Source organism: Manacus candei, unplaced genomic scaffold, assembly GCF_025592945.1.
Source record: "Manacus candei isolate 608988 ecotype Guabito, Panama unplaced genomic scaffold, ASM2559294v1 h1tg000065l, whole genome shotgun sequence".
In the NCBI taxonomy this organism is placed as follows: Eukaryota; Metazoa; Chordata; class Aves; order Passeriformes; family Pipridae; genus Manacus; species Manacus candei.
The window spans coordinates 11,284,476-11,426,905 of record NW_026138113.1 but is presented as its reverse complement, the minus strand read 5'-3'; the positions used below and the strand labels follow the sequence as shown (position 1 = coordinate 11,426,905).

The 142,430-nt window shown below is 43.1% G+C and overlaps 2 long non-coding RNA genes across 6 annotated transcripts; both read right to left on the bottom strand.

Moving 5' to 3' along the window:
- Nucleotides 1-14,207: 14,207 nt before the first annotated feature.
- On the bottom strand, nt 14,208-22,475 carry LOC127479279 (uncharacterized). The gene is made up of 3 exons (XR_007907523.1): nt 22,269-22,475; nt 18,556-18,659; nt 14,208-15,806 (listed from the first exon to the last, which is right to left on the bottom strand). It is a non-coding gene; the product is annotated as an uncharacterized LOC127479279 (long non-coding RNA).
- Nucleotides 22,476-58,682: 36,207 nt separating this feature from the next.
- Nucleotides 58,683-118,932, bottom strand: LOC127479277 (uncharacterized). Of its 5 annotated transcripts, XR_007907521.1 has the most exons (7): nt 118,792-118,932; nt 76,167-76,430; nt 75,474-75,559; nt 66,084-66,219; nt 63,295-65,160; nt 61,430-61,560; nt 58,683-59,422 (listed from the first exon to the last, which is right to left on the bottom strand). It is a non-coding gene; the product is annotated as an uncharacterized LOC127479277 (long non-coding RNA). The 5 variants fall into 5 exon arrangements; XR_007907519.1 differs by lacking the exons at nt 75,474-75,559; nt 76,167-76,430 and adding an exon at nt 60,855-60,954; XR_007907520.1 differs by lacking the exons at nt 75,474-75,559; nt 76,167-76,430 and adding an exon at nt 60,763-60,954 and having other exon boundaries at nt 61,458-61,560.
- Between the last annotated feature and the right edge of the window lie 23,498 nt (nt 118,933-142,430).

The window sequence follows — 142,430 nt, the reverse complement described above, 5'->3', positions numbered from 1 at the left end:
GCCCCAGCTGGAATAGGGCAGGTGACAACTGGGTGATGCCACTCCAAAACCTGAATGTTGACCCCTGCCATCCCTGCCCCTCCTTGCTCTCAGGCAGTGGTGGCAGGAATGGTGACACTCCTGCCCGACTCCAGAGGCAGGAGGCAAGAAGGATGGAGTTCCCCTGTGTTTGGGTAAGGATCCATGTTCATTTGTGCAGGGTTTCCAGCCTCTGTGCCACCTGACTTATCAGCACTTCCTCTGCAGCCACCACTTTCTATCTGGGGTAATTCTCAGCTCCCCAGGTAACACTGCAGTGCTGGCAGAGTGTGCCTTGCTGCTGGTTTACTGAACTGTAGAATTAAGATGCAATTTTTAATTTTAATGAGGTTTAATTCTATGTAGAACTGTACAAAATTCAATTAAATAATTTTGCAATTTTTTTTCTGTCTACATATATCTATAGCTATGTGAGGATAGCTATGTGTCTTCATATAATATATTTGTGAGTGTGGTCCATACATCCCTCTGATGTGAGAATCTTTAAACATTTTTTAGACAAACATTATCTGTGCAGTAGAAAATCCTTAATGTGAACCATTCTTACCCCTTAGATAGCTGAGAGGCAGGGGAGATATATCTTCTTCTACATAGCAGTTATATTTTTCAGGACCCCTCAAAATCTGATACTGAACTGGCCAAGAAAGGAGAGGAGTCTCTTGCTTTGGTAACTGGATATCAACTTCTCACCTGTCAGACGACTGTAATTAACACTTGACCACGTCTGGTTGGCAGATCTATTTATTGTTTTGCTTTCAAAATAAAATAATAGAAAAAGTCTTTGAAAAAAATAACATAAAAGAGGTCCGAAAAATGCCAGTTGTTGTATAAACAGCAAGGGGTGACATCAGGAGACAGAATTCACTTTGTTTGCTTATGTGGGGACTGGTGGGAGGAAGCAGGGGCCACGGTGCCATCTTCAAGTTATAAAACCCTCTTCTGAGCCATTTCAATGAATGTTATGTGCTGGGTTTGCCTCATCCTTCTCTACCTTCTGCAATCCCATGGGTACTCACTTGTGCAGCAACAGGTAGGGCAAGGAGCCAAGATGTAACGACCCTGTTTAGGCAGCTGTACTTCTGAAAAGGGTAAAACCTAAAATGAACTGTAAGTTCTGCCTGTGGACTAGGCCCACATGTGTACATTTTGCCTAGAACAGGATTTTTCTTGTGCATTTCCACGTGCACTGTGAGTGCTGAGCTCACGAGCGTGCAGAAATAACGAAATGCAGGCTCTTGCCTCTTTTCTCCTTTGCTGGGTGCTACAGGAGCCTGCATTTCCAAAGCAACTGCCAGTAAAATGGTGTCTGCATCCTTTTGTGTGAAACAAAAGAACGAGACAGGACAGAACAGAAGTTACAAACTGATCAGAGGCTTGGCAGCTGCTTTGGATCACGTCCTGATCCGCATACATTTAAATGAATAAATAACCAACTTAACTACTTAAGCAGTGCTATCCTTCTTTGTTACTGTGATCCTCATGCTTATGCTGAGTGTGTTGATGCTTTTATGCTGAGCAGACCAGCACTTTAGAGAGGAGATTGGTGACTCACAGTCAATGAACTGTACTGAAAAAGGAAGTTTAAACCTGTAAACTCTGCCTTTATCACACAGGCAAAATGCTGTGACACAGCTGTCTGGGAGCACAAGCTACTTCTCAGATAAATCCATAACAAAGCCCATATATTTATTGCTTTTAAAAGACAGGAAGAATAACCCCTCAAAGCTGACCAAGATATTTCTTTCTGTCCCCTTTTGTTATTTTCTAGTATCTCTGGGCCTGAGTCAAAACCACTGGCTTCTGTGGGGCTTGGATGGGGCTTGCTTGTTATCAAGATTTGGTGCTGACCTCAGTCTGCCACCTCATCTCCCAGGAACTGAGAACAGAAGACCCCCAAGCAACATGAGGAAAGAATTCAGATTAAAATTGCCTGGGACAGGTCTCAATATGTTTTTGAGATGTCTGGTAGTAAGATATGGCTTCAAAATCCAAATAAAGGAGGGATGTCTTGGCACAATAACCAAGTACATGTTTGAAGAGCATCAAGCATCATAAAATTGGAGGCTTTGGGCAGTGCTGCTGATTTAAAAATAGGATTGTGATTGAATTTGGAATTTGCCCATATTTCTTGTTCCCTCAGCTTTGCTGGTATACATCACTGCTCCATTTTTTTCTGGAAAGTAGGAAATAAGGACAAACCTTGAAAGTGTAGCTTTCTGCCTGGACCTGCAGTGCTTTAGGCAGCTGTCTTCAAATGGCCCAGGCATAAATCCTGTGCCATCCAGAATGGCACTCATTCACAGCCATTCCCAGACTTGCTAGCACAGCCTCAGCAAACTATTGCCATGTATTCATGTCCTGGCCCAGGACACATCCTCTAAACATTGCTCCTTGCAGACCAGCAGTCTTCTATTTTCCCATCACCTCTGTCACCTCACATTTTTACAAAAACTGTGAAGCACAAGGGAAAAAAAAAATCAATGAATGTTCTGCTTAAATGCAGGGGGGTTGACTAAAGAATAAGCAGGTACTAACCATGTGGTAATGCAGAGGTTTCCATAAGCCTGGGAGCTTTGCTAGGCCACTGGGAACACCCCTGGCTGTCTTCTCAGGTGAGGGAGCAGGGGGAGCAGGGGTATTCCTCAATTCATCCCTTTATCCACACCCCAGGAGGAAATGTCCATTGTTGATGATAAACCACAGCAAACACAAGGAGCCACCCCTGTGTCCCAATGTGCAAACCTGCATTCAGAGAGTGGGCTGCTCCCAGTGTAGCACACCCCCAAACTTCTGCATTTTAGGAGGATCAAGCACCCCCTTCGTGGATATGCTCTGCCCTTGGGATTTCTCTGCTGTTCCTGAAGGGCTGTGACTGCTTCAAGGAAGGAGGGAAATAAAAAAAAAGCATTCTTTTAGCCTCATGCATTATTATGGGTAGCAACTTTTATCACCCTTTTCAAAGGTGGGGTGTTCAGTGGCCCTTTGAGGATTTGAGTATTTGGGGTGGGTACTTTGCTGTTCGGATGGGACAAGCTACGGATGAGACAACCACGGATTTGAAAAATAAAGTTTGTTAATACCCCACTGGCTTTAGAAGTGAAGGTTTGGCGTACACATCTTCCCTTTGGGGTTCTGATTTCTCAGGTGTGAACCCCGTGCAGCAGGGGAGCCACATCATTTGGCAGCAATGCAAAGTGTGGCACGATGACATGGTTGTTCACACAAACCCTTGCACGCACAGAATTTTGCTGTAGTGCAGGTAAATGTTTAATTAAACTATAGCTGGATAAACTAAGACTCTGAGAAAGAAAGTCATTTGAAAACGTGGCCCCATGAGCGAAAAACTGGTGTCAACATCCTGTTGCCATAAGCAGACCTGTGTTACTGTGGGTCAGGAGCAGGAACCGAGGGCTCAGCTCCCTGCTGTAACAGCAGTGTGAAGGTACTGGGTGAGTTTTTAGTTTAAAGAACAATAAAACTTTTGCCAATCAACCCCAAAATATACCTAACCACTGATTCCTCACCCCTGCATATCGATGAGTAACCTGTTGTGTTCCTTAGCCTCATCACATTCTTGTTTGGGCTGCTTTCTGTTTTGTTTAATAAACTCAGATGTGCTAAATATTGCAATAGGACTTTTCCTCTACATTCCCAGTGTCATTTCATACCACATGGCTTCAGTGCCACTAAATGCTGCGATGAGGAATAGTGCATTGACTGCGATGTATAGTGCTCATGTTCTTCTTCACTGCTACAATGAGTCATTATTCACAGTATGTTTATGTAATATCATAAATACCAATCTCTGGTATTTATGCAGCATAGTATTTACTTGGGCAAGTTGCCACATGCACTAAAGAAGTAAACAAAGAGCCATTCTTTGGAGGGTTAAAAAAGTCTTAAAATGAATCCAATTTTCCTTCATAAGGCACTCCTTGTTATTTTACCTAAAGTGGCTCTTTAAGATATACAGTATGATAAAACACACAATTCCTGGGAGACGTAATTATGGTTCCTAAGAGACTGGTGAATAAACAATCAGGAATAGAGTGTTTGTTTTCCCTAGGTTTTTCTTAACTATTAATGGAAGGCATAAAAAAAAATTGGGGAGGAATGTGTTGGGTTGATAAATGGTAAGAAAAGTTGAGGAGCACACTTCACTGAACACCCAGGGTTTCTGCCTAAAAGCAGCACTATTTTATTGGATTGCAAATAATCCTATTTTGCTAATGCATTTGTGGTGAGGGTAAATACCACAGTGGCTTCTTTGTTTTTTATATTTACTGTACTGTGTACATCAGTAGCACAATGTGTGTTCTAAAGTAAAGAGCTTGCCCTGTCTCACATTACCTTTGAGCATTAACACAAACAGCTTCCTTCCAGTGACGGTGGCAGAATCTTCTGCATTGTACAAAATGTTCTGCCTGACACAAATTCCTGAGGAATGGCAGGGGGGCCCCATCCAGGACAGTGCTGAGCCACTGCAAATGCTTTCCTGGGAAATCAGGGATGCCACAGTCAACTCTGCACATGTGCAGCCACTGAAAACCTAGAAGGTGGCTAAAGCTAAGCTGAATGAACAGCTGAAGAAAACCTATTTGCCACCTGTGTATATCAGAATGCCACTGAATCAGAGGCAGTGTTCAATAATATTGGACCCCATAGAGACATTAAAATGATCCCTCACCTAAAACCAGAGGCCACTGGTCACCTCTCTGCATCAGTTACTATAAATCAGGTTGATGAAACCAAGCTATTAATTCAATTTGAATCTTCAGCTTATCATTATCAGTAATACTTAAGTAAGTGATGGACTTTGTAGGACCCTCACAGAAGCACAGCTTCATACCAGCACCTGTCACTGCAGGTTTTTAATCTCGTGAATATGATAATCAGGTCTTATTGGTTTAGTAGAAGCAAACACAGACCTCACATTCCTCCTGTGGCAAGTAGATCACACTGCTGTAGTTAAAATGCATTCATGATCTACTCATTTCTTTTTTTAAAAAAAGACAACAAAAGTAATGATAAAGTCTATTTTGTACCAGATCTGAAGTAAATGCCATTTCAGGCAGAAAAGCACACAGCTCATGAGTTACTGCCTAAATAATTGGAGATACTTTGTCTCTTTCTATCCTGCACATACAGATTTGCAAAAATGGCTGCAAGAACAACATATGCACAGATGAATCTGGTCAAGCTAGTACTTGTTCCTGTCTTAAGGATTTATTAGGGAAGTGAATAAACATGCTTGTTGTGGTAATTAACCCCATGTAAATCACAAATCCTACCTTTATGGGGTTTTGTTTGTGCTGCTGTCATTAAAGGCCATTCTGTATTTCCAAACTGGAGGCAAGCCCAAGGTTAAACCTCAGCAAATGATGGGGAAGATGCACAAAATGGGGATAAAGGAGTTTTGGCAGGGGAACCCCATCAGCAAGGCAGCCCCCATGTCACTGGTTCACTTCCTTGAGAGTCCAGAGAAAGGAAAGAGAGCAGCAATAAAAACCATTTAGTCCTACTCTCTTTGAGCAGCAATAAAAACCATATAGTCCTACTCTCTTTGTAGGTACTCCGCTTGGTACCTACATTTTTGTAACCTAAAACAAATATAAATATTTACTACCTAGGTCTCCACTCCCAGGCTCGTTTCCTTTGCCCAGGTGAACAAGGGTTTGCCCAGCCCTGTACTGCCCTTGCAAGTGTGGGGCACATGCTGGGCATGGCCAAGCCCCCACTGCTGGCAGGGACCTCGCTGCTCCTGCATGCTGGGTTACCTGCTCCTCAGCCTCTGGATGGGCCCTTCCAAGGGCTACTGAAATCTACAGGAACCTTTTTGCTGACTTCAACGGGCATTGGGTCAGTTTTAATGTTCCCAAACCAGATGCTGGAATGGATGTACGGTGGCAGTGCCAGTTCAGCCCTCGGGAACAGCCCCTTATCTTCTCCTTTCCTTTTAGGGTCCATCCTGCCCTGTTTTCTCTAGCTGCTAACACCATTACTAATGCAAGTCTGTGTCAAACAGGACACGTCTTCTCTCCTGTAGCAAAACCCTCAAATTAATTAGCAGCAGTGTGATGCCCTCGAAGGAAATCTGAGTTGGTGCTGTAGCACTGACGGGGTGGATTCTCCAGGGACATGTCTACATACAGCATGTAAATGGTGAAGGTAAAGCCATAGCAACAAGGAATGAGTTTCCACGTGCACACTTCTGATCACTCTGGTAAGGAGGACCATCAAAGGTGCCTTTCAGTTCAGGACACTTTGTACCAGGGAAAGTTAATCAGTGAATAGCCTGCAGCCACTCAAACAGGAGCGTGCTGGAGAATCAAAGAGACAAGCTGTCCACAGGTCAGTGCTGCTTGAGAGGCAAATACACTTCTCCTCTCGTGCTATGGACCCGTCTTGTCTTCTGGCTACACTGGAGACAAAATGATCACCCAACAAAGACAGCACAACACAGCAAAATTGAAAACACATTTAGCAATTTGCATACCTTGCATGCCATAGAACACCCCCAAATCCTGGTGGAAATGTGCATACTGTGCCAGACATCTTGAACCCAGGAACTCCCCTCCCCATAATCCCTTGGGACTGAAAAGTTTCTGATTGTACTCCAGCTTCCCCATAAAAGCTTCATTGTTACTGCAGCCCAGCCTTTACCAGGAGTCATGGCATCGGGCCACAGCCTCCAGGGACACTCTCAAGCTGCACAAAACAAGTTTTTCCAAACAGTTTAAGTATTTCCCAGCCCAGACTCTCACATTCTAGTTGTTTGTGCAGGGACAGTAACCCACCAAGCCCTGCCTAAAATACTGGTTGTTTAAACTCCACAGAGACATTTTTTACTAACATTCCTTACTGCTGTAACCTCTCGACCATTTAAAACTACCATTAACGGGCAGACTCCATAGGCCTAATGTCAAGGAGTCATGCCTGCTGCAAAAAAGCAGCAATCACACAATAGATACGTAATTGCTGCTTGCTCTGGACCAGTACTTGAGCTCACAATTTCTTAATTTAACTGGACCTTGAACCAGGCCATGGGATACAAGAAGCATCAACTGAACAGCTCTTAGTTGTAGCAATATTTCGTGAAGAAAGCAGTAAAATTTGCTCAGTGGCAGTTGACTTGACTCAGTGGCTCTGGAGGAGCTGTATCTCTTGGGGAGCCCTGGGCCACCCCATGGGCAGCAGTACCAAGGTGCCAGCTGAGTGTTCAGCTCCCCTGATCGGCTCCCAGAGCACCTCAGCACACGGGCAGGTTTCCATGGTCACATTTTGGATGGCATTTGTCCAAGCTCCCCTGTAGAGACTTCACCCTCTTTTCTAACCAGGCAGCAGAAATGGAAAATGGTTTTGAAATGGAAAAAGATCATTTCAAAACCACTTGTTGTAGTTAAATTTCCACCCAGGGAGTTAGAGGGGACCCTGGTGACTGTGTCAAGGCCACAGACAGGGTGGGTGCAGGGATCTGATGGCAGCAGGTAGAAGCTGGGGAGAATGAATGTCACTGGGACACTTTGCAGTTGCTGTGACAATCTCTGAAGGTGCCTGTCTTGCACACTGCTCTTTGGCAAGGGGACATCCCAGTCAAAGGTCCACAATATAGTGGCTCAGGCTCCTCTAGCCCCATCACAGAAAGAAGGAGTCTCCTCTTCCCCAGCAGGTTTCTGCCAACCTCTTCAATATGCTTTATATGAACATCCCATGGGAGTCCTGAGCTGCAGCTTCCATCCCTGCAGGACAGCAGCTCCCCTCCTAAACCAAATCCCACACCTTCCCCTCCATTCTAGTCCTAATCAAGCTAATCATGGCACTCATTTGCAAATTAATGAAATGCTAATTGAAAAAAGGACCAGCAAATTCATGGATACTGTTCGTAATGGGTTTCTCTCTCAGCTTGTAGGCACTGGTATTTCTGCCCTGTGCTGAGAAGGTCAAAGCTATTCAAAGTCACAAGCACAGGTCACAGGGGCACTCCAGCCACAGTGCCTCAACTTCCTCAAGCATCCAGGGGGAAATTAATCCTAGTTTGAGTCACCACTTAGCACCATGGAGTGTTTGGTGTTTTTTAATATGGGGCCCTTCAGAAAGTGACTTTTCGATGACTTGCTCTGCAAAGATGATAAAACAAACAGAATTGGAGCTAGAGAGGAATTTCTGGAGTGCTCAACACCAGTCCTGGCCTCTGCCAGGAGTCCAGGCAGGCCCTTAATGAGCCATGGCAGGCTGGTGAATGCCAAGTAGGCATAGCCCTTTTACAGGTGCCTAAATACACACTGTTATTTAAGGAAATAAAAGGCTTTAGAATGTGCTCATGATTTCAGTCAGGAGTGCTTGTGCTTAAATGACCCTAGTCCATCCAACCTTTATCTCCCTGAACCTGGAGGGGCTTTGGGCAGGGTTGTAGACACTGTGACCAGCCAGCTGCCCTCCCCAAATGCTGCCAAGCTTCTCATTTTTTGGCAGTGCCCTCTCTGACCAGGCAGCAGCAGAAAGCAAGCGTGCAATTCAGTGTCATCCAATACCTTGGTATGGCCCTTTAGCTCAGTTTGCTCCAATTTGCTAACACATGCACCACAATTGCAGGGCTTGTGTTTGGGCATATCTCAGCAGTTCCTTGTATATGTAATAGAATAGGATCATTCATCCAGAGCTCATCAGAGAAGACCAGTCTTAAACTATCCTGGGCGAGGCACAGAGCCCTTTGTACAGGTGGTAAGACCCCCGAAAGAATTTGGAAATCTGGTGCAGATCAAACCTGATGTCTGGCAAGATTCTGCTTTTGCACCTTGCCCTTGCTTCTTCACAGCCTCACTGGGCACTGCTGGCAGGGCTGGAGCAGAGATGCAGGCAAGTTCCCTCATGAGGGTGCCCAGTGCCACCCCAGTTTTCAGTGTGGGTCCTCTTCCTTGCCTTATCTTGGTTAGGAACACCCTGGAAGCTCAGAGATGCCAAACTGGAAAGGAGAGTTTCAGCCAGCCATGCTGGAGAGGGCTCCTGGGCAATCATCCCCAGTCTGCTAGAGGGGTGCACAACACAAAGAAGGAGACTTGGCTGTTTGCACAAGGCTTCTTGCCAGCATACCTGTGTTGCTTAGAGGTGCTCTACCTTTCTCTTCCTTTTGCCACTGTAGCTGTGGTGGCAAAAATTTAAATGAAGACCAAGCCCCAGTGTTGGAGTTCACCCTTTGCCTTGTGTGTGCTTCATGGCAATGTCTGATAAGCTCTGTCTTGCATCTCTCATTGCACAGACTGAGCCTTGTACAAGTTTATTGGATCTTGTATAAGCCCTTGGCCAGGTAATGTGCAGCCTCTCCTGGCTGTGCCCCTGCAGGGGCTGAGGTTTTGCTCTGCTTCATGATGTTTGCTGAAGGTCTGCACTGAAACATGAAAAAGCCATACTTGTTCCAGGCTCAGCAACACTCCCAGCTTCTGAACATGAAGCAGAGCTGCTTTATATGCTTTGAGTTGGCACTAAACCAACAAAGAACAGCTGATACAAGTAGCTGATGGAAAAATAAGTTCATGGCATTGTTTTTTACCTAGAAACCTACCTCACCTTAATGCAAATATTCTACCAATATTCCCCTGAGCCTGTTCCCCAAATGGGTCTGTGCCTGACAGAGCAGCACTGGTGGAGCTGTGCCATGCAGCTACGTGCCAGTGGGCTCTGAAGGTAAGTGAGGTCCTGTCCAAGGCATTCAGGGCTCTTGGGGCTTGGTATTGAACTGTGATGGTTCCTCTTTACAATGCAGTGAATTCCTGGCCTTCAAGTGGGGCTGTTGTGTGTGGGCACAACGTGATGGTAACAGCTCTGCAGTGTTTATGGTCTTTTGGGAGATGGGAGGGTGGCTGTGTTACCAGGAAGGTTGATGCCTCTTTCCTGATGCTTTTATGGAGTTTCTGACAATTGTTTAGGACATTTAATTTATAAATTTCTCAAGAGAGGTTTTTATTTCCCAGAGGACTGAAGCATTTTGAGCTCTTCACACTGAATTATTGGCCCCAGATGAAGATGAAACCATGCAGCTGCCCAGACCATAATGCTGCCATGAGAGGATGGCATGGCTCTCAAACACAGTCCTTGTCAAGGCCTATATCCATGCTCCCAATGAAGGATCCCAGCCCCAGCTTGGAGCTGGCAAGAGCCCTTCCACTGAAGGAATTACAACTTACAATTGCTCTCACTAAAGCTACATTTGGGCCTTTATCTGACCTTCTTTGATCTTCTCCACAACCTCTGGCAGATCTTCAGTGCATTCAGTTCTTTATATTAAAGCAATCAATCCCCACATGCAACCAATTAGGTTTAGACATCGTTTGGTGACCATAATATTGTACAGACGTTCTACCAAGTTTTCAACAAGAGAGGGTGGCTCCTACATGTCACTTTCTAGTGGAAAGCACACTGACTGCAGTTCAGAAATATCCCAAGGAGAAAAATATTTTCCAGAATGACACTCCAAGCCCAAATGTCCCACTTGCAGACAACGTGCTGGCTTTGTGTACATACAGTAGGGACCCAAACACCGCTCCTCCTCATTGGCAGGGCAAGAATCTCACTGGACCTGTGTGACAAGGTTTGCCATCCCATAACCCCTTCACCTGCCACTGTCATTGCTAGCAACACACACCAAATATTTTTTGCTTATCAGAAGTAAAGAGGCGGCAGCACGTGCGAAGTCTTTTGGCCTTGTCCATTTTGTCCGGGTTCCCTGAGGAGAGGTGAAAGGACAGCCAGTGCAGGTGTACACTTGCCTTTACAGCCTTTGCTCTGAACACAGTGCAACCCTTATAGCTCCTCTGTCTCGTGCTGCTGTGCTGGTGCTTTGCAGCACGGCCAACATTTATGGTATTATGTAGAGCTCCAAGTCTTCAGTTAGCGACACATCCTCCATCTACTCCTGGTGTCAGAGAGTTCATACTTTGACATGGATGAAAAATGAGAGTCCCTTCTCTTTGGATAACCCTGGAACGGCACAAGTCTTCCAAAATTCAGCAGAGGCATTGAAAGCATGTCACCACTGTCTCTTTTGAGCTGTGGGATGCAGGCTGTTGACACTGACGTTTGTTGAAGTGTCCTTGAGTCTGTTCATGATGGACTTTGCCCTGTCAGTGACAGAGAAGGGGCACATTTCCTTGTGTGGATCATTTCCTTTCAATGGAAGGAGCCAGTGTTGATGCCAAGTGCTGGTTTGTTTGCTGGGTCCCCTGCCAGGGAGAGGATTTCTTCAGTTTGGGGGCTTGATGGCAGCAAGAGCAACTGCAAGCCATTTCTCTCACACCTTGGGCACCCTCTTCTCTTTCCTTCCCGTTCACACCTCACCAAAGAGAAAGAGGCATCCATATGGACCTTCTAGGTCTTGTTATAGCACAGATGTGCCACAAGAAGCCCACAGGCAGCAGCAGTACAGACCATGGTCCTGGCACTGGACTATTTGTAGAGTTTTTCTATTACAGCAAAAGGTCTGGATGATGTGGCAGTAGGAACTCTAATGAACTTCAGATGGACAATTATCTAATGGAGCAGCTTTCCTCCAAAAATGTCATTCTGTCACAGTCAAAATGCTTTGTGAAACTATCATTTTACCAACTATTTCTCTGAGAAAAAAATGCCAATAATTTTTTAAATAAAACGTTTAGGCCTGGGTTTTTTATTTTATAGAATATATACGTTTTTGAAAGTTATAATGATCTAAATAAACCAAAACTGTTTATTTTTATGGAATTTTCCTTTGTGGAGAATTTCAACATTTTGAGGTTTTGTTTTGAATTGGAATGAAAACAAATTTCAAAATCTCAAAATTGTCTGTGAAACACAATTTCCATTCTCCGGCCAGCTCAAGTTTCAGGCTAGAGCATGTATAACAGATCCCCTGCAGGGAAGCTCTTTAGGAAAAATGTCTCTGAATGAATTTACTGGTGCAAACATATAGTTTTAAAGATTTGTCAATTTGTCCAAGCAGACATCTCCCTGCTGAAAGCTCCTCCAAGTCATAAGAAGCCTTCACAAGTTTCTGAAAGACTTATTTCTGAAAGCTATTGCTAACTTTGTACAATTGATGGTGTTCATTTCCTGGCATTATATTAATTAGCCAGTCAGTTACAGTTGCCACTTATTTGCATCAGACCACAGAATTGATACTGTAACTATTTTCTTGGTCAGTTTTAATTGAACTCCTTTCAATAGTTTAAACCAGAGATTATAATTTTTATATTACATTTTCAATGTAGGCCCTGTCTGTTCAGACTGAAATATTCAGTAGAACAGAATTTATATCCTACAGTATTTCAGTGAGTTTAAATATTTACAGCCTTAGCAAATAATTCCAAATAAATCAGATGACTTGCACTTTCATGTGTAAAGAAGAGAAACCTACCCTAAGACAAATTAATTGTTCGGGACATTGATGGAGACTTACTACGAGTGCTGTTTTCAAGTGAGTTGCTTTGGATTTACAGTAACATAAATGAGATCATAGCTGAATCTCTTCACAGCAGCTTTATATATCATAAAGGTATGAAGCAGCCCAATACTGAAGTGCATTAACATAAAATGACTGTAAATTAATCACACACTCTTTAAGAAAACAAAACAAGACAAAACAGAAAACAAAACAAAATAAAAACAAAAAAGACCCTGCATGCCATAGGGGCTTTTGCTGCCTTTTTCTGGTTGGGCTTTACTGGAGAGAATTTGGTGTGCACTGTGCTGAGGTACCCCACAGAATGTCTCTGCACCTCCAGAAAGCAAAGGCTTCGTGTGGAGGTGAAAGTTGAACTAAACACACACTCTGCAGTCAAAGTTTGTTTATAGCTCCTGACTCTGGGTCAGTTATGCGGCAGTTTCCCTAAACAAACAAGGAAAACACAGGTCAATGTCCAAATACTGGAGTGCAGCTTATTAAAGCTGCTTCAATAGCTGGTGCAGGAGCAAAGCTGCAAAACAGGAACAGACTGCCACTGAAAGACAGTGGAGCAAACTCATGCCCAGGTAGGACTCTGAGCTGTCCTTGTCTTTCACTAAGATGCCTTTGACCAGCTATCTCAGCATGACTTGGGAAGTTATTGAAAGCACATTTGGCACTTGATGCATTTGTTGCAGGATCAGCAACACAAATCTTTCAATCCACTGTCTTGAGCTGTTATATTGTAAGGTGTGTGTTAATTCATCACAACAGGAATCACTCCCTGAAGGACTGGAGAGGGGAAACCAAACCAAAATTGCATGGTAAATCGACCCAGGAATGACACACAGAAGCACAGCCAGTCGAATCAGTTCTGTATGTGTCCCTTCCCCACGCCTCAGTTCAGCAAGGTATTTTCTGGAATTGTTACCCTGTTAAGTTAGCTGTTGACTTGTATATACAAACCACCTGCTTTGCTAGAGTGCCCATGCATCTTATACCCCTTAAGGTAGTTTTACAATCTCTATATAAATTCCCTCCCTCCCTCCCATGTATTGTCCAAAAAACATGTTATCCTTCTCCCTGCTCAGAGTCTGACATTGCAAAAGCACTGCCAAGGCATCTTGTCACACAGAGGTAGCACTGCTAACACTGCAGCTCAGCTCTTTCCCTCTTGGAAGGGGAGCTGTTACAACTGGAAGTGAAGAGGAAAGGGTCTAGCAGGGTGTCAGCTCCTTGCTGGGAAGGACCTGTTTGTTGTTGTCATGTGCTTGATAGTATTTCACTTGTTTGATATCAGCAAATTCATCAGCTGGAGTCTTGGTAACTTCCTTCAGTGTAAAATTTCAATACAGTGTCACAGAATTTTCTGGGTTCGAAGGGACCCAAAAGGATCATCAAATTCAACTCTTAAGTGAAAGAGATGGCCCATACAGGGCACTAAACCCACAACCTTGGCGTTATTAGCACCATGCTCTAACTGAGTGTATCTCAGGGTCAAAGTCATTAAGTTTTACTCACAAATTAAGGCTCTTTCCTATCCAGTACACCTCTGTTCCTGTGTTTTGCCAAGTTTTCTTTAATGCTGTGGTTTTTCTCTTGCATTTTTGCTACCTGCCAGTATTTCTGAAGGGGACTGTCAGAAGCACTGTGTCTTGGTTTGGCTCTGCTCTGCCCATAGCACGGACTGCCTTTGACAAGAGTAAATATAAACCAGAGCTGCGTGGCTTTGAACACCCCAAACGGGAACAAAAGTAGAGATTTGCAAAATGAAAGCAACCTTACTCATGCAGATTAATTCCAAGGGAAGTGGGCAGCGAATTGGTCCCGGGGAGATCACAGTACAGGAATCCCTGGATTCCTAGACAAAACCTGTCTAAATGAGTTTGTGGTCAGCATTTGAAGCAAGCAATTGACCTTCCCATCAGCTCTTACAACAGCCTGCTGATGGCAGAGCTCCATGTGGCTGGCACAGGGAGCTCCTCTGTGGCTTCTGCTGGCAGTCTGACGTGTGAAGGTGAGCTCCCACATTAACTGTGCACCACAGCGTGGAAACCACTGCTCCTTTGGAGTCCACCTGGGATGCTTTTTTTCTGCTCAGAGTGTAAACATGTGAGCAAACAGGGAGAATGGTTCAAAAAGCAGTAAGCATTATTAAATGCTTAAAAGAGAAGGAGATGGTGTTCGGCTGAGCAGGAGTGAGAGGGAGGAGACTATCCAACTTGGGGGACAAGGGATTTCTTCAGGGAGCCACAGAAATATTTGTCTGGAAGCCCCGAGAGAAAATGAAGAAAAGTGTGCTTTATAATTGATAACAAGACAATCTTGTATCACTGAGCTCTAGCAAGCTAGGAAATATTTTCTTTGGGAAAGTTCCGGACTTTAAAGTCTAACAGAGATTTTCTAATAGCCAAAGAATAGATACATGCATAGAGTAATTAAAATAACATTAGATTCCCATGCAGAATGTATAGTACTTTTAGAGCAGCAAGTATTAGGACTAAAAACCTGTGAGAGAAGTCTCAACTGCTGCTACAGAGTCAGCCAGCTACTATGATCTGCAAATGTGTCAGCAGGAAATAATGGGAGAAATTAAATGGGTCAGTATAAAACCAATAAAAAAGTAGGAGAAACACAAAATCTATGACATAAAATCAATGTGTCGTTCATTTCTTATTGTCAAGCTCCTTTTGCAAGATGGAAATAGCTGGTTTGCAGTGGAACAGCACGAGAAAAGCTTTCTTACATCTTTCTAAGCAGATGAACACAAACACAAAGCCTACTTAACAATTGACAATTCTATTTTATTAGTAGTAGTAGTACAAGCATCAGCAGCAGTAATGGTTGTTGTGTTACAGTAGCCTTGAGAGTCACGAACTGTATCTCCTGGCCTGGTGCACGTTGCACTCTACAAGCACACAGTCACAGGTGGAAGAGCTTAAAACCTTGATCTCACTTATTTGTAAAATTCTGATCTGATTTACAATTTGCTCTGTTCCAGCAAAGAGTTGTTTGTGGGCTTTTCTGTGCCACTGTGAGGAATGTGACTACTCACAATGTGGAAAGCAAAGCACATGCAGGGTGAGGATCAGACAAAAGCAAGCAAGAGAGAGGAGATGGAGAATATTAGCTCCCCTGAAGACTTTATCTGCCTTTGCCTCTATGGAATGTGAAGCTTTATTTACTGCTGAGCCTTTCCACACTCAGAAAACACTGGTGAAGACCCAGAGCATGCTTAGATTGTCTTAAAACTTCAGTTATTTAAAAATGGCAGCACGGTTTGGCTTCTTCTTTGACATCTGGTTTCTGAGCCTTGCAATGCATTTGGATCACATTTTCAGGTTTTTCCCTGCGACTGGAAGAATTAGAAATTTATTGTATTAAAAAAAAAAAAAGAAAAGAAAAGTGGGAAAGTCATGTGATTGTGTGCTTCCAGGAGCTGAGACTTGAAGAAAAAGCCCACCCCAGACTCACAATAAAATCATGAGAATTGAAAACACCAGACTTAAGAAGCTCATCCAAGCTTTCTGCTGTGCATATGCAAAACGAGGGTGTTGTCAGGACTAGTTAGCTAATGTCATAAAGCACTCAGAAGAACAACGTTAGTTATTATTTAGGAGGAAACCAGAGTGTAAAGTGTTTTACATATAAATCTGCCCTTTAGAAGAGCAACATTAAAAGCACAAGATTGAGCTCTGGATTACTGAGGGGTAATAAAGAGGTTTTAAACACAGCCATAACTCATTCTGCATGAAAATGACTCAGCAGTGTCTTGACCAAGCTGGAAACAGGACCTCTGGAAGTGATTAGGGGTGGACTGTCTCCCAACATGCCTTTCCCCATGGTGGATGTGCAGAGCAGCCCAGTGAGAGGAGCCAACCCCCGAGCTGAGCAGGGAGAGGGTGGCTCTGCACCTCCACAGCCTCTGTCTCAGGAGCAGAGTGAAGAATGGTGGCAGTGGCTCTGCTGGCATGACAGGCAATGTCTTGCAAAGAAGCAGATTGTGCTGCAAAATACATGGTGTGGCCGTCCTTGTGTTTGCACTGCAGTGATTTTGGTGGTTTCAGACGATCTGGAGCTTGGCTGTGTGGACTGAGCACCCCCACTGGCAGTTGCAGCCCATTTGGTGCCCTCCTGAAGTGCCTCTGCCCGTTTGCTTTTAGGCAGAGCAATCCAGTTTGCACCACTGAGACCAGGCTGCCGTGCAAGCAGAATTGGGTGAGTGGGGACAACAGGGAGGTTTCCTTCAAAAGCCACTCCTCAGCTGAACCAATCCACTGCCACCCATAGCTCAGCATGGCTGGTGTAAGGGACGTCATCTCTGAGGGCAGAACTGAGCCTTCTGCAAAAAGTATTTTGGGCCAAGCATTTTTCTCCTTTGTCCACTTGTCAGTTCATAAAAATATTGCCAAGGGGGCGAGGACTTGGTGACAGCAAATGCGAGCCTGCTGACAAAAGGTTTGCTTTTCCTTTGCACCTTTTGCAGGCTCCTCAGAAGTCCCTCCTTCCCCAGACACCCCCAGCTAAGAATCATTAGCTTCAATCCTCGGGACCAGGTCTGTGAGCAGCAGAGCTCTGTTCACTTTGATGGCAGTAGAATAATGCACACATGTTGAAATGTTCATTTCCTGGCTTTAGGAGCTGCCCTAGAGCTGGACATGCTACACAACTGTTTGGAACCCTCTGGTCTGCTCCCCTCTCAGATGCAGGGAGAAGGGAGTGCTGTTACTTTGTTAGGAGAGAGCTCAAAACAAACAAGCCGCCACCAACTGCAGTTCATGTATATGGTTATGATTTTAAATTGCAAACAGGAGGCTACTTGGCTTTGCATAGTAAGCATTGTCTGGCAGTGGATGGGCTCCTCTGATCTCCCTGAGCCTTGGATTGCTGCTGTGAGATTGTGTCACAACTAGTCATTAATTATTTCATCAAAAGCTTATTTTTCTCATTTCCTCATCATTATTTCCACCAGTTATTGGCAAGGCTTGTTTCTCCCCTAAGTGGGGTCTGGGCTTTGCAGAGAAAAACATAGACCTTAGGAAAAAAAAGGAATGTTAACATATGGGAGTTCACGTGTGTATGTGTGCATACACTGAGCAAGAAATTACTGTGTATGTGTGTAAACATTGCTCTGACCCTCTTCTCATTTACTCTGGAAGCAAATTCCCCTTCTTTCAACCTACAGATTCCTCCTGTCTTCCTACCTGAGAGCGACAAAATATTGTGAAAAAAAATATTGTGCCAAAAAAAAAAAAAAAAAGGTATTGTCGTTCTCACCATGGGAACGAACAAACACAGAAAAGCAGAAAGGAAAAAGGTGAGTGCAGATATCAGGAGATTCTAACTGGACCTTCGTGTCCTTGGGAGATACTTATTTTTTTAAAGGGCCATAGTATTCTTGGAAAAATACCAGGAGACCCCTCCTGGTATTGCCAGCCCTGATAGGCAAGACAGGATAGCACTACTCATGGATTATCAGATTACAAGCACAAGAGATTGGGACTACCAAGCCAAAAAAGTGGGGGAGGAGCAAGGCAGCCAAAACGTCCAGAAAAGAGGCTCAGAAAGCTCTCCTGTGCCCAGCTGCTGAGATGACAGCAAAGAGAGAAACAAGGACATCCACCAACACCTTCCCCCCCTCAGAGAACGAAAGCAGCCTCACAAACACATTGCAGGCAACAGCCTGAAGCAGAGGCTGCCAGGCTCAAGTGGGACAGAGGTGAGAGGAATGCCCTGGAGAGGCTCTCCAGGCACTCCCAGGAACCCAACAGCCTGGATGCTAAACCAAGACATGTTCTGTTAGACAGAAAGCTGCTGCTGCCACCCTTCCATAGCCTGAAGCTGGAGCAGCTGGGCTGCAGGGGACAGGAATCAGCAGCAATTTGCTGTACCTACGTACGAGTCATCTTGGTGAAGAGCCTGGCTGTTTTTGGGAAACACAGAGCCTTTTGGGAAACACAGAGCCTTCTCCTCCCAATCTGTTCAGCATGTTGTGTGCAGAGCAATGAGGACTGTCAGCAAGATCCCTCTGTGTCTGACTCAGCCATGGCGCCGTGATAAGCACGGTTTGTCCTGCAGCTTGTGCTTAAGAACGCAAGACTTACCACAAGGGCTCCAGCTCTTTCACAACACCAGAAGAGCAGCCACACTGAGCCAGGCCAAAGGTCCATCTATCTCCTGTCTCCAACAGTGGGCAAAAGCAAAATGCCTGGGGAAAAGTATGGACACAGGGTAAGCACATACAATATTTCCCCTGAGTGCTCTCCCAGCCACCAGCCATCTCCAGATTAGAAAATTTTGGAGCCAAGTATGTTTTTGTGTACTTGGAGCCCTGTAAACTGCCCTAGGTTGCATCCTTCAACAGTCCTTTGTGCTTTCCCTAATTCTTAGACTCTCTCAAGACTTACTCTTTCTGATCTCTCGTTTATGTGCCCTCCAGATGCTCTTCACTGTCTTCATGCTGGATGTATGCCCCTCTATATAATTCATCCGGGTTTTCCACCCTTAGTCATACATGCTCCTCCTTTCTTCTCCTGTCCTTCAAACTTCACCACAACTCATGAAGAAGATGCCTAAAGCACCTCCTGGGACTGTTCCTCACTTGAAAGTTGACTCTTCCATGCTACAAACTCTCAAAAGTTTTTGATTGCAGGGTACACATATCGTCCTGTGTTTCCTCATCCACCCTGTTTCTTTCTGACCCTTCATTTTTGCAGTTCTCTGTCCAGGGTTGGTGGCCCTCTTTGAAGTTTGTCTGTGTTCCCCACCACCCCAAATCTCTGTGGATTATGAGAATTTAAAAAAAAATATTTGGTTTATTTGCAGCAGAACTGTTGTTTAGAAGTGATGGACCAATTTTCTGGTGCTGTCACCTTGTTGTAACCAAGGTTGGGCCATGGAGTGTGTGACACTCCTGGATTAGGAGGATGAAACACTCATCAGATTTCTGCAAAGTGGGAAAAAGACAAAAGCCTTAGGTCTTTCCAGAAATCCCCGTGCAATCTTTTCTTGGCTCCTGAGAAAGACCCATTAAACTGTCTGCAAGCCTTATCAACAGAGACCCCATTCTGAGGGGACACTACATGTAGTGGCTTGGCCTTAGTAATTCAGAACTGACAGTGAGGAGACAAGTCCCTGAAATCTGTGGCTCCTTCCCAGAAGCAGCAAAGTCATTTTGAGTGCTACTAACAGTCAGGGGAGGAGTCAGGGTAAGAGATCACAGTTGTCCCTTTTGGGAAGGTGGTGTCCATACTTCATCCTGGACTTCCCAGTGATGAATCACCTCTCCAAGAAAGCCATTCCCATGAGTTCAGTGGGTTCAAAGAACTGCTCTTGCAGTTCTTTGCTCATGGTGATGAGTCAAGCTGCTGCTCTCTATGCTGTCTGTTGGATTGTCATCAACACTGACATGAAGAGCCCACTGTTGCTCTGCATGGGGAAAAATTTACAGGAGCTTCCTCACTAGGGTTACAAGCTTTGAAATGACACTTTCTTCCATCTGGGGAAGATGAACTAATCTGGTGAAACAAAGGAAGGCTGTTATTCCTCTCACCCCTCCTTCCTTGGTGAAGGGAAGGAGGTCATGTAAGGTCATATGATTTCTCTTACTCTTTCCTCATCAGAGCGAAGGATTGAGCATTGTGGGCTCTGGGCAATGTTTTCCCCATCCACATGTTTCACAGACACTCCTTATAAAGAGTTAATTTCTCATCTGGTCTCTAATTTTGAAGGTTAAAGTCCATTGCTCACAGAAATGGTACACTATGGGCAGGATTCTTGTAAACATCTCCACGTTCCCCTGTGCTGACAGGAAGGTGCAGAGACCGTGTCTACATATCTGCAGGGAGCATGTTTGGAAGCCCACCAGCCTCAGGCTTCTCCCAGCCAGGAAGAGTGCATCATTTCAGGCAGTGTTCTTGTGAGCTCCTGAGTGGTGCCCTGCCAAAGGAAAAGCAAATAGCGAGGCAAGCTTCGTCTTGCTGCACTCACAAAGGAAGGAGAGGATGTAGGAAAGTGTGTAGCTTAACCCTTGGATGCTCATCACAAAGACTTGGCACAGGAGCCATGGAAACACTTCTGGAGTGTCAAACCTCTGCCAAGTATTGCTCACCTCTGCAAATGGCTCGGGGAGAGTCTGTACATACTCTACCCCTACAACACACCACGACTCCAAGAGCTATCTGAGCAGATGATCAGCTGCAAACTGGTCCAAAACTGGAATTAGCTCCTGCCCTAGAAGGAGCACACAAAGCACAGAGGAAAGCTATTATCAACATAAACAGAGTCTTATTTGGCTTTGCCTTTGTTGCCCGTTTGTGTCTGGTGTGAAGTCATTGTCCTGTAACGAACAGCAGGCACATGCATTCATGACACTATCAAAGCAGAAGGAGATGTTGTCATTCTCCACTGGAATTAGAAATCTTGCCAGGAGGAGGAAAGAATATTTTTAAATATGGTGTTACTACATTCCCATGACTCCACAGAGCAGGAAAATATTTTAAGAATTCTTACTTAACATCTTTATCAGCGTATAGGCAAAATAAGATGCTTTTATAGCTAAGATTTATCTGTGCAAAAATATGGGGATAATAAAGGATAAAAACCCCCAGCTACTGTAAATATGTAAATCAGCCTTTGGTTGGAAATGTTTCACTCAGTCCAGGGGAAGAATGTTATGTATTACCTCCACCCACATTTTTATTCTACCTATTCTTTTAAATCACTTGTGCATTTAAAATTGTATTAAATATTTTTAATAGTTGTTATATAGAGACTGAATTCTTAGGAGCAGGATTTTTTCCCCTAACATCTAACACACCCAAGTTGTGCCCTGGATAGCAGCCAAGACATCTACTCCCAAATAAATATTAATGCTACACCTCAGCATGCACCCTCTGATAGTTGTCGGGACTGCCATTCACAACGCACATCTCACCAAGAGATTTTCCTGCACAGCACTCCAAAGCTCTAACAAGCTTTGAGCAGACGAAAAAACAGTCTGGCAAGCTGGCAGTGACAGCAAAAATGGACATTTTTGCAGCAAACCCAGAGATTTATACGATGTCTTCCAGAGCAGCAATACATTATGGAAACACCACACATCTGCATAATTGCACTCTACATGATGCCATCTAATCCACACAGCCCACTGCGCTGGAATATGTGCACTGATCCCCTAAGGTACGCTGGGCTCCATTTAAAACATATTAGCACTAATCATAGCATCTTCTCACATTTCCTATGCAAGAATAAACAGCAGAAGGAATTAATTGCTCTCCCCTCCCCCCTACGCACTCTACATACATCGTGTCCCACTCACAGCAGACCTGAGACTCAGCACGACACAGGTTATCTCCTTATGGAGGTAACATCACTATACACAGCCAATGGATTTAATTTTCCACAATCTGGCTGGTTTAATGGTAATTAGTCTCTTTAAGAGCTTTATACTGAAACATGGACACCCCTAGACCAGCCTAGCTCAGGCAAGCTGTTGTTATAGGGCCAATGCCAACAGCCTGTCTCAGAAGCCCCTTTGGTCACAGACCCTTTTTTCTGGTTGCTCACCCTCCTTCTGTTCCATCAAATGTACGTAGGACACTTCTGGGCTCCAGCTCACAGCTCTCAGCTGCCACCAAAGGCCAAATGTAACAGCAGTGGCAGAGCCTCTGCCACGTTTCGGTTCCAAATCTCAACCAGAGCAGGTGTACGAGCTGCAGGAGCCCACGGGTGCCTCACACCCACAGCACACACTGACCCATGAGGCTGAGCTGGAGCTGCAGCTCTGCAGCTTCTCTCAGTGTTGGCACCAACTCACCAAACTGAGCTCCGAGTTTTTCATACTAAAGAGCAACTGGGTCTCTCCTTCCCTCTTGCCTGCGTGTCTTGTGGACTCCAGCAGCATCTGCACATGGGATGGTGGGGAATGTAAGGGAGATATAAATTAGCAAAAAGTTAGAGCTGAGTTGGGAAAGGCACACAGAAAACAGAAAGCTAAAGGGACCTCATGGTGCCAGTGCTGTTTCTGAGATAACTCATTTGAAAGCAAAAGGGGAATAATATATTTGAACTGAGGCAGAATTACACAATGGGGAGGGGCTGGGACACTACCCAGTTGACAGAGTCAGCAATAGAAGAGAGCCTTAGTCATGCATCAAGAGAGGAACTGGATATATTTTTGGAAGCAGAGCAAACTGAGGCATAGATTCACTGGCCAAGGTTAAACGAGTTGGAAAAGAAAGTGATTTATATGTCCTGGGCTGATAAGGGCAGGTCTTGCTGGGCTTTCAGGGCAGACTTTCCCCATTTCTTTGTGTTCCTACGTTGCTTGGATGTTCCATTCATACTGATGAGATTAGATGTAATGACTTTGGAACTGTGAAGGCATGATTGCCTTGAAACTCTAAGTCAGTGGGATGAATCCAGATCGCCTTCCCCTGAAGTCAGTAGGGAAAGGCTGGGCTGAAACCAGTTTGGCAAAATCAGTACTCGGCTTTTAGCATAACATGACATAACACAACACAATATAACATAACATAACATAACACAACATAACACAACATAACATAACACAACATAACACGTGTAGCAAAAATAACATAACATAACAAACACAACATTGTTTAGCTTAAGCGAAGGTAGCAGGTTTGAGCTCTTGAAGCTTTGAGCTTATGTCAGAGAAGGGATATTCTTTCTTTCTCTACCGTGAAATATTTTTGTGATGCAATATTCAGTGGCAATCAAAGCACATTTGGGCTGAAATGCAAGCTGAGGTTTTATGGCTCCCATTGGTTCAGCATCTCTGAAAAGCCAGTGCTGTGCATATGCACAATCTCAATGGGGAAATAAGGATGAAGCATCCTGGAGGGGAGACCAGTTCTTCCCTGGCTCACATTTAAACCTGTCCATTCGAGCACGTGTATCACGTCCAGCACCACCTACTAAGTGGAAATTGAAATCCTTGAACCAAGGGGAGGGAGGAGGCGTATGGGGGTGTCTTCCCTCTAGATTTGGTAAATGAGAACTAAAAGTTACGTCAGGTTTTCTCAGAAGTTAATCTGTGGCTCCCAGGCCAACATGGGTTGTTGCCAATGACAATCTGATTTCTGCATCAACAGGTCACAGAGGTCAGGTGGGGGCAAAGGGAGTGCATATATCAGTCCAATGACACAAGGCTGGGCTCTCTGTCCACTGTCTCCTTCCCCTTTGGCTGGTGTCTCCCTGTCCTGAGACTGGGGCTGTGGGATAGAAGTAACCCTTTGAAAAACATAACCCAGCTGTACTCAGAGGCAGCTGCTGGCCACCCCTGGCAGGCAGCTGTGGTGCTTCCTGGACAGTCAGGGGATTCTGTAAAGCCAGGAGGTGAAGTGCTGTGTAACATGCACTATGTTTACTGAAGGCTAGGCAGGTGAGGCAGTGGTTGTGATACCCGTGCTCACCATGTCACACTGATCTCCTCGCTGCCTCTGCAGGGCCCAGTAGCTTGGGCATTGCTCTCTTGCCTTCTCTTGCATCCTGGTTATTGTCCTGATGCACAGACAATACACCACAGGTCTGTGTCTCAGGTCTGCCTGTCAGACTCTACAAGAGGTCTAAGCACAGAAGCCACAGTGGTAAAGGCCACTCAGCAGCCTGATGGGGAGGTGGGTGCCACTGCTCTGGAGGGGCCAACCTTGCTTCAGGTGAGTGGTGTGGCCTCACCACACACACTGACCTGGCTGACAGTCTTCCCTGCTGGGTAGGCTGCTCTGCAAAACCAGGTGAAATGGATGCAGGAGCTATTTTCTGAGAAGACAGCATCAGACAAGAGGCACCCACTGATGCAAAGTGTGATGTAGGGTGTGAAATCTGCATCCCTGTGCTTGGAGTCAAAAAAGAGGAGAGAGGTGAGAGTTGTACAGGATGAATCTCATAGCCTGGGAGCCTGGCTATGCTGTGAACACACTGGGGCAGGAGGTCCAGCTACAGCTGCCAATTAGTTCTGGGCAATCTGAGGACATTTTGGCCACCAGATTTAGACAGCTTATCCCAGCCTCTCCCCAAAAACCTGAGAGGGTTTGGCCCGATTTGTCCTGATGGGATTTTGGATCAAGCCCAGAAGGTATGAGTGTTCCAACAGAAGATAGCTGGGACCAAAGCTACTCAAAGGACTCTAAAGACAAGCTGATAAAAAAACTTTTATGACACGGTGCCCATTTTATAAATGAAGCAAGAGATAAGAGGAGATAACAGATTAGAGAAGATAAACCCTCTACCGGTCCTCTACCAGTCTATGATACTGGTCATACCAACCTCCAGCTGGCTTTACCCAAGGCCCTCAGATCCTGTGGGGCTGAGGCCTAAGGTAAAACATCAAAACATCAAGAACTAAATATAGATCTCCTGGTTGTGGCCATGATTCCCGAGTAATAAACACAACTTCGCTCACAATGAAACACTGAGTGGATAAAAACAGCCTTAAATAAAACTGTAACAATAAAACATTTAAGTTTTATACTGAAACATAGACATCTGGGATTGTGACTGGGCTGAGGAAAGCAAAAACTTGCAGCATCTTGAAGGTACATCGATAGGTCATGGTTGAAGAAATCTCAGAACCAAAACTTGCTACCACCACCCCAGGTTTAGGCTCTGATGCTAATGGTGTGGAATTATAACTGCATCAGCCATGACTGTATCATAAAAATAAGTTCAAAAAGCAGTTTGAAATGAATAGTGCATACTAACAGCAAACTAGTGAATGCCTCTCATCCTCATGGTCTTGACTTGTGGACGCCCAGCACTGCAAGTTGTACATTGGCTGCACTCTCAGCTAGGGATGTCTGTAGCACCTGACTGAAGAAATTCTGCATTTCCTGACTTGTTCTTATTTTTCAAACATCTTGGAAGAAACAGCTATACATAATAAGGTACATTTCCTTCTCAATCTTTGAACAAAACCAACCAGAAACAGAGAAAAAGTGGCTTATAGCCAATACTTTCTTCAAAACATCTGCTCTTCAGGCTCTGTGCCCTGTGAAACCAGATTTTAATGAAGAGGGAAAGGAAGAGGAAGCAAAATAACCTGTGGCTTTGCATCTGAAAAACTGGATGGTTACATTAGGCTTGCTTTAGCCTGGCTTTGAGCACAGGTGTTAACTAAAGAAAATGTGTTGCTTTCCTGAACTGCGGTCTGCAGTAATAGGGCAAGGAGTGCATGGTCTGATAGGAAAGAGTCTGTTTCAATCAAACCAAGCAAGTTAGTGGAGTACAAAATTCTCTTTCAGTTGCTACATTTTGAATTTATACACTATGTAGCATAAATGTGTTACTGGCTATCACTGCTTCCACAAGTACAGCCGAGCCAAGCTGGATGCACTGTGAATTTGAAAATGTCAAGAATTAGCACATTTATGACATTAACTGCCAAAGATTTCAGAAATTACTCTTTCGCTAAATCTTAGCACTAAATCCTCTTATATAACCTAAAGAACAGATCTCTTTTTGTTTTTAAAATGTACTCAGTGTTGTCTGCTTGGCTACCAGCTGCTGCTATCTGCCCGCTGTGGTCGGTAACTGTAAATGTGGGGGGCCATTTTGAAACCAAAAGAGATCAAGGACAAGAAGAGGAAGTCCAACAACTTGAAGATGCTATCATCAATCCACAGCTGGCCAGGAACAGGAAGCAAGCGAGGTTGGCATACATAACATACAACCTCTACAGCAGATGGACAAACAAAAATTAAAGGCTGTAGAAATCGTAGAGATTATTTCTCTGTGGGTATTGTTATTGCTTCAGGCTGGTCATCTGTGAATGAAGAACAGGCATTAAGAGCATGGACTGTCTCAGTGTGCAGGCGAGGGACAGTTTGTCTTACAGCACAAATGGTTTTATAGCTGGCTTAGAAAGGGAGCAGGGCAAAGCACAGAGTGAAAAATAACGATCTGCAAGGGAACATGAGGACCAGACTTGGTTCTCATGAATGTCAGAACTTTGTATTGACCACAGTGCAAGGGTATTCAGGTCCTGAGTAGTTTCATCACCAGTTTAATTATAGGAGATGAAATGCAAAATAAAACACAGCTTCTCATACACAGCTTTCAGGGAAACATAATGTTATCGTCACCTCGGGAGCCTGTGTGCAATGGAAAATCTGCCATTGGGAGAAAGGCCATTTCAGGCCAAACATGAAAGAACCAGATGTGGGAAGGCACAGCAGTGGCTGGGAACAGGCCTGGAAAGGCAGGAGTGCTGGATAAGCTGAGCCACAAGAGCATCACTTTCCGCTCCCTCCCAGCACCAGGTCCAAGGTGAGGCCTCTGCTCGGGGGTCTCAGGAGCACGTTTGCTGGTGTGCTGTGTCCTCTGAGGGTGGCAGATGCTTGTGCTCTGGCTGTGACCTCCCTTGCAGCTGGATGATGCCACAGGGGCTGTCAGCAGCACACCACGGCGTCCCTGCTGCAGCTGCATGGAGAAAGGGGACGCCCAAAGGGTCTACAACAGCTTTCAACTCCTTATGATCCCTGAAGGCCAGTGCGAATGAGAAGAACTCTCAAGCCTGAAAGGACCAAAGCATTAAGGCTAGTGCCAGGCACAAGACAGGGAAAGGAAAGCATTACACCCTGACTTGCAGCCAGAGGAGCTCAGCCAGCTCGAAGGAGCTGACCCACAGCTCATTAAACACTTCACAGTGCAGTCCGAATCTCGTTTCACGCTTTGTTAATGCCATGAAGTAAATTGTACCTGTAATACATTTGCATCTGTAGCTTGCATCAGGTTGGATTAAGGTATAAAAAGCTTCTTAAGCACAAAAGTGCCCATTGTAAGAGCACTGTCATTAATGACACTGTGCTCATTTAGAGTAGAGTTCAGGCACAGCCTACCTAGCGTCACTGTAGGGAAATCAAAGTGGGCACATTCAGACCAAGCACTAATACTCAATATCTGCACCAGTGAGGTAATTACAATAATCCCTTAATTACTGGCACCAGGAGAGTTTGAGGAAAACCTGCCTGGCAAACAAGCTCACCCTATAAAAACAAAAGTTCACAGGCTTGAGAAAAGCTGAAAATAGTCAAGTGAGTGGTTATATCAGTACAAATAAAAGATAACCAGAGGTGGAGACACATAAGAAGAAAAAGTAGAATCCACATTTTACACATGACTTTCTTGTCTTTGCTGCTTGTTTTCCTTATTCTGTTCTGGCAGAAACACAGGATCCATTTCATAGACTTCACAGAGGTCCCTCAGTGCCCCAGTTCTTCATCCTTGGCACTGCACCTCCCGGAAGAACAAGAACATGGAAAAGCACAGGCAGGAAGCACCAAAACACTTGCTAGCTGAATCACAGTGCTGTAACCACTAGCTCCTACTGGTTTCTGCTCAGCAAACACACAGTGCAGGCCCTGTGCTGTCCCAAATGGCGTTAGGTGCTAACAGGAAGCCCAGAAAGACTAGATAAAAACTGAAAGGAAATGAACAGCACCAGATGCAATGAGTTTCACCAAGGACTAGCCTGTGCTGAGCAGCCTGCCCTGAGTGAGGGGCTGTGCATGGCTCTGCTGCCTCAAAAGCGAAGAATGTGGACTGTTAGTCACCACTTGTTTCCTGTTCTCTGCCCGCTCTGTGATGGAGCAACTCGTGCTGGCGGTGCCAGCGGCTCTTGCTGGGGCACTCGGTGTCTCAGCCTGGCACCCCTGCTCTGGGCTGCAGAGGAGAGGGGAGCTCGTGGCACCACCCTGTCACACTGCAGGGACGTGCTCTGTGAGACTCTCGTCACCCCTGACTGGCTTGGGGAAGTCAGGGGTACCCCGGGTGTCACGTACAGCAAGTGGTGACGCTGGCCTGGGAGCACAGGGGTCACAGCCCAGGCAAATTTCCAGGAACTGGCTTGGTCAGGGGAGAGGAAGAGTCTCGGATCCATCCCCAAGACTGGAATCTCCCTGGAAAGAGTCAAAAAGCACGATTCTTCAACAATTTGGCATCTCAGGACACCGAGTTCCTGGTTTGCATGGAAGTTTCCCTCTTCGGTTCACAGCACAGGTGGTCACAGACTTTAGCTCCAAGAGGACTCGGTTCTGTATTCTCTTCATCAGAGCTCCAGACGTGATGGGGGGGAACACACCATGCTGACCTGCATGGAAGGCAAATTCTCAACTTAGGCTCTGCCAATAATGCATTCAGGACTATTTACTACTAGCAAATCACAAATATTGCATAGCACACACTGTGCTTGAACTACAAACCACTGTAAAATTATTAATGTAGACTTGTTAAAATAGAATTAAAATAGGTCAGGCAAAGCACTGAACAAACTCTGCCACACCAGTCTTCCCTTTAGGATGGCTCTCATTCTTCATTTTCACAGTCTTTGGCTCTAGCATGCACAACTGCTTAATATCAACTCACAAAAATTCACAGGCAGTTTTGCCTTTTTTTTTTTTTAATTGCTAGAGGCATAGGCAAGAGGGGTCCAGGCATGTGCTTAATTGATTAGCTGAGAATTACACTACACTACTGCACTATGTGCAACAGTACCAGTGGATAAAGCTTTAGGGGAATATGAGTTTTACAAAGCAAATCTAAGTATATACCCCCAATACCATGGGGTACCTTCAGTACAGATTTCCAACTTCAAATAACCAGACCATTTACAGTATCCAGAGAGTCTATTTCTCAGAGAGAAGGTACTGGGGTAGACAGAATTGAGCACAAGCTTGGTGGAAACTTCTAATATTGATTAAACCAAAACCCAATTCTGGCGTTCTTTGTGACTTATGCTCTGAGAGCAGTTGAATGCAACACTTTGCTGCAAATTGCCTTGTTCCATGATTCTAAAAAGGAAAATAAAACCTTGAAGTATTGTTCTTATATATTCACTCTTCAACAGCAAATATCAGGCCAAGTTTATCAGCTCCACTGACTTCAACATAGATACCCCCAGACTAAATCTGGCTTGTTGAACTTTGCACCTCTTTAAATTTGGAGTAAATGTTATTGGTTGTGAAGACGATGGACTGAGCCAGACAGGGCAGGCACGTGCTGTGCAAACTTCCCCACAAAAGTTCTGCTGATACAACACAATCCTGACCTGGTCAGGATTATTGGTTTTACAGTCTGCCTTTCTTAAAGAGAAACTGTTACTAATGTGACACTAGATACAATTGTTCTGTGACAATGAGCACATCTCTCCTAGGAATTAGACCAAACATACTTCATGGGCGACCCAAAGCAGCCTTGAACTCTGCTGTGGGTCTAAGAGAAAATAAAACCGAATTAAAGCAGCGGAATTAAAAATCTCCCTGTCATTCACACCAGAAGTCTGATGTTCAGGTTTCACCAAAGACCTCTCCAAATCTAGGCAAACCTACCAAAAACAGATCAAGCCACACCTGGCTAGCAGTTTTCTGGAATGCTCCAGTAAGTTAGTAAAGGAGATAAGATAAAAGTGAAATATTTTTGCTAAGGTTCATTAAAAGTGTGTATATCACAAAGGATGTGTGTACCTTGCAGCACAAAAATATACTGGCAAAGTTGTTGGAGTAGATTATGCCATTTTTTGTACCCTTGATGTATTCTTGGTCTCCAACTTGCCCTCAAGCTTAATAAAGAAGTGATTCCATGTAATGAGTGGACTAGAGAGCTGTATGTATGTGCTTTGCTTAATTGCCCATTGCATGCTGTGGTTGATCGTGCAATAACAATGAATCCACTATAATTAAATCTGGGAATTATTAATTGATTCCATTTATACATACTGTCATCTTCCATAGGAGCTGCAGGAATCTGTTGTCTTTAATGAAATTGTACTAAAAATCTTGGAGTCTGTTTGAAGTCATGTAAGACAGAGATTTACCTGTGGTAGTTATTCCTAGTGAAAACTGGGTAATTAATTTTGTGTATAAATAAAGACTCGAATGCACATTGTAATCATTAGGTTTGTTTGGCTTTTTAATGTCAAAAATTAAGGGCTTAACTTGTTTACTGCCTAACTATAGATCGGTTTGTGTGGAGATGTTTATAATGAAATTCAGCAGCAAGGGAGTAATATAAAAACCAAGAAACTGGAACCGATCTCAGGAATAGAAGTTCAGTATTGTCCTAATAATTATGCTGGCAGCTGCATTTGCATGAAACCATGCTTTTTCTGTAGTACTCAATTAAGGTTATTCAGCCGCCTTGATGTGTTTAGAAACAAAACCACTGGCATCCAAATAAGGCTAATAACAAAAATGCAATATGATGTTTCCCATTTCCAGCAAAGGGTAAGAGAACAGATGTTCCTTATGTTGCCATGTTTCACCAGCACAGGGGGGAGCTGAGAAAGTTTGCAATTCATAGTGACAGTGCCATTAAACTAATGTAGTGCAGAATGTGCGTGATGGAAGCATGCAGCTCCCAACAATCTGCTTGGGCACAGAGGAAACGATGGGGAGAACTAGAGTTGACCTTTCAGGTTAAAGAAGAAAAACCAAAACCTCCTCCTTCCCGTATTGCACAGAGCCATCAGCTATTAGATGGGAGTGCTGATGGTATTCCATGCTCTTTTTGTTGTCTGGACATCCAACCTGTGCTATGCCCTGTTGCCCTTGGCTCACGCAAAGGAGTGTCGTGCCCGCTGCTGCACGGGCAGGCTCTGCTCCTGCTGCTGTCGTGACAGAGATGTCGCTGGAGGGGACAGCCAACAGTGTCCCTCAGTACCCCAGGCCATGGGACGACCTCCTGATCTCTCGTAGGCAGCACGCTGCTGGTCCCCGGCAGGACGTGGCACTCCCGGAGTGCGGGATGGACTGACACAAGGTGGCAGTGCTCTCGGGGAATTGCCGCAGCTTCTCCTCTGGGATCTTCCAGAGCCAGGGTGGCTGCTTGACACCTTGGCACGGGCAGGCCACCGTGCTCACGTGTTCCCCTTGGTGCACTGATGTTCTGCTGGCAGGGCTGGTGGCCGGCACAACAAAACGCCAAATCTTCCCTGGGATGCGATACTCCCTGGGACTACAGCGGCAGGGAGGCCTGCGGGGACCTGGCCGGTGGGGCAGGGGCTGCACAGGGTGGGGAAGCAGCCTTTGCTTTTCTGAACTGTTCATTCCTCTCCGGAGGCCTCCTGGTGGTGGATATTTGCCCTTCTGTCGCACCCGAGGACACAAACAAAAGCTGCAGAGGAAAGCACCCCTGGTTTGCATGCAAGGCTCGCCAGGAGGCTCCGGGTGGGCTCCACTGGCATCATCGTGGTGACAGCTAGTGGGACACCTAACCCCGAGCCCCAGGACTGCCTGTGTTCCCCAGGGAACACCTAAGTCCCTTTGGAGCCCAGCCCTCCTTGGGACCAGCCCTCTTTGGAGCCCAGCCCTGGTGACAGCTGAGCAGGGGGAGCCTTTCGTGCCAGAAAGCCCCAAAACGAGATGAACAAACCATTGAGCAAACATATTCACCCCGGGAGATCTCCCCACCTGAACCCGAGTCATCCTAACATCCCAGAGACATAAACCCATGGGCAAAACACTGGCACGTTGGCACGTTGGCACATTTTGGGGAGAGGGGGACAGGGAAGCTGAGACTGCATCTGCTGCCTTCAAAGTCTGGTTAATAGTTCAGGCGTCGCCACTGGGGCACTTGGGTGCCGGGGTGAGAAGGCTGCTGGAAAACATGCAGTATGAAGCAAAGGGTAGATCTCCAGTGAGGCAGATGAGATCAGGGCCACCAGCAGAGCAGGAGACACACAGAAACCAGTGGCTGCCAAACCAAAGTCAAACTGACCCAATATTGATTTTAGTTTCCGTGCAAATTCCTGAGGAAGGCTGAGTGCCCACGCTGCTGGAGCAGGCAGGTTGTGCTCCAGCTGCTCCTGGGCGAGCACCACTGCTCTGAGGGGTGCTGAGCACCTCCTCAATGGCAGCAGCTTTGCAGGATCAGACCCTTAGATAGTGCTGGAGTGTTTTCACTGACCTTCCTCCAAATGTGTCTTGCCTTGGCTCACAAAGCCAAAGTAAATAAATAAATAGACTAACAAGCAGAAATGCCTTTACCGGACATTATTCTGGGCTGATTGGTTGTGAAACTTGACTCAAAACCCCAAAACCACAAAAACTGCCAGTTTTCCAAGCCCTGTGTTTTTCATAGCTCTCATAGCATTCTGAATAGTTTGCATTATTTCAAATATAGAATAAATATACATTTAAACTGGTTGGATTATTGACATAGAATAAAAGAAAAAAAGAAAAAAGAAAAAAAAGGCACTTAACTTCTTGTCCTGTTTCTTTTTCCCATGAAGTGAAATAAGAATTCACACCACTGAATTATGCCTTGAACATTTACATTTACAGACGTAAATGCTGACAACAGCCAGAGTGTCTGCAATGCATTCGTGCACAATTCATTGAATAGGTGTACTTTAAATTAAAGCCAAATCAAAATTCACTACTTATGTCTTTGTGTCATTTAATCAGAGAAAGTCTATCGTCATGACTCCAGGCACTTGCACTGTTTTCTTTCTTGCATTATACACCATGTTGTGCTTCATGTGGTCATAATGCCATGAACTCAACACACAGCTGGACAATCACAAAGGGAACTGAAGGACAGGAGGACAGACATCTGGGAAGGGAAACCAGTCAGTTATGTTTGGAGATCCTACCCTAATGAGTTAACCTTACACAGTTATTCAAATACAAACGTCTGGGCAGCTAAATTGTCATCTATGATTAAATCTCTGCAACAAATTATGTTAATATTGTTACTTCAAGAACACAAATTAATTTAAAAGTTAGAAAAGGTAGGCGTGGAAATTATGTTGTCTAGAACCTGTATAGACAGTTTCCCTTTTCCTACGATAGCAGGATTAATTACTGAAGTTGCAAGAAAATGAGAACCCTCATCAAGGAAGGTACCAGAGACCTCAAGAGCCTTCACTGAAGTCTCCACTTTTCTAGAGCCTTCACTATCAGTATTCTTTATGCACACGAGTGTGATATGAAGAGGTACTAAAAAAGGAACAGGAACAGTATTGTGTCCCTACATTTTATACTACTCTTAATACCTCTGAGATTATTTAAATTCAGCAGTTTTGCTGGGGAAAAAAATAAGTCAGGTTAAGTTTGAGAACTTGATCTCTTCCTCAGCATTTGTGCTGTTCTTTGGTTGTAGGTAATGTATATTGATTGGGTTGTGGGGTTTTTTTTAATTTCATATTTCTTTCTGATCTGTTTCATTCACTTGCCTAAACAACTCTCTCAGGAGATGGAGAGTCAACAGCATTTGGGCAGTTGCTTAAAATCAGGAATTTACTTCAGTGCTATCTAGATAAGGAAATACTTTCCTGAAATGGGCTCTTGGTCGGAGTTTCACTTCTATCGAAAAAATGCTTCCTTTAAAGCAGTAACAATTGACCTGTGGAAAGAAAGTAAATGCAACCAACTTCAGGTTAGTCTGAGTTGGAACTTTTTAAACAGCCATATAAAAAAAAATCCCTTTCAAGTTCAGTTAAACCCCTGCTCTAGAACAGTCCAGGTGTTCACACAAACGCTCGTCCTTTCTCTGGACAAGAAGAGAGGATGCAAAGCGTCAGACACCACCTTAGGACACTGGCACTTCTGTGGGGAACAGGACCCAGAGATCCCAGGCAGACTCACTGGAACTAACTGCATTCTGTGCAGGTGCCTAACTGGGCAGGACAAGGGCCTGAAACAGTCTCCTAAATCAAGTGAAACTGCAGCAGACGGAGGAGCCTCGGCTGCTTTCCACTGAAGAGCCAAATGCCTCCAGGACTGCCTGGGTTTAATACAGAGCATGCAACCAAAAGTCTTTTATTTATTTCTTTGTTCTTCTGCGCTGAGGGAGGGATGCCATTTTTCTTTTCATGCTGCTGCAACATAGTCACCTATTAAAGTTATGGTTGTGCTCATTCCTGGAATTTGTAATGGACAGTAATTGTGCCTGTAATAGTAAAATTGCTCTCAGCTAGGCTTTAGCTTTGCTGTGATGCATTCTCTACTGTCACCCAAATTCTGGGATAATAATGAGGCTGAGCTGCTTTTATCACAGACAATAAAAACTGAATACACAGTATTGCCGAGAAACAAAGTCGAACACTTCCCGTCCGACTATCAAAGTGTGGTGCATAGAGGTCAACGAAAACACAAAGCACTTGGTGATTAATACAGCATTAATTAAACCCTGTATTAAGGTATGCCTATATAGTGCTGGAAATTAATGTTAGGTCCGGCATCTCTCCGATTTAATTGAGAAATTACAGCAGTTCAACAGCTCTGGAAAACATCACATGCCTTAGAAGAGATCTGCATTGCATTAGTAAGTGTCATGCTTTAAGTAAATCAACTGTTCCAGAACCACTCCTGATTAACAGTCTGGTAGCCCAGTGTTCACCAAATATGTAGAAGGCATACAGAGGCATTGTTCCTAAATATGTTTCAGTCCTTATTTCTAGAGAGATTATTCACTTCTGCATCTTTACAGCAACTTTACTGACACTAATCTCCATCTTAGGTGCAAAGCTTTTGGACCCAGGATTTGGGGTGACCACAAAATGGAAGTCAGGCTAAGTCTAGGCTGCAAATTTGAGCTTTCATATCTTTCCTGGGCTAATGGTTAATGGTATTTTAATTGGTCTCTTGAATGAAGTGCAATAAAAGTGAGGTGAGCTAGAAGTTAACTGTATTTTTTGAAACAGTTTTATATTTTCATGAAAGGCTGGATGCAACCATCAACACGTGATACTACAGCCCACAAACAGTAGGACACAGTAATTCCTGAGTCCTAATACATGCAAGCAGAATGTGCTGCTCGAAAGGTGAAATGTTGCCTACCTCAGTGGTATACTAACTTTAGCAATTATCCTCCCAGAAAAAAAAAAATCTAAAAATGAGATTTGACACTGCTTCTACCAGTGCTGGGCTTAGGGATTGCAAGAGGAACCCACGCTGCCCTCCAACTCACCTAGAGTTCATAGCACTCTTTATATTCTCACTTTAATGTGTCAGTGCTCTTCTTTCCCCAGGTCATTTTAAGAATGAATATGCCATGCATAATTCTCCTCTAAACCCATTTCAATGGGCTATAATAGAAACAATGGTGAAATGGCTTTGAAATAATGATGAATTGGGCATGTGGCACACGAATGTGCACTTTGTCTGCGAGTGCCTTGTGGACACACTGCGTGTCTCTGCACCAAGTCTTACTCATATTCCATTATTACCCTTTTCAGCAAGGAAAATCTCTTCTGCTGAGCCATGGTCCCTCTCACCCTGGGCCCCTGTTCTGCATCTCATGGCAATTCTGTTTCCCAGTTCTGTTCCCAGCCATTTTCACCCCACGTTCCAAACCGGGCAGGACCCTGGTACGGGTGTGCTGCTGTTACTTGGTGGCTATGTCAGAGCTTCCTACCATGGCATGTCCCAACAGCAGAAAATGCACATTGCAACAGAACAGAGCTGTGGCTTAGGGCCAATCAACTGTTACGATTACGCTACTGCATCGAGCTGCTTTGGGGTTCCATGGTGAGGAAACCTTTCAGAGGCCCTAAACTACATTTCATAACCTTTTCTGGTTTTACATGTCAGACTCATCTTACTCACTTGCATTTTCCCCTGCACAAGTTCTCCTTGAGGGTCTCTGGGAGATTCTGGGCCCTTCATTGATATGTACTGTTCATTGAGGGCATGTTAAGGGGACAGTGTAAGTTCTTTTTAACAGGGAATCAGTTCAAAGCCCCGTGTGAATGCCTACCCAGCCTCCCAGATTTCTTTATAGGCATTGTACAGCCAGAACACAAAACCATTTTAGGTTGCATCAGCTGGAGTCTCCTTTCAAAAGCTAGTGGTTGAGTGACAAAGTCCTGCTCCTCAGGAATCCTAAAATAGGATAATCTGTGTAAAGTACTAACTAATAAATTTTAAAAGTGTGTGTGAAATTGTTCATAAGCAATTGAATCCTAATAGAATTATCTTTAAATACACTAGTACTCTATCAGCAGAAAGCCATTAGTAGCATACCTGTAAAAGGGGAAAAGGTGAGAAAAGGAATCAGCCTTGCTAAAATAGGAAGAAATTGAAAAGCCATCTTTCACACAGGCCATGTCTATTCCCATCTGGATATATTAAAAATCCCTCATCTTCTTTATTCACTCTTGCTGTTATCAGTGGGAAATTTGGTGACAGGACCTGAAAGACGATGTCACATAATGGATAGCACATTACTAAGGTACATAGTGATGTAATGTGAGCAGGTCTGTTTTATAGCTGAAAAAACTGGGAGACAAACGTGGCACTCACTTCTTCCTGAGCTCAGCACAGTGCTCGTCCTTACCAGCCCCACCAACCAGGCACTGGGCAGGTATTCAAAAGTCCTCATTGCAGTGCATGCTGCAGTCTATAATCACAGTAATCCTGTAAGGCAGTGCTCCATGGCTGCCAAAGACCGATTGAAAAACTGGAAATATTACCTTTTTTTCCCTTCCTAAATCAAGCCCAAGGCAAAATGTGTTTCTTTGTCAAATACTTTCAGCTCTCTGTGAATTAGCTTCCCAGACAGGGGTAACCAGACACACGTTTCTGAACTGGCATTAAAGGTGTGGCCTCTGGTTTTCGGTTTTTCAACCTGTCAAATATCTTCCAAATTTTGGAGACTACGCACTGTTGACCATGGCTGAGCAGCAAAGGAAGAGTCTGTCAAATACTCTTCAGGTCTCTCTTCATTTGGGTCACTTGTAGCTCTGTTTGACTTGTAGCACAGCTTGACACACAGCACCAGGGCAATGACTGGGCCATGCTTGGGTGCTCCTGCCACAGTGCTGGTGAAAACAGCCCTTGAGCTGAACTGATCTCATTTCTGAAACACAGACAAATCCAACACCTCAGTGCAAAGACTGTTGTCACAGTCACCTTCAAACAGTGCCACACTACTCTGAAATGCAATTCACAACAAAACAGCAAGGAAATTCAGTGCCCTGTAAATGCTTCCTCTCTGCATCATACCACAACAATTAAATGTTGGAAATATGTAGGAGCCACTGAGCATATGGAAAGGAATGCCCTCAGCAACACTGGGAGTTTCCTGCAATCCGGGGACAAGGTGGAAAATGGAAGAAGTTCAAGTGTTATGAAAGAAAGCTCAAGGAGATAAAATCTCTTTAATACGGGTAGGAAGTGGGGGCACACGGTGTGGTGGGGCAGCTGGCTCTGAGCAGTGGTCTGATCCTGATTTGAGCCCCTGTTGCTGAGCAGGACCCACACAGCAGCTTCACTGTGCCCCACTGTGCCCCACGACAGTCCTGCAGACACGTCTGGCCTTTTGGACTGGCAGCCAGGGCTCTGCTGCTCCACTGGGACTTTACCACTCACTCCATTAGGATCTGGAAGGAATCCATCCTACAGCTTTAGACTCCAGTTGCTTATTTGTTATTTATTATTGTTTTTATTATGGTAGCCTTAAACGGCCCAAACACACAAGGGTACCACAGGGTTCAGCCTTGATGAAAAGCAGATGAGGAGCCAGACCCTGCCTACAGTAATAAAATGCAGAAAGCTGATGTAGCAATGCAACAAGGCTTTTGTGTGGTTTCCTTCTCACTACCCCTGTCTCTTGCTTCCTAGGGATGTAGGAGACAGAGTCCTGGTACTACTTTGCAGTATTACTATGAAGAGGACATGCTTACAAGGCAGTAGAAACTGAAGGTGGTTTCTGCCTCCTTTGCCTTTCTGAACTCCCAACAGTCCTTTTAAATTCAGAGGCACCTTGTAATACCAACACCTCCTGTGATGTCCACGGGGTTGCTGCCCATGCAAGTATAAAATGAGAGGTACAAAGAGCTGGCTCTAATCGTCGTTTATCCACAGCTGTCTTGTTTGTGCCAGGTTTTAAACTTCACACTTCAGCCGTTCTGGGGGGAGGAAGATTTTTACCAGAGCTCTATTCACAACGATTCAAATCCATGGTTCAATTTATGCTGGGGAATGTGTAAAAAGTTCCCCTCCCACATGCAGAAGTGGCTGAAGAGATCTTGCTCAACCATAGCACAGAGCAGTACCCCACTGCACAACAGAAGCTGGACTCAAGAAGTTTCAGCAATCAGAATTACACAGTTCAGGAAATTAGAAGCCTACTAAAAGCAAGGATTGTAATGGAAAATATTTTGCAACCCAAACTCTTGCTGTTTCTAGAGAGATAAGCAGAGGATGGTCAAATTGAAATCCAGCTAAAACATCTGGACTAATTCTTCTGCAAAATGTCCCATAGTTTTTATAAAAAATACAGGCAGTACCCTTAACAGCCCAATGCAATGTAAAAGCAGTGTGGGGCTATTGACTCAAGTCACCTACAGAACTAGTAATACCAATTCTCCCAGCATTACACCAACAGGTTACTCATTCAAATTCAGATCAGAGCCAGCCTTATTTTGCTGGTTAGCTCTGGTGAAATTATATCAGAAAAGATCTGACTAAATGCTGATTTAATTAACATATTAAACTACCTTTCAGTTTTTTCCTCTTTTTTTTTTTTTTTTCAGATGGAGGCAGAGACTGCCCCAAGTAATACACTTTTAAAAACTACCAGTGTTAATAACATAAATACAGCCATGACAGACACATTTGTAACAGCACAGCTACTCTGTGGTATTGGCATAGTAGAAAATGTTTCAAACCTACAATATTGTCACTAAGAATTACTTTAGGTGACAACTTGTGATCAGTCAATTCCTCTAAAATTGGAAATTGCTGAAATTACTCCAATTACCAGAGCTCTCTGGGAACAGTATATACACATACCACCTGCCCTTTCTGCTCTTTGGGAATATTTTAACTAATGGAAAATTAGTTGGTCAGTTAGGTAATAGACATTTATGGACTATCCCTAACTGTCTATTATTATTTCAGAGACAGCTTTTCATCTAAATCTGATTAAAAGACCATTTTTGTTTCCCATGTTTAGAGAATACAGCAGATGTGGATTTGAATGATGTTATGTTTTCTAATAGATGCAGGACACATGGTAGTGTGGTATTAATAAAGGTTTGGGCCAAGATTTTCAAAAATAGGAGACTAATTTTAAGATTCCACCATCCATATTTAGTGTTGGAAATGAAGAACCTTTTTTTCACAGAGCTCCAGCAGCTCCTATTGAAATCAGTGGGTGTTAGAGCTTTTGGAAGTTGAACCACTAATTCAAGAATCCCAGGGGAGAACTAAGAGCCAAATTTTCATCTCCTCTTGTTTGAAAATCTGGGGATAAGACTCTGTGTGTAGCAAAATTCTCATTCACTTAAACAGAGCCAGGATTTTTCTCTGTTCTGGAACTGGTTATGAGAAAACCAGGTTACCCTGAGAGGCACAACCAGAAGTGAGTGATGTAGGTTCTTGCAGCACACAAAAGCATGAGGTCATTCCAGAGATGCCAGGAATTTTATGGAATAACTATTCTGCTATTTTGGATTTCTTTTCACAGTTCTAATAGGCTTGTTAGAATATTTATTGGTGTTTTTTTTTTATTTTCCTATATTCTGAGCATTCTTACTCACATGGAAGTAAAGGACAATTTTTGCCTGTGGGAGGACATGCTCCAAATCAATACAGCACATGTGTGATGCAATGGGAAGATGCAGAGACTTCTCATAGCTCATCAGCTTCAAGGACAGTCCTGTCACAGGCGTGTTCAGGGACTGGCAATGCAGTTCATGTATTCCTGGGGCGTAATTAATTTTTCTCTAATTACTATTCCTGAATGTCCCCCAAAAAAACCTTTCTAGAAAGCTTTTCTGCAATGAGCACAGGCGGGAAGAGGGGCTTCCTGACAGCAGAGAAGCGAGGCAGGGGGTGAGGTGCCAGACCCAGAGCTGGTCTGTGCCCCTCGCTCAGCCCCTCCTCGTTGTGCCCCTGGGACACCCCCGAGGCTCAGCTCTGCTTCCAGGGCTGCTGCTGGCAGCTGAGACACATTTATGCGTGTTATATCCTCATGGATGTGAAACTCTGGAAGACAGGGGCAGATTCACTCCCTCCCTGCCTATGTCATCAAAAACGGAGTTACACCCAGTGAGGCCAGCAGCAAGCCCTTTGGCTCCATCTGGGGTGAATCATGCCAGCGTGGAACCTGATTCTTCAGGGAAGATAACATTGTAGCTCAAATTTTTAATAAACAAGGCTGGGCTTGAGCTTCCTCTGAGTGAAACCACACAGGGCCCCTTTCAGTTTCAGGAGGTGAGAACCAAAATGATACTCTGCCTCCAAACAAAAGCTCGCTTTTATCAATTTCCAGGATTTTCCTAATGCCAATGTTGCGGTTCTCATTTTTCCACAAAAACATTGCTAGTAATGGAGCCATCTCTTGAAAAGTTCCAGGATTTATAGCAACTGGCAGCATGTTCAATACATAATTGTTTTTTGGAACAATCATAATCTTATTAGTTGCCAGTCTCCCCTACCAAGATAAATTTGAAGGAAATCAATCTGCTGACACTTCCCTGATAATTCTTGGAATTCTAACCTTTAAATTTAGCAGTTACACTGAGCGTATACCTTGAGGGTTTGATACCCTAAGGCTTCCAGTTAAGAATTAAATAGTTAATTACTAGCAGTGAACAAAGACCATTGACTAGCATAAGCCCTGACTTTGTCCGATCAGCATTACAGGAAGACATTGAAGCAACTTTGTCAACAAGTTCAAGCAAAGATTTAATGGAATCATCTGGATGGGTAACAAACATCAGAACGTCATTAGAGGAGAGAGTCATTTTATACTGCTTCTAACAAGAAATATGATGTATCCCTTGAACTTCTTCCCTGGGTCCTCTGGTGATAGCATGAAGTTTCAAATCATAAATTATCTACTCTTTGGGACTGGTAAGGATTTTGAGTTATCTGGATACATTTTAAAAGTATCCCTGCTTAGTGTTAGCTGGATTTATTTCTTTAGTGAAAATTCAACTGGTCTGGCTGAATACCAAACGCTGAATAACCAGTTCTGTTCTTGAAATTCTGATCTTTGGGAGAATAAAAATCTTGTAATCAAAAATCCTGTTTCCCCAATAATGTTAGATCAGTAACGATGCTGCCAGCAATGGCTACTGGTGACAAGCCATTATTTTGGCTGCCCAGTCACACCCACCCAAACGGGAGATCTGACACAAGAGCTGTGACCATTTGTCCGTTCACAAACTTTGTCCCGCTGACCCTACACGTGAATGCACGAACCGAAAACACGAAGGTTAGATGTGACCAGAACACTAGGAGGGATCTGTTCTGCAGAACCAGCCATGCCCAAAGCTCATACCTTTATTGTGCCACGTAAGGTGTGCCCCGGGCACTGCGGGTGCTCACGTGCCGCCCGGGCGCCGCTCCAGCCGTGGCCAGCTGGGCAAACGGGAGTGGGGCCTGTGTGGCTCAGCGGGGGAGTCAAGTCCCATCTTGTAGGGGCATACTCTACAGATCACTCAAGAGATCCACGGGTGAGTCAGAACGGGGGTTAACCTCTCCCAGACGTCTAAATCCACGGCTCTGAGTGGCCACATCCAGCGCGATCTGCAGAGGTTTGACGGATGATGCTTTCCCGTGGCTGCTGCTCGGTGCTGTCCGGCCACTTTTTAACCTCTTTTCAGCTGTGTGGTTATACAAGGAACACACAACATCTGCTTTCTGTTAGGTTTGAAACACGGCTCGTCAGTGTTTGAACGGGAGGATGTGCTGGTGAAGGGCTCTGGAAGGATGGCTGATGCAGCAGCAAATGCTGCCCTTCCTCTGAGAGCTCTGGCAGCACGTGCAGCGCTCCAGCAGGAGCAAATGCAGCCACAGTGGGATGGAGTTGGCATTTGCTGCTTGGGATTTATTGATACAAGTAATTTAAGAGGAGACTATTTGAGAGTGCCCCCTCCTTGCACTGGAATTTTTCACAAGCAGGAATTATCACCTCCTCAGCAAACCTAGACTCCCATTACTGCTAGAGAGTTGGAGATGGTGTAGTCAGCAGAGCTGATGGCACTTTTTGAATGGCTGAAGCTTGGTGGTGAGGAGGAGAAAATGGCCTGGGTTTTAATTATACTCTTTCCCCAGCACAGTTTTCTTTTTTCTTCCCCCCCCCCCCAGCTAAATTACAGCTACTGCTCCTTGTTGGCAGTCTGATGGGGAGATACTACAAGAGTTGTCAAAACTAAAAGAGAGCTAAATAAACGCAGGTATAAAGTATCCATTAGTACATTTAGGTTAGAAAGCAAAGGAAAATTCTGATCATGAGAGGATGAGAGCTGGAACAGGATTCTAGCAAGAAAAGAGGGAAGAAAAAGAATCATCTCACTTGTGAGTAGGATTAGAAGACACAGTTGACTGCAGAAGCTGGAAAATAGACTTGAAGGTTTTACCCACCAACATTTTTCCATCTCCTCCAGGAGATGGAAAACAAGGGCATTGTCCAGACATGGTTCAAAAGGATGGCTCTGGCCCTCTGGCTGCCTGATTACAAGTGCAGCTCTGAATCCCAAATCCGTGAGTTTAGGGTGATGATCTGAATCCTGAACTGGGCATTTATACACATTCTTCACAGCCCAGGGATCAGAAGCCTTTATTAAGGCATCTGGCTCTGGAAATCTCAGCCCCTACATTGGTGTGATACAACCTCATGTATCATCTTTTGCTCATAGTGGTGCTACTAAACTGTCCCCTTCCCAGAACTGCTCATTCTTCATCTCATATCCATTAGCACATCCTTTAGTCCAAGTTCATATTATGGGTAGTAAGATTAAAAATTATTTTTAGCATCCTTCAGGTAAAATGATTACTTCCAATTTATAGATTTTTCTCTTCCCTCCCTTCCCCCAAATAAAAATATGTTTTCTACAAAGACAGAAATTTTCCCACAACAATTTAACTGAACAGCAGATTTCTACTCAAAAACCATAGGCAGGCAATTTCTGAAGAACTGTTCTTGACTGACAAAGGAAATCCAGTGTGGTTTTCTCACCTTGTTAAAGAATCAGGAACCCATCTTTTGTGATCTCTTATGTACACAATTCAGCATTAGAACCTGGATTTTGAACACTTGAATTCTTAATTAAATTTCCTCAGCAGAGATGAAATCACTGAAACACTGCTCATTGTATAAATAATGATGGAGAAAATCAATCCTGAACTAAGCACCAGTAACTATTGTCACAACTTAAGTAGATCTTTAACAAAGTGCCACACTTCAGGAATTAGTAGTTAAAAAAACTGTTTATATTTCAAGACAAAATGCAGAGCAGGAGTTAATCTCTATCCATATTCGTATCCATTTAAGTGAGTGATGACAGGTACTATATAAACATCAACACATGTGATAAACCGGACTGGTTTGAATTCAGTGATCTGACTGAAGCAGGAGTTGTGCTGAAAGGTATTTTGAGAATCAGGCAAATGCAGTCAGTTGCCTGACTGGAGTAAGTCTTGCCTGGCATTTGGTGCCTTCAGTTTGCTCCTGCCCCACCACGTGTGCCATGCAGTGATGAGCACAAGCAGCTGTTTGAGCCCTGTCACTGAGCCAAGGTCCAGGTGTCTGCTGCCCTAAGATACTGTAAACTATGGCTTGTTACTCACAGGAGTTCTTGTTTCAGCAGCTTGCTGTGCCACGGCAGCCAAATCCCACTTGTGAATGAAAACATGCACCGAGTTCCTCTTGTGTCAGGTATTTTTCCCTCCGTTGCATGTCTCGTGTTAATTATAGAATTATCTGAAGGGCTTTCTAAGTGAAAATGACTTTAAAACACAGTTTAGTTTTGCAATTACATTTCCTCTTTCTGTCCTGCGAGGCTAAAGATAACTGATTTTGTCCTAACATGCCAGTTTTTTGATAACTTCACAATGTTTCCTAATCTCTGACTAACTTCCAACTGATAAGTTAGCTACCGTAAAACAGGTACCAAAATTATTGTGGTGAGCAGCTTTTCAACAAAAACAGTGAGGGAGGAAGACAGAGAAACAGCACACAGTTTTACTGTGATTCATGTGGATACCAGATTAACTTCTGGACTAGTTTTGATTATAAGAATACATTACATAACTTTTCATGACTTCTAACATATTTCAATGTCTTAATATCTCAAAACTTGCATGCTAACATTTGGGGAGTTAAATGATTTATTTTTATTTGAAAACATTTTACCAAAGGGGGATGGGAGAGAAAGTTATATAAGAAATATTTTAAAATATAAAGAATCAATATCTCAATGAAACTCGAATGCATTTTTCTTTGATAATTTGTGAAACTTAACCACTTTTCAGTTGTCTCAGATTTGGGATTCTTGCTTTCAGCATTCTGACAGTTTCAGAATGAGAGTATTGATTTCTGGGCAGGAAGTTGACACCCTGATTTTGGGAGCCAGTGATGCACACAAGCCAACTATAGGATGCTCTGCACTCTCATTTCATCCCTAAATTCTGACTTTCAGACTGTTCCGGTACCAGTATCCTATAAAGAGCATTTTCTTTTATTTTCCCCTCGGAATTCTTGAGGATCCCAAGGATGAAAACAGCACTGGGTGCTGCAGGACCATTCCTGGAGGCAGCTCCCAGTGCGGGGCTGCTCTGCGTGTCTGCTGCTCTCCCAAGGAATCAGCGACCACAAGCAGCAGCCGCTCCCGCCGGAGGATCAGACAGCCCCCTGTGCCCGCGCTGATTGCCCCATTGTTCTGCACAGCGGCAGCCAGTCTGATGCCCCAGGAAATGGCAGAAATGTGGTTCAAGTCCTGTAAGCTCTTCAGAGCATGAAAAGTAAATCTGACCTGTCCCAAAGGAATTGGAACCAGTAGCTGGTGCATGTGCATATGTTTCTGTGCTCAGATTATTTGGTCTGTCCTACGCTGTGTGAAACGTGGAGCAGGGGTGCAGACTCAGTGCAAGGACAGGGAAACTCTGAGGGATGCAGCTGAAATGGTGTGTGGGTTCCGTGAATGATTTCAGGTGACTATGGATGGCAGTGGCCAATTAACTGAAAGGGAGGGCAGAAAACACCATCAAAAGCCCTGTACTGAGAAGGAACAAATATTCTCAGTAGACTAATAACAGCATTGCCTTGCACTGCAGCATCCTTGTTAATTCTGTCAGCCTGGTAAAATGGGACCCAGCACCCCAGCGTTACTTGTGCCTGTGTTTTGCAGTATTGACTAAGCCAGCTTTGACAAACATTCATTAATCCCATAACTGCCTTCCGTGACAGATCAGAGCATGCCCTGATTTGACTTACATTTGCTGTTGAAGATCACACACTGAGTCAGACTCAAGCAGAATCCAGGAAGCCTGCCTCTGTCTCCTGTGTTACCCACCCAGAACTCTGGCTGGCAACTGATTTCATCAGTCATTTCAGTACTTAGGGGGTGCCAGTCACCAGACCTCAGGATCCAGGAGGAATAGTTACCTCAGTGCCTAAGAAAACGGGAAGAACTGCATTCCCAGCACAAGGCTGTGGGTGCACACACACAGACTTTTTCAAGAAACTCCTCCTCATCAGGCACCTACCTCAGTCCTAAACAAAGGAGAAAGCCAGCTTTCTGCTGCACTGAGCATGGTTTGTGTCCTTGGAAAACTCTGCAGAGGTGTTTCAGTAGGTCCATTTAGAGAGCACTCTGCATTTTCCAAGCTTGTCAAACACTGCTTAGCCCAGGCTGGAACCATCACAGAAAAATTGCATAGGGTGCAATTAAACACTGTAATTCTACTCAGATACACCAGGCACTTGAAACAAAGTCGTGTAGGTAATCTTAATTATGGCATTTGCTATCTGCTCAGTGTTTGACCTTGTAACCTAGCTAATTTTCTCTTAATATAACTTTGTGTGGGTGTGGTAGCAGTCCGTGCACTCCTGAAAGACCGAGTAGCTTCTTCATCTGCCGCAGACTTTCTCTAAGTAGCTGGCAAATATTTGTGTGCAGCTAAATGAAGTCCCTCCAGCAGTCTGGGTGAGGAATGTGTGTACTCTCGGGCCTGAGAATGTTCTCAGTGTTAGTCAATGCCCTAACCTTTGGCCAGGGATGACACAACCTCTGCCAGTGGGGCGCTGGCATTTGTGTCTGTCTGCGTGTGATGATGGAAGGCCTCAAGCCTGCCTGGCTTTCTTTCCTGCTCTGTTTTTATAAACTGCCTACCGTAGAGTCCCCAAGCTCCTTCCAGGACAATGGAAATGCAGAGAAATTAAGGTAGCACAGCACTTGAACGTGCAAAATTCCCAAGTTCAGTAGTGATGATAATCCTGTGCCAGAGCTGCAAGGTTTGCTCATACGTGTTCATTATTAACAAGGGCCTTATTTTCTAAGTTGTCACGTTGATTTTCTAAACCCCGAGATTTAGCCATTTTCCACAATCAAACACTTGATGACCTCCTGCAAGCAGAGATTTTATCTGCTGTCTACCCTCCACGTTTGCAAAGTCTCGAGGATAAATTCCATCTTGCAAAATACGTAAAACTGCTTTCTGTCACCTTAAAATAGACAGTGGTTCTGCCAGAGAGATTTGAAAAACAGATTATCAGTTGGACATTGTGGGGTTATTACCAATGCATCATTCTCTTAAATTGATTAATCAGGAAAGGAAGGTTGGGGTAGTTTTATAACAAATGGCAATTTTCTTCCTCTCTCATAAGAGCATGCTATAGGAAGCAATAGACCACAGAAAATGGCTACCCCCTTTGATTTTACTGCAGATCTGGCCACAGGAAATGTTGCACATTTGGATCAAGCAGGATAAACAGCAAGAACTTCCTCTTTTGTGAAATCATCTTTAAGCAGCACCCCTCCCCAGGAAAATAGGTTTTCCACTTTACATAATGTTGCAGCAGCAGTGGCTTGTTCCTAAGTTTTTTCTGGGTAGGCTATGAACTTTACAGCTCTGACCACAGATCAGTTATTTATCATAACAGGAAAGATGAGACCAAAGATATTTCCTAACCTTCTCTTTGCAGATCGGAGAGAAGCAAGGCAACAAACATTAACGCTTCATAATCAACTGACAAAGACTATACAGAAATACTCACTGCTCTCCTCTAATCATATTTGATTAAATTAACCTGTCATTTTAAACAGCAAGAAGCAAACCAATATACAGTTTCATTTAAATCTCTTCTCCAGTGCAGTATGATCAGTCTCTTGAAAGTAGATATGCAGATACAAAAATAATAATTTTATTTAGAGACGCTGGAAAAGGCAGTAGAGAAAAATCCCATTTCTGGAGAAAGCTCTTGCATTCAATATATATAACAGGTGTTCCCATGTATCCTGGCAGTAAATTAAATACATGAAAAATGTCTTTGAAGTACTGTTGGAGGCAAAACCCTTTTTCTCATGTAATACATTTATGCCTCAAGAATTGCCCCTCAGCATCAGCGAGCCTGAGGACACTGAATTCTGGTGGCAGATCTAGCACATTTTAGATGATGGAGGAGAAAATTCATAACTGTACTGCAGAGTGCCGTGTGACAAGTCACACACAGCTGGGATTGCTCAAGTCACTGCACCGCAGACCTCCGGAGCAGAGTGTTTCATACAGGACCAGAGTGCAGAACTCAGCCCCAGGCCTGCAGTGCAGAGCTGCACTGTTGGAGGGGAAGGTGGGACAGACACCAGCCAAGATAACTAGTTCAGAGCATTCACCAACAGGCATGCTTAAAAGTAAAAGGCTTAAGAAATGAGCATTAGTCCCAAGTACCTAAACTTTTACACCATCCCCCTCGGAGGAGCTGCATTGACCCCCTTTTCAAACACTCCTCCACACTGTCATACACCACAATTGCTCCAATTCTTGATGAAAATTTGGAGCCAGCATCTTCACCCCACACTTGTTAGAGAAGGTGTCTGTTCCTGTGATGTTTGCCCTGTGTCTAGGTAGCATTTTGCTACCAGTTCTGGAGACTTTAGGGTCTTGCTCTCAACTTGCTCTTCCAGGTAGCATCGTGTTCAGGTGCCTTCAGCCTGTTTTAACAGGTTGTTTCTGGCATGTTCCTCTAGGATGCTGGTCACCACAAAATCAAGAGAAAAGGGCAAATCCACTACATTCCTTCGCAGCTCAGGAGGCTGCCCTGGGAAGATCTTTCCTACTCATCTCAGGTGAGGGAAATGCATTCAGGCACACAGGGGAGGTTTTGCTACAGAAGACATACCTGACCAAAAGGCTGTTTGAAGTCATGGGGCTCTAGGCTTGGCTTCAGTAAACTTTGGATCAGATTCCAAATGATTTTTTTTTCTTTTTGTTTTGACATCAGTTCGACACTTCCTAGTTCACATGAGCCTGAACACCCAAACAGGACTCAGCAGGTTGGAACTGCAAACCCTACAAAGAAACCCTGCAAGCCTGAATCTGCTGGGGCTTGTCTCAAACAGAAACATGGGTGATCTACAGCTTTTGGGGTGTGAACCACGGGCTGCTGGCTGTAAAGCACACACTGCCATTTCTCCATCCCTGTGCATCAGCCAACACAGAGATAGTGAAACACTGGCTTGACTTTAACTCAGTTCAACACAATGCCCGACTCAATAAAAGGTTTCCAACTGTTTCCTTGCTGGAAACTACATCAAGAGAATATGTGCAATTAGCACTGAAAAAAACCTTTGAGTAGCTCCCAGCTGACTCACCAGTGTATCTCAAGTAAGATTAACACTTCCAGATTGAGGAGCATGTTCTTTAAGAGCCTGCCACTAAACTCTGTACCTTGTTCCTGCAGCCAAAGCTAGTCTTAAAGGCTGTGGTCATCCTGCTGTGGTTAGAAAATCCTTTGCAATTTAGAAAAATAATAGATAAATAGATAGATAGATAGATAGATAGATAGATAGGTAGATAGACAGACAGATAGATGGATAGATTGATTGATTGATTTAAACTTCTTTGTTCCTAAAATTACTGAATTTCCTCTGAATGCAAGCAATGCAAATCTGTCTGTTGTGCAAACATCCAAAATTTAGTCAGTTTAATTCTTTAAAAGAAATTCTACTCTGTCTGCTGTCCTGGTTCTGGCCAGGACAGGGTTAATTTTTTGCAGTAGCCAGGATACAGGGTTCTATACCACCTCACATTATCGCTGAGGGCAAGGGAAGGGGGTCTCTTTGGGAGGGAAGGGGTTCCTTCCAGCAGAACAAGCCAGGCAGGCGGAGCAGAGGGAGGGTCTGGGTGGATACTGTCTATTTTCAGGGGTTTCCACAGTGAGCAACAACAACTTTTCTTTTCTTGTACCCTTTGTCGTTAATATTGTTGCTGTTACTGTTAGTTTTCTTATCTCATTGCTGTTTCCAGTAAATTGCTCTGATCTCAACCCATGATCTGTACTTGTTGTGAGGTGAGGAAGGGGAAGTGAGAGAGTGTCACATGGTTTGGAGAATCTCAGAGGGAGCAATAAATTGGGGAGTACCATTCCTAAACCACGACATCTGGTAAAGAAAACTTGACTGCTGCCCTTTTTGAATCAAGACCCTTCTGTTTAAGCAGAAATGTCACTTATAATAAATACAGTATTGGTGGAAGAAAGACAAATCTATTGTCTGAAAAGAACAAGTTATTTAAATTCCACAGTGATGGAAAAATTGAAGGGAAAGAGATGGCTGAGGGGCTTTGTGAGTCGCACAATGCCTCGAGCACTGCAATGGGTCTAGAAAATAATAGTGATCAGCTTAGGGGTTGTGTCTGTTTCGAACACACATCATTTCAAACAATGATGACAACTCTTCCCTCTCGTTTTTAGTACTGTTTCTGCTGTGGAAACTTTCCCTGTCCTCATCAGCTCGATTATGTGTCTCTACGACACTAATGAATCACAGCTGACACTTCCGGGCTCAGCCTCCTTCCTTCATAAGCTCTTTGGTCAAGTTTAAAATCTTATTTTCAGAGGCTGAGTGAATAGTATGAAGAGGTTTTGAGGATTCATTGAGAAACATGTGAAAACAGCAATGACTGTTAACTGGTACTTCTAACACTGATACTTCTAACACTGGTACTTCTAAAATCTTTCTAAATGACGCCCTTAAATTTTTAAGAGGCAATCAGAAGTAGACAAAAAGAAAATAAGTACAAATAAATAAAATAAATTCAAATTTCCTTGTCTAGTATCTTGAGTGCCTGTTGCCTCTTTTGCTGGGTCTAAGCTCTAGAGAATACTCCTACCTTTCCTGATGAAAATTTGCTACAGGTACTCATGAGGTCTCAGGGCAAGAAATATCTCTTCTGGTAGTTTGGGGTACTCCTAGGCACTTGATCATTTAAATTGCTTTTGCAAACAAGACTCACACTTCCAAAGATTAGATCCACAGAAGAGATGATGGGATGGGATGGGATGGGATGGGATGGGATGGGATGGGATGGGATGGGATGGGATGGGATGGGATGGCAAGGCAAGCAGTATACACAGCAGAGGGGCAGTTCTGTGCAGTTCAAGCACATGTAGTTTGACTGTAGCCCACTAATACACAACCCATTTCTGACTCATAACGAGGGTGAAAATTGTCTTTCAGCATTTTTACAATTATTAGACCTCCAGGAATTTTTCCTGGAAATCACTGACAAGCTCCTGTCATAAGTATAGATAACTTGGTGTTCAATGGCAGAGTTTGGCTGACAGTTTTATTACACTCCTGAGCCAAACAATCAACTGCATTTAAGGCCAGATGACTCTCTTGTTGAACATCCATATATGCTTTACAGTACAGCTGTAAACAATAGTGAAAAATTCTACAGGAAATTAGATTTGCAGATTTCAGTTTTTAGAGGTTGGGCAAATTAATTTGATTGTTTAGTGCTCGTCTGTCACTGATACATTTTGTATTACACATTCCCAGGGACCTATCCAAAGTGACACACACAATGTGGGATTCAAAGTCCCCTTGTCACCCTAACTTTCATTCTGCTCACTTTGAAACCTACTTCTAGCAAATCACCAAACATTCAGTTATGGTTTTCATGAGTTCTAATGCCATGAAAATGCACTTATTCACTAACCTAACCATGCAGTGCAATGACAGGACAGGCACAAACAACAATGTGGATTTCCTCCCGGTAGAACTGTATGTTGTGAGCATTTTTGTTGGTAGCACTCACCCAACCAGATGAAGCCTGTCCCCATAACTCAGTCTAAATAACTCCTTCCATCTCAGCATTTTGGAATGTATTTTCCATTTCAATTCATTTCTTATTCCTTGAACTCTAATGAGCTTTGGAGTGCAACCCAGTGGTCTCTCCAAGGCATGCTGACTGTCCAGCTTTGTCACTTCATGCAAAGGCCTTGTTGTGCCTCTTGGTCATTAGCTTGGATGGGCATGTAAAGGGACAAAGCAATATATAAGAGGATTAAAAGTAAAAATCAGACATGCTTTTCAAAACTATTCTCCTGCAATCCAAACTACCACTGATGATATGCATAGAGCAGTAGCAGACATCCTGTCTTGTACTTTTATTTTATAGTCCTCTACACACAAAGCTGTACCAGGTCAATTAAAACTTCAGTTTAAAAGGGGAATTTGTGCCTTAGCTAAGGTACAATCTGATTAGGCCCTTTAAAAGCTGGTTTAGGCTAGCCCCAGAAGGCTCAACTTCAAAAGATACCACAGGCAGCATTTTATACAAAATGACTATAAAGTTACATTTAATTTCTAAATGAGTTTCAACTGTGAATTCTCATCCTAAAGTCAGAACCAGTCCACAGATCAGATTAAGAAACAGTAAAGAAAACAAAGTCATCCAATAAGGGCCCTAATAACCCACAGCACATAGGAAGAGGTGTCATGTAGTGCTTATGCATTTACAAAACAGTTTTCTAGCTTAAATAGTGAATTACAGAAGTTTAACAAGTGTGTTCAGACCACAAAAAAAAACCCCAAAAAATCAAAATAGTGCAAAACACTACTGGTGAACTGCTTTCCTAATCAAAGTGACTACAATTCACTTTCCCATATAATCACTGCCTTAAGTTTTTGAGGAGCAGTTTCAGAGCAAGAATTTCCATTTTAAAAAATAAAGTCAGTTTATCTGAAAATGCATTGTCCACGGATGTTGAAAGATCTGTGGCATTTTGGATGCAGCCTTAGGAGACCTGTGGTGAATTGTCCCCTATCTAGGGGGGGGGAAGAAAACAAGGGCACTGGGAAGAACATGGCAAAGAGAGGGGAAAAGCAAACTTGGTAAACTTTGAAACTCTCTACAGGTTTAACTACTTGCTAGAAAGGCTGTGGTGCAGGACAGGTGTTAACTGCACACTTGTTTGGAGGCAAAGCAAAGGTTTTAAAATGAGAGAGCTGGATGCTTGAGTCACTTCTCAGGTAGCAATGCAACAGTGCTGATTTGGTGCTCCTCACCCCTCATTCAGCCTGTCCTGTCAGCTGGTCCCCCCTCAGCTGCTGCTGCACCAACACACAGCATTATTTTAGTGCAGCAGGTAGAGAGAACACAGGCTTGTATCCTGCAGAAGAGGTCTGATGGAAGGATTTAAGTTTTAAAGTGAAGCAGTATTGCTGTTTTAAAAGCTGAATGGAAGAACAGGGATGATTTAAGAATGGTGGGAAAATGAGAGAAAGAAAATTACTGCCCTTCTGTTGGTGTTCTTGGGAATATTTCACTTGCTCTGTATAACTAATGTGCAACCCAAGGCATGGACTGAAGGAAAAGTTATTCTCACTCCATCAGTGAGATTGCATCATTACCTTGAAAACAGACCAGAATTCCTTCCCAGGAAATATGCACTGGGATTTATTAATTCTCTCCAAAACTCAGATTATGATGAGTTAAACTGGGGTTAAACTGGCAAGAACATAATTTCTCATCTTTGAGAGCACAGGAGAGTTGTAAAGAGGGGATTTGTATGGAAAATTCAGCTGTGGTGGAACATGTGAAATTGTGCATATCCACTATCCCTGTAAGGGCTGAAAACAGACAAAGACTGGCAGGCAGTGAAGACAAATCAGAGCAAATTCATACCTTGTGTCACCCTGAGACTCCAGCATCACTGAGAGCTGCCTGTGGGAATGACCATATGGGAAGTTTGGCTTCAACAAAGTAATGCCAGTATGAAAGAAGTGACACTCACATCCCTGGGGCTGTGTAGGGTTGTGGGGGCACCCCTGGACTCATCCTGCCTCTCTTCCCCTCTCGGGCCAGAGACAGTCCCAGTGCCTGCCCTCCCGGCTTTGGACCGACACCTGCAGCCCTCACAGGGATCTGCAGAATGATGTGGAAGCCTCTGTTACTGATGGGATGGAAAATCCTCCGGGTTTTGTAGCGTTGCAGGTACACAGAGCATTTAAGACAGGAGCAGAGACACTTTGCTGCTCTGCAGTGTCATAGACAGAGGTTTTATTTCCTCCTCTGTAGCTCACTTGAACCAGGGTCAGCCAAAGTACAGCCTGCAGCTGCTCCCTTCTTTGATTCTTGATGAGGATTAGGATTTATTTTTTATATACATCTCTGTAGGTGTGCAAGACATTTCACACAAATAAACAAGGCCAGTGGTCTGGAGAGTTTATACAGCCCAAACAAGTCACAGCTCAGCTAGTGGAGACACACATAAGATTAAAGGATTATTGATGTAAGCTCCGTGTGTATCTTACTAGGTGGACAAAATGTAGGTTTGCTTTGTGTGGCCTTTTTCTGAAGGCAAAGGGCCATTTTTTATGAGTAATGCTTTAACCTGTTGTTATAGCAATGTGCTGTTTCAAAGCCTAGTTCACAGGACTCCTGTATCCAATCTTGGTGAGGTGACTGGCTTCAAAAATAGTTTGTGAAAAGGTTTAATGCAGATTGCCACTCAGGAAATAAACATTATTGGGTAAAGGGCAGAAAATGGCCCTTTGCTCTCGCTTCAGAACAAAGACTGTTCCTCCAGCTCTGCCTACAGGAGTTGGTAACTAGCTGAAAGGATGTGGGCCTGTTTCCCCAAGCTTTCTCATCCCTTTGTTTTCCCAGGAGAAGTCCCAAACATTGGGCAAAGGGAACAATAGGATTTGCCCTTGTACATAAAAAAAAAAAAGTTGTAGTATGCTTTCTTCTGTTGTGTTACCTCAGTTGGGGTTACAGTGCCTTTCCGTGGATCACAGCAGGTACCCACAGCCACCCCATATCTCACTGCTGAGATGATTCAGGTCACTCCACTCTGAGTGATTCAGGTCTCGAGCCAGAATCAACCTCCCACTGGGCACCCTCAGACCATTCTCCATGCACCTGAACGTGGGGAGACCTGTAAACTTCTAAATATGTTCTTTGCTGAGCTGGTTTCCTGGTATTCACTTGTGTGTGTTACTGCCTGTGCCTCACAATGACCCAGCATCTGAACCAAAACCTGCATAAAGGAGTCACTCTCTTCATGCTTTAGCAACGTGAATGAGTTTTAAATGGCAACATTTTGTCTTCTTATGTGAGCAAATTGCAATATTCTCTGGGTAGGTGTGTGTTGAAATGGATAAGATTGGCACATTATACAGTTGTTCAAACACATACTCTGAAGAGGGACATCTGAGACATCATAGCTCTGATTGCAGCTGCACCACGTAGGTAACTATGGTTCATATTTAGGATGAACATGCAAGAAACTGAGGTTCATATTTATGATTCTCCCTCAGCTTAGGGGTCTCAGGCTAAGAGATACAAAGATTTCAGAGTTGGTAGGCAATGCCAGCTGGGAACAAATCTCTGGAGAACAAGCTTAACATGTCCTATCTGTCCTCACGGACACAGACACCAAGAAGGAGTTGTCACTTTTTAAAGCTCTACCCTGAACCATCCCCAGTATGTACCAGTACAGTCCCCAGTACATTAAAGGAGGAAAATAAGTTAAAGCCTTTAATATGTGTTTCAAAGGGGACTTCAAGGGCTTTGGGGCTGAGCATGTTGTCAAAGCAAAATTTATGCTGAAGATGAAAAACACATGTAAGGTTCAATAATGACCACTTCTGCTGATCAGTGGAGCATGATTGCAGCTGACTGCAAGAAGATGGAGACAAATACAAATCCTTATCAGGGACTTGAGTGATTCCTAATCCTCAGGATTCCGAGTGAGATGTGCAAAGGCCAGAGGCTAACAATAAGCAGAAGAATCAACACAGGAATATTGAGAACTCACTTGGCACACCTGAGACCCACGGAACAAACAATGCTCATCACCAAAGACCTCTAACATTGCAGAAGAAAACCATTTTGAACCAGTTATCCAAGGGATCCTAGATTTGACAATATAGCATAGCACTATTTTAAGCCCCCATGAAGCCATAGCTGTCCAAGAGGACAGATGTATCTAAAGAATACAACTGGCACAATGGAATTAGAGCCTTCCACAGAGCTATCACTGCAAGAGACACAGTGCTGTCCATGATGTCTCAACAAAACACTTCCTGACTCCTGCAGCCTTTAAGTCAGCAATATCTACAGGAGAGGATGCAAAAATGGATACCTTGTGTAAATGTGCAAACCAGCCTTTCTGCTAGTGAAAAAGGTCACTGATTAATGAGCTGGCACACACAGGCAAACTTTTTTATTCCATCAACTCTACAGGTTGGCTTAAAGCCCCCAGAATTTTGGAAATCATGATTGCTCCTAGGGGACTATCTCTGTCTGGTTAGTTTATTTGTTTGCATGTACATTCGGTAACTAAGGTCAAAAGTTTTATAGCAGCAACTGTCCCTGAACTGTTACTTGGCTTCGATTTTTTAGCTGTGGCACTGAGATTTTATGCAATATTGTTAATAATAGAAATGCACTTTGTTTTAGTTTTAACTAATTATAGATTTGCCTGATGCAGTATTTCATGTGGGTAAAAGGTAATTGTTGCAGCCTTATAAAATCTAAAGATTAAATTCTGCCTTTAATTACATAGATATCACTGATGATGCAGAGGATTCAATGATGTCAGGATTCATTACAATTATGGTTTAAGCCATGATGAGATTAGGTAAAATACTTGATGTCAAATCATAATGACACAAACATACAACTTCAGAAATGACTGCCTGGACCTGAGCTGCACAAGTATCCCAGCAGCACAGTGCAGTTCACACAGAGACAGCTGATTCCACGCTACAAAACTCAGTGTGAGCATTGTGCAGCCCAGCATCCAGGCCTGTACTTACAAATTCAACATCACTCTTATTCTACCTAATTTCAAGACCCTTACAGAGCATTTGAGACAAAGCACAGAAGTGTTCTGTTCATATAAATTTTAAAGAAACGTCCGACCATGACATTTCAGCCTCCTTTGATTTTCTAAAGTTTGTAAGTCAATACAGTTATTTAATATTATCATTCACTTTAGTCTTACTATGCATACATAGGGCAAATACTGTCCATGAAATCTTGGAACATAGCTGATGCCATCTATTTAGTTGATCCTTTACAAATGCTAAATAGCAGCAGCAAAAGCGACTTGATAAATAAATCAAGTAAGCAAATAGAAGCAGCAAAGTCCACTTGATCTTTGATGGCAAATGTTCACAAACAACTCTAAGAAATAACATCTGCATAAAGGGGGAGTCTCATTAATAGAAACATAACTAAACACACTGTGCAAAGGATTTGCACTAAATATTGTAGACTAACTGATGTGTAGCTTTATTTAGAAGTTCCATCCATAAGAGGAGAGGGAGAAAAGTACTCTTAAACACTGAAGAAAACAGACATTTTCACCTCTAACATAAACTGTGAAAAGAAGCAACACCACAAACATCTAGCCAACAGGACCTCTCTGGGCATGATGCCATCAGCACCATTGCTTTCCATTATCAGCAAACATTTGCAAGAATTATGATGTTCAGGTTCCATTTTGAACACCCGTTCATCAGACTGTATAAACTTGTCCTTTTTCATTTTCTTCAAACTGCAGTTTGGCAGAGGAGTGCTGGTGGGTGGGGAACTTTTGGAAAGATTATTATTTTTAAAATTCGGTCTTTTCAAACTGTTCTAAATACAGCAGTGGGGAATATGCCCTGAGGAGCAATGCTGTTGCATGTCTCTCAGGGGAGGGGTATTGACAATTAGATATTGTCAGTGTCTTATTCAGTGCAAGAGGAAAACAAGCATTCGTGTTTCAGGCTAATTCGTGGAAGGTCTCTGGCCCAGCAGGAATGATGGGTTCAGGGTGATGCTGTGGGGCCAGGAGGCTGGGAAGCTGTCCATCAAGGGCTCCCAAGGGTGGCCTGTAGTCCTCTTGCAACACACAGAGCTTTTGTGTGCAGCCTGAGCAGGACCTGGGGGTTGTGGCTGTCCTCTGCAGAACCAGCTGACTGTCAAGACCGTAGTTACTGTGGGGTCCCCTCCAGCACTCTGGGATGGGGTGAATGTCTGGGCACTCGGGATCTCGGGTCAGCTGTTGGACACCTGGACCAGCCTACCCCTCCACAGCAGTCAGGCATTTCAGCAAGTCTCATGGTTGTGCCTTTCAGGCCCTACTTCTCCAACCCTTCCCATTACTCCACATGACAGCAAGAATCCTCTGCGAGGCCCACGAGTGCAATATTTCCAGAACCAAGAGGAACTTCTGCTTTCAAAAGCAGCAGAAGCAGTACATGTCCCAACTCGTGGTGTTAGAGTTGAGCACAGACAGGGTAACAAATTCCTTCTCCAACCAGGGGCCAAAGTAATGGACAGACTGAATCTTGGAGATGAGTTCCAGAGGCAATATTAGCAGTTAAATCTAAGAAAGAGAGTCATAAGGAGTGATAACCAACAATAGAGTTGAAGCAGCCTAAACACCAATTTGCAATGCAAATGTTAGGATCTTTCTGAAAGCCCACAGTTACCTGTCCTCATACACCAGCACATCACCTGCCTTCTTCACCACAGAATCCCAGAAACCCCAAACACAGTCTGCCTAGAAGGAGCTCAGGAGTGTGGTCTAGAAGCAGTGACCTTCCCTTCACTTTCAGATCTCAACTCATTTACAAGTCCCATTTCTTCTTTTTAATCCTTTTACACCTGCCTGCACCAACGGTGCCCAGGAGGACGCTACAGATAACGAAAAAGGTAGTGAAAGTGTTTGCTGGGGGACTGAGGGGGCTAACACAGGGCAAGAGTTGCTGTTGTGAAGAGCTGAATGCACATACTTTGAGATCTCAGTGTTGCCTGAACAGTGAAGGGTGGTACAGTGGCCTTAATTACTTTGGCCTGAAGGAAATGTTCCAGGCTAACTGGAAGAAATGGCCTTTGGATCAGGCCCTTATCCCTTAGTTTCCACTCTTGCCTGCTTGTAAAGCCCCAGTGCTCATTCAGCCCCAGCCTGGAAAGATGCTGGAGATCAAGAGCTGACAATGAAACAGGAGCTTGAAATTCAGGGCAGAAATTTTATGAAACTTAATTTCCAATTATTTTTAAGAATAATGTATAAATGGATGTTGCTGTAAACCTGTGCTGATTTGGGTTGGATTATGGGGAGCTCCTAATGGATGCCATACACCATAAGGCCCCTTCCTCCATCCACCTAAAAAAGAGATTCAAAGGATGCACAAATTGAAATGTTGGAAGCTGATCCTTTCAGCCCTGAGAAAAAGTGACCACCTTCACACCTGCTAGTGTGTTACTGGATTCAGCACGTTTGCTCATTTGCATTTGCAGGACTGATTTATTTGGGTACCATTTCATAGTACGTTTAATTTACCATCTACACAGCAATTATGACACAATTACCTAAAAAGAATATGTAAAAAAAATATAGGATATAACATGAAGCTGTATCTTTATTTCCTCCTGCGCTTCTTAGAAACCAATGGCAACTACAAAGCCATTTTGATGAGGACATTCTTGCCAACTCCTTTGCACAAAGAGAAGTTACTGGCAGGCTCTTATCTCCTCCATCAGAAGAGTGTTCCTGGAAACAGGACAGTCCGTGGCCAGAGATAACACATCGTGGAATCTCCTGCACCTGCTGGGCTGCAGCATCCGCCCTCCTGGTCACGTGTGAGCTGTGGTGACAGGAGATAGTAATTGTTGTCCCTGCGCAGAGCGACGTGCTCCGTCCCACAGAGCAGAAGTCGTGGCTGTGGCGGTTTCCATCTGCTCCAACAGCATGAAACCCTTTAAGAACCTGGTTTGGAATGGGATAGTTCTCAGTCACTTGCCTTGGAAAGGTGTTCACCTCCCTGCAAGGAGGAGGTGACTTCTGATACCCAAAACAAACAGTAGCTACAGCTCATAGCTGTTATTCTAAGGAGACAGGTTTTATGATGATTAGTGACAATCATTCCCAATTCAAATTACTGACAATGTTCTGCTTCATTGTATTTTTATTGGGAACCAGCGCTAGACATGATTTAGTTTAGAATACTCAAAGAGTAGCTGTTTCAGTCATGGGGAAAATGTATCTTTTATGTCCCTTCCCACTGCCCATCTCTCCTTCCCTATTTCTAGCACACAGATGGTATAGGTCTTTCTCAGCAGCTGCTTGGATCACCAAATTTTAGCTGAAGAAATCAGTGCTCTTAATATATCATTGTCTTAGTATATCATGGTTACTGCCACATAAAATGTGCTGTAATACACATGGCTCACCATCAGTTGCCCTTAACCACTCCACTTGAATTACAATGAACTCAGCACCCCTGCCTTGGAGATTTTGCAGATCAAACCCAATTATATGACTCCCACTGTAAGCTCAGCTTTCAACCTGACCAGAAGTTAGGTGGTAAACAGGAGAAATAAGCCAAGTAGATATAGTTTTGTATTGCTGTTCCTAGTCACTGCCAGCACCCAGAGAAGAGGTGACCAGAACAGGGCTGATTTAAAAACCAATTTGCAAAAGGTTTTGTGATGATTTCTGTAAATTCGGGAAAAAATAAATCAACTCCTGAATTACACTTCTGTTCAGCTCTGAGGGCTTCCACCCTGCTGTTCTAGCTATGTGGAAAGTCAGGGCGCTCCTTCTGTTCTAACATTTATTTTCTGCATCCTTGTTTTATTTTTAACAGCTTACAACAGAAAAAAATGTGTTATCGCATGACTGTCTAAAGCAAATAGTACATTGTGGTTTTGGGCTTGGACACTTGAACGTGTAACTTCCCAGCAACAAGCACTGTTCTCTCCGTAGGGCACTTCTGGTAACTCATCTCTCCTAGTGAGAAGTAAGGAAAACTGTCACCTAGCGAGCAAAACAGCAAGTTCTTACAGCCCTCCCAGCTGAGAAAAAGCAGAGAAATGACAACAGACTGCAATTATTATACAAGACATAATGCTGCACAGAAAGCAGCAGGCCTCGCTGATTAACACCAGCACTGGGCCCTGGACAAGTGGGATACGGTCTGACCTGCTAGAGGCTACTCTGCTTCCCCAGCCAAGTCATTTCACTTTTCTGCACTTCGATTTCCCACCCTCTGAAAACGAGTGTGTTGTGGTTTATTTTTAAGCATTTCAGCAACTGACATACTGTACCTCAAACTCCTTAAATGGTTACATCATTTTCACTGCTGTGAAAAGTTGACTGAAACAGCGTTTCAAAATCCCTCTCTATGTATTGTACTCACTGTTCGCAAGTCTGACTGTGGTTTGACTTCTGGCGTCCAAAAGTTTGGTCTGCTGGGGTTGTTTGACTTCAGTCAACAATTGTTAATGAATGTAGGTCTTCTATAGATTTGAAAGGATTGCATAATCAATGGAAATATAACCAGTGCAGCTTTAAACACTGGTCTATACTTCATTTGTGTAGGTCCTGCTAATCAGTGGCTACTCCTTTGAGAATATTGAGAACCTGTGAAAAGTAACAAGTGCCTTTTTGAGGTGTCTCATTCATTTGGATCCCTTAAGAGAAAATTTTGAATCCAGATTGATGACGAATATCCATGTAAAATGTCAAAAATCCAAATAAAATATTTTTAAGAAAAAGTGTGCTTTCTGTCCTTGTGAAAGACACCATATAGCCGTGCTCAGCCCTTGGGTTATTTGTTCATTATTGCCAGTTTAGTCAGAAGCTGACAGGCCCACTTTTGTTACCAAAAAAATGACCAGAACCCGGCACATTGTTTTGGCTACAAAAGTGTCTCCTGCATGATTTGTCCTGCCAATAACTTGGGTTTTCTTAATTATATTTGACCTAAACTACCTTAAAGTTAGAAACTCATCAAATAAACCTGGTTTCTCTCTTCCCAGCTTTGCCATGTTTCCTCAGCCTGCTGCTGCACCCAACCAGTCACTGAGCTCTGGAGCAGCTGAGGCCAGCGGTCACAGCTGAGTCTGTGAGGAGAGATGACAGGGGGGAGGAGGAAGAGATTATTACAACACATACAGAGAGAAAAATGGCCAGGACTTAATTTAGCTCAGCTCTAGTGAAGTGAGCCCGGACTTACCAGAAGCTGAGAACCGTCACAACACTACCCTGAACACACTTTAACAAGCAAAAGTCAGCGGGATGTTCAGTAGTCCCAACACCGAGACAGCCCCCGTGCACGGGAAGAACGGTTCATGTAATTCTGAGTGCTGATAAAGACATTATAAAACCACTGTGCCATGATAATAAGAAACCTTTATACCACTGGAGCAAAGCAATCTAATTCTTCAGCATGATTAACATCATTGATTATTCGTGCAGTCTCCTGAAGAAAGGCCAGATGGTCTATTCACTCGGTTTGGATCCCTGATTTTGAGCTTAAAAAAGTCTGTCCCCCTAGTAAATGACCCAAAGGATCTGTGCTATTAGCAATACAGTAATGCTACTAGGAGGTAAGACAATAACCTCATCCCGTGCAAGTGGATGATGCTGGAAAGTCCAACACAGTACAAAGATGGTACACACTTTCCCTCAAAGCAAGCATTATGCTAATGCAGCTGAAGTCACTGGAACTCAAGTCAAACATCAGTCATTCTTCATCACCTCCCCTTCCCTTCTCCTGCCTGGGACCTTTGACTTTAAACAAAGGGTCGTTGGCCTGTATCCTAAAAGCAGGTTGCTCTTCAATATCAGCAGTGTAGGATAAACACCTGTCATGTGGATCTCACTAAAACGGGGCACAACCTGCCCTGTGCAGAGGCATTCCCCATAGGGGGGTCTATTACTATAGCTCTAAACCACACAAGCAGTGAAGAGGCTTCAATCGCTGGAGATGTCTTTACTAATCATTATTTCCAACCATTCTGTAATTGAGCAGTTTTCTGGCTGCACCAACTGTAGTGCAGCTTATCTTTCAGCACTATTTCCTGCTGTACCCTTCACCACCACATCTAGAGTCATGATTTTTTTCTCTACTGTAATTGATGTAATCCTACCATTGTCTAAGACACTGATTTCAAATTTAATACGAGAGCTAAAGCAAAAAATGTTGCAGTAAAATGTAAAAATTAAGGAAATGCAAAGAGTTCCTTGGAAGTATTATATAAAAGTAATAACAAAAAAATGGATCCTGCTGTTAAACTAAAAAGCTAACCTTTAAAATCTGTATTATTTACATTATTTGCATACTTCTGTTACTGAAATCAGAACAGTGCCTTCCAGTAAAATCTGGTCAACTAAATGACTCATATGATTTCTGCAGTGACCATGGATTGCCTCTGAGCTGCATGCACTCACAGGATTTCTCGTGTCCAGGGGCAGACAAGAAAAAAAGGGGAACTGAAAATGGCTGACTGTAAAGATGGCTGCGCACCCCACTTCCTTATTCATACCAAAATAAAAGAGAAAACATCACTGGCCATTTTAAAATTTAACCCCCGGGCCTGGGAGCACCAGCAGACATGCAGAGGAGTGCATGCTCTCCATTCATGCCCGCCCTGCGTGCTGGACACACGTCGCACTCACACGCAACAGCACTTCTGCATTCCAGCCCTCCCCTGCACACACCCCCCCCAGCAGGCACAGACACTGGGTGTCCTCTGCTCAGCCAGTCTGAGGCTTCCCACCACCCTGTTCACATGCAGTTACTATCTACCATTTTGCCAAGCCTAGGAAAAATGGAAGCTAATAGCAAAACATACCTGCACCCTGAAAAATCCAAGAAAATGTCTTCAGGTGATATCTGGCCTGGCTATAGTGCTGGTGCTCAGCCCTGAACACCTGACCAAAGCCTGCTTTTTGGGCATAGGGCAGCTTACTCATTGCAAGGTCTGGCAAGGAGAGCAAACAGAAGAGGAGTCACCCCAATCTCTCTCCATTTCCAAGGGCCTTGGAGCTCACTGCTTCTTAGCAAGGGCCACTGCTCAGAGCCATCTTACAGGTCCAAAGTTCCAGCTCCAAAAATAAAAGAATGTAAGAATAGCACTGATTGAGCAATGCCTAAGTGAAACTGTTTTTAAACACAGAGAGTGAGTGACCGAGAGAAATAGTGAACTTAGAAATTATAAAGTTTTCACAGAGGAAATCCTACAGAAACTGCAGTGGAGGGGGAACACCTAGAACCACTGGAAACCCTTGCCTTCAAGAGGTAGAAAAACATTTGTTTTAGGAGAGTAGGGATTTGAAGGGTGATGTACATTGCTCCCAGCTGTGACGAGGAGAGAGACCACGGTGGTCCCTAAAGCAAACACTACAGAGTACTGAATTCTGTGCAAATCCTGTCCTCCATGTGTTTTTTCCTTTAGGGTAAAACCTACTGACTTCATTGGAACTGCTTCATTATGAACGACATTAGATCTAAATCCAGAGATGGAAAATACTGTGTTCAGAATTTTATTCTCCGCATTTTCAATCATGGTTAGACTTCACAAACGAAGATTTGAGGTGGGCTCTACCCATGTTTGTCACAAGCACACTGGTGGCTAAAAAGGCCAATATGAGATAGACATGTCTGGTTGCAAAAGGCACAGCAGAGAGACTCCTTAGGTGGGAAATTCTGCAAGACACAATTCTTTCTGCGTTGTCTTTTCTCCTCAAGAGTGATCCTGCTGTGTTCTCAAAGGCATCAGCAGCGTTATAGATGGTGTGTCTGCAGCCCTCCCCATTGGAGGCCAGAGTAGATCAGTTATGTTGATCAATATGGCCAAGGCTGAGATGTTGTTTCAGGCAGTCCTTGTATCTCCTCTTTGGGGTTCCTCTCTTGCAGCAGCCGGTGGCAAGTTCACCATAGAGCAGGATCTTAGGGAGGGGGTGGTTGGTCCTTCATCCTGGAGACGTGCCCTGCCCAGCACAGCTGTGTTCTCAGCAACATGGCCTCAATGCTTGTGACTGCTGCTTGCTCTAGAACAGATGGATTGGTCACATCATCTGACCAGGGGATGTTTAGGATTGTGCGGAGACAGCGTTGATGGAAGCGTTCCAGGAGTCGCAGGTGGTGGCTGTAGATGACCCATGATTCAGATCCATATAAGAGAGCAGACAGCACTATGGCTCTGTAAACACTGATCTTGGTACTTTTCTTCAAGTGTTTATTTCGCCAAACTCTTTTATGGAATTTTCCAAAAGCTCCCTATGCCTTTGCTAACCTGTTGTCTGTCTCTCTGTCAATCTCACCATCCGAGATGAGGCTCCCTAGGTAATTAAACTGCTGGACTGATTTGAGCTCTGATTGGCCAATGGTGATGTGGGGATGATGGAAGACTTCCTGAGGTGCAGGTTGATGGAGAACTTCTGTCTTCTTTAAACTGACTTCCAGCCCAAAGAGCTCAGCAGCCTCAGCAAAGCAGGATGTTAAACGCTGCAGAGCTGCTTCTGTGTGGGCAACAAGGGCGGAGTCATCAGCATAAAGCAGCTCCTGGACAAGGTGGTTTAAGGTCTTGGTGTGGGCCTTCAGTCACCTTAGGTTGAATAGGCTTCTACATTCTCACTCTTCTGAATGCCAGTGAATATAATAATGCTTGAAAGAGCATGAGTTTGCTTGTTCATCCTACATAGCCAAAGTTTCCTTCCTGCAGAGTTTGAGCAATTAATACAATCAGCCAAATCCTCTGCGGGAGGTAAGGGTCAACAGGAAATATCTAATTTCATGACAAACAATGTTTTCCCTTTATAAAATTCTAGAAGAAAAGTTATGGAAAAAAAAATTTAGGCCATGCCACAAATCCTGTGTGGGAAGAACGACCCAAAGACTAGTTTGCCTTCTTCCCAAGGCATACCCTGGAACAGGACTTCTCACACAGGCACCCCAGGGAACTGAGCAGTCAGAGGACAGTACCACCATGAACAGAGCTAGAGATACAGCTGTTACTTTTACTACATCTCTCAGTCCTATCCTGCAGCTGAAGATCTTTCCATGCCATTGTACATTTGCGAGAGAGAGCAACAGGTAGGCAAAAGTAATGCATGTACTGAGGCACAGAACAGAAGAAAATATAGAACCATACTAATGGAAGTCTTAAGCCGTGAGAAAATCAGAATTGAATTACTTGTGTCTTCCAGAGAAGGAAAAAGGTGCTTAAAATCCACCTGTTAAGGACACTTAAGGCCACCCAGACTTTCTTTTCCTGACCTTACTTAACCTCAACACTTTCATCATCTTGCTCAACCCTGCAATCCTCTATTGTAATAAGGGGCAAAACAAACTCCTCTTCATAGCTAAAGTCATGCAGAGGAAAATTATAGCTTCATTCCTTTGGAAAAACACTAGCAGATTGTTATCTTGACACTGATCATGAACAACACCGTGAGCATGAAGGATAGGACTGAACTGTCTCCCCTGACACCTCACTGTGCTGCACTACACAGCCCTACATGTGAAGGAGTCTTTTAAAAGGGGTAAACAAGCACAGCTAGAGCAAGGTCAGAGCTGAAGCACAGAATCACATCACAGCTGGGACCGAAAAGCATCAACCACTCACAAAGACACACTGACCTCATTAAAATGAGTTTAAAGCTGATTTGGTGACTGCATTTAAAGCTGCTTAAAATTCACCTCACATGATCTACTGTGGCATGCAGCTGGATCCAGAGTCATTGATATGGGCGGTTCTGAGTGAAGGGTATCTGTGCTGGGAAAGAGAAAAGAGAAGGGTGTTACATCTATGCAACAAATTGGACTTTTGAGTTTGACTTGAACAAGGGTCTTACACACTCGAAGAGGTTTTGTTTCCCTTCTCAGCCTTCTTCCTCTGCCTCACCTACCACAATATCTCTGTGCACAACTCAGGGTGGGCAAAGGGGGGCTCTGATTTGGGAGCACAATATCTCCTCTCATACAGGTGCAGATACTCACACACTCCTTTGGAGGAGGTGGGCAAAGGAAATACACCCAGTACTCTGAGTTAGCCTCAGACTGAACTTCCATTCAAATTTCTTAAGCTGCCTGGAAAGACCATCAAGGGCTGCACTGCATTTGGACAGTGCCAAAAGTGGCAGATGGGGCAGAGTGTGGGGGGAGGATGGGGGCTGCTGGCAGGGGGCCTGGAAATGGTGAAACAGGTTGCAAGTGTCTCAGACATAGAAAGGGATGTCTTACCTGAGCTTGCCCATGTCCTGAAGGGGCAGGATGAGGGAGATGGGCTCTGTATTGGGGGTACTGTGTGTCCTGAGCACTCAGTGGGTACCAGAAGGTTTATAGGGTGTCAGGGCATGAGCTACTCAGCTGCTGAGTGGTCTGGGCAGCAGCATCTAGTCAAAAGCCAGAGGTAAAGAAAACATCACAGTTGAGAGATGTGAAATCTTGGACCTGTATCCAAGAGGGTGGTGTACTCTTGGGAGATGGAAGGAAAGCAGCCCCAGTCTAGCTTGCCACCAGCTTCTGGGCTCTGTGGTTTAACCTGATGCTTAAAGCAGAGCAGTGGCAGCCCTGACATGACTGGACAACTCAGCCTCAAGCTGAACAGTGCTGCAAAATGCACAGCAGCATGTGCTTAGGGCAGCTCTGTGTGGGAGGGAAACAGTGAGATCCCAACATTTTCTTTGTTTGTTCTCTCTTTCCCCTCTGCCCTCAGAAACTGAGCCACTTTTGGCATGTTGGATTTATCAAGAGGGTAGCTAGCAGTTTTGTCCCCAGACTTGTCCACTGCCACAGGGAATCTGCTTCTAAGAGCAGTGAGAAGTCCTTTGGGGTGCTCAGAGCATGCAGAGCCTCTGCAGCATCATCAAACCATGTGCTACAGAGCAGCTGAGTCAAGCTCCTGCTCTCCTCCCCTCCCACCACTGCCAGACCCAGCTACCCCATCAGCAAAGCAGCAGTACTGTGCAGAACTAAACTTTCTTGTCAACAGATTAAGGCTATCACTGTCCACAATAAAGAAAGCAAGCAGCAATAAGCCCTGCTTTGTCAAGAAATCAGCTGAAGTCAATGGAAACATCATAAAAGCATCCATAGCTGGCTTGTACTACCCTTCTCCAGGAGCTCTGGACTCCTCCAAAAGGTGTCTGTAGAAGGCTACTAGCAGAGCTGAGTGAATCACCCCTCTCTGGCTCCCATAAGGGCTTTGGGAACCTATCCCTTTTATTCCACACCTCCCTGCAAATCTCCTCTTAAGGATTAAGCTCTTTCCCAACTATTGGAAAATCCAGTTCCAGATGCCTGACCTAAATGCACAGGCCCAGTCCAAAGGGAGTGGAGAGGGACATCACATTTGTTTCTCAATTGATTGAGAGACCAAATGAAACTGAGTCAGACAAATCCCTTGGTTTCCTCACACTCCACTCCCTTTGCTCTGGGGAGCTCCAACATGCCGGGAGGGGAGATAACATTTGGCAACAGCAAAGAGGAGTGTGCAGGAGAATAGGGAATAGGGAAGTCCAACCCCCTCCCCAAATTGCTGTAAAATCTGACTCTCAAAGATGGGCTGGTGGGGTTGGGAGGAAGTGGAAAATCATCATGCCAGGAAGGCTCCATTTGCTGGTGGGGGAGCAGAAAAGCTGGTTATTGCTGGCGGATGTCCCTGGCTGTGTTATCTCTTCCTGCCCAATGGGAGGAGGAGGATTTAGTCAGCCCATGGCCTCCCCACTTCCATGTGCTGCCCACTTTGAAAGAACTCACTTGTTTTCAGCCTGGGTGTTTTCTCTTGTCAGAAAGTTGGTGCAACTGGTTCCTGCAGCCCCCTGCAAGACCACAGCAAGGGCACAGAGGGGTTTAGTGCAACACAAGCCATGCCCTGACAGACCCCAGTGGCCACTGGCAACTGATTCTGACAGAGCAGCCCCCAAGATGCTGCAATCTCTTCTCTAATATTGCTCTAATCAGTGCTGGGGCCAGCTCGTTACCTGTCCTCAGATCAGGGAGCTATAATTGATTGGCTGCAGCCCCCCTTAGGAGCCAGGCACAGCTCAGATCCTGACCTTTGCAGTTTAACTTAAGGCTAACATTAATCTAACATTGCTGTAATTAGTTTTTCCCTAGTGTAAATCCAGACTCTTAGTGGTGCATGTTAAATAGAAAAGATATGAGGACAAAAGTATGTGGTTTTCTCTAAGTTTTGGCTACTGTTGGGGCAAGTTTCTGTTGCCTGTTTACTTTGCTGTGGTATGAAGGCCCTGCCTCAGTGAGGAACCTATAGAACTGGAGCCATACATAAATCAAATTCAAGCAATGCAGAAAAAGTACAGTATGCATTTCTTCCATAAAAGTAACAGTAGATAATCTACTAAGTTAATGGTTCACTGATGCAACTCAGCTCAAGAGGTGGAAAAAAAAACCTAGGGAGGTTTTATCTATGACCCTTGGCTTGGGTCTGAGATAACAGTTTTAACTGAAGAGCAAAGGTTAACTGTAATAGAGAATGTCTGTATTACTATAGCTTACAAGTCACATTCTGATTTTTTTTTTTTCAAAATGAAGGCAAGTTCTTTAATTATGGCAATACAGCCATAAAAAGTCGATTGCAGAGAACTATTTTCAGTGTTTCTCCAGATACCATGGAAGAAGAAACTTCATATTCACTTGAAAACGTGAAGAGAAGCAATAGTCAGGAGAGCTGTCATTGATGGGAGTAACATCCTTTTAGACAGAGCTAGACATGGTAAAATTCATGTCTTAAAAGATGTAACAAGGCACTATGAGCTAGGTATTATCCTACCAGTCAGAGCATAAGCAAAGAAACAAGATGCAAAAAATTAGGCAAATAGGAGAAGCTCTTCAAATAAATGTTGCTCTGAGGAAACACAAAAATGTAAAGGAGAGCAGGGCATGGTGCCCCAGCCCAGGGACCAGCCCTCCAAAATGCAGCTGGGGGGAAATACATACCTTTCCCAGCAGAAAACAATGCAACATAACAAATGCAATGTAAGAGTGGAAGGAACTGCAGTGGCTTTGTTGGACTGACAGCTGCTGCTGCCTTGGGACACGCTGAGGGGAGGGAAGTGGACTCCTGGCAGCTACAAACAGCAAGTCCCTGCTCTTACCTGGTGTTAGAATGCACCAGTGCTGAACGGGTCAGCTGGCACAGAAACAGCATGAAAGTAAAATGACAGTGAGGGCAGCAAGAGACACTGACAAGAACCAAAAAAAAAAAAAAAAAATTGAATGCAGTCTGTCTCCACTGAGAGGAATTTTCATGTGGTTTTTCTGGCATTGTCTTTTGAAAAACACTGGGGGTTTGCTACCCTTTCAGCTTCTGGAGTTCTCAGAAAACCTCCAAACCAGGTCTTTATTTATAATAGGAATTTTGAAACTATTTTTTGCATTCTTTTCGACTCATTCAATTCTTGACCCCAATTACATTGAATAATGTGGTTACGACTAACATAAATATAGTTCTGTCATAAATCAGGACATGTTTGCCTGGAGACAGCCCTTTTTCTTCCCCTTGCTCATGTTCCTCAGCTGTCCAAATACATCCCCACCCTGCCTGGAACCTGCAGCACAGTCACTGTGCCACAGCTGGTGGGGGCAGAGGTAATGGGCTGCAGGCTTCTCTCCCTCTGTACCCAGCCAGAAAGCCAGTGGGTGCTTCACTTTACACTGTGATGCTTAAGAGGCTGAAAGAAGATCATGTTCCTGTGAGAGGTATTTGATCTTCCTACCAGGGATGAGGGTTGTCTGTGTCAGTTTGATAAAGATTCAGTAGCTGGCTGGCTGATTCCTTGGGGCACAATTCAGTCTTGGCTTAACTGGAGCAAACATCTTGTTGCATCCCTGTGCAAAGAATAAATTATTCCAGGAATGTAACTATAAGTGAATATTCAAGGCTTTACGCAGAGGGGATTGTTAAAAAGACTACAATTGTCATCAGATATGAGTGATACCACATTTGATTAGAACAGGAAATAAAACCTTCACTCATACTGTCTGCTGGTGAATGCTGATCTTAGCTGTCATGCTGCTCTGGGACATCAGGTGTCATATCACCACCAGGACAGCTAGGGGAATTAGGAGCCCCAAAAAGCACTTCCACAATTCTGTCCTCCCCACCAAACAGAAGACTTGTCAGAAAGATTTTGCAATAAGTTATACAAATAGCAAGGGCAGCAAACTGATGGAGAAAAAAGGACTCAGCCACCTTTACAGAACTGATTTCTCACCACATCCCTTGTAATTCTTTTTTCATCTTCACCTCCTACTACCAGCTTATCAGAACAACCCCCTGAGTCATTCCAGATTAAGAGGATCAGCTCAGCTTCTAATATTTTCAGATTCCACTGGAATCCAAGAGCACAGAAGTGGTTCCAAGAAAACCCACCCTCAGGAGGTTCCCACCCCAGGTTCCCAGTTCACTGGAACAGTGGATAATCATTGGCAAGCTTAATGAAACACCTACCTGCACTTACCATGCCAGTTCAGGATCTGCTCCTTCAAAAGTGTATTCATGTTTAAACTCCTGCTCAAGTCAGCAAGACAACAGAATGTCCCTAGAAAAGAATCTTTGGCACCTCATAGAGGATTTTAAAAAATACGTATGATTTTTAAAATGACACTGAAACACCACTAAGCCCCAAACTGTCATTAGCAAACATCAATCAGGTCAAAAAGAAGAGAGCTTAGCCTTTTGCCTATAATGAGATCTAGAACTGGAATTCCACCATTTGTACCAATTTCTCAGGTGCCCACACAGTTTATCTGAGATATACATTTGCGTAGCAAGCTGGTGGTGAATCTATTTGATTAGGAGCTGGATCAGGACTGAATTTGATGTTTTTATTGCTTTCATTTTATTAGGACCAGGAAATTCTGTTTGATCCAGCAAAACTTTCTCTAACAATGTGTTTGACAGAGCTCACTGCCTGGAGATACAAAAGACAATAAGCACCGGAGTCCCAGCTGCTTTTGGTCTGAATGCCCCATGCCAGTGTGCCTGGCAAGGCCCAGCTCTGTGCAGCAGGAACTGTCTCCACCTTCCTACACCACTCAAGCAAGTAAACAACCTCGGTGCTTCCTGCAAACAGAATGGTCTCCTCACAGAACATGGTCACCTTCCTCTGCCACGACTGTTGCCTTCAGCCCCTGCCTTCACCAATAGCTCAGGGGCCAGAGCATTCACCCAGAATGGGTGGAAGGGAAAGAGGTTCCATTCCCTCCTGTAATTGAGGGACATTCCTGCTGCCCCACTGACACTGGAGGAAGGGCTTTCTCAGCTTTGTTGGGAGACACTGTTCAACTCTGCTTTGAATCATTAAACAGTGACTGAGCCAGAAAAGGGGGATGGTACATGGAAAGAGACTATTTCTCAACCTGCAGCTAAAAAAGTGAGGTGACCTACAAGATATATGAACTCCTGCCTTGGCTGCATCCACAAGCTTAGGACTTTAGCTACGGCTCAGTGCTTGTGAAGTGCACTACCACAAAATGTCCACTTCCCTTGATCCCTGACTGTGTAGTAATTATGGCTCTTCCCTGTTCATGGATGTTGAACTTAGAGACTATTTACTCAGGGGCAGATTCTGATTCATTAACACAGAAGAGGAGCTATTTTGTGAATAGTACCACTGAGACTAACTGGACTTTCAGCTTTACTGCCTAACTCTATACTTTCTCTCATCAAATGGTTAACTGGGAGTAAAATACTAAAGGATTATTTTTATCCACTGGGGGTTTATTTCAAAATACCTCCATGCTTTCAGAACATTGAGTTTAGAAAGTTCACCCATTAGAGTGCAGTACATTGGCATGAAGTGAAAGTTTGCAGCTCCACGTGACCCCGGAAGCTCTGCAATACATGCTGAAGTGCTGCATCATAGTTTTGCAATTAGATCCACACTCTAAAAAAGAACTGAGATAAACAAAGAAGTAGTCCTCTCACAGTATGGCAAAGAACTATGAGAATTTATACGAAATTCAGGGACAGTTGCTTCCTAGCCTTTGGTCATTACCCTGGGCTTAGCAACATGGAAAGGAGGGTGGAGTGACGAAGCCATCTTTGGACATGTTGTAGTAAGTCACACTGATGAATGTCTTGCCACTGGAGTGAAATCCACCTCTTGGTACTTCAGGAAGCCTGCATGCATTCACAGTGCTAGAATCAAGTTCTTCACACTGTACTGAGCCAACATCACCCCTAAAATGAGCTCAGTTGGTTAGAGCATTGTGTCAATAATGCCAAGGTTGTGGGTCCCCTGTATGGGCCATTCACTTAAGAGCTGGACTTGATGATTCTTGTGGGTCCTTCCAACTCAGAATATTCAGTGATTCAGTGAAAAGAAAAAAAAATACCACACCAACATGGAGCTTCAAGTTGCACTAGGTGAGGGCTGCTGCTGCAAGGGGTAGGTCTGACCACGTTATCTCCTGCCTTGTGCAAGCACTAATCCCTGTGTGACTGCACAGGCAGCCAGATTTGGGAACAGATCCACATCAACATCAACCCAATATATAAGTTACCCCGTGTTCTCCACACCACCCCATCAGCACAGGTGCTGAACACAGCTGGGGCAGTACAACCAGTGAGACACCTTTCTCAGGAGGAGCCCACACCTGAATTAGCACAAGGCAGTCGTGGTGCTGCAGGCTAAGAAACTCTGCTGTCACGCTAACCTTGTGACACAGCAGTCAGTGGGAATAAGATGACAGGACAGGTGCTGAGTGGATATCCACACGGCACATATCTGATGTACAAGGGTTCAAATGGAAAATTAGGTTGCTCTTATATGCCATTGTGAAATTCTCCTGTTTCATAAACAAACATTTGCATCTTGGACACCTTCTAACATTTCTTCAGACACCGTGTTGAGCAAACTGGATACATATGTTTTCTTTGTAAAGCTTCCAAACACAGTTGCCTCAACTCTTAATTCAGTGTCAGTGGGAATCTAAGCCAGGTAAAAGATCCCAAGATGGGGCCCTTTGGGTAAAAGAATATTGCAAGTTATTCATCCAAAGGATCTGGTGCGACGCAATGCTGTGTTTTGCAATGGCAGGCATGGCACAGGTATCAATACTCCTGTATGGGCTGTGCAAGCCCATCCCAGTGTGTGCAGGGGCAGAGCACAGCCTGTGCAACCTGCCACTGCCAAACTCAGGACTGTGCCCTGCCACTGCCCAGTAGCATGTGCACACCCATGCTCAGTGAGGTGAGGCAGCAGCATCTGCTGGCTGCCCCCCCCAGCACCCCAGAGCTTCACTCGTGCACAAACTCACCCCAAGAGGAGCTTGCAAAGGGCCTCCCTTCTCCCCAGCACCTGCCACGCGAGCATCACCGGAACCACCAGACTTTTTGGTTAGCAGAGGTGAGTTCAGCTCTTTGCAGGACTGCATTCCAGACAGGGATTCTGTGATGCCCTTTGCTGGAAATGGGTGGGACCCTGTGCAGTCCGTGTGTCACGGGCCACAGAATTGTCTCCTTCCCAGCTCTTATATTTAGTTCTTCATTTTTTGACCCAAGGAGCCTTTGAGGAGAGACCAGAGAAGCAGTTGTATGATTCTAGGTCATTGCTATCCATATATATATACATATATACACTGTGATTCAGGTTACCAGACCAATGTGCATCTGATACCACTGGCTCAAGTAATGGCAAACTGGTGCATAAACCCATGGTGCAAAATAATGAGGAGGCTGCTCAGGGCCTGGCAGTTGGAACACAAGCCTTGGGTCAACTACGGAGCAGTAAATCTTGCTTCAGTGGGCTTAAAGAGAGTTGCATGGGAAAATTTAACCCCAAGATTGTCTCTTGCAGGATATGCCTTGCAAGGGCAGGTTAAATATGCAAGCAGAAACAGTACATTGTGGGTTTTTTTTCCCACCTCCCTGGAATAATTTTATAGATACATCACCAGATCCTCCTTTCTGGATGGATTTTCTGCCTCAGGATGATTCTGTATCTACTCACTTAAAACCAGCAGTGAACTATGGCCTCACATCCACCTAACAGAGCAGGATTTGCTCTGTTGTCTTGTTGTTGCAACTGTGCCTACCCTTCCTTCATACTCTTCCTTTGCCTGTGCAGATGCTGACCACAAGGAAAACCACAATGATAAAGCTGTTTTCTCTTATTAGTCCATTTTTGTAAACAGCTGAATGTGTGAGCACAGCTCTGTGGAGTGTGTTAAGGAATGGAAATCACCACTCTGAGTTGAAGTCCTAATTAATAAACTTCTGTTTCTGCAGCTGGAAAGGAGAATGTTACCTAGGTAAAGCTTTATCTAGAAAAATCTTTGGGAATTTAGGGGCAAAAATAATGCAGAATCAGCTCCTTAATGTTCCTATACTTACACTATTCTTATTTTTTTCATTTTGCTGGAGCTTTTTTTTGTTTTCATACTCCTTTTCTTTGCATTATTGAGTTATTGACACTCAGATAAAATATTACAATATACCCAACACATCTAGAAAATAGACCTGACTCATTAGACTGAGTCAATCTAACATATTTTCCAAATTATACTCATATAGTCTAATTTTAAACCATTTTAATGTATTTTTAAAATGTTTCATATTTTGGCAGAAAAAAAGGGCAGCTAGCAATGACAAAGACCCAGCTGGCAAGGAGATAGAAAGGAGAAAACAATTTTGAGAAATACATTGTAAATGACAAGGAACTAAATATCTACTATAATGAAAGCAAATGGATTTTAAATAACTCTGCTAAATTGTTTATGTATTTTTTAAATAAAAATAATTTACCATCTTACAAAACCAAAACCCTCCTAAATACAATGTACTTACAGAGGTTCTTGAAAAGCTTTCTACTGCTCTGGCTTGTAAAACAGCACACACACAAAAAATCCTTCTCTCTAAAACCACATACTAACAAATGTAATTTGTTTTCATATTGCTCTGCAAAAATAACTAGCTAGTAACTTTCTGCTTATTATTTATTAGCTCTCCTAAATAGAGATATGCAAAAAAAGAAAACCAAGAACCCAGCAATCCTTTACCTCTCACTGTCAGAGATATGTGTTGGACTGATTATCAGATAACTTGTCCTTACTAAAAGGAAAAATATGGATATTTCCAGAGATGCCTGTAACAGAAGCAAGAAGAAGCAATCATCATTAAATGGTTTTTTAATTTTATTTGGGTTTTTTTGTCCTCAAAAGTGTCTATCAAGAACAAGTGTGATCCCTCCATTTGGTCTTTCCACAGAAAAGTACAGTGACAGAGACAAGAAAAGAGGTTGAAAAGCAAGATATGTTCAACTGAAAATGAGAAACTTAATCTGGAAACTGCTTAAACATGTCTCCAATGCAGGCAAATGTCCTGGGTAGGCTACACCTCCCATCATGTGTCTCTGTCTGTCCTCTCTGCATGGACGAAAATTTTGTCATGGGAAACCCTCCCAGCAGTGTACCAGATGTGAAACAGTCCACCTGGGTACATCATCCTTGAGGCAGATGTGCTCACAAGAGCCTGCTTCTCAATTCCTGCTCTTAAAACATTTGATCTGGGGCTTTAGCAGTTTTGGGGGTTTAGGAGACAAAAACCCCCCTTGCTTTCCAGATGGCTGTGGAGTGGGGCAGCTTTGGAGAAAGAAAAAGGCTTTCTGGACATTAGAGTATCAATCTGGCTACAGCCAGAGGAAAGCCCTCGAAAGACAACTGACACATACAAAGAAAACAAACTTTAAGTACCGTGGCCTTGCAGCCCAGGAGCTCAGGTCTGGGGCTTGCAGAGCAGCCCGTGTGCTGCACCCTGCACGTGGACCCAGAACACTGTAGGCAGTGGGAGACAGGCCCAGTGCAGGACGGGCAGGTGCTCCCCCCAACAGTGCAGATGGTAAACAGCTCCTGGCACAAGCACAGGCTCAATTTCAGCAGCACAAAACCAAAGTGGTACCAGGAGATGGTTTTCGTAGTTCAAATTTCCTCCAATCCCGACACGTCGCTCCAAAATTACTGTGGTGTGCACACAATAAAAAATCAGGCAAAAACAAATCAGAGGGTTAAAGAGATACAGCATTACAATTGACAAGATATTAATATTGTTTGGTGTGGGTTTTTTTCTTCGTGATTCTGCCAAAACCAACCTATAACCACAGTATTCAATTTTTCAAGTGTATGTGCCCGAGGCAAGGCAAATTTTTGCACCTACACACGTGGGCTTTTTCCAGGCATGTATGTGGCTGTTGTGAGTGCTATTATCCTTCATTAAAAGTGATAGATCTTCAAGATAAATAGGCATGAATTACCATTCCCCAGCTGAGTCTAGATCTATTACGTAAGTAGGCACTCAGTTTCTGTAGTTCAGCTTTATAAACATAAAGGTATATGTTCTTTCTCAATGTCTCTCATCACATTATAATTTCTCTTTACCTGGAATCCCTTATAATTTTTCAGAAACCAAAACAGTTCCTCTTACTAAATACTAGCCAAGTAATGAGAATACATGCATTAAACTGTGGAGTGTTAGCTCAACAAAACCTAACTTAGTTCCAAAACAGAAAGTTTTTCCTTAGAAAATACTCCAGGTGTACTTACAGGCTCATGCAAGTTTGTTTTTCAGTAAGAGTAATGTAGAATTTTCCTTCACTGAGCAAAAAAATCAGTAGTCACTTGTAAGAAGGCTTGTCTGAGGTGATGACAGGTCACCTAGATGCACCAAAATGCCTGGATGCACACCACAATGAATCAGAATTACATGGTTTAATCAGACATTAGGCAGATTCAGTCAAATTTTCACAGAAGTGGTAGCATTTGTTCAATAATCTCCCTCTTACTTTCCATGCACAGCTAACCTCTCAACCAGCTCCTTCCTTTATTTGTTGGCTGGCCTGAAAGCTTCAAGTAAAGCTACTTAAATGGCCATTTTAGTGTGGCTCCATGTGCTGCAGATAATCCCAGTCCCCAGGAATGAAACCAGAGCAGCGAAAGATGACAGGCAGGAAACACACAAGAAATAGTATCTTAGGAGCATTTGCAGTGTGGAAAAGCTGCCCTAGTTCTTCTGCATTTATCCACAGGTGAAGTGCTCTGGTGGCAACCTCTGGCCCATGAAGGTTTGGGGTTTGGTGGGAGGGATGTCCCAGTGCAGCAGGCAAGCAGCTGGGTGCTGACACCCCTCCACACAGTGCAAGGGACCTTCTGCTGACATACAATGGCTCAACTGCAGTTGGACTCGATGATCCTTGTGGGTCCCTTCCAGCTCGGCATATTGTGTGGTTCTGTGAGTTATGGCTCTGCCTCCAGATGTTCATTTCCAAAGCCATGGCAAAAATCTGCTTTCTCAGACCCCTGGCTGAGCTTGCCATGCAGGGAGTTAGGGCTGGCTGGAAAAGAGGCGTTCCATTTCAAGCAAAAATAATTTCAGTGTTTGAAATTTGTCTTCAACACAATACAAAAGAAAAACAAACCCTCTCAAATATCCTGGGAGACCAAGCCCTGCATCCCCAACTCAATAGTCAGCAGGTTCAAGTCCCTGCTCTGAACCAGGAAAACACTGGCTTGAATCAGGATCTCCCACATCTCAGATGAGTGTCCTAACCACTAAGCTTGGGTGGAGCTCTTCCTCTTGCTTTACCCCACCCTGGATCTGATGACACTTTTACGGGCACAGATATATTTGTGTGAAGAAGAAAAAAACAAAAAGCCAACAACTCTGATATGAAAAATCACTTCCGGATATTTAGAATTTGCCAGAATCTGCGTTTATTCACCCACTTTGAAAATGGGTAAGAACATCATGCTTATCCTTTTTGAAGGACCCCATTAGCAGATACAAGATAGGACTATACTGCAGTAGGGGAGCAGGATTTATCCAGTGGAAGAGGGAAATACACCCACTGCACATTTCCAAGTGCTCCGCAGGGCTCACCAAGCAGCAGCCAGGGCAAGAGGACAAAGAGATGATGCCAAAGGCTTAAACAGAATATACAACATCCCAGCACTCTTCCAGTCGTGGAAAAGGCACTGTAGGACCAAGGAGATACATATGGAGGCTCCTTTGAGCATCCCTGAGCTGTGGAGAGCAGGGCAAAGAGTAAACTGCATCTCCTCCTTTCAGGCCAGCTCCATGAGGGCAGTACCCACTGGGCACTGAGGGCTTTTCAGATGAGGATGCCAAGCATTTCAGCTGGTGAATTAACCTAGAATTAACCCAGAGCCCTCATGCCCCACAACAACTAGATCCTATTACTTTTAGGGCAGAGGTGGAGTGTGCTGAGCATGGTCCCACTCCTATTTTTTGCACCATGAAAGCTCAGTGAGAAGGCTGCTGTGAAAACAGCATCAGTTCCAACAATGCTGCTTGCTTTTCTCTTCAGCAAGTGTGAAACATAACTGAGTTATACCAGTTTTGGGGAGGAGGGAATTACAATATAGTCTGACAAACTGCCACAGATTTCACCAGGGACCAGCCCAGCCCTCTCTTGGGTGACACAATGGCTTTGCTTAGGGCTCAGCCACACAGAATACTCTGTGGCCTTATTCTGTTCATGATTTCCTTTTCCTGATGGATCTCTTAGCTGTTCCATAGATTTTTTTTATTTCCTCCATTTCTCTCCACTAACTTTTAGTATTTATTTACCTTTTTAACTGCTCTGAATCCTGAAGCTGACACTGTTACAGAATTAGTTAGCAAAACCTCCACATCTCTACCTGACTGCTGGTAACCAGCTCAGAACCAGTGAAGTTGATGTCTTTTTCCTTTGCAGATCACAGCACACTGAGGCCAAAAAGGCTTTGCTAGTACACTGGAGTACAGAATGTATCACAGGAATATTTACAATCAGATATTTTAAGTATTTCAAGGTCTCTGTATGATCCAGTTTTGTTTGCTAATCTCAAATGTCAATTCAAGTCTTCTCTCAGCTTCTAGGGTTCCTCCCTGAGGGCTGTTCAATCCTTGCACTAGATTGTCCTATGTACTTTATGAAAAGCTGGGGAGTCTAGATTAGTATTCAAGCTGTTGGAACAAGCAACAGGTCTCTTCTTAGCTCTTTAAGCGAAGCATCCATCCATCTCCCAGAAGATGTTTAACTGCTAACACATCTGCATTTCACAGTGGTCTTGAGAGAACTCAGCACAATACAAATTTGACACACATTTGTATATCTAATGCTGAGATAAGACTGTTTCAAAATAGCTGCCTTTTTTACTGTAACACTAACCCTTTTCCATACTTTCCCATTCAGTCACTTCATTGGAAGACAAGTAGGCTTAATTTTTAAAAATTTGTTGCAGATAGCAACACCAGGAATAAACACAACAGGGATCTTGCAACGTGTAACCTTCAACTTTACCTGCCTCTGACCAAAACACTGAAAAGTGAGGGTGTAATTACATTCACTGTGTCAAAACCTTCTCTCTCAGCTGTATTCCCAAAACAGAGCACTGTCCTTTACCCTGCATTTAACACAGGTGATGGAAAAGGATTCTAGTCAGTTCTACTCCCTAAACCATAGAAGCTGTCCTTCCACAATAATCTCTTCATCAAACCACCACATTGTTTTCTTGCTTAATATGACAGACACAATAGAACACTGGGGGCTTTGAGTTTCTTTCCAGAGTTCACAAGGTATGTTGGCTTGCACATACATGCTTTAATGACAAGAGCTAAAACACACTGAAAAAATATGCAGCAGCATTGAAAGTGATCCAGGATGAGCAACATGATATTCAGTTTTACTAATTAGTGCAGAACATAGTTACTAAATTACCAATATCATTAACACATTGCATGCAACTTTGCATAATAGACTGTAAACTAACCACATTGTAATTCCTGAGAACAGATAAGCACACTTGGTAGATGAGGCTCCCAAAGAAAATTTCCTTAGTCATAACAGGATCCAACTCTTCTACTTTCCCTCCCCTAACACATAATTTCTTTAAGCAGATGACATAGATGGACACAGATTTTTAATATTTTGCTGGGATTTTTTCCCCAGACAATTAGAGAATCTCATATGACTGTGCAAAGTTGAGTGAATTTTCTGGATAAAGCATTAAAATCCAGGTCAGACTTGGTCACTAATCATCTTGTATATGCAAAACTCCACATCACACAGATAAGAGAAGATAAAAGCCTCACAGACTCCCAGTTACTTACCTTTTGTATCACATTATTTATTTCAACTACATTTGACAAGAAAGGGTATATAACCAAAACAAAGAGAAGGCTTTAAATAAGAGAAAGCTTCATATATTTTAAAAATTCAGTTCTTTGGCTAACAGCAAAACAAAACCTCTGCCTGGGTTAGCTTCCTCTGCGGTGGCTGCACTGCCAAACTTTGCAGAGTCACAGAACCATTAGGGTTGAGAGGGACCTCTGGAGATCATCTAGTCCAACCCCCAAATTTGATACAATAATTCTTAACCTGTAAGTGGCCAAGAACTTCCCACAAGCTTCCATGCTCCATCACACTCCTTAGCAGAGATGTGAGCCCCTCCTCTCTAAAGCCACTCATGCTACCCTTTGGATTTCACAGTTTCCTGTGTCTGAGATCACATCTTACAGCAGTGTTGGGCTGAAAGGCTTTAGGACCCTTTTCCAGAGTGGCCCAGCTGCTGGAGAACTTGCCTGTCTTCCAAGAACACCACGGCAAAGACGTTGCAGGACTAACAGCCCCGGAATGATTCAGTGTCCCTGTAAGGTGCACAAGTTCCACTACACAGTACAGGCAACACAGGGCTAACTCAGGCACACACTTCAGCAGAATTTGTATTTAAACCACTCTGACACCTAAATCAAGAAACTCTTACAGAGATACCAAAGTCATGAATCCAGCTGAGATCCACGCTGGCAGCACAGTTTTGATGTACTCTGGCTAAAATGCACCTTGTGGGAAGTGCCCCCTCCTCGAGTTTGGCAAACATGCTGTATCTAAAGACCTTTCACACCAGCATATGCAACCTGAGGCAAAAACTGGGAGTCACCCACTTCTTCAGTTCTAATCAGATGCCAGAAAGCACTGACTGAAAGCATTTCTGGTCTCTTCCCATCTCCTCTCTCTCTCATCCCACACACTTTGCTCAGCACAGCACTTTGTGATTTGCCTGCAGCAAGGTATATCCCTGACCAGTCCAAGGCATGGAGACTCTTTAGTGTGGTGCCCTTTTCCAAATCCTCTTGCCCATAATTAGCTGGTGTTTAAATACAGTCATTTGGAGCTGAGTATGTTGTCTGTAAACAATGAGAAGGGAGTGAAAGAGAGAGACAGTCAAGCCAAACAACTTGACGTCCTGCCAGCCCAGCAAGCATCTGAAAGGAGTTTTCAATTTCACATAACACTTTTCTTCCAAGAAAAAAAGAGAACTTGCACTTTACTTAAAAGCTGTTACGATTCTATACACTGCCTGCAAAGGAGTGTACTTCACCTAAACCCCTCACATTTTATGCAAGAAGCAATGTATGGACACATATTAGGAGTTGTGATGCTCTTCCATCTCTACCCATCAGGTCTTCCTGTCGAAAGACTTCTTATATTCAAGTGTACTGGAAGAGATTCAAACCTTTAACCTGGTGTGAAATATGTTTCTAAGCTAGAATGGAAGTTTCAGCATTTAATGTCATGCCACACTCTCCTTGCTTTTTATCCTGGACCACGTGCTTTCATTTCTCTAAATGATGCCTGCAGAAGTTTGATTCTCTTGCCAAATTTAAGAGCTACCCAAGGGGGATTTTAGTCTATACTAATAAATTAAAAATATACATGTTGGTTAAAAGCAATCATATTTCAAATTTATTTCCACCACTGCAAGTTTTCAAGCCTGTGCCAAGCTAAGTAAAACTACTGGGTTCTTGAGGATATTTCTTTAAGACAATTATACAGATACTTTAAAAATTCAGAATTTACAAGCATCTGGCAAAACTTTTCTAATTGTCTTCCCTTTTAATCTCTTGTTGCAGTCCAGTTGATTAAATACCTTAAAACATGTTCTGATATTTTCAATAAAATAATTAGAGTTTAAACAAAAAAAGCCTCCCAAATATGGTCTCAATAACATGACTCTGGTCTCCTAACATGTTATATCCACAGGAGATGTCTTTATAGATTAACAGGCCTGAGAATTTTCTGCTGGTTCTCCTTTCTGGCCAGACGTTCCCTGAACTTTAAAAGCCATATAGACTTCACCACAGTCATGACTCTGAGCTGATAAACCTCACTAATGAGGCAGGTATATTAGCACGGACTTAGGACTGTGCTAATGTGGTTGTACTCACATCCAGCCAGAGGAGTGTGTGAGCCTTTTTTCCCCTGGCAGACATATCCATTGCATTCTATAAAAACAGTGCCTGTAACCTGCAGGCAACTATGCAATGAGATAGAAGCAATACCTGACAAAACACAGGTTGAACATCCAGCATCCACAAATACTCCTACTGAAATAAGAAGGGCTATGGGCAGGTAAGGTTGGCTCGTCCCCAGGAGTACAGTTAATCCAGGTACACACACCATGTGCAATGCTATTTCACAGGCCCTGCAGAGATCACTTACAGCTTTCCCTAAGATGGGTTTTATGGACTTTGAAAGAGCTCCAGGTACTCCTCTCAACTTAACAGCTTAGAAATGTTGTGATCTCAGTGTGGCACACACCACATAGAAAGCAGCTGGGGTTTCAAACAGGCTCTCCTAATCTTTCACATTCTCCCTCTTTAAGCCTTCTTTCCCAGGAACTCCCAAGTACTTCTTCAGAACTGAGTCTCCCCCATCTCAGGTGGCCACATCTCACACCTTTAAAATAAAGAGACTTCACATGGTCTACAGATCATTGCCTTTGCATTGACTATGCCAAGTCTTCTAAAGCAAAACCACAATTTCTCAGGAACTCTGAAATAAGGTGAATTACTTGGTGTTCAAGTGCATCACAGGATGCCAGAGAATCTAGAATCTGTGTGCTTCATCCTTTAAGGTTTTTGCTACAGTCCTACACTACACAAATATGATCTACAAGCATTTGATGGTCTCAAGAATGAGTCTAAAAATGCCATCCTAGCACAGATCAGATATTTTCCTTAAAAACAAAAAAGTAATTGGGAAAAAACACACCTGCTTTAAAAAACTGCTCACATGAGGAAAAATGAGCAGCAGCAATGTAATGCTGCCATTTGTTAATGCCAATATGAAGAGTGCCATCCTGGCCACCAGGTCACAGCCATCAGATGAACTGTGGCTGCTGGTGTAACAACATATTGTTACTGAGCTGCTGTGAGAGGACAAGGCTCAGATGTTCTTCATAAAAGGTAACAGGCTGCCCAGTGAGGTTGTGGAGTCTCCATCCTTGGAGATATTCAAAAAATGTCTGGATGTGTACCTGGGAAACCTACTCTAGGTGACCCTGCTTGAGCAGAGCGTTTGTATAAGGGGACCTTCACAGGTCCCTTCCTGCTGCAGCCATCCTGTGGTTCTGGAATGACAGGGCTCCTTTCCAGACACACGAAGATAATGTCCACTGCTCCACACTGACACTGCTTCAAATATAAGCTGACAACTGATGAGGATGAACACGCAGTGCAGATTTTATCACATTTTGGAAGTGGTACTGAGGCAGTCAGCATGCCAGTCCCTCATCAGTGCTTCATCAGTTCCCTGTAGCCATCAGTCAGTGCTGATCCCTGTTGAGCCAAGTTGTCTATCTGGCACTTTCTTGTGCTGCCACTAACACAGGTGACACTCTGCCTAACAAGACTCCGTGGAGAGCAGAGTCTCATGGCACACCAACCCATCTTCCTTCTCCCCTGGCAGGGCAGCACAAGCAGCAGAACAGATACAGAGATGAACCTGTGCAACCAAGGACCCACCTTGTACCAGGGAACCCAAGGCTGGTAGTTCCCAGCCATGTTATTCTAAACTGCAATAGTTGAATCTCACAAGGGAGCCACAGACAAAGTAAGACTAAAATCTGTAAGGTTTTTTTGTTTGTTTGTTTCTGATTTGTTTTTGTGTTTTTAAAAACAGACAAAACTGACAGTTTTGAGGAAAGGATTTGGGAAGAAACAGAGCGGAGAGCCAGACCTTCCTAGGCATAGCCCAAGGTGTAACTCTCTGGGCAGATGTTCTGTACAGGTTTTCCCCTCTGTTCTTCCGCTTGTCAAAAAGCCAAAGACCTGAAGAACATCCTGTGCATCATTCTCCAGATCAGGGACTACAACAGCATCAGTACAGCAACATGTACTCAGCCCTGCTGCATCCACCTCAGATGTCCCACGTTTTGCAGGATGTCAGTCATACTGATTCCAGAATACACTTTGTGCAAATATGAAGCTCTGTCCTTTTATTAAATTATTTACTCAAAATAAAGAATCACTGGCCTGAGAGTACAGAGGTATTTCTATGGATGGTGTCTATGATGTTTTAAGATTTTGTCTCTCTGACTGGAGCTTGTCTTCACAGAAATGCTTTCCCAGCTACATGGTACAATTACACTGGTGTAGTTAAACCTCTGTGGTTATATTAGAATTACTCCTTCCTCCCTGTAATCACTTTTATTCCAGAATAAGCATGGGGGTTTACGTTTTGTTTTAACTACTTCCAACTACTACACGGGGTAAATAAACAGACAAAAACCAAACAAAAAGTCATTCTTACATCTGAGTAACAGTGCCCAGACACAAAGCAAAAGCCACATTGCTCCCTTAGTTTCTTTTCACACTATGAGATGTTCATCTTCAGGCTACTGAGTTAGGCTGCCTTGCCTCTCGTGGTAACAGGACTGTAATGCAGAGGTAATTGCCTGGATGCAAAAGTTTATGGACCACATCCTCGAGTGTATTGCTCCATTATTGTGACTCTCCACATCAAGGGAAGCTACAGCCCACTTTCAGTCAGGTACTACATGACAGCCCTGACTCAGCTTCGCTCACCTCCTCCAAAGTCACTTTATGAACTGTTTCCCAAAGCCACTCCTGCTGCCACCGCTGTGGAAGGTGTTGGGGTCACAGCCACTGTAGGAAAGTAGGAGCAGCTGCAACCAAACCTGAGATGAAACAGCTGAGCCACAGCTTCCCCTCGAATTACCACGGGGAAGCTGAAGGTCCAAAAGGTGGCTGGGATGCCTTTCCATAACCTGGGAGGGGCTGGGATAGTTGCAGAGGTGGTGTGCTCAACTCCCTGGAGGGAAGGTGTGCCTGGAATCACTCATCAAGAGGTTCCAAACCAATTAAGGAGAGACGCTCACAGGATACATTGTATTTTCCTCTTTTTTTTTTTTTTAATTTTTCTCCAAGGAAATTGCTGGGCAACGGTATCAATGTCCTTGTACCTCTTTTCCTGCATTGTGTGCAGAAGATAATACTGAAAAGTAAATAAATAAATAAATGAATTCCCCACAGATTTCCTGTGAACCTTTATTACTGGCAAGACCCCATTCTACAGTTTTTGTTCACAAAAGACTCCAAAATTATCAGATCTAAGTAAAACTTCTCAGGCAAAACCATTTTCCCAGTACAAAACATTGTTTCACCAAAACCAGACCTTTTCTCTAGCAGTATACTTTATTTGCTAACATTTAGCAGTAGGAACTCTCAAAGCAAATTTTTCTGCATTAATTTTAAAATTCCACTCCAAATAAAATTTCTTATGCAGAAATTTTCTGGGTTTTTTTTTGTTTTGACTTTTGTTTGTTTGTTTGGGGGGGAGGTTAAACATGAAGAACAAAAAAAACCCCTCGACTTTCTAATAGTCATTAAAAGTATTGGTTACTCGTTTGAACTTGCTATAGGAACAACACTAGGAAAAAGACAACATTGTGACTGTGTCTGGTTTATGTTACTGGTTAATATGTTATTAAAATGTTTAGGTCTTATTATGCACTTTAAAAATGTTAGCACTTAATATGCTCCGATTAGGGCTTAACAAGCCCTTTAAAATGTTACGATGTTAAACCACCAAATCACATTGTCTCTAAGGAGTAAGAGGCTTAAAAAAATCTTCTGTTCTTCACAACCTAACCCTTACATTAATAAAAACAAAATCCAGTCATAATAAGTTTATATCATATATCAGAATGTTTTGACATCCTTAATGACTGGGAGTTAAATAGTTGGCTTAGCTCTGTGTGCTAGTGTGTGCTTGTTTGAGTGTAGGAGTGAGGGTTAGTGGTTTTCTGAAAGCCTTAAATAACAGAGATAATGGAGATGAACATCGTGCGTTTTTGCCATAACTGGTGTCTGGAATCCCATTGCCTAATTAAAAGGGCCAGTTATATGACTGAATAGCTGAGAAAATACCCATTTAGCCTCATAGCTGTGATGCAGTGAGCAGAGCACCGGGGCAGGGACACTCACCAACCCGGGCCACCTCTCTCACACCAGTCAGTGTGACATGCAGTGGCACTGGGGGTCAGGGGCTTCCAGTATCAGACAGTTCTGACAGTCTATAATAAACAGGTTTTCTTACTATTCATCACTTGGAAAAAAGCTCCACAGCTAAGGATGTCTATCACAAACTGCCAACACAACATGACAATTAACAGGGTAACAATGTTGGCTTCATGAAACAGATACAAGTGATAAAACACTTGCCAAATATAACATTCTAACTGGGGGAGGAGTTGTTGTGGTCTGCACCACAGGGGACACCTTCACTGGTGGTCAGCAAAGGTCCCCTGCCTATAGCTGCACGTGAAAGGTCACGGCAGGAAACAGGAGAGGCTGGTTTCTTTGTTCTGCTCTTCTAATTTAAATGTGTTACTCTGAAATTTGCATCATCACCCAGGCAAAATGTATTCACTTCGGTGTATGTCCAGCTTCCCTGAAAACTATAAATCTAGCAGACACCCAATCACAGGAAAACAAACCCACATGACTTATTTAGCTCATTACAGAGTGTGAACAGTGAATTCTACAGCAATAGCCATGGCAGATAGTTCTCAAGGTTGAAATACGCTTGCATACCCTATTCATCAAATAATTACAAATAAATAATTCCGGAAAATGCTCAGTCTTCGCGGATAATAGAAAGTGGTTTAATTAGTTCAATAAACTATTGGCTGCAATTAAACTCCACTAGGCTTAAAAGGGCCATTCTTCTTGGCTACACTTTTCAAGAGGACTCTTAGAGTATTACTGAGTATTTTCCAGTGACATGGGACGTGTTTTTGAGCTGATTAATGTCACAAGTTGAATCATTTCAAGACGTCGAGAGCACTGATGGCTCTCTCCTTTTTATTTTCTCAATATAAGGTCGCTCCAGTTTATGTTACCAATTTAACTTAGGCACATGTCTGTGTTAATACACCACTCTGTTATATTCACAGTGTTTACTTATTCCTCATTGAATGGGACCAAATTTGTTGCTAGATAACATGACCTGGAGAATTTCTCTTGTCCTTGGTTTTAGTTGTTTACTAACATCAGCCTATTGTGAAACAAACATGCAAAATGTTCAAAGGCATAAAAAAGTTCTTTCCCTTTCTCTGGCACTTTAATGTTCTGTTCGATTTAAATATGTGGTAAGTTGACTTTTTTTTTAATTTTCCATATTAATTTCTCCATGTGCCTTTGTATTAACTAACACAGAAAAGTGATTCCATCTGCTCTGCACTCAGTTGTTTATGCCTTCAGAGATGCTGGGCTCTGTGCAGAGAGCAGTGGAGTGCTTCAGAGCTACTCTTCCCAATCCAAATTTTGTCCAACCTCAAGCACAGAAAATCACGAAGCTATAAAACTCATAAGTAATTCAGACACCAAAAAAAAAAAAAAAAAAAAAAAAAAAGCCCAGTGCTTTAGTGTTCTTTCCATTTTCTTTGTAAGGTCTGAACTTTTCTATTATACACATGGCAGGTTTTCAAAGTCTTCTCTTTAACAATTACAGTTTAAAGCTTGTGTGTGAGAGAGACAAGAAATAGGGGAAGAAAAAGGAGAACAGTAGGGAAGAAAAACAGAGAGAGGGAGAGAGAGAGGGAAAAACAGCCATGGGATTGCTGACTCAGCAGGTATTCTTTGCCCAGGAGGTGGCTGGGCTACCAAGGCCAGAGGTAGGTGCCCGGGCCAGCAGCTGGCAGAGTGCCCTGATGCACCCAGGCAGCGAGGTCAGGCTCCTGCTGTCCCCTCCTCTGGGGACATGTGGCTGTGGGAGGTGCGTGAGCACAGGCAGAGCCTGGGGCCAGCAATCCCCAGGACAGCCCATAGGCAGATGTTCTGCACAATTGCCTGCACATTTCCCCTCTGCGGGCCCATAAAACACCCAGGCCTGTCTCCCTTCTTTCTTTTGTGCTCCTCTCCAGCTCATTAACTTGTCTCAGCAGCCAGTGGTTGTTTTTGCCCTGTGTCAGCCCAGTGTGGGTGCTGCAGTGACAGCCCACCAGGGCAGCACAGACACACTCCTTCAGCTGGGCTCCACAAGCTGCTTCCCGGCTTCCTTCACTGGAAGGGATTGATCCAAGTGTGCTTTGCTTCCCACACGATTCACCCTGTGCCTGGGACACCAACCAAGACTGGCAGCAGGCTGCGAGCAGAGGAGCTTGCAAACGTTCCTGCTGCTGGGAGTGCTTTCCCACAGTGCCACAGAGAGCAGCGTTTGCTGCACTGGAGGAACTCTGAAATTCAGATCCTCTTAATATTCCTTAATAGGCGAAAGGCAGAGGAGAGGGGGAAGAGAGCAAACAATGTGCAACAGTGTTAAAATTATAGTAAAGTACATTAACAATAAATACTCCCCTGTCAAGAATATGTCATGTAATTATTTTTACTGCACTGAACAGAGGTAACCAATGTTTTGAGAGGGTGGTTTTGCACTCCCAAGATGACTCTCCTTTGGGAACAGCATATGTGAATAATCAGTCAGACATGGGATATCAGCTGTGAAAAAACTCCTCCTCCGGAGCAGTGTGCCAGATGTGATGGCTAGAAAGTTAGCTCCCTCTCCTGGATTAGACCAGAAAGTTTATGTACGTTGCACTGATCTAAATCAAGGCTCAGGCATCATTTTTATTTTTTCCCTAGTCTTAGAACTTCAGTCAAGAGAAATCTATGCTTCCTGAAGAACTGGGATGTGCAGAGAGATACAGCACATCACCTAAGCAACAACGACAACAGTCCCACTGCCAAACTTACTGTGATCTAATTAAATTGCCATACAACTGTAGGATGCAGAATACAGATCTGCACACATCTGGAGAGACCAAGCAATGTGATTTACTGTCACAAAGCACCACAATCCATAAAGCTGTCACTGCAAACCAGACCTCTCTCATGGCCTTGACACTCTGTCCCTCAGCCCTTCTGCAGGCACAAGGAGCATTGCTGTGAGCAGCAGTTTGGGCAGAGTGAACGTGAGGACAGCAAGACTTACTGCCCAAGCTGAGAACTGGAGAACTAAGGCTGGGATGGAGACAGAGAGCAGATCATAAGAGGAAACTTTACTAGGGTTTTGAGTGTTTTTCTGTGTGTCTTTGCAAAAAGACTGAATTACTGCACAGTTTTCACACAGTTTTCAGACCACATGGGAACAAAAAGTCCATCTATTTAGAGCACTACAGCTTCAGTTTTCAGATCACAGCGGTGTGGAAAGCTGAGATGCAATGAGGAAAAGAATGAAAACATAGGTGTCCATAGCTTGCTCCCCATTTGGGATTTGATCAGCTTTGGATAAAATCAATGGTGAAGGAGTTCCCCTTCAATGTAGGGCTTACAACAGCTGTATGAAACTGTACATATAACAGTTTAAATGAAATTGTTTTCCTGTATAACTATAGACTTTATGAACTGCTATATATAATCCTTTATGATTGTATAGGATTTTTCATGTGAGAAACTGAAATTTCTCCACACTTTGAACGGTGCCCTTTGGAGATAAATATGCACTACTCATAAATGAGAAAACAAGGCAGAAAACCAAAAAGTAAAATGAAATGCACACACAAGTGATTTGTCCAAACAGGAAACCATTAGGATTAAAGCCCAGACTTCTCAACTACACTGTCTCTGCTTTCACTACAAAAAGAGCCATTCTAAAATGGAGATTTTTAAAAAAACAGTGACCAGAGAGAGACATACTTATGGACAATTCAAGCTCCTCTAAGCTGGAATCACCTTCTGCAAGAGGCTTGCTCTTTCTGCTGAGGAGTCAACTGCCTTCCAGCTCAGACACTCCAATTAGTCGGAGCCTTTTAAGAGCAGCATTGCCAAGGAGTTTTAGAGCAAGCATGGGAACCCAGGCCATAATAGGAGAGATTATTCACTACTGTTTCTCACAAGCTGGGTAAGAAAAACAATCTTGTTATCCAAACTCAGAAGCTTTGGACTTCACATTACTATTATAAGTGCATGTTCATAGACATACACAGAGTTGTCTCCAGGGGTGTTGGTGCTGTGTAAACACTGAGTGAGCTGAGGTTACTCTAGTTCAAGTGCTTAGATAGGATGAACTCCTTAAAAATTGTGAACCTCTCTGTTTCTGAGCTTGGATCCCTCTGAGCATCTCTCTCACAAAGCTACTATTCAGTCACAAACTTTGGGGACAGTTGGAATAAATTCCATCACTCTGAGGTTTCAATGTTTGTGAGAGTCCCTTCCTGACTGTCAGCCTCTCCCAGCACAGGTGAGGTGCAAATGGGATGGGTAGTGCTGTGGACAGTGCCTGCCTGCAGATCTGTCACTCTGGAAGATCTTCATAAGAGTCAAGATATATTCAAGCAGTTTTGATAATAGTAATTAAAGATCCTATTTTAAACCACGAATTTCACCGACAAAATTATGTCTTCCTATTAAGTTAAAAAAAAAAATAAGCTTCATCAACAATAAGCACACAACCCACAAATCCATAAATTTTTACTAACAATACAATATATAGAACATTTCAGGTATTATTTTCAGGATATCATATTGAAAGACCCTCATAAAACAAAATGTTCTACCCTAATGTCACACAAATTAACAGCTAGATTAGGGCTAGCTGACCAACACTAGCACTAGATGAGATTATAAAAGCATGCTGTGTTTGAAATAGCAAAACATCACACCCAGAACAGCCATCTCACTCAGGAAAAGATGCAGAGTTTTCTGCCTCCTAAGAAGACCAACAACTGTTGGTTTTCACTCCTGGGGTCCGGGTGAAGTTTGGCTTTAGCCAGAGACAAGTGAGTCACAAGAACCTTTCCCAGCTTCCAACTCAGACTGCACAGGACTCCTTAGCTTGAACAAACACTGGGGAGGAAGAGGGACAGGAAGGTTAGTGACAGCTCCCTTCATTTTGAAGGAATTCAGTCGAGGAAGGAAGAACAATGTCCACATAATGAAGCACAGAGACACAGAACAGAGACATGCACACTGGAAACCTTCAAGGGTCCTGTAAATAGACCTGTACATTAAAAATCTAGATTAACATCTGTAACATGTATGTATGTTCCCAGAGAGAAATGCATTTTGAGGCAGAAGAAGGACTCGAGTTGTTCTAGGCTGTGTTCTCCTGGCTCTGCACAGCTGGTGTCTGTAAAGCAACCTCGGGAGTGGGAGAGCACAGAACCTCTCCGAGGACTCAAGCTCGTGACATCAGTTCTATGTCAGAAGGAATCTAAGTTGCCAGAAATTATTTTGCCTCCCTCAAGTTCTACGGAACTCCCGGAAAAATTAAATATTCCCAAATCTGAATTTTGTAAAATCTGTATCTTAAATTTGGCCCCGTTTACGTCAATATTGTACCATCTGGCAGCATTTAAACACAACTGGTTTGTGCTAAGTGAACAGTAGCAACTAACAATACAACTGGTCTTTTATTCTGTGTATTTAGGATAAGAATTTACAAGCCTGTATAATATTCCAGGGTTGTAATGTTACACATCTTGGAGATTTGCCGTAATTCCTATTGATATGAACAAAAAAAATTCTTTCTGAATGAAATATTGCGAGTTGGTGAAGACTTTTATTCTCTGCTGCACAATCTGATTCATGCTTACCCTCAAAATTAATATTAGCTGTGACAGCTATATTAAGAAACGCCTACAAAAAAAGTAGAAGCTTTACAAACTCTGTTTCCTGCAGTGACTGTTGAACTCTTTTTAGTTAGCTTAAAATAAATGCAAACTGAGGTGGGGTTTTTTTTATTTTTCACTCACGAAATGTGTATTTTTATGCTTGGTTTTTGCAATTACTTTAAAATGAATTTAAAAAAAAAAAAAGTTTTTTAAAAAAGCAAAGGAGTTTCAGTTTCCCACAAACTCCCCCGATAGGTTCATTGCCAGTATTTTTGTTGCTAGTCCCCATGGAAACCAATACAATGGCTTTCAGATCTGTTTCTCAGAAAGGACTGTTTCAGTCCCATCTTCCAGTCTCTCTAGATTTTCATTAATTGCTGAGATATTCTGATGTCAGTGATGTAATCCAAATAAGTGTCACATTTGATAACAGTGCTATGTTAAAATAATCCCTTTAGATACTATATGCCCACTATTAAGAACTTGTCAAAAATTACAAGAAATTATCATTTAGTGTAAATAATTTAAATAGAGTATTTTACTTAAAGTTACAATGGAATTATTTACAATTTAAATATTAAAAGTCAACCAGTCATTTTGGTATTCTCGACTTTTTCTTTGTGAGTTCTCCTACTCCCTTTTGCTTCCACATCTCTGCAGTCCTTGTATAATGGGAAAAGGAAACAGAAAGTAAGAGATGAAAAAAGTTCGTATTTTAAAAGACCAGTTTTCACAGGAAGAAATTTTAATTTTTAACCCATTTCAAATGATTTGCAACTATATTTAAAAAAAAAAAGACAAAACAGGAGAGGCATATACACCCGTGCAAACATAGATCTAAATGGATAGGTCACAGTCTGTATCTCTTTTAATTAGCATCACTCAGATTGCTAGCACATGCAAAGAGATGAAAGTCAAGCACATTGCATGTAGGGCTATTTAAAAGCTCACTGCTGTAGAAAGAGCATAATAAGATATAAAACTCGATTTTTTTCAGAAAGAGATGAACAAAGACTGATAATTTGAATAAAACCAGGGAAAAAAATCAAAGAATTTGTCTTTCAGGAACTTGGTCCCATTAAGGAATGAGAAGTCTAAGAGCTGGTTTTTAACAAGTGATTATTGCCATGGTCTATCTGTGAAAATAGGCCTGACTTTCAGTGGAAGATAAGGAATCATTAAGCTAAAGTTAGAATATTAATGACAGCCAGTAATGACTTTGAAGCTTTATGCATTTGGCCTATCTGGATGTAAGCCTGTTTTTCCTGGTTTTCTTGATTGGAAGCAGATTCCCCTGATGTTGTCCTGCCCAGTACAGTGAGAGTCCATCCCACCACTCTGCTTCCCACATTCCCCCTGCACCGAGAGCCAAATGCACCTGCCCTGCTGTGGAAGCACACAGGAGACAGAGAGGATTCATTTAGGGACAGGGTGAAGGTCTGTGCCCATTCTTATGCTAAAAAATTGTTGTGGAAGAGTCAAAGGACTATCCAGTGACTCAGGAAACTGCACTATGATATTAATCCCAGACTCTATTTATGAAACCTGTGCAAAATAACAGCCATTATTTTGAGCTTGTGTTCCATCAGCTGTGGAAGAGTCCTGCTTAAATGAGTGTGCAAAGCATGGGAGGTGATCAAGAGAGTGTCTACACAGGAAGAGAGTCTCCTGCTTACTCAGAGAAAACTCAAGAGGTCCTTTGCCCCACTTGGAGATCATCACCATTGCTGAAGTGGTGCTGCTCCTCGGGACTCCTGTCAGAGCCTTGCCATTTCTGTGCATTTCTGTTCTGTTCTTTCTTGGTCCTGCACCACTAACAGCAGGAGCTGAGCAAGTGCTTCATTTGAGCTAAATAACAGTGCCCTGTGGAGTGAACAGGAGTTTTACTTTTAATTTCAACAAGGCAAATCACAATGGAGGTGATTGCATTCCCTTTCAAACACGCACATTGAATCCCAAGCTATCAATTAATGTTACTTATAAAGTTACATATCTCTCAATTCCTTCCCATAGGTTCAGATGTATCTGAAATTTTTTTTTCCCCTCTTCTTCAATATTATGAAATTGGATGGGGAAAATGTCTGAAGTTCCTCTTTTATGGAGGGTATATCTCGTACAGAAAGTGCTACTTTCGTTACATCTTGAACTCTCTTTTTGTGACACATTTTTTAGGTTAAAAGGGCAACGGTTGGCAGCAGCTGGTTTTATGAAGGACTCAAGAGCTAACTTATAAGGGCCATAACGTCCCACAGTGGCACTTTTCAGCTTACCTGTTAAACATTCACACCTTGCACAGGGTGAATTTCTGAACTGTGAACGGTATCCACACTATTGTTGATGTGCCCTTTCAGAATTTGTGGTGCACCAGTAAATGTGGGTTTTCTGCCTAAGTATCACTGAATAACACCAGAGTATTTGTACAAAGTATATGGCAGGAAAGGAAGCTAAAAACTGAAACCTAAGATGAAATTTGAAGAGATAATTATAGTTAAAGAATTTGTGTTTGATTACTGGGCTTACATCTGGGAGTGTCCTATTGCACTCTCCTATTAATATAATCTTGGCAATCTGAGAACGACTGGGTAAATGAAAAAACCCTATCATTCTGCACAGATGTGAATCAGCAGAATTGTGTTTTCTCAAGTGGGAAGTGGTTTAAACTTCCTCTTTCATCTCCTATTGTTTTTAGAAAATTGTCTTGTGATTGTTCTTCAGCTACACAAACTAAGCCACTCCCTGGGTAGGCCCAGCATATGCTTTGATTTCATTACCAATTGAAACAAAATCCAAGGGACCGAGCAGAAGGATTAGATAAGTACCAGGAGATATGACACCATCTCCCTGGCACAGAGGGGTTTTTTCCATTTCAAGCAATGCTCAACTTTGATTAAATGCAGATAGCCAGGACATAATCTCTTGGCTTAGAGAGAGACATGCTTGTCCTCCATCCCTCCCTTGGCAGGACACACTTAGTTCAGGTTGGGACTAAGCCACCCTTTGCTACTTCCCTTGCGAATTCCACGGCAGTGAACTGGAGATCGTATCTGCAGCTTACAAGTCTCTGTGCAGATTCTGGCCCTCAAGTGTGCCTCAGATCTGTACACATGACATCCACGCTTGGAGCAGGAGCTCTAAGTCTGCACGTAACAAAGAGAGTCTTACAAGGAGCTCCCCTCACCCTGGAGCACCTTTTACCCAGAGCGCAACTCTCGCTCGAGTATCACACACCCTGGTTGACTGTCTTCCTACTGCAAGGCCTCTGCTGGATCTATTGAAATTCCCACTGCCCCCATCCCCATTTTCTGTCACTGATAAGTGGAACTAACATAGAGAAGGAGATAAAAATGATAGAGGAAGAAGACTCTCATACGATCTGCTACCAGCACCGGCTTACAGAAACACCCTGCCTGAAGTTTGTTTGCCTTATGAAAAGCAGACACATTCATCTGCATTTGGTGACAGGGAATTGGTGCATTTTCACTTTCCTTCAGTGGTAGAAATGAGTTGGTGAAACAGTTTAAACTAAAGAGAGATGAGCATGTCCTTGCCACGCCTGGTAAGTCTGTCCATGCATCAAACTCTCCTCTCACCGGCCATCAGATTGTACCACAACACTGGAAACATCCCAGGAGTAATGCCAGGAGTGCTGACCAGATTGAGCTCATTAAATTTACACTTGTCTCATTTGGGGTCACTAATATGTTAAAATTGCCCAATTATGGAGGAGAATTCAAAGGTGACTGAGCTTTGAAGGAGAGGGATAGAGACTGCAGTGTGCAGCATTAACTCTGCAGGGGAGCTCCCAAGGGGAGAACGGTGGAAAGAGCAAACAGCCAGAGGCAGGAGGGCATCTGTGGGGTACCACCTGTGCTTGCCTGCATTTTCTCTCTTCCCTCAGCATCTGCTTCTGGTCCTGGACAGAGACAGGGCACAAGGAAGAGGGAGATGAGGGAAGGGACTGAGGCAGAATCTTCAGGCTCGGCAGCGATCACTAAATATCATGCAAATTACTTCTGTTGGTTTTGTTCCTATTGAATCAAAAACTATTAACTGGTCATAAATTTGATTAGAGATATTTATGGTTTTTAAACTGGGGGGAAAAGCTGAAATTTTAAACCAGAAAATTTCCCTTAGTCAGTAAATGAACAGACTAAGGGAGAAGTGATTTCACGTCTATTAACATCAGAGCAGTCACTTGCATAGAATTCACATTTCATTGTGGAAACAGGCAGATAAACAATCTCCTTCCATTGTTTGTAGTAATCACAGACTGCTAAATAATTTCTTGTCATTATTTCTGTTGTGCAACAGATAAGGGAAATAGCAAATGAAATTTAAATCCCCTTCAGTGTGTTTTGTTCTTGTATTTAAAAATCTGTCCTTTTTTTTTAACCTGTTTGAGACAAATTCACAATTTATGCATGAGGTATGTGAAAAACAGACAGGCATATTTTTGCCAGAACAAAAGTGCATCTCAAACCTTCTCCTGCAGAAATTGTGCTCATTTTTAAATTTGTTTCAAGATTCCAGTCCTCTCAATGCCATTTAGAAGTGAGGCGGTGTAAAACTTTTTAAATCTACTTGTATTCTGCTATCCAGTAAAACTTAAACTTTGAGACTGAGAAATCCTGGACACTTAACACCAAGGGGAAAAAGGAAGTTTGTATTACTCAGTAAAATTCTCACCTCAAGTTTAGTAATCTCCTTTAAAATAGACTGGTGGTTAGGGTAGCTAGAAAGCTAAGAAAGTGAAACAAATTTTTAATTTCATTCATTCATTGTTACAGTACATGTTATGAAATCGACCCTATTGTTTTGGCTGTGTTCAAATACAAAAGAAAAATAATCTCAGCCTACAGGAGTTCATTAAAGAAATGGATGGAGAAAGTGTAGCAGTCTTGAGCTGTGCTTGCTCACCTTTAACACCCTCAACATGTGCTGTAGGTTGGAGAGTATCACTGCAAGATCAGGTTGTACATCAAGAGCAAGGTAATGGTTCTTCTTGCTTTGTACAACTTGGTATTGATCCCTTACTGCCTGCACAGATTGAAGGAGAGTATTTTCAAACACATGCTTTGTTTCGTTTTGTTTGCTGAAACCACAGAGTAACTGTCAGCTCAAAATAGATGTTTTATCCTTGATCTCCAAAGCTCTGATTTAGAACCAATTTTAAAGCAATGCTTTAAAGACTATTCAGAAAACAATACTTTGTGTTGCCAACTGGTGTCAAGTATCTCGTGGTTCATGAGTGCAGCACCTGAACACACTGAGACTGAACTGAACACACTGAAGTGCAGAGTGACTGCCAAGTTGCATCTTTCTCAGTGTAGGGAATGAGCAGGGAGAAGAGGGAATGTATCTTTTAAGGCTGCTTGGGTCCAATAGGTACACCCTTTGTTCCCTGTGATGTCACAAGGTGCTCTGCACGCTCCAGTGTAAGTTCAGACACACCTGAAGCAGAGAGAGGTCTGGGCAACCTGAACACCCGGAGCTGGATGGACGAGGTGACCTTGGGGCACCTTTGGTTCGTTCCCACTAGCACACTGGAATTGTTTGACTGTATTCCCCAGGAACCCCTCTGGAAAAGACAAGGGAAGGAATTAGATGTCAAGATGCATCTTCCCCACGGATTCCATGTGTTGGAGATGCCTGCAACGAGGAGGAGAAATTTAAACTATGGAGAAGGAAACTACAAGACACCTTGGCTGAAAGTTATGAAGAAGAAAGTGAAGTGTGACTAGACCTGAAATAGAATCAAAGGAATTAAGACTGTTGCTGTTGAAAAGTTATAAATTTATTGTTAATGCATGTTAAAAATGTTGTACCCCTTCACAACTTTATAAAAATCTATAATTCCCTTTCCCTCATGCTTTACCCCTTTTCCTATTGGCTAGCCCCTGCCACAATACAGGTTCCCCATAAAAGGTACTATCCTTCCCCTCTTCTCCCTACATGGTTGTAAACCCTCCTATACCCTTCCTTAGATGTTAAGCTCCCACCTTCCCTTCCCTTATATGTGTTGAACACACCCACCTTTCCAGAACCTTCCCTTCTCCCTCTATAAACAGAGGAAGCCATCTTAATTAAAGATAGATCTGCATTCCTGTTGAACCCTGTAGGTTGTCACGTCTTTATTCCCAAACTGTGGCATCCATGTCTAAGTAGAACATCACAGAACCACCGAGGGTATGATTTCTGCACTACCAGCATAGAGCCAGGCAGATGTGATGTTAGCTAAACACAAAACAGTGCAGTCTGACAGCAAAATGCTCTTCCCAGATGAATTTAACTGGGTGGCCCACGAAGAATGTTTTCTATCACTAAAGACATTCATTTGGAGACCTGTCAGGTATAACGGCCCAAAGAGCTGTGTGTCCTAGTGACTTGGGCTGTGGAAATGGGAACTTTAAGGAAAAGAGTCACATTGGAAAGAAGGGGTGGACAGGCAACTCAATAAAGAGCAGACAAATGGGGAAGAATGTGGCCAGGAAAAGGGAATATAAAGAGGAGGAAGAAAGAACGGAGAGCCACGATAAAGAAACGAGAATGCACAAAGGAGCAAGCTCAGCAGTAGAGTGGAGGGGGGTGAATTTACTGGGAAATGCTGCTTTAGTCATCCCGAAACTGTAAAGTGGTCAACTGGTTTCATCCGGAGAGAATCCGCAGGGGCAGAGGGGGAGCAGGTTCACACAAGGGCCTGAGGAAGTGGCAGTGTCAACCCCCTGTCCCCAAAGGCCTGGCTGACAGCACACTCACTGGGGGGGGTGGGATCAGCTGCCCTGTCTGGCTGATGGCACCTGAACCAACATTTCTGGAAGTGCCTTGCCCTGGAGCATTCCCAGGGGTGCTCTGAGGGAGGGAGGGAGCCATGGAACAGCCTCTCACCTTGGTGCTGTTTCACTCTGGATGAAACACTTTCATTCAGCAGGTGTGAAGGATAAGGGAGCAAGGAGAAAATTGCTCCATTACCTGGTTGTTGACAAGATGGATATTAAAGCTGCTGAATAGTAGGTATTTAGGAACTTCTGCAAAGTGACACAGCAACAAAAGCATAGATTGAGAACAATCAAGGGAGCCCAGACTTCATCCCAGTGATGGCAGCTGCCTGTTCTCTTAGAAGATGATGTTTCCAATTAGGCAGAATGGGAAAGAAACATCTGTAATCCAGAGCAACTCATTTAGCTATGGTGTCACTGGATAAAAGAAGCTTTCAGAAAAACTGTTTGCAATGTTTGGAACAAAAGGAGAATTTCACCTGACAAACAGCAGCAATTCATGTTGGTAAAGAAAAACTAATTTAAAGCTTTGCAGGAATTTTTATTATTACCATCATTATAGTTACTGTTTAGACTGGTGAACAAGCCAGAAATCAATTTCTTGTACAGATCCAAAAAAGAGACAGCAACAGAAACAATGGTTTTTCAGCTGTGAGACACAGGAAGTTCCAGGAGAATTTGGGCATCAGCAGTGGGGAAGAACAGCCAAAATCAAAGGCAAGAAAGCTGGGGGGAAAAAAAAAAAAAAAGGAAAAATAACGATACAAAGAGGAAGAGCTAACCCCACCCTCTCCTTTCTGGCACCACAGGCATCCAGAGTACATGACACATGATTTCTCCCACTCTATTATGGGAGTAGGAGGACTCACTCCATTTCTACCACGCCTTCCTCTTATCTACCACCTTCCACCTACAGTTAAGATTCAGAACTGCCAGGATTCAGATTTTCTCTTTTGGCAGCATTCTCCTGTCCATCCCTTGTTTCACTCTGAATGTGCTGGGGTTACCAGAGCTTGCTTTGATCCCAAACCAGGGCTGAAGAGACCTGCACAAGGCCTGTTCCAGCTGTGGGCATGCCCTCAGGTTAAGCAGGTTCTTCAGCACTGCTCAGTTATTCCTTCACAACTGTGTATAAAAACATGTATTTCTTTTACAAAATAAAACTAGTTAGGCAGATGCAAGCATGATTTCATTCATTCTTTTCGTGCTTCACCCATACATAAGCTCAAAATCATTCAATGTAACAGCAATAGTAAAACCATTCAGAGACTTTGCAGTGAAATATCACTGAGAAAATACTTTAGTTGTTAACTTTATACTGTTTTATTTTTTTCTAAATATAGTTCTGTCTTGAGCCACACTGACTTGCAGGAGTACTGTTGAGTATTTTTTTAATACACTTTAATTTACCTGGAAAGTAGTCAAAGACCCTGCTGAGCCAGTCATGACTCTCAGAGTGAAAGTGCAATCCTGTATCTAATAGTCAAGAACACTTCCACTGAGAGACAGAGGAACATGCTGAGGACCCAAACTCATTCAGCCTTATGCACATGAGCAGCCCAGGTGGTTCAAGAGGTCCAGATGAGTGTGGATCTTTACATCTTTAACGCAGTGAAGCTTCTGTGTGCAACATAAAATGTCTTCAGAACTCAAAGACAACTCTGTTACAGAATATAGCAAATATAATCCATATGGTCATGTATTGCTTTAAATCATCTCTTGCTTCTTTTACACCACCAGTAGAAAATTAGGATTTTTCTAGTTATTTATCCTTATTGTCCTCTCTTGAAACATATCAGAGAGTGGCCTGACATTATTGGCAAGATCAGTGACAACCACACAGCTGGGGACTGCTTTGAGCCCTTTGCAGTGCACTATATCCATGTTCCTTCTGTGGTGATCCATGGGAAGTACAAACTTAAGAAACATGTGATTTGTGTTGAGCTCTGAGGACAGGTTAAATAAGCCAAAGGCCATTCTGACTCATTAAATTTAAATTTAAAAATTAAATTAAATTCATTCTGCATGTCAATAGGATTGCCTGTCCTGTGATAATTGCACAGTTATGCTCATGGATCACATAATTAACCTGCAATTTTGAAAAACAGATAGACCAGTCAGACAGCCCCAAAGAGGGATTCCTGTGGCACACAGCATTATGCACAATTACTACCCATTCACACGATCCTAATTATTAATCTTGTGTTCTTGCATAGTATTTTTCATCCATAAGTGCTTTGAAAGCTGCACACAAAGAAATCCAAAGAAATGCTGGAAGTTCTAGAATCCTGAGGCAAGAGCTCCCTGCCCTGGGAAGCACTCAGCAGATGGGGATGAAAGTCCTCGGCCACTTGCACCCAGACAAACCCTGACACAGAGGGAAAGTGCCACAGGGCTCCCAAAGTCCTTGCAGAAGCAGAGGGGAGCTCTGCTTCAACATTGGGGAAGCTGAAACTTTTGCATTTGTCTTACTTGGAACAATGTGATATTGAGATACCTCACAGGTGTTTCCACACAGAAGGACAGACACCTCATGTCACACCTCAGTTCTGTTTAAGAACACACAAACTTCTGAATCAACTGGATTAATTGCCCACCTTTTCCAGTCTTTTCCACGTCACTTCAACACTGGCCCCTTTATGCTAGGAACAGCTTTATTTTCCATGTCTTGCTTACTGTGCTGTTCTACCACCTTCTACTCATTCAAATCCTTTCTCACAAAGTCTTGAGCAACACTAAAAACAACAAGCAAAATACATGTGGCTCACTATCTAATTATGAATAAGACCTCTCTCACCCAGATGATAAATTCTGCAGAACAAGTTTTGTTCCTTTTTTTTTTTACTGTAATGGGACAAGTAGTTTGGTAGTTTGTCATCTTCTAATACATGTATTTTTAGGCTTATGAAACACCTAAAATATACATATCTATTTGCTATTCAGAAAACATCAGCTATTAGTCAATTAAATCAACTCCACTTGATAGGAACTCTCCCAGTCATTTACAAAACACATCGTTCAGCCTCTCCATTGTAATAGCTTCTTTAAAATATCACAATAGATACCACAAGAATAGAACAGTTCAAATTTTAATACAGGGATATATCATACCCAGAAAATAGGTCCTGCTCAAGCACATCTGTACAGTGATGTATCAGTGAATCAGAGACGTTACCCTCTGTTGGCATTCACCTCCTTCCAGGCGGTCAGCAGGAAAACTTCTGCCCAAAACAACTCCCACTTTCGTGCCACAGCCATGACATTGTAATATAATCAGACAATACCAAAAATAAACATATATACATAAATAAATATTGTCCGTGCTGTCTCCTCACTCTTGTTTACATTTTAATGAACTCTCCTAGCAATAACAGTTTCCTCCACTTCCAGAAAGCCAGCACTCCATAAATATTGAGTTGTACTATTATCTGCTGATGTACCAATTTTCTATAAACAGAGAAAATCCAAACTTATCACTAGGCCTAGCTGTTGAAAAAGGTTAGTATAACTAAATAACAAAACAGGAATGTTGTTTACTTGTTAATGCTCTACTAATGAAAAAAAGCTGTTATGGCTTTGATTAATCTCGACCATACTGGACAATTCTGGCATAACTTTCCTTGAGGAGTGACTATTGATTTCCTTTTCATTCTACACTTTGATACTACATATCTGGAATCTAGCCCAGGTTTCATAACTGCTACTATCTCCACATTAACAGCCTGTGCAAGATTAGAAATAGCTTTTGAAGATACATGCGAGGGTGAGGCAATCCAAGAATTTTCTCCGTTTCCACAGGTTGAGCTTTTACATCTGTCTCTGTAAGAGCTTTTAAGGAATTAAAGGTGTTTGGAGGCATGATCAAATTCATCAATGGCAACTAATGAATTATACCATTGTTTAATCTTTTAGCACTGCATTGTTTTTTCTCTTCTCTCCTCTGTCTGTATTTATAATATCTGGTGCAGACACAGTAATTGCCAGATCCTATGGGATGGTGACTGCTTTATCAGCATGAGCCTGGGGGAGCTACACAGTCTCATAAATGGTGGTGAGCAAAACCAGTGGTCTCAGGTAGATGCCAGTAAAAATCTTTGTGCTACCCCCCTCCATCTCATATTCTCCCTGATGATGGTCTGTATGCAAATCTGTATTCTATGTGGATCTCCCCTATTGATCATGACACACACAAGGCACAGGCATAGCTTGTCCAAGACTTGGAGGTTAGTATTTAGTAGCTTTCACCTATAAAGATCAAGGTATTCAAAAGGGGCCACAGGAATTTGGAAACAACAAGAAAAAAAATCCCTTCTAAAGAAATATAAATACAAAAATACTCAGCATAGTGTATTTATTGCTTGGCATGTGTGAGACAAAAAAATGTATTCTAGTCATTTCTAGGAACATGGAGCACAATAAGTGACATGGTATTAATGACTCAGACAGGTCTTCTTTGAGAGCTGGGATGTTCCTTTTTTGCATTTTACTTCCTTTCTCAAGTCACAGAATAGCTGCTCTAAAAATCCTGTGTCTGGAAGCCATAAAAGGCCATGCAGTGCTGGGTTACTAACCAAAGAACTGCAGGAAAGTAGGAGTTCATCAGTTTGCAACAACAAAGATTAGGACCTGGCCCATGGAATGATTAGGGAGCAATGACACAATGCCAAAATTACAGAGACAACTGCACTTCCAGAATGGATCAGAAAAGGCTCTTTCAGCAATTAGGCAAATATTAGTGCCATGTAAAAAAACCCTTAAGTTTCCAGTCTCCAAACAGACTGGTAATACTAATTTATCAATTTCTCTCAACTATCAGCAACTGACCCAGTTAAAGGTAATGAGATGGCCATTCTTACAGAAATATAGTTTATGGATCCCCTTTTTATAAAAATAATACCGCTAAAACTGCTCTTTTTAAGTCTAAATAAATGTAGAAGTCAAATGACCCAAGTAAGTAATAGTAATAATAAATTGCTTAAGACAAAAAATGCCGTGTAAATTTTTGTACACCCATTGTTGCTGCAGTCTGCCAAGCACTCACTACCACAGGGAAATTTTTCCTATCTAGGTTTCTGTTGGACAAAAAACATCAGAAAATGAAGCTGTTACACAGCATCTGTAATTATTATTTTGCAATTGTCACGAACTCCAGAAGGACAAGACACGTGACAATAACTGTTAGACACAGAAGAGAAAGCCTGGTGAGGGGCAGGCTGAAGGAGATCTGAACAGTGCCCTGCTGCTGCACAGTGAGCAATCATCAGGTTGAGAAGCAAGAAGAAGCTACAGGTACCCTGTGCTAGAGCTCTCTGCTCAGGTGTGGATTCAGGGGCAATTCAGAAACCATGAGGCTCAGGGAGCCAGAAACTGTGATTTGTGCAGACACTGTGAAAGAACTAAAGCTGTCTCCAAACAGCAGAAAATCAAGTATTAGGTGAGGAATCTTTAGGTCTGTAAAAGGTTCCTGCTTGGACAGTATCGAGCAGGGTTGCAGTTCACTATTAGACAGTGCTCTCTAACACAGGGCAGGAGGGGCATGGAGTGATCTGCAGGCACTGGAGCTCCTGAGGGACAATTTACAGAAGTCTCTGTCTGAAAGGAGCAGAAACAGCAACAAAAGGTCCTTTCCAGGCCCCTTTTCCCCCCTCCATTTTTAATGATCTTAGACAGGGCACACAAGTTTTCTGCTTTCATTGTTCAAACAGCAGAACTAAGTGAGGAAAGGCCCACTCTCAGCTTCCAGTGACACTGGACAAAACAAGTAGCAGTATTTGCTTTGTAGCCCTGAAAACACCAAGCCACACTCTGGATTTGGTTTCTGCCAAAGCTCGTTTCAGAAAAGCTATAGCCCTAATGGGAGCACAGACTGGGCTTTTCTCACTGTAATCTAGTTTCCTGAAAAGCTAAAAAAACACACTGAACTGAGCTACTGAGATGTTCCCTAGTGTGGAGATCAAAGGTCATGGGACTGGGCCATATTTCAGTGAATATGCTCCCTGTTAGTGATGAGATCCAATCTCTGTGCACAAAGTAGATTACTGTGCCCTCCATGACCAGTTGCATTCATGTGGGGACCCACTTGAAACACTGAAACATTTGGTTCTTATATTTTAACTGGATATTACAGTAAGCACTACAGACAAACACATGAAAGGACACAAGGGAAGCAGCAGTTTTAGACAGGCAAAATACATGCCATGCATTTTTAACAGTGCAGGTGATTAATCAAGTCATTAGGGATGTGGTGCTGAACTCTTTACATCAAGGTCAGATGCCTTAGCACCTAACTAGAGGATGCTGGTTTCCTGCAGGTATTGCTTGATGAAAGTCTTGGCCTTTGCCATACAGGTCAAAGCATTCCCTTCCAGCCCAAAGAATGTGATTAATAAGGGCAGTAAAGGATGGAACAAAGGCGGCCACGGGCAAGAGCAACAATTAATAAATAATAGTTTGCAACACTTTAATATAGCCCTTCACATGTCCAATGTGATAACTAATTAATCATGGCAACAACTCTCTACTCCATGCTGCCTTTCATCCAGCACCTCAAAGTGCTTCACAAATGTTAATTAATATGGAGGCTGCACTTTGAGGAAAGATGTCATGGCATTGGCCCCAGCCAGTGTTAATTTGTTCTCCAACAGCACGGCTTGTGAAATCCGATTGACTTTCCCAATGGGACATAAAATGTGCAAATCTTCCTGGCACAAGGTTGAAGATGTGTTTCTCCATTCAAATATAAGCTATTCCATTGTATTGCTGACAATATGGCATTCTCCATCCCTTCACGTTGTATTCCAGCATAACTCACATAACACAGCATGGTTTAAATGTAAGAGGAGATTAACTTTTCACAAGAAAATTGGATAACTTGTATTTTAGTCTGAACATCTGGCACATTTTTAGCTAAACTGTTTCTTTAAAAAGCTATTTTATTTTTTTTCCTCTACATTCACACTACAAGTGTTTGACTAACTTTAGCTCCACAGCTGAGATGAAAGCTAATTTCTTTGCTGCAGTGACCAGACTGGGGCTCCCCAACATGACTGGAGGTCTGCATAATTTACAGTTATTCTAATTCCTCTATTTAGCACTGTAAGTTTACATGACATTTTGTATACATTCAGCCATTTTCTGCTCATACAATCAATCTCCTGGCTTCAAAGGGGTGTGTGCTTGAATAAGACACACAGAATTTACCCAACAGCCCCTTTAAAAATCATAATAGATTGCTCTTTAAATTCTTTGAGTGTTCACTTTGTGCACACATCCCCAACCACAGAGTTGCTGAAGCAGAACTTTTGGGGCCTCTATGAGCAGAGCTGGGAAAAGCCAGCTAGTCCCCCTCTGTTACACAGTTAAGTGGAAAATGGTTAATAGCTGGAAAGCTTTAACCAACTGTCACAACTTCTTTTTTCTTGTCTTCTTAAAATCTCATGATAGGATATCCAGACAACCTTAAATTTGCAGTTAGAAAGCTCTATTTAACCTCCAGAAAAATAAACTGAGGATACCTTATGTCATTCAGAGTTTGCATCAAAAACATTTTTGTGAACATAAATAAACACACACACACACACATATTTAATTTGTTGGAAGGAAATGCTAAGGAGAGGCAATACCAAACTAAAATCTAAATCTAACTAATCTAACTAATCACTAAAACATCAACATCCTAGAAAAGGCTGCCTAATATTCTGCATTAAAACATTTACCATTTATTTTGGGAACCAATTCCCATCTATTTGGTATAAGAATACTAGCAATGCAGGGCAGAAAGAGAACAAGCAGTTCCTAACTTTTGGAAAGAGTGCACAGGAGAGCCAAGTTTCACCTTAAGAGCTGAAGAAGAGAAGGAAGAAGGAAAAGAATAAAAAAAAAAAGGGTGTGAGAGAGCAGAGTACAAGAGCTATCATTGAACAGGTGTCTGCACAATAACAACATGACTAGAACTAACAAGCTTAATTTCAGTGAGCTTTGAAGTCAGATGCAGGCTATTAAGAAAAACAGTGGGTTAGCATTCCTGGGAGCAGATTTACTAATAGTATTACACAAAAAAGAAGTGATCTCTTTACATCTTGAATGGTATAACCAGCTAGGGCTTAGAGCTTTCTTTTATCAATAAATTGATTAAGACGACCCCAATCTGATGTGACCTAAAGAGAGACTCACCATGAACTGACACACTCTGTGTGTGGCTGTGTCTGTGCGACAACTGCTTACAAACTGGGCAAAGCATCTACCTGGGGTACATTGACCCTGAGTGGTTTAGAACTTACAAATGCAGATCATGTAAACTGGAAAAAGATGGAAACCCCTGTCTACTGGTCAGTACCATGTTTCAATAAATCAGCATTATTCCAGGGGCACACTTAATACTATGGAACAGGAAAGAGTCAAACTGTTGCTGGGATCAGGGAGCAAGCAGCTTTCTGCTGCTCTTTATTCAAGACATTTCAATTTCTCATTATTTCTCTTATCCTGGAACTTGACAAACCAGTTGTCTTAAAAGAGAAAGACAGCATGTCCCAGTGGTGCAGAGAGCCTTTTGATACCTTTCCTGTCTGGGAGTTCACATGTGATTTTTAATAAAAGTAAGAGCAATCCTTTTCTCTTTGAGATAATAAGAACTTATGAATGAATGCAACTTCCACCTAAACACGTTTGAGTGTGTTGATACAGTATTTGAAATCTTAGGAGCACACAAAGGGCAGCCTCCTGACTTCAGCAAAACACTGCCTTTACTTCATTGACTCCAATATTTTCTTCCATGATTACATCATTTAAATCCTTTTAGACTAAACATAAAGACTGCACTATCCAAAACTTAGCATTTATGGCATAGCTGGAAATAGTAGATGTCTCTATTAAAACAACCTACTCTTCCATGTATCTTTCAGTTCACCAGAAACTCTGAAACTTAACGAAGAACCATGATTACATCAGTTTGTGACACACTGCATTTCTGGTTAGAATTTTTTCTTTTAAACCCGCACTAGATACCCATTGTCAAGGTCAGGGATATTAAAAGTGATTTGTTAGATGTAAAATACTGTTTATTATAGTCTAAAGAGCAAGCCAGCTTGAAATAATAAATTAGTGCCAGATGAAAAACTGCCAGAATTCTCTATTATACATGCATTTCCCTGGAAAGCATCCCAGATTTTTTTCGTGATAGGCTCTTTTACTAAAGACTCCCTGACTTATGGAGTGTGAGCAAAAGTTATAGCTTATAAAAGGGTCAGCAAGGAGCATTAAGGGGCTCTGAAAACAACAACAACAAACAAAACTCATGTATAAACTGAGCTGTGCTTACAGCTAAATGGTACAAACTGATGAACTGCAACAAATGCTAAGGAAAACTTATGGAGTTCACTCACATAATTGCACTGGGTCAGATACTTGTAGCATCATCAGAAATCTGAAATCTGCATGAAGGAAAAAACCTGAATTATTCTCCTCTTCCCCACTGTTCTGCTCTGTGTGGTTTTACAGACAAGATGTGTCTCAAATAAATGAGTACCGTGCCTGAATCATGCATTTCATTCTTAACAGGAACTGAAGTGATTTGGGAACAACATACCTTGATACCATGAAAAAAAAAAGCACTACCAGTGTTAGCAGGAAGGCTGGACTTCAATGAAAGGCTGTTGTCACCAGGTGCACTGCAAACTGTTGTCTGTTGATATTCTCCAATGGAAAGTAACATATTTCAAATTCATATCCTTTATTTTGTAACTGTGAGAATAAGGAGCAGTGGAAAAGTCAGCCTCTTTCTCTCTCTCTCTCTTCTCTCATGCACAACTATTGATTTCACCACCATATGCTGAGAAAGCAGGGTGGGACCACTGGTCACTGCAAGGGAGCCTGAACAGCAGGGGCATAAGGAAATGCTTAAAGCCAAGCAGCTGGCTGTGGCTGGGAACCTGGAGAGAAAAAGGGATGACCAGAAGTTTTCATTGTCCATATTGCAAATATTGTGTTGTTCCAGGTCTGTTGGCTTGCTGCATCCCCACAAATAAGCCAGAAAGTGCCATCAAAAGCAGCCTGCCAGCAATAAAGCAACAAAGAGGCCCCCACTGGAATGGCCAACGCTGAAAATAAAAGTCATGTTATAAATGTTTACATGATGTAAGTTTGGAGCGAGGAGTCCAATAATTCTCACTGGCTCTTCTCTCTCACTTCCGTTCTTGGCAGCTGGATAACAAGTTCAGCCAAGCAACTCACTTAAAATGTACTGACATGAATCCCCATAGTGTAAATAACATATCTTACCTATGAAGGGTGATTATGTTCCCTTTATTCTTGAAAATAATGCCTTCCTAGCCTTTTCATGAAAATCAATTGTTTGCATTCTTCATACAGTTTATAGCCTATAATCACAAGACTGAGTACTGCTGTTAATGACTAGAAGTTTGACATGGGCCCAAATCTAAACCATGGAGCTGACACCCCAGAGCAGAGAAGAAGTTTGAATCTGAGCATTGCATCTCCAGTCTGTCTCTACGGGAAATGAATTCACAGAGCAATAATAATATCATAAACAGCACTTAACGTGTTAGGGCTGATCCTGCCAACCTGTACTCCTCCAGCACAAAAACTCTTGGCAGGTCTCACACACTGCTAAAGCCTCACTGAAACTCTCTAAATGGACCTTATGTGGGATTTTGGAATCACACTGCTGTCAAAGGGTGACATTAGCCCTTCTTGCCTGTACCACTGAAATCAGTCATCGTGCTGGTGTAAGCAGTACATGTCCTATACAAGTAGATCAGGCCATACATCACCTCTGCAAGAACACCAGCCATCCCGTTTTTGTCATCCTCCCTTTGGGATTTTATCACTAGGGCAGATAAATCTCATGAGCACAGAAGGCATGAAACACATTTGGGTCACCTTCTGCAACATAACAACTGCTGTTGTCTGCTCTGCAGAATGGGATCCCTTTTGTTGATGCTTTTTGCAGCTGACAGTCCAGTTCAGTCTGGCTGCACGTCTGTCAGGGCCTGGCCTGGAGGGTATCATACAAACAGAGAGGGAAGCCAGCAAAGGCAAGTGCTGTGTTACTGGAGGAGCTGCAGACACGCTGAACATGTTGGAACAGCACAGCTCTGCTAGCTGAGATCTGTCCCCTGTCCTCACACTATTGGCACTGACTGCAGTTTCATTCTCCAGCTGGCTAGATGTGCATCTTCCACAACAGACCAGCATTATCCTCCTGAACACACATGCTTCTTGCCTGCAGACTTTCTCTGCTGAGATTTTCTTTTCTCCTAACACATCCACAGAAACTCAAGATTTGTCTGTATCTTAATGCATTTTCTGAATATGAATTCCTGGAGCAGTTCTTTACCTTTCACTCTTCCACAATCTTCAATGAAAGCATTAAGAGTGAGAGCACAATGTGGGCAAAATTTCCAGACAGTGAAGAATGCTTTCAGTGCACAGAATGAACTGGCATATGCAAATACTGCATATGGATAAGATTACTTGCAGGGACAGGTACCATAAAGGTACTTGCATAGACAAGCATATAAAGATATATACAGTATCCAATTCATACACTGTCACACAATGTTTGCACAAGAAATTCAGAGGTGTATCTTTATTTATTCATTGCATCTCTTATTAAACTACTGACTTTTTGATGTGTTTCTTCACTCTAATGTGAAACTGAACTTCCAGGGATTTGTTGTGAGGAAAATGAGTGTTTAGAACCATGGAAATTGCCTTAACAGCACTTAGATATTATCGTTGTCCAATCTAGGCAAGTATCAAAAGCTTAAAACAACAATAAAACCCCCAAATCTAAATACTGAGACACTTTCCAAGTTGAAGGATGCCAAAAGGTAGTACTCAATTGCAGCTGCTTTAGGAAACTTAGTTCAAAACTAATCAGACTGACTTGGTGTGGATTCTTTTCAGTGCAGCAAAGGAAAATCAGCAGTACAGGTTGAGGTCAGCAGGGGTCCAGCAGCACGGTTTTCAAAGGACACTTGTCTCCATTGCTTCTCCACTGGAATTTCAACAGGTCTGTGCCCTGTTGGAAGTGATGGAAAACCACCAAGGACAGAGGAGGATGACACTGCACTCAGCTGGTGTGAGACATGCTAACACCAAAGCTCCAGAGCCTCCCTGGCACCAGCAGTCACAGCACTGATGTCACACAGCAGCTCCAAGCTGCTGAGAAAGAATTACCTGCTCTCCTTGTTGTACTTAGCCCTTGACCTGCTCCAGGATACCAACCAGAAAACCTGTCACTGAAAGACAAAGCAGTCAACAGGAAGGAGATGGGAGTTTCTATGTTTGAATGCTCATGGCTGATCTCTTTCTTCATGACACATTCCCACCCAGGATTCAGAGGATACATCACAGAACTCATATAATTTGGGATTTATTCACTTGTTGTCTTAAGGATTCCTCAAGGTAACTTGAGAATAAAAGATTGTAAAGCTAACAAACTGAGCCACGGAAAACCCCAAGTATCTCAGATGGGATAACCCATGTCAGCAAAGATAGCCAACAGCTGAGTGTCAAACACCAGCAACCCATAGTTTCGTGCTTAAATAAACAGATGAGCTTACTAAAATATATCTTCATGCTATATATGTAATTTGAACAGAGCAGAGTTGGAACCCTTTCTTATCAGAACTATAGCAGACAGCCATTAAAACCTCTGCTGCAACACAGCAGTACAGCAGATCAGCTTGGAACTCATTCTCTCACACACTTAAAGTTATATGTGTTTTTGCCTTCCACTATCAGACAAAACTCTCAGAAAAGCACCTTTCAAACCAGCTGCTGAGCCATTACACCTTCCCTTACCACCCCTCAGCAAAAAAAGCAACACAACTTAGGATAAATACATAAGTACTAGTTGTACAATCATATTGCCCATTACTTTTAATAATGTTACCTCCATTATTTGTAATAATGTTTTCATTTGTTTCTGCTGTCTGGCAACCTGTGGCAATTTTCAAAATTAAGTCCTCTCTTCATACCATGATTGAGAAACTGCTGAAATACTACAGCACTGAAATATTGTTATAACTTCATTGCATGTGAAATAAATTCACCTGAACAGTGATGATTTTTTGGGGGATTTTCAGAGCTTCCATCTGAAGTGAGATGGTCTCACCATACAAACAGCAGTTTGTGAGATTTGCTTAGCAGTTGCATAGACCTTTTCATCCACAGACATCAAATACTCCAAAGCAGGGGCAGAACTTTCAGCTTTATTTCACAGCCAAGGGAAAAGACAGCAAACAAGTACCAACTCTGCAGAAGAGCTGGTACTGAAACCCAGGTCTTCTCACATTTCCTGTTCCATGACTTACTCACTGTGATTGCATTCCTTCCATTCTCTGGGCATCTTTCCACCTTTTCATTAACCTCCAGTAGCAACCATTAACTTGCCCGGAATTACTAAAGAAAGGGGAACTGAAGGTCATCTGTGTTTTTGAGGAGATGGGCTAGAAGCCCACCAGCAATCTAATATCAGGCTCACTCCTGGCAGGGAACATTGCCACACGGTTCTTTCAAACCTTCTCTGGCAGCAGAAAGATACTGAAATGCAAAATACAGCCAGGAGTCATGAAGTCTAATGAAGAGCCAGAATGAATTCCTAGGCTTTTCCCACCTCAGTTCCTCTGATACAATGAAGTGATTCCCAACAAGCAGCACAATCACTCCAAGTGCCAGAGCATGAATCAGCACATTGGTCCTCTCTGACCAAGGATTCTCCAACAGTTATCACACCATTCTGCAAGGCCTTTGCTCTGCTCAGACCTCCCATTGCCAGCAAAATGAAACCTTCCGTGTTTTATTTGTAGGATCTGTCATAGCACCTCATTCAGGGTAAAGAAGTCTCTCATTAACTTATTCTGCATATTTCAGTGCTGTGGAGTCTCAAATCAGTTCAGACACTACAAGAAATCTTATAAAATTTATCCTTAAGCACCAGTGGAACAATGCTAACATGCTGTCATGTACACTAATTGAACACATGCTTCTCTCAGAGTCTGACAGCCAACATTCAGGGACTGTGCTGTCATCCTCTTGGATCTTTTCACACTTCCTTTTTGACAGAGTACAACACTACCAAGAGCCTGTCACTGAAGGGTTTGCAATAACTAAGTTGAAAGTATAAGGTATTTTGTGTCCTGTGCATAGTGTAGTGCAACTGAAGTCAATTAAAGCACTAGATACAAGAATTCTGAATAACATGTCACTTCAGTTTACAAAAATATGTAGGGGGCTCGGGATTAACTCTCATGAAAGATGCAGGCATTTGCAGTATCATTTAGGATACAAAACTGTCACACAAAAACCTGATACCTCAGCTGGATATGCCCTAATTCCAGAGGAACTCGCAATTTTTACCTTATTGTCTCGTTGCTTGAGTTCTGCTCAGAACATCTACAACCACTAACTTGGATTAGGATGCCCATAACTTGGATTCAGAGTCTGCCCATCAAAGGCTCTTGACTTGACAAATGGTCTCTGTCTCTGACAGCAACCAGAAGACCCCACTTTTCAAAATGCAGTCAGACAGCAACACACTCTGTCAAAGTGCCCACGTGCAAGAAAGAATTCAGAACTCACTGGACCAGAGAACAAAGAGACAGAAGCCAACAGAAACTTACCTCCTTAGTCAGATACTCAGAGACCTCACCTGGGAACTGCTTTGAATTGGGACTGGACCCTGATTTCTAGTGAATTCTTTAGTCACTGACAGATTCATTCCCTTCCTTGCACTCTCTCATACTGTCTCGTATTCCTTCTTAGAGGCAGCTGGCACAGCTCTCCTGGGAGGAGAAAGATGCAGGCTGGAGACTGTCCTACCTGAGCAGGCTCTGAATATCAGTGTCCTCATTAACCTGCTGGATTATTATATACAAAAGTGGCTAAAAATCACCCTTTAAACCAAATTATTTCTACTTAATTATTTGAAAGAACGGGAATCAACATCTCTCCCTGGGAAGGTGGCTTGAGCTGTGAATCCACAACTCCTGTTCTATATGGGTCCACTGAACCACTTGCCTACATATCCCTGCTGAAGACCCAGTGCCCTCCACTCTCTCTGTGGGTCACATGCTGGAGGACAGGACAGCCCTACAAGATACAGTGTAAAGCCATTTGGAGAGGCAGCAACGAGTTCTCAGTGTCTGATTTTAGGGACCAGACACCATGGAGGTGTGTTAACTTCATACTTTGCATAGGCAGGTTTATCCTGACCAGAAGGATGGCAGGCTGCCCCACAGGAGCAGTGCACCAGCACAATCCCACTGTTTCCCATATCCAAACCAGCCTGTGCAGCAGTTGCTCTGGTACCACTGCACAGCCCTGTGCTGCTCCACACAGGGCATTGAGCCACCGCTGCCTAAGAACTGCATTCCTACCTGGATCTACCCTCCAAGTCTGAAAGCTCTACACAAAGGACTCCAATCAGAAGTTTCTCCCACCTCACTAAGTACCCACATGAACACCAAATCTTGCATTTCCCTTCCAAATTGATCCAGCTTTGATCCTTTGCAAATTGATCGACTCTTCGATCCTGTCCACTGTGCTGAAAAAGGGGTCATGGCAGAATTTCAGTGAGGAGGAAAGGGCTGAAAGGATAAGGAGGGACTCCGAGCCCAGAGTATGAAACTGTTGACCTGGAGCATCTCAGGAGTTGGCTGAGAGGAGATGGGGACAGGCAAACTCATCTGTCTTCGAGGTAAAAGGCAACCACAACAACTAATCCATACAAACAGGGATCTTCTCTACTTCTTCAGAGTTGCAGTGCAACATCTCGTAGACTGAGCCTTTCAGGGATGCAACATCAACTCAGTTAAACTGAAAAACATGAAAACCTTTCTCCCTGTTCAAGGTGTAGCATTAGGAAACCAGTCTCAACTCTGGAAAACATCTCAACTCTGTACCAAACCTACTGCAAAGCTACCTGAACCAAACTGTGGCTTACCAATATGAAAACCTGACAGAGCTATCCTTCACTTTTTCATATGCTGTGCTTCTGTAATGAAAAGATTGAGTGCACCTTTTAAAATAAGTATAAAAATTACAGTTACAGTGTGTGAACAGGGAGAATAAACTTTGACAGACAAAACCAGAATTCTGCAAGAATATCTGACAGACATTTTACTGCTTTACAGTGGTTATAGCCAGCACTTCTGCAACAAAGGGGAGTTTCAGTTACTCTGGGGCACCAGGCACAGATTGAAACTCATATTTCCTTATCTATTTAAAGTTGCTCAAATAAGCATAAAGCAGTGGTGTAATCAGAGAAGCTGTTTCCATTAATCTTTATTTAGATTTTTTTTCTTAATCAGGCCATAAAGTTAGTTTATAGGGATGATCTTTCTTTGCATGCAATCTCACAGTGCACACAATACCTGTGGGTTTACCCAGGCAGAATTCCCATTCAATCTGTGGGGAATTTTTTCCTGATTATAGAGCACAGTCATTTCCAGTATTTTATATTAGTTATCTCTGAGATGAGCATTGCCAGTACTGGAGCAACTTTGAGCAGAGAAGCAAGACTAACTCCATAGTAGCTCTTGCCTGAATTCTGCTAGCTATGACATTTTGTAAGTCCAGAACCAGCTGTTATTAGGGTCCTCGGGTGTATGCTAGGGCAGCCTGACTTCTGACACTCTGCATTTAATTAGAACATTAGCTGAAATATATTGAGACAATAGTCAGGATAAAAGGTGCCCATTCCCTTCATTCAAAAGAAATTATACTCTCCAGCACACATGGGAGAAAATTATATTGTTGCAAATTCTAATTAGGAAAAAAATAGAAAAACAATTCAATTACCTCAAATGTATTTCTATAAATTACTCATACAGAGCACATGAATGCTTGTATCTTCGTTACAAATAATACAGACATGCATTTATTTCTACTCTACTAGCAATTGCAGGAGATGATGTAATGCACATAAAGCAGACTGCTGAAGAGGACAGCCTCATTTGGTAGGTTTACCTGGAAATAGGAAGAAGTGCACTAATCCAGGATACTCTCATTAACTTCAGCAGGCTTTGGATCAGGCTCTACTTGCCTGCCTAATTAGGGCTCTTCTGCCTTCCTGGCAGCGCATTTCCAGCTGGCCACCCTGCCAAGAGCTCTCCTACTTGCTGCTGACTCTACTACTCCCCCTCCCCAAGGAGGTGGGGGTTCTACAGCGCAGAAACCAAATACATCCTTTACTGAGCTGCCAAAACATGTATGAATCCAAATGTGCAATCCAAAATTCGGTTCAGCTTTAACAATATTTCCTTTGTCATATGGAAATTATTGCACGCTCTACTCCAAGGAAAACACAGATATCCCAAAATCTTACTCCAAAGTCCAACTTTTAACACTTTGAAGTAAGCTACAAGAGTCGAAAGCGCGGCGAGCGCTGCCAGCCGGTTTATCCGGTGGGTTTTAATTGCCATCTAGCGGGAATAACGCGCAACTCCCGTCTCTCGGCCTTTCTCACGTTACAGCCCTTCACAGGGAAGTCCTGGCCTCTCCATTCCTGAAGAACTTGTATATTTGCAGGACGTAAATACCCAGGAGGCGTTTTTACTGGCCCGACTCACCTGGATAGCGACTCATTTTTTTTTTCTGGGCCAGGGAATGTGTATCAAAACGAAGAGCTGGTGCTGTCCTTTTGTCCTCAAAGACAAAGCTCTACCTAATCAGAATAAGCCTTACACTGTTCTAGGGTCTGAGAAACAAACTATTCCTCTATGTCATTCCCAGCGTGAGGCTTTCAAAACTCTGGAAAGACTTAAACTGAAAGGCCAAGAGCCTAGACTAAATTTACAGCTACTCTGAGGCTGTATCTTAGAAGATACTGCAATGTTTAAGAATCATCATCAAATCCCAAATATTTATAGAGGAATAAAAACCATAATTCTTCACTTATAGGTTATTAAATCCTTAGGACTAACTCAACAAGTAGGCTAGTCCTAATTTACAAACATATAATCAAAAATCTTTTCTTATTTTCTGAGTGTAAAGCACTGAGCCCAACAGCGAACTCATTAAGCAAAAGCAATTTCCATTTATAAGAGCTTAGATTCAGCTTTCCAAATACCTCATTTCTATTCCTCCAATTAGCATGCCACATATGGAAGATATTATACCAGATACCCTTCACCTTTTGTCCTCAGAGCTATGAGAGGGACCAAGTGTTCCTTATTTCCTGATGAATCCTTAATTACCTGCAATGTGACATATTCCTCCTTTTTTTCTTTTTGATCCTACGATCTAAAAGGCAAAGCCAACAAGGCACAGTGTCTTACTCTGACCCTTTCATTCTATATATTTCCTAGTAACAGACTTTAAATAATAAACACTTGCAAATGTATAGTACCCCTCTGCATTTCCTTTCAGCCTGTCAGTCTCTTCACAGAGTCTCTCAGATAAATCCCTGTCCGTGATCAGTTGTTCCACAAACGACAATGGAGATGTGCCACACAGCAAAGGGCTGTGTGCCCAGGACAGTGCCAGACCCACCAGACCCCAGGCATTACAGCACAGTGAGAGTTTAGGCTGTGACACGACCTCAGATCTCAAACCCTACGTGTGGACATCACAGGGTGACACACACAGGAACTGCTGGAGTCATCACATATTTCTGTGCCTAATCCCTGCTCTGAGAATGTTCCAGCACCATACCACTCCTGACAACAGCAAAGTGCATCAGGTAACCTTTTTTATCTAACAGATCTTACAAAATGTGTGTGCCTCTTCATTTGCTATCCTGTCCTACCAAAGTGCCTACTTGTGAAAGAACAGCCAGCCAGATGTGGCACTCAGCTATCAGCCTGGAGTTCCCATGTTGACAGACCTCCATCAGGGCTGGATTGGCGTTCAAGAAACACTTCTAATGTAAGTTTGGAATCCTGAACTATCTGGTCTGTGCTGGCAAAGAACTCTATTGCATAAAGTTGACAAAGCTCACTTTGGCCAACTCTATGCTACATCTGTCAGGATTATCAAATGGTACCTTACACTTAGGACAGAGACAGTGGGGACAACTACACCACTCTGAAGGGCTTTGCTCAAGAGTGGTTTTATCAGAGCAGGACAAAAACACAGCTCCAGTGGATGAGCTGGGCCTGTGTTTTGCTTGGGTAGCACTGTGGTATGCACCTGCATGCTGCACCTAGAAAATGCAAGAATAGCATAAACACACTCATGTCCTTTTTATTTTTATGCTCTAACCTACTGTAGAATAGGATGGCACCCCAGCAGCCCAAGCAGTTTCCCAAAAACTATGTCTAACACCGAGGTAAGTTGTTTTCGTTGCATGTGTGGCCTTGACTGGAAGTGTCTCTGCAGACACGTTTCTCTCACTGCAGTTAACACAGAAGTCCTGTGTGTGAGAGGAATTGTACAGTCACACTTCACAGTACACGGCAAGTGAGGACAACAGGAGTGTGACCTGCCTAAAAAACAATAACCTCATTGAAAGAAGTTCATTATCCCAAAATGATCTGGTCTTATTTGTTAATACTGCCTTCCTATTTCAGGCTCCTGAAGGCTCGGCTGCAAGAAAAGCCCCATCACATGCTCAAATCCATGTTGAAGTACAAGCACAGTTTATAACTCAACACTTTCTGACTTACGATGTCCTTGGGGTACAGAGTTACTGCTACAGTCAGTTATTTTTATGTCTCGTGTAGCAGTGATTCCATCTGGACACGACACAGTTATCTCCTCTCCAGCAGGACAGTGTGCTTCCATGTGCTACGTGTCAACCCCGGTATCTCGGCTTTCCCTGGACTTCAGCTGGAAAAAAAGCGGAGCAGCAGGGAGTGGCCTGTTGCACAAGGTACTCTCAGCTCGCCACAGGACTGGCCAACAGTTAAGGAGGCACCAGGCACCGATTGCTGGGACAATTTTCTGAACGATTGCTCCATAATGGTGTCTGGGTCAAGCCCGACCAGCTGCAAGGAAATCATCGACAGAGACTTTGCAGGCTGTTATTGCCGGGCTGTTTCACTACATTTAGAGGCAATATGACCGTCTTACACCCAAGGGGATGGTTCAAGGTGCCCAAAGTATCAAAACAGCCACACATTTTGTGACAATCTGCTAATAACCATTAACATTCACAAATAAAAATACTCACATCTCCGTGCCAATATTAGTTTAATTACGTGCTGTGCTCTTAGGGACTAACTTTAAACCATACAAACAAAACTGAAAAGCAGTAAGTACCGTGGGTTTTGGTTTGGTTTTTTTTTTTTTTTTTTCCAAAACATGGTTAATAAAAGAATAGTAATAATGTATCAGAAAAACACAGACGCAACATAATAATTATCCTTCGCACTTGCACAGCACGTTTCATCTGAGAAACACAAGGTACTTGAAAGCCTGAAATTAATTCTAATTAAAGCTCTCAGCCTCCTATGCAGTTACATGACATCTACGGAGCGGTAAGTGAGACTCAGAGGTCTGGGAGGTTGCACAGGATGATACAGCTTGTCATTGGTGCAGTCAGAGCAAAAATCAGGATCCTGGCTTCCAGGTCTGTTTTGACTGCTGGGCCACTCTGCTTTCTTTGGTCAGCACCAGGTTTTCTGCTAAAATAAAATGACAGATGGGGCAAAGGGAAGAGCAACCTATTTATATTCAAAAATTGTGAGATTTAATGACGAGCTAAATTGTTTTAATAACTGACTGTTTTCTTCAGGCTCTACATATGCTTCTCCATTCCCCAGTTTTTCATCTCATACGTAGTCTAAGCATGTTGAATCAAGCACCATGAGGACAGAAATTACCTCTAGAAGGGAAAGGTTTTGTCTGTCCACACAAGATGCATTTTCCAAATCTAGAATGATTTCAAAATACGTATAATAGCAGCAGCCATCACAAGCAGTGTTTTCCATTAGAAATAATTGTTAAAACATACATATTTAACTAACTGTATTTTAATGAGACTTTTTCTTTTAACTATTATTCAGTTCTCAGGGGGAAAAAAAAAAAAGGAGGGAAACTGAAGAATCCAGACAAGAGAAAAGATAGAGGGGGATGAAAAAGAAAGAAGGTGCCCATCAGATAATTGCTTAGACTAAAGATAAACACTTTTTAAAGTTTCACTTTGCAAGAGATGTAACATCTGCAAAAGACCAGATTTTTTTTTCACTCTTTTTTCTTACCTTATAGTTATTTAAACTATAATGTAGAAGAAAAGCCTTTTTCAACCAGTGAAACTTCTTAAATGTCCCTCAGATCTGTTATTTGAAAAATACTGGCAAACTTAATAATCACAGCAATTATTTGCAGGTCACCAGGGAAAAGACATCATGTAAAAGAACCAACCATTCTGAATGCTGATGCCTCAGTTTCAACAATGTCATTCAAAATGTAATTAGTTTTGATAACAAAATGTGATACATAACATAGACATTTGGGAAATGGGAAGAAGATTATTACTAATTCACAAAGAAAATTCAAGTTTCACAGTCCCATACCCCATATAATTCCTACTGGCCAAGTGGCTGAAGCTGACAGTTTACACGCAGCTTAACACTGTTGGCCCTTTCTACATGAAGGAAAGCAGGATAGAAAATTACAGATTTGATTATAGCCACCCATAAAAGGACAACATCAAGGGAACAACAGTAGACAGGACAAACCTTTGTGCTTAAAACAATTAAAACACATAACACAGGGTTAAGTCTGTTTAAAAGTGTGTATGCTGAATTCACCCATTTTTTCATAGAAAAATTACTTATCCTGGTAATTTTGTTTCACAGTATTGAAAAATCTGGTCTATGATAAGTCATCAGTGGAATGAAGATATGCAGAACCAGATATAGGTGACAGAACAGCTGAGACTGGAAGGGACCTTTGGAGGCCCCCAGTCCAACCCTGTGCCCAGCACAGAGCCAACCACAGCAGGCTGGGCTTTTGAGCATCCCAAGAGCAGTGACTGCAACCTCTTCAGGCAGCCTGTTCCAGTGTTGGACCAGCACCCTGGTGAGAAAGAACAGAATGGAAAAGTATGAAATAGTTCCTTGCTGAGCCTCCTTTTTCACAGAGAAATAACTAGCACTGGCTATCTGAACTCCTGGATCTTGCCCATATAACCCACAAGCATAAGGATGTTTGGTTTTTTCTTTCTTCCTAAGTTTTTTTGAGTTGAAGACCAGCTATTTCATGTGGCTTATGAGCAAACTGTAATTAATTAAACCAAGTAGCTGGAATCATCAACAGAAAAACCTTAGCATGCATTCCAGAATGAACAAGTAAACAATACACACAAAAAAACAGATGAAAAACTACTGTAACAATGAGCTGTCACTAATGGTAAAGACATTGCTGCTACAGAACCCTCACTTACCACCCAGACCATCAAATAGAACTTCATTCTTTGCTGTTGTTCTTTGGGTTCTAGGTGCATAAGGCACAGAGAAAAACTGTGATCCTGGCAGAACTCTGTGTTGGGACAGGGGGTTGGGGAGGAGGTGAGAGATGAAAGCTGCTATATTGCAATAGCAGATCACCTTGCCTCACATTTACCAACCTTTTCCTGAGGAAAATGTCTTTCATATGAACTTCTACTTCCTAATTTAGCAATAAAACCTTCCTCTTTTTTTTTTTAACTCTAGCAGCAGCTGTTTAAAATATATTTTGTAATTTTGTCCAGTGTTTTCATTAAGGGGAGAGGGGTATTTTTTTATATTTAAGTTTTTACCTGAAACTGTAGTGTTATGCTGGTACAGGACACCATAAGGAGTAGGATAGGATACCATTCTCCAAAGGTCAGAAAATTGCTTGTTTTCTGCTTGTGCTTGCTACACCTGAACACTTACATGACAGAACTAATCCTGTTTAATAAGCAGACACTCATTTTATGAGAGTTCTGCTTTTACAATCCTCGATTTCTCAGAGTCTGTAATCCAATTTATATTCACTTCCATCTACAAAATAATTGAAACTTCCACATACTGGTTCTTTTTTTTTCTTTTTTTTTTTTTTTTTTTTTTTTTAATGAAGAGACAAGGAAAAAGGAACACAAAAATTGGATTCATTCCACTGGAAAAATCCTAGTTTCACTGACCAATGTCACTGAGAGAAATCAAGACACAAAAAGTTTATTTTTGTTTCTTTGCAGTGACAGTTGTCAAAACTGAGGGGTCCAGAATGGAAACAGTGTAATAGGGTTTCTGTTTTGCCACAAGGGCCTGCTATATTACTTTCCATGTAGCCATTAACCTCTGAAGTAATGGATAGGCATGTCAACCATTTCATTAGAGCAGCACAAGAAGAAGAATGACTCTATGGTTAACACAGAGCACTGAAAGGCAACGACAAAAGTTCCTGTTCGTGCCTGGTACACCAACAGTCCGTAGGAATCAGGGCTAGATTGGATCAGTGATCCACAGAAGTGTTAGCCCATGGTATCCTGCCCAAGATACCTTCACTCTCAGTCCTTCAGGGCACTAACAGTTCCTGTGAAGAGGACTGTGTTCCTGGTTGTCCACTATGGTCATCATCACCCAAATCTAGGCACCCAAAATTTCAAGATTTACTTTGCAAATGTAAAGGCCTCAGTGTCCAGGACTCAGAAGTTGTGTTTGACATGTTTACATCCCTCTCAACTAGGGTGCAAAAATCGTGATGGGATCAGAGGCCATTGGCTGAATAATCCACTAATATAGGTAAAGATACTTCCCATAAAGACCTGTTTGGCTCCCAGATGCTTTCAGATGAGTACTGTTGAAAAAAACCCATAACAGTGTTTGGAAATCAAAATAAGCAAAGGTTTACTACAATGGGCACTTAGAGATTCTATTTATGAAGTGGTAGTGTGAGGGCCAAGGAACACACACAAGAGAGCAAAGTATATATTTTTATATACATGCCACACATGTGCAGCTAACAGCATTGGGCAAGAAAAGGGTGTATGTGGGTTTGATCTTTGTGGTGGGTTTGGCTGGGATGGGGCTGTGTCTTAGATCTGTGCTGAACATGGGGTTAATAATATAGATGTGTTTGGGTTATTCCTGAGCAGGGCTTGCACAGAGCCAAGGCCTTTTCTACCCCACCTACTGCCGTGCTCAAAGGGAAACTGGGGGTGCACGAGAAGTTGGGAGGAGACACAGCCAGGACAAGTGACCCCAGACTGACCACAGGGATATTCCAGACCACATGGCATCATGCTCAGAATATAAAGTGGGGGGAAGAAGGAGAAAGGGGAGATGTCTGGAATGCTGGTGTTTGTCTTCCCAAGTCTCCCCTGTGTGTGGTGGGGCCCTGCTCCCCTGGAGATGGCTGAGCACCTGCTGCCCATGGAAAGCAGGGAATTAATTCCTTGTGTTGCTTTGGTTTGGTGTGTGGGTTTTGCCTTCCCTGTTAAGCTGCCTTTATCTCAACCCACAATTTTCCAGCTTCTGCTGTTCCACCAGATTCTGCTGGTGGGGGAGTGAGCAAATGGCTGCGAGGAGCTTGGTTGCTGGCTGGGGTCAAATCATGACAACCTTCTATTTTTCCTCATGGCATTTTGTTTACAGCTTAGCTACTGTATTTGGTCTAATGTAAACAGCTATACTACCACAGATTATCTGTTACTAAGTGCCTCTGTATCCATTTCCATTTTCCTATTGTGTAAAACACTATTTAGTGTATTTCTTACAGAGATACTAACCTTATTTCAATAAGGTCTCAAATACTTTTGTAGTATCAAACTGCTTGGATAGGAGCTCTTCCTTTCTTTACAGGCCCAGACTCTTACTGTTAATATTTTTAATTCAGTGACAATACAAAAGGGCTTTTTGCTGAGGTTGAATTAACAGGGGTAGATTTGTTTTGGAGTTTTTTACCATGAAAACCATTTGTGACCCATGAAGATACCCCATGGCTTACATATCACTGGTTTATTTTTCAACTTTTTTTTTAAAACCAGGTTTTGCAACACAATAGGGTTATCTCAGAATAAATAAAGAGACCCCAGATGCTGGGCTAGGGCACTCAGGCACTTCAGCAACAAAGTTGAAAAAAGCCTCCATTAGACTCCAAGAATTAGCTATCCAGTATTACCATTTTGGTTTCAAACAGTTGGTCTCACGAATCTGCTCTCCATACTTCCCAACATAGCGACAGTTTTCTTCCAAAGTTCAAGTTTCTGGCAATTTATTTCTTCCCTTACCACAAGTCTGTCCACCTCTGGAGTCTCATCAGCATTTCATCTCAGAGAATGCACGAGACTCTTACCACACTAGAACCATTACAGCTCTGGATTTCAGAACACACCAGCATCCTGGTCCACATGGGTCTTTTCAGATAAAAGTCTTTGCTCACATCCTCTCCACCAGAACAGAAAAATGTTGTAGCCAATTTCCACAGAAGATCATAAGTCCTTGCCTAACTCATCAGGTGATTCATTTGAAATTTATTATCACTTAACTGCTGCTAAATTGTGAATATTATACAGTGGCAAAAAAAAATTTGCAAGAGCACTAAGCATTAGGGTTTAGTCTCATATTTAACATAAATCTGGGATCACAAACTCAGAACCCTCTTGTTGATCTCATTCAGAAAGCTCATTCTCAGTCCTGGAGCAGACCTACCACACTGGACCTTGAAGGTACATCTGCAGGCAGACACAGTAGTTTTGGTGACCCTTCTATCCCACCAGTCCAGTGCACTGAAAATTCATCTGCAATGTAAGATATCTGACACATGTCCCATAGTCTGTGTGAGGGCCTGAACTGTGTACACTTTTCAAGGCACAAGGTCCCTTACATTCCATGGGATTCCCAGTATGATGCAGCAAAGGATGAACCCTTGGCTGATGGTTGCAGCACTCAGCAGCCATGGACAGCAAAACTGAGCAGCTTAAGAGGCCTAAAGAATCTGGCAGTGGCACCTTTCCTTGACAACTGGCTGGGAGAGCACTGGTGGTTGTGTTGCCCTGGTTGATCACCCACCCCGCTCCCTGGGGGAAGGCCCCGGTGTGCAGGGCAGGGTGAGGGGGGTACAGCACAGGCTGTGTTGGTCTGTGGTTGTGCACAGCACCACAGGGGTGCAGAGGACCTTACAAGTGGCAGTGCTGTCCAGCACACCCCCATGCACTGCAGCAGCCCCTGCCAACTGCAGTAAATCAGAGCTGCCACACAGAACCTGCAGGGCAGGAACTCAGCAGCTCATGGGCAACAGCCCCAGCCACACACACAAGGACAGGGTCATTTCTGTGGGCTTCAGCCCACAGTTCTGAATACAGTGAATTAGGTGCAATCCATGTGAGATAAGCTGATCCTTGGAGCTGAACTTCTCTTCAGAAGTATTCCAAGTCTGCCTGTTCTGCCTGTGTAACACAAGTTCACTGGTCAGGCCTTGCCACCCAGAAGCAGTTGATGGCTAAATATCTAGGATACAGATTACCAGAGCGGGTCCTCTCATTGTCTTTTTCACCTCTGTTCTGTTAGTTTTTTGCCCTAGAATAGAAGTGAAGAGAAATTTAAAAAAAAAAAAACAGACAATTTGAGAATTTTCAGGGAGAAACCAGTCCTGTGTGCAGCATACATGTGTGTATGGGCACCAGAGTGATCTTCTTTATCCTTGGAGGCACAGGAGAAATTGAGCTTTTATTCTCTTCTAGTGTCTGCCTCCCTGATTCATGTTACCTTTTCACCCCAGTTAACATTCTTGCAAGGAGCATGCAAAAATCAAAGAAACAACCATGTACAACTAGGGGCAGTGCCCTGTTTTACAACAAAAAGCAGACAGCTGTAGGCATTCTTCAGAAATTGAAAAGCTAGCAAAAAAAGGGTGTGTTGGGGTATATGAATTTTAACTTCATAATTACCCTGTTATTTAAAGCTAATGAATAATTACTACAGCAACCTTGCTGTCATACAGCATACACCTACTTCACCCACAGCTCAGGATGAAACCAGAGAACCACATTTGGGGCCTAATCCTCCAAATACGTCTTATTGAGTTTAACACTTGGTTTGCCAGCATCTCATGGCATTAACCACCATTTACTGAATTAGATCCTTCAGTGGCATTCATTGGTCTCAAAACAGTTTCAGGTTAATCACATCGGGGTGTGGGGGGTTATGCTTCAAAATTCTTGACAGTAACTCTTCCATTTGTGGTTACATTCCCCTTTCAATTCTTCACTGGAATTTCTTCTAACATTTAAAACTTGTCACATGCTGAACTTTCCTTCAGAGGTGCTGCTGACAAGGAAAGAACAAACCCAAAAACCTTCATCAGTGCATGTGATTCACAGTAACTGAGGAATCCCAAAAGTGAAAGTCAATTCAAACAAACTGAGGTGAAAACTTTCACAACTCTTACAACATTAAAACTTTGAAAAATCAAGACACAATAGGGCCAGTACTAGGAAAGTTAAAATGGCTCTCCTATAATCAAACTTTATTTGCATTGGCCTTTAAGTAAAGCAGATTTTCTGACTAGTGTGTGCTCCTGTATGAGAATCAGATTAAAAACAATGTTTGAAGTAAAAAAAGAGAAAATGCTAACCTCAAATGTGCTTTCCCCATATTATACCCTCTCCAAGGAAAATACAGGAGATAGGTTGATTCTGGTGAAGAGTGGTGCAAGTGCAGACAAAATCCCACTAGAACTCTGGGTTACCAGGAAGGAATAAATACTTCATTACCTTAATGGAAAGCAGGTAGACTGTATTCAAGTGCATTATCAACAATGAAATCACTGTTTCATACCGAAAGAAAACAGAAATAGACCTGCTTTAGGCAAATGTGGGGTTTTGCAGGGGGAAGGGTTAGATTTTTGTTTCAGGTTGGTTGGTTTGTTTGTTTGGAAGACATCCATGGAAGAGTGCGGGAACAGAATGCAAGCTGTCTCACATAGCAAAGCAGTGACCTCAGCTCACTTCTGAGCACAGGGAAAAGAATGTGTGCAATGTCTCTCTTGTCAGAAGGGAGGAACAGGCCAGCCCTTCCCTCACCAGCACAGGAGGAGCTGCACAGAAACGTTTTGAGGACCAGAACCCAACGTACAGACTCAAGCTCACTCCATCTTTGATGGTTCCTGGCATCACAATTGCAGAGTTCTGCCAAAACACGCCTGTTTGTGCATTCTTTTGCAAAATAATCAGGGTGATCTATTTGTTATTACCACTAAAATTGAAACATGGATATTAATTGGGACTACCTATGCTGTAAAAGAATTTGAGACTAATTTCTAATGCCCTTCACTTAAAATCTCTGTTCAGAACTCATACCTTTTCTGCCCATCAGCACTGTTTTGATAACATTTCTCAGCTAGAGTTGCTGTCTGCTGGTATAACGTAAAAGAAAAATTATCAGCTACATGTACAGTGTAGCAACATAAAGCAGAGTCGGTTAAAAGGTATGAGATTGTACTGTCTTCTCTGTCAGTCTCGGAAGTATTTTGATATTTCTGATGTAACAAGCTCTTCCAGTACAGGCACACAAAATAGCCATCACTGACATCACAGCAGCCTCACAACCTGCAGGCCATAATTTCCAAGGTGGCTTGGTCATTTTCAGCTGTCTTTCCAAAATCACCTTGACACAGATGTCATATTCCCCACGAGAAAACAATGACATATGATCCCCATTTTAAAGCTCCCAAAGAGACCTGAGCGGATTTCCAGGGATGAGAAAGAGAACAAACAGAAACTGGGCAAATTTCCTGGACTCCATTACTACAGCTAAAACCATTCCCTTTAAGGACCAAAGGGAATTTATTTCTCTAACAAGGTGAAGTACAGGCTAAATGCATATAAACATCTGCCATCTTTGGAACTAAAACACTGAGCGTGATTGGCTTTGGACATTGAATTTATTTGGTCCTCATATGACATCAGTCATAAGAAAACTTTATCCCCAGTAGGCGTTTCTTACCTGAAAGGGAAACTTGATATTATTTTAAACAGTAGAAATATGTCTGGCACTGAACAAGTTACCTGAAGAGAGGAAATACATGCATAACATTAAACCAACTGTTTGTTGGAACCTTTATTTTTTTAACTTCTTTGTTAGGGAGCTTGAGTTCTCCACAATAACCTGGTCATTCATTGCTGTGCAGGTCTGAACCCCAGGATAGATCAGCCAGTGTCAGCTGGACAGAGACACAAGCCTAAACCACTAAGGAAAGACATGTATATGATAATTCCAGAATGCACAGCAGCAATTTTAAGTAGAAACATTTCTTCTCGCTGTCCTCCTTTGACTGCTTCATAAAGAGCATGGGCTGTGTCTCCTCACCAGTTCTCAGTTATACAGACCAAAATAAACCAAACCCCCTCTCTGCTGATGTGAGCCAAGCAACTGAAAAATCAGGACAGGATTGAAGGCCCACTCTGGAAATCCCAGCCCTTTAAGTGATATCACTTGTGATGCTCTGAGGGTGGCAGAAAGGTGCCAGCACAGAGATAAGCAAGACATCAGCCTGAGCTGAGCAACTTCACATGCAACCAGCACAAGAGCAGGAAAGCTGCCAGACAGGCACTGCTGCTCTAGTCAAGCCTGCTGGGGCACAGAACAGAAATTCACTCTTCTGACCACGGCAGAAGACACACACCACCAAAAAGCACCCAGGAGGAGAGGTCATGGTGCTTTCTCAGGGAAACAAAGTGGGGCAAGTTTGTCACTCAAAGTAAAATAAGTCATTATTAGAGTGGGCACTGTTCTGCTCTTGGCCCCCTTTTAGGACTGCTTTTCCCCCTGTTGAGGTATCATGCAGACAGGTCCAAGTAAGAGCCCATCACACCACAGGGCTTCCCCAGTGGGTTCTGAGCTACCTCTTCCCTGGGAACTGTTGCAAAACACAGCTTGTTGCTCCACAAGAGGATGGTGGAGTAACACAACGCAGGCCCTGACAGTTGTCTGACTGTTGTCTTTAAGAGGGGAACACTGTGCATGTCTTCACGTGGAACCTGGTTTATCATGGCTTTAGTCCCCTCAGGATTTTTCCACCTCCTCCTCTCCTTGTCAAGAAGAAGATGGAAACTATGAAGAAAAGAATAATGAGTGTAAGGCACAAAGATAACAAGAGAGCCTTTTCCACTGAAAGGGGTGGAGGATGAGGAAGGGCAGCCTAGGTATGGAAGGAGCAGTCCAGAGTTTGTTTGCAGGGGAAGAAGGGCAAACTAAAGGGTCAGATACCACTGACCTTTAAACTCCTCTTGAGGTGCTGTGTCCAGAGTGAAACAGCAGTGGTGTTTGTCACCTTACAACACCCACCTGGCCACCTTGCTTCCATCTGCTTTGGGCATTGACTCCCTTTCCATGTGTGCTCCTCAGTGTTGGTTGACTTACACCAGCTCTCCTGAGAGACCCTGTGGAGACAAGAGGAAAGAGAGGCAAAGAAAGGCCAGTCAAGTGAAGACAGTGATGCTGCATCACAAGCTCTGGTTCTCAATTCACATGCAGGGAAAAAAAGAAAAAGACAGTTGGATAGGACAAACATTGCTGAATCTTTGCTATTAAATGAAACCAACTCTCATTATTTCTGCACCTGCCTTGTAATTGTGACAAGCAGGGTAAATGCAAATGCACTCTAGTTAATTTTAGTTTTCTGAAACCACATAAAAATGAAACAAAATTTGGATTTGGAATATTATCCATGTTGAAACAAAGCTTTACAACACCTTCTGAAACAGCCATAAAGCTGTTGCTGCATATCAAAACAATGTCAAGACAGCCCAGTGTGTGTTAATGGGGCAGCTTTACAGTACATTACACCTCTTAGCTATTTTTATAGATTTATAAGAACTGAATTTCCCAGTTGTTCTATCTTCCCGCAGGCATGACTGTCATGGATATAAGTCCTTCACCCACTCACTGTATGTAAAATGTTAGCTACTGAGTGCCCAGGACCACGCTGATTACTCACATAAACAAAAGGACCCTGTGGGTAAACACTCAGCTTCAAAGCTATCGTTTTCTTCCCTTAAAAATACACTTCTTTTCAGAAATGCAGAAGCTCTGACAAACCACAGAAACAGAACGAGTGAAGCAGCCACTATTTCAGTTTCATAATATATCCTAGTACAATAACTCAGTACCAAAAAGGGTGGACACTGGAGCCTGGATGCACAGTTTTGGAATACCAGTTAGTGAAAGGGGCCTGTAACAAGCTTTATATTTGTATAGTGAGCAAACCCACTGTTCAATATCCTTAATAGTATATACTAGATCTCCTGGATTAGGAGTTTTTTTGAAACCTTTACAACACACTTCTCCCCAGCTCTATTTCTACCTATCATTAGTTTTTGTTTCCATGGGAGCTTTCCAAGCATTAACCTTACAAAAGTCACCTGAATTACTGAGAAACAGGGAACAAAATACCTTCAGGGATTTCACAGCTGTGTCCAGAGATTTAAACCATCATGTACATTTTTTTTCAGATGACTCCCAGCTTGCAGGCATTTGGTCCACATGGAGGTATCCTGTTGATCTATTGTGTCTTTCAAGAGCCCCCTTCCTGGTCTGTTGGGTTTTTTATTACATGACATGAACTTCTATTTATTTCCTAACAGTGAAGCAGAAAATCTCTCGTGATTTAATGAGTTTATGGGTAAAAATAATTTTAAAATACGTGCCCTCCTTGGAGATTGAGAAGATTTGGCACAATTTAAGACCCTGCATGGTTTATTAAGCAGAGAATAACACGCCTCAAAAGACATTCAATAAACCAGAAGAATGCTATTTAAATGATCGGTGGATGGTCAGCCAGGGAACATTTAATGGATTTCTGATGATGGAGCATTATTTAATACATGTTCAGAAACAGACAGGAGTAGATATATGAAAAGACTACTGGGAAGGCATCCACCACCACAAGTCCTCAACACCAGAGAGTTTTTGGGTGCCCTATGTTTGGTGGCAGCAGAATTTTAGATTAACAGAAGCCCACGTCATAACAACATTTTCTGAGTTGTGCCTCTAAGAAAATTCAGAAGAAAAGCTACAGCAAGTCAGTCATGAAGACTTTAGCATCTCCCCACGGAGTAAGTAGGAAGCCAACTTCTGACTCACCTGCTCCATCAGAGCTTCGGGCTGTAGTCTCAAGCACCTGCTCTTTGAAAAGCTAAAAGGAATTCAGATGACCCAGATGAGTGTGTGACAGGGATGGAGGAAAACAGCATGTCCTGCAACAGAGGAAGATCTTGAATATCAGACTGTTGTCAAAGCATAGGCTAAGGCTTGTGCTATTACCTGAGAAAGCAGACACACATGACAAGAAAAAAATAAAAGAGGGGGAGAGGGAGGTTGGAAACTGTAGCCAGAGGTATGCAGAGGAATCCTTTTGGTGTGATACCAGGCTCCAGTGGAGCATTGATTCAGGACTTCCTTTCTGTACATTCAGCTACTTTTTAGGGTGAGAGAAAATGGTATGGATTATGTGCTGTATTTTGAGCAAGGAGTTCTGGTACTGGTGTGATCAATAAGCATGATCTAAAACTATCAACAAGTATGATCTAAAAGATGAAAAGGAATTTCTCAGGCTTCAGTCAACAGACAAACACTTGAATTTACAAAGCCTGAGGAAGCCCATTCCCCCACCTATTTAACAAAAACATGGTCTTGTAGAGTATTCCTTTTTAAATAGGAACAATCTACTATTCTAATTAACAAATATAAACAAGCCTTTTCCCTCCTAGTTTCTTTTCCCCTCTCCAATCTCATGTTCTACCTCTTTGTGACTGGGGAAGACTTCTCTCTCCCACTCTGCTGGGCATAAAGCAGACATGGCATTGGCAAAGCTGAAAACTGTTCACATTTGCTTGTCAAAGGACAGCAGCTCGTGTCAGCAGCACCTGGAACAACAGAGACCACGAGCAGGGTGTGAGACTTAAAGAGGACTCGATGTGACCCCCTGTTCTGAGTTGTCTTCTGCAAACTTGCCTGGTCAATCTGCCCTGTAACACAACCTGCCCCAGAGGGCTCTTGTAGAGCAGCTGTGGCAAAGACTGTGAGGCATACTGAGGACAGGGGATGGATGCCAGCAAGGAACTGCTCTTTTGTCTGTGCACTGTGTTCCTTTCCCTACAAGTTAACAGGGACTGGAGCAAAGCCTTTTGTAATGAACATAACAAAAGATGATGAGTTGGCCTCAAAGCAGTAATAAAAAAAAAAATTTAAGAACTCTTATAATAAAAAACGCATTCATATAACTGGGTTTTATTATTTCCCACAGTTTTATTTTAATATATGACTCAGGGTGTGGAGATGAAGGTGTGATTCAGAGCAATAATGGGACTTTAAAAGCTTGTGCCACAGGGGTGGGCTAGGCCCTCTGGTTGCCAGTTACAGGAAGCCTCTAGTCAAACAAAACTACTACCCAGGTCCAGGTATACTTTGTCCACATAAGATAAAATGTGCATAAGGCATGGTAGGTATACTGGAGGGAACACACAGGAGACATGTATATGAAGATAAAAAATCATGTGACTAGAGACCAGCAGAAATGAAAGTACTTTAGATGCTGTTCAGTATTGGTAGCATTTAACTTAAAGTACCAGCAGGAACACATTGGGGCTTAGCCCTTGCAGAGTATTTAACCAGACCCTTTAGATTTTAGGAGGCTGAGCAGCCTGCAATCTATGCAGCACATGGTGCCACCAGCAATCACTGCTGGGTAAGCAAGGAGCAATCAGGTAAAGCAGATGTATTCAGCCAGGGAAGCATGCAGGTGTTCATCCAGCACACTTGTCTTTGGCCTTCTGCACACACCTGCCATTGCCCCATTGGGAATCACCACCATTTCAGAAAACAATATTTGCTCCCCTTCCTTCCAGAGGTCACCTCGGGAACTGTCAGTGAAAAGAAGCAGATGTTGTTTGTGAATCAAAGGAATATACTCAGCCTCACAAGGAAGTGCAGCATTCAGCCATAGCCAAGTTAAACAAGATCCTTTGATTTGTCACTGGCTTCCCCAAAGCCCCAGAGATTTGCTTTGAGCTTAGCTTGAATGGCCAACAACTCAGGTAGAAAAGCACCAATTTGTCTGAGCTGTCAGCAGCTCCCTGAGCTATTCCTGAAACACTACAGGACTTAACTCCACAATTTGAGACTTTCCAGCTGAAAAGATTCCGTGTCAGACTGACCAATATTCCAGTTCAACAAAGCACTTAAGCACATTTCATTAAGAGCACTTGCTGAACAGTCTATTTACCAATAGCTCCACAAGTGATACAAGGTCTAAATTATCAATATTTTCAACACTGTGCATCATGTAGTGCTGGATTTCTGCACCCCAGTGCTTTAGGACTGGCTGCACTTGGATACTTTTGAGCAAGATTTCCCAAGAAAGAATTTGCAGTCATGCTATGGGTATGTCTGTCCACATCTTCCAAGTTTGAAAGGAGGATAAAGATGGTATGGGGGCATGTAAGCACATATGCAGGGTGTCAGGAAAGGAGTACTGAAGGCAGAGTACTGAGGGGAGGCAGAAAGAAGCCACTGAAATTAGGGTGAGCAGCATGGAGGCATTCTGCAACAATATTTGTTGTGTGAATGTACAGAATACTACTGGAAGACAGAGCAGCGAGATTACAAGTAAAACTCTGGATTCTGGTCCTCCTTTCTGTTAGGGACACAACTGTTCAGAGTGTATAAATTTCCATTCCACTTCCTTCTGGTGATGTGCAGACAGCACGTGCATACCAACACCTGGCTGACCCTGCATCCTTCCAAGAGGCCGATGTGATCACACCATGGATGACTGGCCAAATGCACACACTCAGAGAACAGTCCAGCTGCTTCCAACATAATCTTCTCTATTGGCAAGTTGCTCCAGAAAGAAGAAACATGCTGCCTTCTGGTTCTAGTTGCATTTGTGCAGGCTGCCCTGTTAGGATTGAGGGCCCTCTGCCCTCTCAGTAACCCTGCAGAGGTGCAGCCAGAAAATCTCATTGCACCCACCCACCTCCTGAATTTCATCAGGCAACACCCAAAGAGCCTACCCCTTTCTAGGGAAAGGGCAAACAGGAGAAAAATCTGATGCTATCATCAATGTTTGGGATGATGCACTGCACAGCAAATCCCCCACCCCTGTAATGACACTGTCAAAGCCTAACACAAAGAAAAGGCATCCTGTGCCTTCCCCATTTGAAAAAGTCCACCACTGATAATACCAAAGGATAATGCAATACATACTGCAAGTCTCCAGGAAGATTGCAACAGGAAGGAAACCTCTGGTTGAGAGGTAGGCAACCTCAGAGAGGTAAGAAATTTGTCTTAGGTCATGTTATGTACCAGTGCCTGAGCATCACTCACTGTTTGCTGGGCTGGGGCACGTTGCAGATGTGAGTGAATGGGCTTTCTGGCAGCCCTACACACCCACAGCATCCCTGCTCACAAATTGGTTTTCCTGGGAACTGTTCAAGGCTGACAGTTTAAAAAAAGGCCACTCAGTAGTGACAGGAATCCAGCAGTGCTGCAGTACTCTCGCAGTCCATATTCTTGGAAAATGGTGTGAGGAAAGAAAGGTTTGGTGGTGCTGGTGTGGTGCACTCGAGTGAGACAGGTGTACTGCACTGCACACCCACATCTCACCCACAGCTCCCTCCTGCTCTGCTCTGGGTGTGGGCAAAGCTCAAAAGTAATGCAGTCCTGTCTGTCTGAGTGCACCTGTACCCTGCAGCAACCAGAAAGGAGGGGTGGGTGCATGACCCAATGTACTTGCGAGAGCCTGTCATCTCTGTCTCAGCAAATTTTGGGGCCTGAGTTTGTCATTAGTGGGGAAGCCAAGCCCAGATTTTAACTTCCTTGCAGCTCTGTTTTCCCTGTTTACCAGAGAAAATGATTTAATAAAAATTATTCCAGCAGGTTTACGGTGTAGTTTCTGTGAACTCTTTTAATAAGTAGGTACTGGAGGGGATGTGTATGAACTCCAAGCACAATGCACTTAAACCAAATGTAAATTTCTGTCTATAAGACAACCCTTCATCTCGTAGACAGATTTGCAATGGGAAAATCTATTTTATTTGTAGTTCTCTGCGTAAATATTCACCTATACATTAAGCGAAGAGCATGATACACGTTCTAACTTTGTTATTCTTCTCAAAAGTGATAATGTTGTACAGGCAAGAAGTGTTATAATTTCCTTACTATTCCATGGTACAATAGATGCACGAACTTACTAACAGAAATGTGAAAAAAGTGCATTTTAATATTGAGGCCACTGTTAGAAAACCTCGTGTGCCAAACTGCCTTCCCCATTCTCTGAAGCACATAAGAAAATAAGGTTCTACAGCAGTCTCCACCTACAGCAACCCTGCAAAGCACATTGTGTGGCTCCACTGGACACCTTCAGGCACAGCAATCCCATGTGTGCTGCACAGGTAAGGAGCACACCTTTGCAGGAATTACTCTAGCTGGCAGCTGAGACATGACAGCTTCCTACAGAACTCCTCCATGGAACAGGCCACACAAGCACACCTTGTCTCCTAAAGGGAAAGCCAACAGGCTCATGTAAAGGCTCTCACCCAGGGTATACAGTTCACAGGCCTCTTAAAAGGCTGTTCCTCTGTATTTCTCTGCTGTTAACACCTTACAGCTGAGTCCCAGTAACTGGCTGTGTAAGCACTTCTAGTCAGTTCTAGGGCAAAGCCAAACAAGTTCGTTCAAACCACTGCCAGGTGGCTCAGCTAACTTGTTTTATTTTGTCCTGGAAGACTCAGGAGTCTTCACAGGTCAGGAAGAGTTGAGAGGGAGCTCTAAAATCCCGGATGAATGAAGTTAACTGGCATCCTAAGCATTGCCCTTTGAAGGCACAGCCAAGACAGGTTAAGCTAAACACCATGACTTTGCCTTGACACCACGAGTTATCAGGAGAACAGTATCCAAAAAGGCAGGAGGCAGCAGTGTGCTCCCTCGTGTCTCAGTGCAAATCACTGAACTAGCAGTCCAGAGATCTCCTCTGGCAGCTGACTTGCCCTCTACGTGCAGAAAGCTGCTCTGCCCTGGCACCTTGAGTGCAAGCCCAAAGCACACCAGCACAGCCACACAGACATGCCCTGGGCCCCCAGAGAAAGCGGGGTGCAATCCTCACTTCCCAAACCACTGCAGGAGCCTACAGAGCACTCAGCAGGGGCAGAGCCAGCAGATCCCAACTGTGGTCACACCATGCTATTGAAATGAACCACTAGGTATAGTTTCAGGCAATTTAAACACAATCAGGAACAGAATTCCAGAGCTAATGCCATTAGCAGAACTAACGTTTCTTGAAGTCTTTAACACAGATTATACCTTTTCCATGACCTGTGGATCATGGTGATAATGGTTGGCCTGATCAAGCTCTGTGCTTTCATGCCTCCACCTAAATTACAACTGAGCCATACTCAGACTGGCAGAACACATGGCAGAATGTTCACCATCCTCTGCTCTTCCTGTTTTGCTTCTCCATGCATCAGCCATGGACACACAGGTGCATTGCACAGCCAGCACTGGACTGTCCCAGCTGCCCTCACAAAGCAGGCTCACTCCCTCGGTGGCACATGACATAAAATTGTGCTTTGCAATGTAGGCTGAAGGATTATTTGATTTTTTTTTCGATGACAGCATGAGCCCAAACCCACTTAAAAAAGACTGTTACTACTACAGTAATTTCAATCTTAAACTTAGATGCCAAACTTCAAAAAATAAGCACTTAAAATAATCATCAGAGGAGACAGCTGAGATCACATTTACTGTAAAATGCTGAGTTACAGACCCAGAGTGCCATCTAGTGCACTTCTCCGACAAGAAGTGGAAAGAAGAGATGATGTGAGTCATGGCTTCTGTGTCCAATAGGGAACTTCTTTCAGAAGATAAAGGGGAAGTGGTAGATATTAACTAATTTCCTTTAAACTAGAGCTTTTAACTTATATTCATAATTGTCATATTCATAATCAAGATGATATGAAATAAGAGCCAAGTGACAGTGGTCATGCAACCTGTTTAACTGGTTTAAAAACACAATAATAAAAAATCCCTATCCCACTTGGGGTAATTATTCACAAGGCACTGACAAACCAGAAAGAAATTTCAAGGTGGGTCCCCTGGAATCTATTCAGGAACCAATATAATTCATTTTGAGTGACTAAACAGACTAAAACCTCATGGGTTCACCAAGTGCAGAAGTGAGGAATAAAACTGAGGATGATCTCAGCTGACTGGAGAAATGGTGTAAAGTCAGGATGCTGGTATTTAGCTGAAAAAGTGCAAGAAGAAAGAAAGGATCTAGCACACACAGGCAGAACAGAAGGATGTGGTAGGCAGCAATGCAAAGGAAAAGGACCTGGGAGTTCTCTTCCTTCTGTAAAGGATATGAAAGCTTACAATGAACCTCAAGCTAGACACCTAAGTCAACAGGCAATCTAAATTAGATTGGTGATTTTAAAAAAGCTTTTTGGTTGTTATAGTGGTGAAATGTTGAAATACTACAGTGTTGTCAGAGACCTTTAAAAAACCACATAAAACAAGTGCTCATTCTGAAACTTATCCCCCATTTCAGGTCCTTTCAGCACTGCACTTCAGTGTGGTCTGATAACACAGCAGTTTGTACCAATGCTTAACTCAAACTGGGTTCTTTTAATAACTCTAACTCCAGAAATCTCATTCATCAACAACCTACAATTAGCTCTTTACATAATCTACTTTTACTCATCTGCTTATGAGCTGTCATGAAATGTCTCTGAAGGGGTAATTCAATTTGAGCACACAATGGCCCACTTCATGTAGATGGAAATTTAGAGTTTTTACACGGGTACCTATGTGTCTAACAGTTCATACCTTGTGAAGTACTAACCTAAAAGACAGCAAACATTCCAGTCACCAGGATCTACAGATAAAAGCCTGCTGTTCAAAGGGAGTGAAGCAGCTGCCCCTGAATGTTCTGTGCATTGTCAAAATACTGTCCTTCATGGAGGACATGGAGGGAGTTATCAACACCAGCAAGCCTCTGCTGTGTACAAGACCCAACCCCCCTTGGTGGCCAAGGGAAAGCCAGTTGATGTGATCTTTTTGGATTTCAGCAAAGCTTTTGATCCTGTCTCTCCCAGTGTCCTTCTGGACAAACTGCCCAACCCACAGCTGGATAAACACATCCTGTGGGGGGTGAGCAATTGGCTCAGGGGTCGGGCACAGAGGGTGACAGTGACTGGGGTGACATCAGGCTGGCACCTGTCACTAGGGGGGTTCCACAGAGCTCCATCCTGGGCCCTGTGCTCTCCAACATCTCCAGCAATGACCTGGACTCAGGACTGGAAGGGACACTGAGCAAGTCTGGAGATGACACAGAACTGGAAGGGCTGTTGAGTCCCTCGAGGGCAGGGAGGGCCTGCAGAGAGACCTGGACAGATCCCAGGGCTGGGAATCACCACCCATGGGAAGTTCAACAGGGGGAAGAGCTGGATTCTGCCCCTGAGATGGGGCAACCCCGGATGGATGGACAGACTGGGAAGGAGAGGCTGGAGAGCAGAGCCAGGAAAGGGCCCTGGGGGTCCTGGTGGTGCCAGTTGTCCCTGGGTCAGCAGTGCCCTGGCAGCCAGGAGGGACATCCCTGTCCTGGGGCACCAGGGAGGGGATTGTCCCGCTCTGCTCTGCCCTGGGGCGGCCTCACCTCAACATTGGGGCAGTTTGGGGGGACACAATGGACGGAAGGGATTGAGCCATTGGAGAGTGTCCAAAGGAGGAACACAAAGATGGGGAAGGGCCTTGATTGGAAGCCGTGTGAGGACACTGAGGGCACTTGGTGTGTTCAGCTGGAGCAGAGGAGACTGAGGGGAGACCTCACTGCAGTTCCAATTCCTGGGCAGGGGCAGAGGAGGGGCAGGGACTGAGCTCTGCTCTGGGGGGACCAGGGACAGCAGCCAGGGAATGGCTGGAGCTGTGTCAGGGCAGGCTCAGGTTGGATCTCAGGCAAAGGTTCTTCCCCCAGAGGCTGGTTGGGCACTGCCCAGGCTCCCCAGGGCAGTGGGCACAGCCCCAAGGCTGCCAGAGCTGCAGGAGGGTTTGGATGATCCTCTGGGGCACAGGGGGTGACTCCTGGGGATGGGCCTGTGCAGGGCCAGGAGTTGGACTGGATGATCCTTGGGGGTCCCTTCAAACTCAGCATGTTCTGTGATTCTGTGAAACACAGTGACAACTGCCTGAAGAATCTCCTGAGCTTCCTAAATTAAGGGATTAAAGTTCCCAGATCCTGCAGAGGACCATGGAAGAATGGCATCAGGCAGCCCAGTGAGTCTTAGCTATGGCTCTTCCCAATGCCCCCCAAATGTAATAAATTACAGGATTCAGGAGATATAATTCACCGACTGTCAGAGTTCAAGAAGCATTTGGACAATGCTCTCAGGCACATGGTGTGATTCTTGGGGCTGTCCTGTGCAGGGCCAGGAGTTGGACTTGATCCTTGCGAGTCCCTTCCAACTCAAGATATTCTATGATTCTATAAATTAGCCTCTTTATCGTATTTCAGAACAGTTCCACACTTGGGGGAACCTTTTTCCTGTTGCCATTATTGTAGAGCAGGGTACCTACCCAGAAAAAAAAAAACCACTCTGGACATTTTCCTCCTTTACTGAACTAGAGAAAAAGATTCTGCCTTCCCTTTTCAAACATACATCCCTCATTTTCTTGTGTACGTGCTGGGGAGTCACAGAGGAGTCACATCCTAATGCACCTTCCTCTACTGTGGCTTTCTGAAAACACAGAGGTGCAATGGAAAATTGTGTTAGAAATACAAAGAACACCCTTTCCCACCTTTATCTTAGAGACTGAACACAACAGAGCAAGGTGACGGAGAATGGGATGCTTTCAACAAGTAACTTGTATTTTGTACTGGCTTCCCACAGACACTATCCAACATAAAACCTTATTCTCAAGTCTATTAGCAATTCATAAACACTTTACAATCCCATTACTGCCCAAATTTCCTTTTGCTAAACCAGTCAGCCCACTGCTCTATTTAAAGATTCACCACAAGGTATGTTACCCTTCCAAGTAACTATTTCCCATCTGCTGTTCATGGTGACCCCATTAAATTCAAAGTCGAATTATGCTTTAATAACTATTGTAAGTTTCAGTCATGTAGGATATATTTTAAGACAATAGAAATTTCTTTAGATGGATACAAAAACAGAGTGAGACTGGAAAGAGTGTCTGCTATCATGGAGAATCTTTATGTTTCTTTAACCTTGCCCCCTTCCCATACGTCAAAGACCATTCAGTTACATCACCCCTTTAAAAATGGTGTATTAAATGTCCTTCATTATGTCTTCTCAAAATACAAACCTCAAACTGCATTGCTTGCTTCTGGTTTTTTGGAGCATAAGTAGCAATGAATGAAATAACTCTTCCCAACAGCTTCAATAATTTCTGTACATTTCAGAACATGGAGAAAATGAGGACAAAAATGGCAACAAAAGAGAACACATGCAAGCTTCATTGCATCCTCTCTGTGCAGTTGCTATGCAGCAATTGCCTTCCTAAAAAGAACTCTGGCTTTTTTGCTTACTAACATTTCGTCATTCAAGTAGATACAGTATGTTCAGATCCAAAATGACTTAAATGAATTCTTTGCTCCGAGAGCTGTCTCAGATAACTACTAATTAGAATGTACATGCCCTCTGACTTGCTCATTTTGAAACTATATTCACAGTGGGGCAGAATACACAACCTAAATAAGCAGCCAACGCTGCCACAAATGGAGAAAAGCCCTCTCTTCACTCTCATGCAAAAAACACAGTGAAGCAGGCAGGCACTCAGCCTGAAAAGAAAAAAAAGAAAGAAAGAGCATTTTTTGGCAGTTAATGTGGGCAACTTTTGTCACTGCTGTCTTTTCCAACAGGTTTCTGGCCCACTGCTGTTTTACACTCCTGTGTTCTGTTATGGATATTGTGGGCATATCGAAAGCCTGTGTTGTAAACAGCCACCTGCTTAACTGTTCAGCTATAGTAAAACACTTAAAACTTTGAAAAGGACAATAATTTATTATACACACACTGGGAAAAGAATGAGTAAATCAGTGGTCTTTATATAGATTTAGGTAAAAAAATGTATCCTCTTTCCAAGGATAAATAAGAAAAGTTAATTACTCTATGGGGGTCCAGTATTACAATCCTAAATTAAGTTATAGCACAGATTTCTTGGCTGCACCCCCTTGCCCATAAACTTTAATCCATACAACATGAGCTCAGTCTCGTGTGGCAGGAAGGGGCTGTGCTGTTGCTGCTGCTGCAGAGCCACCATCCTCTTCCACCACCAGGACACCCCTTGCCCACCAGGTAACCAGGCTAAAATGCTCAAAAGCTCATGGCCTGCAGTAGGAAATACATTCTGGTAGAGATACCACAAAGAAGCACCCACCAAAATAATGCTGAGCATCTTGAGACAAAGGCAAACATATACCTTTATTTTCTACTCCTAGGGCAAAGGTACAGATCCCTTCCAAAGGACGTTTTTAAGATCCCTGCTTGGGTGGGCAGCTGAGTGTTTGGGTCTGGCCTGTCACAGGGCTCTGTTGTGTCCCATGGAAGCACACCCTGCCCAACCACAAAGGCTGCTGTTCCTTCTGGGAATAGCCCCCCACAAAGGTAAGAGCTGGATGCTGCCCTCCAGGATGAAAGTCACAGTCAGGGGCTGGTGCTGAAGCTGTGAGGTGTCATACACAATATTGTGGCCTTGCTAAGCCCCAGGGACAGGTGACAGCTCATTAATGGTTCTGCTGCAAAAGGTTTCATTGGGATGAAGCTGAGATTTTGCTCCATGGTTCTCTGGTGCCAGCTCTTTTAGCCTTGTTCAAAACGCATCTGATGTGAGACTGGATAGGAAGACACAATGCTCTTAATGTCCCTCTGCTTTTCACAGTTTTCATGGTTTGTTGACTACCACTCCTAAGGAGAGGTTTCTGGTGCTTTTCTGTTAGGTTCTTCCTTTCTTATTACCAGTAAAATACAAGAAAACATATCAGTAGAGTCACTCAGTTGTTCCTTGTGGCTTTCAGTAAGGAGGAACAAACGCAGAACAAAATATTTATATCAGAGTGCACACTCTATGAATTCCTAGAATTTTCCCTGGTAAAGCCCTCTAAACTGGCCAGAATGTTTAAAAGAAAAAAAAAAATATCCTGCAGGTACTGATCAGTTGATTTAAATAAGATTATTAGAGTTAATTGAATTCTGGTATTCATCATCCCATAGCCAGTGTGCTCTGTTCCTCACTAATCACCAGAAGAGGGCTGGACTGGGATTTTTATCTTCCTCACAATACCACAAAGTTTATACACATATTTCAGAGCAAACCACCAT